This window comes from Nicotiana tabacum, chromosome 14, assembly GCF_000715075.1.
Source record: "Nicotiana tabacum cultivar K326 chromosome 14, ASM71507v2, whole genome shotgun sequence".
NCBI classification, from domain to species: domain Eukaryota; kingdom Viridiplantae; phylum Streptophyta; class Magnoliopsida; order Solanales; family Solanaceae; genus Nicotiana; species Nicotiana tabacum.
Genome location: NC_134093.1, coordinates 61633865 through 61778043, shown reverse-complemented (window position 1 = coordinate 61778043; position 144179 = coordinate 61633865). Strand labels below are relative to the sequence as shown.

The window sequence follows — 144179 nt, the reverse complement described above, 5'->3', positions numbered from 1 at the left end:
CCATCTTTCTTTCCTTATCGTGCATTATTGATTCATCTTGAAGTGTATTTCTTTGAGTTCCTTCCACTCACTAGTATGTGCATGTGAGCGCTCGGTATCAGCTGTGCATCGACGACTTGTGATTCCATGGATGAGGTGCGGGATGTGTTTTCTGTGTTTTGGTTATCAGCCAGTCTGGAGGACATGAGGCCAAGTTCAGACCGCAGCTTGGGCTCGGTGGTTTTGATTGTGTGAGTATAGACTTTTGGACCCATACATCCGGTAGTGTCGCTAGAAGTGGGATTTATGCCTCGGTGAGTGGTTGGATACATATATGATGAATGTGAGGTGACTGCGGGATGTGTTCAGATGGCTTGATGTGATGAGAAGGGTTGCTTGGGATGTAAAAAGGACTATTGGATGCTTGATTTTTGTCTTTGTATATGGTCGAAATCGAGCTCGCCTATGACATGGTAGGTTAGGCTCGGAACATGACAATCAAGGGCTGAAGATCGACCCCAAATCCCACCAAGCTAGAACCCGAGGTCAGAACACCTACCTTCGAGCACATTGAGTTCGTGATCCCGGAATCGACCCTAGCCCCTAACGAGCTCGAAGAAACATTGTTAGCATAACTAACAGAAAACCTAAACATCCGTGACCGGTCGGATATTACGGCGGGAATCTCGGCGCGTATCAATAAGGAACCGGCGATCAACAAATCAAGGGATTTCTACCTTTTATAGAATTGCACCTAAATAGGACTCCTCTACCTTTGAGAACACTGATAAAGTGAGATAAACCCTCCTCAGGAAATATACCTAGTTTTGTTAAGATGATTAAGTTAGGAGACCCTTTCACTCCAGCCCCTGAGATTCTTAAAAATCTATGGACTCATCCTGACAATCAAACCAAAAGAAATTGGTATGTTTCCACGTACTCTCTTCGACAAAGAGAACAATTCAGAGACTGTTGGATAGCAGACATGAAAAGAATTAGATGTGAAATCAAGTTCTTTAAGTGGTTCAAAATATCTGGCAAACTCAATAATCAAAAGGATTCTCTTCAAGTCCTCATCAACAAGAGGTATACAACCACTAATAAAGTTATCGAATTAGTCACTCCTCCCCTTGAAGGGATCAACATCCCAGTTTCCAATATCGTGATTCCCGTTTCTCCTTTTAAAATCAAAAGTGAAAAGCCTACCGCCATAGTTTCTTGCTCCGACGTCGATCGTGTCATCGAGCAAAATAACAACACCAATAAACTTCTTCATGTTGTCTCTAGGCAGATAAAATATTCCAAAGATAAGTCTTTATTCAGTGGAAAACCCGCTCTCTCGAAACCTATCACTAGCTAGAATATTGAATTTAACCCGGTCTTCAAAATGACTGAATTCTTTAGGGATAAATTTCCAAAATTCAAAGATTCTTTTGATATCTCTGGTAACATTCTCGATAAAATAAATGAACAACTTGCTAATTTCAATATCTCTGAAAAGAATGACTTCAAACAAAAAAGAGTTTCCACTATTCAGGAGAAAGACATCCTTCTCCAAAGACTTTCCAATGATCGGTATCATAACAGAAAAAATTGTCACAAACGTCCTTCCTTTCCTAGCCTTCAGTACGAAGAAAATGCTTTCTTTTCTACCTCCTCTCACGAAGCAAGAAGTATCACTGAATGGAATATTGATGGTTTAGCCAAACATCAGATATACAACAAACTCCATGAAATGGGTGTTTCCATCACAGCTTATAAGATCAGAGGTTCTTCTGATAAAGAATCAGCCTCAATGATTGTCGCAGGTTTCACCGGTATGCTAAGACATTGGTGGGATAATTATTTCTCTGAAGATGTCAAACAAGCCATCTATACCTCCAGAGCTATGGAAATAGTCATTAAGACTGAAGGAACCACCGAGACTTCCTCTCAGATAACCAGAGAAGACGTTTGTGCTACCCTTCTCTACCATATCATAAAACACTTCATACGAGAGCCTAAACTCTTCCAGGATAGAAGTTTGCAAATCCTCAACAATCTTTCTTGTCCGACTTTAGATGACTTCACCTGGTACAAAAATCAATTCATCAGCAAGGTCATGATTAGACCTAATTGTCATCTTGATTTTTTGAAAGAACGCTTCGTCAGCGGACTTCCTCCTCTTTTCGCCGATAAAGTCTGAACCAAAATCCGAGATCGTTGTGATGGTAAAATTCCTTATCATTAAATGACTTATGGTGACCTTATCAGTATAATCAGTGTCGTAGATCTAGAACTTTTCACTGACATCAAGCTGAAACATCAGCTAAAAAAAATGATCCTCCTCTAGACAAGAGTTAGGCAGTTTTTCCAAGACTTTGGATTTACCTCCATCTCTGCCCCTTCTACCCATTTTTCCAAAAGGGACAAAAAATTCAAATCCTACAAGAAAACTCATCGTAGCAAATCTCGTAGAGATTCTGAGAGAACCCCTGATTCTGAGAGAAACCCCAAAAAAAAATCCAAGTTTTGCAGACCTTCTAAGAATTCTAACAATAATATTTGTGGGAATTGCAGAAAGACTGGTCACCAAGCCAACGAATGCAAATCAGGTAAAAAGAAAAAGAAAATCAATCTTCTAGAAATCAGCGAAGAAGCCAAGAAAGAGATTTATTCCATACTCGAAGAAGTCGATTCAGACTCCTCAGGAGATACTGGTAGTGAAATAGACGTCACCTACGAAACAGACTCTAGTCAATCTAGTGGAGAATGCAATTGCAATGAAGCATTATGTACTTGTGACGATCTTCCTCCCGAAATTAGAGTTTTGGCTAATAACTCTAAAGAAGCCCTCTTCGATGTCATTCAACACATCAACGATGAGGAATATAGAAATCGCTATCTTTTAGAGCTCAAAAATCTTATCCTTAGCCATCAGGAGGATAAACCCAAATCTAGGCCAGTCATTGGACCCTTCAGCATGAAGCAAATTATGTCCAGATTCGAAAAAACTTCTGAAATTTCCATTTCCGATCTAATACATGAAGTCACAGATCTTAAAGGAGAAATTCGAGACATAAAAGCCAGACTTGGAAATGTCGAACTTGATATCCTTACTACTCAAGTTCTTAAAGGGGCTACTTCATCCGATCATAAATTCGAAGAAGAACTTTCAGAAAAGGAAGAAGTCCCTCCCAATAATGATCATCTAGCGGAACTTAATGCTAAACACTACTATGAGGAAACATCTAATTCCGAAAATCCCGGGTTAACCGTAATTACTTCTGTTAGACCTCAGAGTCATCATATTCCTACAAAAATTGTGGTCAACAAGAATTATGTTATTAATAAAATCGCCTTACTTGACAGTGGTGCAGATAGAAATTGCATCATTAAAGGTGTTGTTCCTATTCAGTATCTAGAAAAAAGTACTTCCAGACATTATTCCGCTACAGGAGAACAACTACGTATTAATTACAAGCTTTCGAAAGCCCATATTTGTAACAATGGTATTTGTTTAATAAATTAATTTGTCATCACTGAAGACATCAATAAAGATATCATTTTAAGAATTCCTTTTATCACTCAGATAAAACCTTATATTACTGATTTAAATGGGATTAATACCACCATTTTAGGAAAAACCTTGCATTTTCCTTTTATAAAAACTCTTTCACATATTGAAAGTAATTTTATTAGAGAAAATACAGTTTTTCGTATTAACAAACTTTCTCAGCCTATCACCTTTTTAAAGGATGAAATAAAAATTAACAAAATCGAGTAAATTTTAAAAACCCCAGAGATAGTTACTAAAATAGCCAATCTTCAACAAAGGTTTGAGAAAGAAATATGCTCTGATTTTCCAAATGCCTTTTGGGAAAGGAAAAAACATGTGATTGAACTACCATACATTGAAGGTTTCAATGAACAGGTCATTTCTACTAAGGCAAGACCTATTCAAATGAATCATGAAATTGATGGAAATTTACAAAATCGAGATTACTAATCTTTTGAAAAATAAAATAAATCGTCCTTCTAAATCTCCTTGGAGTTGCTCTGCCTTTTATATTAATAATAATGCAAAGAAAGAAAGAGGAGCACCATGGTTGGTTATCAAGTATAAACCTTTAAATACAGTTTTAAAATGGATTAGGTACCGGATACCTAACAAAAGAGATCTTTTAAAAAGAACCTATAAAGCTAATATTTATAGCAAGTTCGATATGAAATTAGGTTTTTGGCAAATCCAGATAGCAGAAAAAGATAAATACAAAACTGCTTTCAATGTTCCCTTCGGACAATATAAATGGAACGTTATGCCTTTTGGGCTCAAGAATGCCCCGTCCGAATTTCAAAATATCATGAATTCTATCTTTAATGATTATAGTCATATGTCTATTGTTTATATAGATGATGTTCTTATATTTTCTGAGGATATCGATTCCCATTTTAAACATTTGAATACCTTCTTCAAAGTATTAAAATTTAATGGATTAGTTTTTAGCGCTAAAAAGATAAAGCTCTTTCAAACTTCCATCAGGTTCTTAGGCCATGACCTTTATCAATGATCTTATAAACCTATTTGCAGAGCCATAGAGTTCTTCTCTAAATTTTCCAATGAAATTACGGATAAAACCCAGTTTCAAAGATTTCTAGGAAGTCTCAACTACGTAGCTGACTTTATTCCTAACATTAGGCAGGTTTGTGAACCTTTGTACAAGAGTCTTAGAAAGAATCCTATCCCTTGGATACTGAACAAACTCAGGCAGTTATCCATGTTAAAAGAATAGTTCATAACCTTCCTTGTTTAGGTATCCCTAACCTAGAGGCATTTATGATCGACAAAACCGGCGCTTCAGATATTGGTTATGGAGGTATTCTTAAGCAAAGAGTGACCTTAGAATCCCCTGAACAACTTGTTCGTTTTACTTCAGGAATCTGGAATTCCGCACAAAAAATTTATTCAACTGTTAAAAAAGAAATCTTGTCTATAGTGCTATGTATCACCAAATTTAAAGATGATCTCATTAACAAGGATATTTTACTCAGAGTTGATTGTAAATCGGCTAAAGAAATTCTTCAAAAAGACGTTATAAATCTTGTTTCAAAATAAATATTCGCTAGATGGCAAGCTCTACTATCTAGCATTGATTTCAAAATTGATTTTATTAAAGGAGAAGAGAATTTTCTCCCAGACATTCTAACCCGAGAATCTTTACAGGGAAAAAATGAGGCCAACCAAATCTCCCTTAAAGGGAGCTCCCCCGGACAATAAAACATATATCTAGGCCTTTTGCCATGACCTCCCTCTTATCTCTGGCCCTACAGAGGTCGAATCCCCTCCTTCACATCCATCTTCGGTAAAACCAGAAATCACCAATCGATATACAACTCTCACAGAATTTCCAAATTTGCCTACAGCTCCTCGCCCCCCACTAAGGCTCCCAGCTCCAAAAATAACAAGGCCTTTTGAAAAGGGCAGTTCGTCTAGTTTTTCAGCACAGAACAAAGAAAGCTATGCTATGAAGGTTCCAGAAACTTTCGCTCAACCGGTAAACCCCTCAGCTTTTCTCAAAAAGCAACAAGAATCCAATCCCTCTCCAAAAGAAGAAGAAAAGTTTGAATTTATCATTGCATAGGTGCTACCAGTCCTAGCTTTGGACAAATCATATGACAGATTTGGGACTAATGATCTCATCAAGCCATGTTACACTGATCAGAACTTAATGGATACAGAAAATCCACTAAAAACCAGAAGATACTACAAGGCAATATTCGTAGATACAGACTCAGTTATTATTGAACATTCCATGTATCCTAATGACCCTAGAAAAATCAACTACTCCAGATTTACAATTAAACAGGTTTTAACTCCATTCGAATGGTTTGTAGATCACCTACACACTCCAATTTCTCTTTCTATGGCACATCGACCACAGACTTATAATTGGCATGATTATAAGGCGGCATGGTTTAATTTCTTATATCTTCACCCAAGTCACACTTGGTTTATTAAATACAGTCCTAAAATAATCAGATCAAGCATCCCCATGTGGTTTTATGAATGGTGGGAAAGATTTGGAGGAACCAGACAAATCTTACCACAATAATTCGCTACTAAGTTTGAAAACTTCCAACTCACTGAAGAAATCACTTCCCCTCCCGAACACATTAAAATGTGTAAAAACTTTATTAAGAAAATGATTTCTTATATTTTAACCTGGAAATTCTCCAAAACCGAAATTGATAGGATTAAGTATTTATCCAAAGAGATAAAAATTAAAGGCTAGACTCCCAAATAGGTTTCAAAGCCCCTCAAAGAAACTTCCTCTGTTACATCTTCTAAATGTCCCCTTCAAAGCATGCCCTTAAGCAAAAGCTTGAAGAATCTTTAGAAAATATGGATAACGAAGATGATCCTGATGAAGAACTTATATTGCAACTCCTAGAAGAATCATCATCTGGAGGCAGCAACAATGGAGACATGAGCAATCCGAAAGGAATAGCCCAAGCCTACCAAAGAGCCTATTATAAATAGTAAAGTGGCCTTTGGGAAAAAGTAGAGATCCAAATGACCGAAATTACTTTTTCCAAGAGACACTCTATTATTCCTATAAGGAATCCAAGGTGGATGTCCTTTTCAAGATAAAACCCCACCAACTTTACTTCTTTTTCAAAAGAAGATATCTATTTTATAAAAGTATGTCAGCCATCCAATTGTCGGCACAATCTTAGCCCTACACTTGTATGTTGTTAAAGCAATCAGATTTGTAGCTTTAATTTTTCAAGTCTATAAAAGTCTTACCCCATACATTGTAAGAGGCATCATAAAATTACCCAATTTTCTAAGACCTCTCTCCCTCTACTATATTTATTCTCTCTCCAGTTCTGATGTTTTGCTTAATAATGTTCTTCCAATAAACTTTCAGTTTGTAAGTCTACTTTCTTATATTTTCTTTCTTATTTTTAAATACTGTGTTTAATTCCGTTTTCTGCAAACCAGACTCCACTCCTGCAGAGTCGCACCTGCGCCCTCGACTCCGCTTATGCGGAAAGCTCCTACCCCTCACAACATCCGCTTATGCGCTCCACTTCCCGCATTTGTGACCTCGCAGGTGCAAAAATCTTCCTCGCACCTGTGCTCCCAGGCCTCCTCCCCAAATCTCGCATCTGCGACAACTCACCCCGCACCTACGTCCACTCCCACCGCAAGTGCGATGACACCAGACTTCAGCTTCTTTTGCAATCCTCCAAGTCATACAAGTGAAGAAAACATGATATCACATAGGCATGATAGCATAACAAGGCATATAATAGCCTAAGGTCTACCCAGATCATGAATAACTACAGTGCACGCATATACGCTCGTCACCTCTGTCACGCCCCGAACCTGGGGGGCGAGACCGGCACCCGGTGCCTCACCTATCCTTGCGTACCAACTTACGACTAAGGGACTCTGAACATGTAATGTCATACTTTGGTCATGGGCGACATTTCAAGACAATTTGCAAAGCAAAATATAAAACTGAATGGAAACTAATGCTGACAGAACATCGATATGAAGCTGAGCCGGCAAGGCCGTCCTAACTACTACAGCTGACAAACCAACAAAATATATATACAAAGCCTACAAGACCAACATACTGCACTAACTGACAGGTTATATCTACAAGCCTCTACTGATGGATATATTGTGATCGGAACAGGGCCTCGACCTACCCATAGCCTATATACATATATACACGAGATGTACACAAAACTTCTAGACCCGAAAACTCTGAAGGACGTGGAGCTTACCGATAAAGCTGAACTCGGGCAACACCTACCGAGGAGGTCTACCCGTCTGTCTCTATGAACCTGCACGCATGAAATGCAGCGTCCCCAGAAAAAGGGACATCAGTACGAAATAATGTACCGAGTATGCAAGGCGATAAAATAACTTAAAATTGTAACTGAACTGATAATATAATAACTGAAAGTAACAGGAGTCAAAGATGATCTAGAGGTATACTTACCTGCTGATAATGACTCAACTCTCTAAATATAGTAAGTAAAATAAATGTCCGACCTTATAAGGCTCGGTATATATAACAGCTCTGTCATAGTGGGCTCGCTCATAGGCGCTCGGCCATACTAAACGGGAAACCTATTTTAGGGTCAGAAGCGTGTTAATACTTTGCCTTGAGATAATGAAATAGGATAACTTAACCAAGCAACACTTGTTTTATTTTAAAACTGCATGCTGCTAGTTGAAAACAAAAGAAGCATAGGCTATTCTGCATACCAAAGAACATTTGCACTTTTGTCACGTAATAGAAGGACCTGCATTTCTTAAACACTAATTTTAATATCCATCTTCAACTAAGAGTAATGCAGACTCAGTCCCCACAAATAACCTCTTTACATGCAACTAGATGTTGAATCTGCGAGCTAGGTAGAGTCCATAAATAAGTATATATAAAACCTCTTCTCTCTTGACTGGAAGAAGACAATACTCAATTCAATAAAAAGTCCCGATAAGGGAGAATACTGTAACTTATGAGACTAGGAAAATGTACATAAATTCTGGAATATGAATTTCTCTTTATGACTCGTTGTCAAACTCATGTAATTATGAGATCGTGCCAAAATAAAGGAAGGGCTTGGCCTTAACATACCTGGAGTAGGAAAAAATCCCGTTGTTATTACGCAATGCAAATTTCGTATGAATTTCTTTACAAATCTAAGAACTATCGTTGCTATTTTAGCATGAAGTCTCATGATGTAAACTTCATCTTTACATGAAGTTCATGTCGTTGCTAATATGAACTTCCAAAATCTCCCCCAAAAATGAATTTTTGATATCAATAGAACATAATTGTAAAGATGACTAACATAGACATTCCTTCTACGTTTTTTATGACTAAGTGTATTGTCCATGTGTCTTTCTAATTTAGTATCCTAAGTCAATAGTCATTACACATTTCTCCACTTGCTGCCACATGGGGGGGAGGCTTTGTCCCTACCTATAATTATAAATAAATCCTTAATTACATGGTTAATTTTCCGTTAAACTAATAATTGACCAATTACCCACATAATTAAGAATTATCTCGAATTACTTAAAATACTACTCATTTTTAATACACTTTATACATCATATTATCATGGTCATATGGTACTTTGTGTGGTACTAGTCAATAAATATCGGGTATTATAGCTCGGACCGTATTTTATCCCAAATTGCCCAACTTTGACGAAACTTATTTTCTTCGATTCGCTTACCCTCTCACCTTCACGAATTTACTTATCCCTTGTTTGAAATAGCATAATACTTATAATCTCAAAATAATTTCCTTCCCGAACTTATGTCGATTAACTTACAACGAAACTTTAACGTATGAAAATGCGAGATGTAACATTCTTCCCCCCTTAGAAACATTCATCTTCGAATGTTTATTCTTAGAGACTTTGGGAAAACATTACCAAAGTCTCTTCCGTACATTAGATTACAACCAACTTGTACACAGCCAGAAAACATACTATACATGCCATACATGGCCAATGTCTATAAATAGAAACACTTGGCTTCACACAACTGTCCATTATAAATTCTGAAAATCAACAATAAGAGCTTACATGATGACTTACTGGCCTGAATAGAGCTGTGCTGAGGTGTCCCACCTCGAGCCATATTTTCAGTTTGAAATAGGTGGGGCTATTTAGACTTTATTTCTTCCTCCGCTTCCCACGTCATCTCTTCCACATTCTTGCTTCTCCATAAAACCTTCACGGAGGCAACCTCCTTATTCTGTAGCTTGCGGATTTGTCTGTCTAGGATGGCAATCGAAATTTCCTCATATGAAAAGTCCTCCGTAATCTGTACATCATCCTAGGATCGTCAATGCACTTCTGTAACATAGATACGTGAAAAACCGGATGGACAGACTCCAATTTCGACGGCAATTCTAACTCATAAGCTACTTGGCCCTCTCTCCGAATGATCCTATAAGGCCCAATATACCGTGGTATAAGCTTGCCTTTCTTGCCAAACCACATCACCCCCTTCATAGGTGACACCTTTAAGATTACCCAGTCATTAACCCTGAACTCTAGGTCTAGTCGTCGCATGTCATAATATGACTTCTGACGACTCTGGGCTGTCAACAGTCGCTCCTGGATAAGCTTTACTTTCTCTATCACCTGCTGAACCAGGTCTGGCCCATGTAACCTTGATTCTCCAACATCAAACCACCCTATAGGATATCTGCACTTACGCCCATACAAAGCCTCGTACGGAGCCATCTGGATACTGGAGTGGTAACTATTATTATATGCAAACTCGATAAGAGGTAAATGTTCATCCCAACTTCTTTTAAAATCCAACACACATGCTCATAACATATCCTCGAGCGTCTGAATTGTGCGCTCGTCTTGTCCATCAGTCTATGGATGAAAAGCTGTGTTGAGATTCACCTAAGTCACTAGACCTCTCTGAAATGACTTCCAAAAATGTGTTATCCCCTTAATATATAATAGATACTGGTACTCCGTGTAGCCGCACTATCTCCTTAATATATAACCTTGTATAGTGTTCTACTGTATATGTAGATCTTACCGGTAGGAAATGAGATGATTTCATGAGCCTATCGACTATCACCCATATGGAATCAAATTTACGATGAGAACGAGATAAACCCGTGATAAAGTCCATGTTTATCGCCTCCTATTTTCACGTCGGGATCTCTATAGTCTGCATTAGGCCTCCGGGCTTCTGGTAGACCTTCACCTGCTGGCAACTAGGACACTGAGCGATAAACTCAGCAATGTTCTTCTTTATATCGTTCCACCAGTACACATCCTTAATGTCATGGTACATCTTCGTCGACCCAGGATGAATGGAGTACCAGGAATAATGTGCCTCTGACATAATCCTGTCTCGTTGCCATGCTACATCTGGAACACACAGATGACCCCTATATCTAAGAACTCCATCTCCCTTGATCTCTAACAATGGCTTCTTTTGCTGCGGAACTCGCTCTCTCAACTCGACCAACTCTGGATCCTCGTACTGCCTCTCCCTTACTTCAGCTATGAGAGATGATTTTACAGTATTTTGGAGTACAACTCCACCATCGCCAGAGTCTACTAACCGAACCCCCAAACAATCCAATTGATGAATCTCTCTAGTTAATTTTCTTTTTTTGGCCCCTACATGTGCTAAGCTACCCATAGATCGGCGACTTAAGGCGTACGCTACCACATTAGCTTTGCCTGGATGGTAGAGAATGTTAACATCATAATCTTTTAATAACTCAAGCCATCGCCTCTGTCGCAAATTCAATTCTTTCTGCTTGAAGATATATTGCAGGCTTTTATGATCTGTAAATACATCAACAAGAATGCCATATAAATAATGCCACCATATCTTAAGTGCATGGACAACTGCAGCTAATTCGAGGTCGTGGGTCGGATAATTCCGCTCGTGCTTCCTTAACTGCCTTGAAGCATTCGCAATTACTTTCCTATGTTGCATAAGGACACATCCTAACCCGACACCTGAGGCATCACAATACATGGCATAACCATCTGGACCCTCTGGAAGTGCTAGAACTGGCGCTGAGGTCAACCCGTTCTTAAGCTCCTGGAAACTCTACTCGCAAGCCTCCGTCCACTGAAACTTAGTTTCTTTCTATGTCAACTTCGTTAATGGTGCCGAAAGGGAAGAAAAACCCTCTACAAACCTTCGGTAGTATCCTGCTAAGCCTAGAAAGCTACGAACCTCTGTCTGAGTGGTAGGTCTAGGCCAGGATTTCACAGCCTCAATCTTCTGAGTGTCTACCTTTATACCGACATCGGATACAATGTGTCACAAGAATGCTACAGACTTCAACCAGAACTCACATTTAGAAAATTAGCATACAATTTACTATCACTGAGGTTTTAGAGTACCGCCCCCAGGTGGTCCGCATGCTCATCCTCTGAACATGAATAAATCAAAATATCATCAATAAATACTATCACGAACAGATCTAAAAATGGCCGGAATAGGCTATTCATCAAGTCCATAAATACGGCAGGTGCGTTCGTCAACCCGAAGGACATGACAAGGAACTCAAAGTGGCCATATCGGGTCCTGAAGGCTATCTTGGGAATATCTTTCTCCCGAACTCTGATCTGGTGGTACCCCGACCTCAAATTTATCTTTGAAAATCATCTAGCTCCCTGAAACTGATCAAACAAGTCATCTATCCTTGGAAGTGGGTACTTATTCTTAATAGTTACCTTGTTCAGCTGCCTATAATCGATAAATATCCTCAGCGAGCCGTCTTTCTTCCGTACGAACAGTACAGGTGCACCCCAAGGTGAGGCACTGGGCCTAATAAAACCTTTCTCCATCAAATCTTTTAACTGCTCCTTCAACTCCTTCAATTTGGCAGGTGCCATTCTATATGGGGGGATGGATATTGGTTGAGTTCCCGGAAGCAAATCGATGCCAAAATCAATCTCTCGCTCTGGAGGAACATCTAGAAGTTCATCTGGAAATACATTTGCGTACTCTTTTACTACTGGAATAGACTGAAGTATAGGTATCTCAGCATCTACATCTCTAACTCGCACAATATGATAAATGCACCCATTTGCAATCATTTTCCTCGCCTTCAGATAGGAAATGAACCTACCTCTGGGTGTCGCTGTATTAACTATCTATTCAAGGACTGGCTCACCCGAAAAATGAAATCTGGTTGTCTTTGCTCGACAATCAACTGTGGCATAGCAAGCTGCCAACCAGTCCATGACCATGATAGCATCAAAATCCAACATATCTAGCTCAACTAGGTCGGCTGAAGTCTGATGACCACAAAATGTCACCGTACAACCTCGGTAAACCCATCTAGCAATAATCGATTCTCTGACCGGTGTAGATATCGCAAAAGGATCACTTACTATTTCAGGCACTATACCAAACTTCCCCGCGACAAATGGGGTAATACACGATAAAGTAGATCCTAGGTCTATCAAGGCATAAGCATCATGAGAGAAAATGTTCAACATACCTATCAAAACGTCTGGTGAAGACTCCTAGTCCTGTCGACCCGATAAAGCATAGCTACGATTCTGGTTACCACCTGAACTGGAACCTCTACCTCTACCTCGACCTCTACCTGCCAAAGACTGAGACTCGCGCCCTGAAGGATGCACATACATAGATGATCCTGTTGTTGAATTCGCTGGTTGTGCCATACCCCCAAAATCTCTATTTGGGAAATCTCACATCATATGCCCCGGACGTCCATATGTATAACAAGCATCTGAACCGGCTCGGCATTGGCCCAAGTTTCCTCTACCACAGATGTCACACCGCAGTGGAAATGACCATGTCTACCCTGAACATCACTGTCGTTGAAAACCCGATGCCCGTGAGCTCTCACCTAGTCCTGACTGAGTATAACGATCATACCTGTAACCCTGTAACTGAGGTGGCAGAGGCCTAGGTGGCCGTCCAAAGTACTGGGGCCTATAACTACCCTAAGACTGCTCCTGAGACCAGGCAAATCTCATCCTCTTACGCTGCCCTGACTCGGTCCTCTCCGTACCCTGCTGCCGACGCCTACCCTTTCTATATTCATGGTGAATGCTTGAATCTGGGAGAAATCCATACTATCCTGCAGTGTAGTGGTGGCACATGCCTCGGTCAACTCTGGGGCTAACCCTGCTATAAACCTGTGGATCCTATCCCGCATAGTAGCAACTATGGATGGTGCATATCCGGCCAATGAATCAAAACGGAGACTATACTCTCGAACACTCATATTGCCCTGCTTGAGGGCTAGAAACTTATCGACTCGAGCCTGTCGGATCTCCCATGGTAAGTACTGGTCAAGGAAGGCATCCGAAAAATTCTCTCAAATAGCTGGAGGTGCATCACGTCCCCTAGACCTCTCCCATCGCTCATACTAAAGGATGGCTATATCTCGGAGTCGAAAATCTGCTAGCTCAACTGCCTCTTTCTCCGTGGCATGCATAACCCAAAAGATCCTGTAAAGCTGATCTATGCAATCCTGCGGGTCCTCTCTCTTATCTGTCCCCATGAACTCAGGGAGACTCAAAGCAATAAACTATCGGACACTTGAACTCCTAGACCCCTCAGAAGATCCTGCACTAGCGGGTGCCCTAGCCTATTGCTGGGTAGCTACCAATTATGTCAACAAATGCACCGCACTCCTCAAGTCCTGATCTGATGGAAGCGGAGGGAGAACTGGATGTGCGGTCTCCCTAGGAATCTCCTCAGGTGGTGGAGGAGCCAGTACTGGCTGGGTAGGGGTCTCTCCCTGGGCCTCCGATTAGGCCCCATCTACTGGGGGTACCCTGCTAGTCCCCTCACCTACTGCAGTATCTCTCCTCTGGCTAGCCGTAGTCTTCCTAGTCATCATCATCTGTGCATGCAAATGCCAACGCGTAAGTTTAACTCAAATTTCCTATAACTCAGTTCTGCAGCACGATTTAGATTTGGAAGACAGGTAACTAACTCCTAAATGCCTTGAAGTCCACTGCTTATATAATGTGGTGCATAACACATCTATAAACAAGACCGTACTAGACACGGCTTGTAGACTCCCTAGGATAGAACTGCTCTGATACCACTTTTGTCATGCCCCGGACCTGAGGGGAGAGACCGGCACCCGATGCCTTACCTATCCTTGCGTACCAACTTGCGACTAAGGGACTCTGAACATACAATGTCATACTTTGGTCATGGGCCACATTGCAAGACAATTTGCGAAACAAAATATAAAACTGAATGGAAACTAACGCTGACAAAACATCGATATGAAGCTGGGCCGGCAAAGCCGTCCTAACTACTTTAGCTGACAAACCAACAAAATATATATACAAGGCCTACAAGACCAACATATTGCACTAACTAACAGGTTATGTCAACAAGCCTCTACTGATGGATATACTGTGATCGGAACAGGGCCTCGACCTACCCGTAGCCTATATACATATATACACGAGATGTACCCAAAACTTCTAGACCCGGCAACTCTGAAGGACGTGGAGCTTACCGATAAAGATGAACTCGGGCAACACCTACTGAGGAAGTCTACATGTCTGTCTGTCTGAACCTGCATGCATGAAATGCAGAGTCCCCAGAAAAAGGGACGTCAGTATGAAATAATGTACCGAGTATGCAAGGTGATAAAATAACTGAAAGCTGTAACTGAACTGATAATATAATAACTAAAAGTAACTGAGAGTCAAATATGATCTGGAGGTATTCTTACATGCTGATACTGACTCAACTCTCTCAATATAGTAAGTAAAATAAATGCCCGGCCTTATAAGGTTCGGTATATATAACTGCTCTGCCGTAGTGGGCTCGCTCATAGGCACTCGGCCATACTAGGCTCTGTATCTCGGCCAACTGGGCTCGCTCATAGGATCTCGGCCACAGTAGGCTCAGTATATAACTTACCATCTGATCAGAGGTTGCCCAATAGGGGCCTGCCTGTAAAACCCCAGAAAATTTTGAAGTACTTAAGTGTAAAGCCCGGTAAAATTTGCAAAGAAAATAATGTTTCATGGTGCCGGACTAGGCTTACATGTTTGAGGATTGTAGAAATTCTTCGTGGCGAGCTTTCTCACCACGGCTCAAACTTTTTGGGTTGAACAATGCACCGAAAAGTAAAGGAAAATTTTTAGCGGAAAAACGCATTTCTGCGGTCCATTATGCGACCGCAGAACCACTCTGCGGGCCGCATAATGGCCACAGAAGTGAGCAGGAGAAGGGCCAGTCTGGGGGCAATTATGTGGTCGACTATGCGACCGCATAACTGTTATGCGGTGCATTATGTGATCACATAACAGTTATGCGGACCGCATAGTGACCGCATACACGGACAAAGTTTTGATCGTTTTGGTCTGTAATTATGCGACCAATATGTGGTCTGCATATCCAATATGCGGTCGCATATGCGACTGCAGAACCTGTTCCGGAGCTCCATTTTTGGGTTTTTAAAACACGACCCTACTTCGTTAAATACACGCTTTAGGTTATTTTTGAGCCAAAATCTGATGTTTTAGAGAGAAGGGAGAGTGTTTTAGAGAGAGAGGAAACCCTAGGCTAATTATTCATCAAGTCTTGCTCAGGTCTTGGAAGATTAACAAGGAAAACCCACAAGATCTTCATCTAAGAGATAAGGTTCCATACCCTAGTTTTCAATTTCAAATTTGGGTAAAAGAAGGTTGAATTGGAGTATGATTCTTGGGTATAAGAGTATTATTTGTGCATGCTTGTACTAATAAGGTTTGTGGGAAGATTCTTGAGCTCAAATAAGTAAAGATTGGGTTGTGGAGTGAAGGAAATCACGTAAAAGAACCTTGTAGTTAAATTTGCACACCTAGTGTTTGATAAAATGCTCAAAAGAGCTGAGACCATGAATATCTTCCTAATTGTTGTTAAATTTTGTTATGTCTCAAAATAGATTGGGATTGCTAGAATTTCCGGAACGTTATAGTAATTTAAGGAAAGCTCAATTGAGGTATGTTGGCTAAACTTTCTCTCTTGGAATTGAATTCCATAAGGTTTCCGTAAGTTTCAAATTATGGGTTGCGTATTAAAAGGTTATGGCTTTGAGTCGTGTTTCAATGAAAGATAGTATGCCAAATTGTGTGAGAAAATCTCAATATTCTTAAGACTCTTAATTGCTCATATGTGTACCTAAAGTCTTGATTTGGAAATGTCTTATTGTTGATAATCTATAAAGATGGTTGGAAGTGAAATAAGTTAATTGGGGATATAGAGTGTGGCCAACGTGCAAAGAATTTAAGTTATTATTGTGTCTAGCAGTGCAAATGATTTTAGAAGATGCGATAAAGAATATGAAATGAGCCTCGACTCAATTGTTTAAAATGACTTCGAAGATAGAATTACCTAAAAGCTTTTGTACTCAATTCATGCCCATTAGTGGTTGCTTTAACTAATGCTTTGCTTTATAAATATATCTAGTGTGATTCGAATCTATATACTCATGTGTTGAACTGGAACATTGTCATTGCTAGGGAAGAGCATTGTAAGAATAAATGGTGTATTGATTGTTTATGATTTTCATGTGTGTTTCTATTGTTGGATGGTATGCCTCATTCTTTGGGAAGAAACCATTTGTGTTTGAAGTTTCCATTTCAAATGGATTTGAAGTATATGATTTCTGAAATATCCTATATGTTGATACTTGATGGTGATATTTGAAATTGAAAGAGGTGAAAGTGTGGAATATGAAATACGGCCATCGTGCCAGGAATAAAGAATCTTGTGAATGGCCTAATGAGCCAAGGAAATATTATCGTTGTGAATGACTGGGAATACTAATGAGAATTTATACAATGTGAAAGATGTTGAGGTGAGTACAATTGTATTTATGATATTTCTGTTTGTAAATCAAATCAAAAATGTTTTTGGGAGCATCATTAGCAAAACCGAGGAAGGGTGGGTCATAAGGCCCACACCTGAAACTACATGTGCCGGTGTAGGGATGGATTGTGATTATTCTCCTTATTTGGGATGAAATTGGAACCTTTTGTAAATTGTGATATTATTCCCCTTAATTGGGATAAAACTGGAACCTTTGTGGATTGGAAAAGTCAACACGCACGGCATATGCGGGAAGGCGGCCTAGCTGATCGGGTGGAGATCAGACGCCATATTGCGCATATGGTGGTACTACTCTTGGTAACAACTTTCTTTCGCATCACATGTCAAACCACATTGTTCGTGAGGAGATGGCTTAGCCGATCGGGCGTGATTGGACTCCGTGCTAACAAAGACGGTGGTATATCGGTGCTAATGATCTCCCAACCAAAATTGTATATGATGTTTGTATTTTGAAAATTATTATGTTTTAACTGAACATTTGGATATTGTTGATTATGACTTGTTGTTTCTATGTGTTGCCTTTTCTTATGTGGGCATTCTATTTTGAAAGAGGACTTTTAGCTATGCATACTAGTGCTATTCGACAGTACTAACGTCCCTTTTGCCGGGGGCGCTGCATCTTTAATAGATGCAGGTGGTTCAACAGCAGGCGGCATTGATCAGTGATAGCAGTGCACTCTTTTCAGTTGATTTGGTGAGCCCCGCTTCATTTCGGGGTCATGTGTATTTTGTTTATCATGTACTGTGTTTTGAGGTATAGCCGGGGCCTTACTGCTGGCATTTTCATATTACTCTTCTATTGTATTTAGATGCTCCGTAGACAGGTTGTGGGTTGTGGTTGAAGTTGGGAATTGAACTAGAAATGTTGGTACTTGGAAATCATGTTTTTCATTAATTATATAAACTCGTAATGTTTTGGAAATTATGAATGAAGCTGCTAATGGGAATGAAAAGGAAGTTGTTAATAAAAACTTTTCAGTGATTGATTGATGGAGTACATATCCTCTTTATTCATGGATGAGTTTGGGTAGAAGGAAATCTAACAGGCTTGCTCGGCCGGGTTCTCTCGGTTGAGCACCGGTCGCGCTCCCCGAGCTTGGGGCATGACACTGCCCATCAATTATAGATCGATGGTAATGAAAATACTGTAATACTGTATATCTAAATGAACAAGAAACGGGAAACCTATTTTAGGGTCAGAAGCGTGTTAATACTTTGCCTTGAGATAATGAAATAGGATAACTTAACGAAGCAACACTTGTTTTATTTTAAAACTGCATGCTGCTAGTTGAAAATAAAAGAAGCATAGGCTATTCTGTATACCAAAGAACATTTGCACTTTTGTCACATAATAGAAGGACCTGCATTTCTTAAACACTGATTTTAATATCCATCTTCAACTAAGAGTAATGCAGACTCAGTCCCCACAAATAACCTCTTTACATACAACTAGCTGTTGAATCTGCGAGCTAGGTAGAGTCCATAAATAAGTATATATAAAATCTCTTCTCTCTTGGCTGGAAGAAGACAATACTCAATTGAATAAAAAGTCCCGATAAGGGAGAATACTGTAACTTATGAGACTAGGAAAATGTACATAAATTATGGAATATGAATTTCTCTTTATGACTTGTTGTCAAACTCATGTAATTATGAGATCGAGCCAAAATAAAGGAAGGGCTTGGCCTTAACATACCTGGAGTAGGGAAAAATACCGTTGTTATTACGCAATGCAAATTTTCTATGAATTTCTTTACAAATCTAAGAACTATCGTTGCTATTTTAGCATGAAGTCTCGTGATGTAAACTTCATCTTTACATGAAGTTCATGTCGTTGCTAATATGAACTTCCAAAATCTCCTCCAAAAATGAATTTTTGATATCAATAGAACATAATTGTAAAGATGATTAACATAGACATTCCTTCTACGTTTTTTATGACTAAGTGTATTGTCCATGTGTCTTTCTAATTTAGTATCCTAAATCAATAGTCATTACACATTTCTCCACTTGCTGCCACGTGGGGTGGGAGGCTTTGTCCCTACCTATAATTATAAATAAACCCTTAATTACATGGTTAATTTCCCGTTAAACTAATAATTGACCAATTACCCACATAATTAAGAATTATCTCGAATTACTTAAAATACTACTCATTTTTAATACACTTTATACATCATATTATCATGGTCATATGGTACTTTGTGTGGTACTAGTCAATAAATATCGGGTATTATAGCTCGGACCGTATTTTATCCCAAATTGCCAAACTTTGACGAAACTTATTTTCTTCGATTCGCTTACCCTCTCACCTTCACGAATTTACTTATCCCTTGTTTGAAATAGCATAATACTTGTAATCTCAAAATAATTTCCTTCCCGAACTTATGTCGATTAACTTACGATGAAACTTTAACGTATGAAAACGCGAGATGTAACATTCTTCCCCCCTTAGAAACATTCATCCTCGAATGTTTATTCTTAGAGACTTTGGGAAAACTTTACCAGAGTCTCTTCCATACATTAGATTACAACCAACTTGTACACAGCCAGAAAACATACTATACATGCCATACATGGCCAATGTCTATAAATAGAAACACTTGGCTTCACACAGTTGTCCATTATAAATTCTGAAAATCAACAATAAAAGCTTACCTGATGACTTACTGGCCTGAATAGAGCTGTGCTGAGGTATCCCACCTCGAGCCATATTTTCAATTTGAAATAGGTGGGGGTATTTAGACTTTATTTCTTCCTCCGCTTCCCATGCCATCTCTTCCACATTCTTGCTTCTCCATAAAACCTTCACGGAGGCAACCTCCTTATTCCGTAGCTTGCGAATTTGTCTGTCTAGGATGGCAACCGAAATTTCCTCGTATGAAAAGTCCTCTGTAATCTGTACATAATCCGTGGGCACCACCCGGGTAGGATCGGCAATGCACTTCTGTAACATAGATACGTGAAAATCCGGATGGACAGACTCCAATTTCGACGGCAATTCTAACTCATAAGCTACTTGGCCCACTCTCCGAATGATCCTATAAGGCCCAATATACTGTGGTATAATCTTGCCTTTCTTGCCAAACCACATCACGCCCTTCATAGGCGACACCTTTAAGAATACCCAGTCATTAACCCTGAACTCTAGGTCTCGTCGCCGCACATCAGAATATGACTTCTGACGACTCTGGGCTGTCAACAGACGCTCCTGGATAAGCTTAACTTTCTCTATGGCCTGCTGAACCAGGTCTGGCCCATGTAACCCATATTCTCCAACATCAGACCACCCTATAGGAGATCTGCACTTACGCCCATACAAAGCCTCGTACGGAGCCATCTGGATACTGGAGTGGTAACTATTATTATATGCAAACTCGATAAGAGGTAAATGTTCATCCCAACTTCTTTTAAAATCCAACACACATGCTCGTAACATATCCTCGAGCGTCTGAATTGTGCGCTCGGCTTGTCCTTCAGTCTGTGGATGAAAAGATGTGCTGAGATTCACCTGAGTCCCTAGACCTCTCTGAAATGACTTCAAAAAATATGCTGTAAGCTAGGCCCCAAGGTCAGATATAATAGATACTGGTACTCCGTTTAGCCGCACTATCTCTTTAATATATAACCTTGCATAGTGTTCTGTTGTATATGTATATCTTACCGGTAGGAAATGAGCTGCTTTCATGAGCCTATCGACTATCACCCATATGGAATCGTATTTACGATGAGAACGAGGTAAACCCGTGATAAAGTCCATGTTTATCGCCTCCTATTTCCACGTCGGGATCTCTATAGTCCGCATTAGCCCTCCGGGCTTCTGGTGCTCTACCTTCACCTGCTGGCAACTAGGACACTGAGCGATAAACTCAGCAATGTTCTTCTTCATATCGTTCCACCAGTACACATCCTTAATGTCATGATACATCTTCGTCGACCCAGGATGAATGGAGTACCACGAATAATGTGCCTCTGACATTATCCTGTCTCGTTGCCCTGCTACATCTAGAACACACAGACAACCCCTATATCTGAGAAATCCATCTCCCTTGATCTCTAACAATGGCTTCTTTTGCTGCGGAACTCACTCTCTCAACTCGACCATCTCTGGATCCTCGTACTGCCTCTCCCTTACTTCAGCTATGAGAGATGATTTTGCAGTATTTTGGAGTACAACTCCACCATCGTCAGAGTCTACTAACCGAACCCCCAAACAAGCCAATTGATGAATCTCTCTAGTTAATTTTCTTTTTTCGGCCTCTACATGTGCTAAGCTACCCATAGATCGGCGACTTAAGGCATCTTCTACCACATTAGCTTTACTTGGATGGTAGAGAATGTTAACATTGTAATCTTTCAATAACTCAAGCCATCGCCTCTGTCGCAAATTCAATTCTTTCTGCTTGAAGATATATTATAGGCTTTTATGATCTATAAATACATCAGCATGAATGCCATATAAATAATGCCACCATATCTTAAGTGCATGGACAACTGCAGCTAATTCGAGGTCGTGGGTCGGATAATTCCGCTCGTGCTTCCTTAACTGCCTTGAAGCATACGCAATTACTTTCCTATGTTGCATAAGGACACATCCTAACCCGACACCTGAGGCATCACAATACATGGCATAACCATCTGGACCCTCTGGAAGAGCTAGAACTAGCGTTGAGGTCAACCCATTCTTAAGCTCCTGGAAACTCTGCTCGCAAGCCTCCGTCCACTGAAACTTAGTTTCTTTCTGCGTCAATTTCGTTAATGGTGCCGAAAGGGAAGAAAACCCCTCTACAAACCTTCGGTAGTATCCTACTAAGCCTAGAAAGCAACGAACCTCTGTCTGAGTGGTAGGTCTAGGCCAGGATTTCATAGCCTCAATCTTCTGAGTGTCTACCTTTATACCAACATCGGATACAATGTATCCCAAGAATGCTACAGACTTCAACGAGAACTCACATTTAGAAAACTTAGCATACAATTTACTATCACGGAGGGTTTAGAGTACCGCCCCCAGGTGGTCCGCATACTCATCCTCTGAACATGAATAAATCAAAATATCATCAATAAATACTATCACGAACAGATCTAAAAATGGTCGGAATAGGCTATTCATCAAGTCCATAAATACGGCAGGTGCGTTCGTCAACCCGAAGGACATGACAAGGAACTCAAAGTGGCCATATCGGGTCCTGAAGGCTATCTTGGGAATATCTTTCTCCCGAACTCTGAACTGGTGGTACCCCGACCTCAAATCTATCTTTGAAAAGCATCTAGCTCCCTGCAACTGATCAAACAAGTCATTTATCCTTTGAAGTGGGTACTTATTCTTAATAGTTACCTTGTTCAGCTACCTATAATCGATAAATATCCTCAGCGAGCCGTCTTTCTTCCGTACGAACAGTACAGGTGCACCCCAAGGTGAGGCACTGGGCCTAATAAAACCTTTCTCCATCAAATCTTTTAACTGCTCCTTCAACTCCTTCAATTTGGCAGGTGCCATTCTATATGGGGGGATGGATATTGGTTGAGTTCCCGGAAGCAAATCGATGCCAAAATCAATCTCTCGCTCTGGAGGAACACCTAGAAGTTCATCTAGAAATACATTTGCGTACTCTTTCACTACTGGAATAGACTGAAGTATAGGTATCTCAGCATCTACATCTCTAACTCGCACAATATGATAAATGCACCATTTTGCGATCATTTTCCTCGCCTTCAGATAGGAAATGAACCTACCTCTAGGTGTCGCTGTATTACCTACCCATTCAAGGACTGGCTCACCCGGAAAATGAAATCTGGTTGTCTTTGCTCGACAATCAACTGTGGCATAGCAAGCTGTCAACCAGTCCATGACCATGATAGCATCAAAATCCAACATCTCTAGCTCAACTAGGTCGGCTGAGGTCTGACGACCACAAACTATCACCATACAACCTCGGTAAACACGTCTAGCAATTATTGATTCTTCGACCGGTGTAGATTACCGCAAAAGGATCACTTAGTATTTCAGGCACTATACCAAACTTCCCCGGGCCAAATGGAGTAATACACGATAAAGTAGATCCTGGGTCTATCAAGGCATAAGCATTGTGAGAGAAAATGGTCAACATACCTGTCAAAACGTCTGGTGAAGACTCCTGGTCCTGTCGACCAGAAAAAGCATAGCTACGATTCTGGTTACCACCTGAATTGGAACCTCTACCTCTACCTTGACCTCTACCTGCCGAAGACTGAGACTCGCGCCCTGAAGGATGCACATACATAGATGATCATGTTGTTGAATTCGCTGGTTGTGCCATACCCCCAAAATCTCTATTTGGGCAATCTCGCATCATATGCCCCGGACGTCCACATGTATAACAAGAATCAGAACCGGCTCGACATTGGCCCAAGTATCCTCTACCACAGATGTCACACCGTGGCGGAAATGACCATGTCTGCCCTGAATCTCTCTGTCGCTGAAAACCCGACGCCCGTGAGCTCTCACCTAGTCCTGACTGAGTATAACGATCATACCTGTAACCCTATAATTGAGGTGGCGGAGGCCTAGGTGGCCATCCGAAGTATTGGGGCCTATAACTACCCTAAGACTGCTCTTGAGACCTGGCAAATCTTATCCTCTTACGCTGCCCTGACTCGGTCCTCTCCGTACCCTGCTACCGACGCCTACCCCTTTCTATATTCTTGGTGAATGCTTGAATCCGGGAGAAATCCATACTATCCTGCAGTGCAGTGGTGGCACATGCCTCGGTCAACTCTGGGGCTAACCCTGCTATAAACCTGTGGATCCTGTCCTGCATAGTAGCAACTATGGATGGTGCATATCCTCCCAATGAGTCAAAATGGAGACTATACTCTCGAACACTCATATTGCCCTGCTTGAGGGATAGAAACTGATCGACTCGAGCCTGTCGGATCTCTCGCGGTAAGTACTATTCAAGGAATGCATCCAAAAAATTCTCTCAAATAGCTGGAGGTGCATCACGTCCCCTAGACCTCTCCCATCGCTCATACCAAAGGATGGCTATATCTCGGAGTCAAAAAACTGCTAGCTCAACTGCCTCTTTCTCCGTGGCATGCATAACCCGAAAGATCCTGTGAAGCTGATCTGTGAAATCCTGCGGGTCCTCTCTCTGATCTGTCCCCAAAAACTCTGGGGAACTCAAAGCAATAAACTCTCGGACCCTTGAACTCCCAGACCCGTCATAAGATCCTGCACTAGCGGGTGCCCTAACCTGTTGCTGGGTAGCTACCAACTGTGTCAACAAATGCACCGCACTCCTCAAGTCCTGATCTGATAGAAGCGGAGGGAGAACTGGATGTGCGGTCTCTCTAGGAATCTCCTCAGGTGGTGGAGGAGCCAGTACTGGCTGGGTAGGGGTCTCTCCCTGGGTCTCCGATTAGGCCCCATCTACTAGGGGTACCCTTCTAGTCCCCTCACCTACTGTTGTATCTCTCCTCTGGCTAGCCGTAGTCTTCCTAGTCATCGTCATCTGTGCATGCAAATGCCAACGCATAAGTTTAACTCAAATTTCCTATAACTCAGTTCTACAGCACGATTTAGATTTGGAAGAAGGGTAACCAACTCCTAAATGCCCTGTAGTTCCTTGCTTATATAATGTGGTGCACAACACATCTATAAACAAGACCCTACTAGACACGACTTGTAGACTCCCTAGGACAGAATTGCTCTGATACCACTTTTGTCACGCCCCGAACCTGGGGGCGAGACCGGCACCCGGTGCCTCACCTATCCTTGCATACCAACTTACGGCTAAGGGACTCTGAACATATAATGTCATACTTTGGACATGGGCCATATTGCAAGACAATTGCGAATGCTGACTAAACATCAATATAAAGTTGGGCCGATAAGGACGTCATAACTTCTACGGCTGGCAAACCAACAAAATATACATAAAAGGCCTACAATCCCAACATACTGCATTAACTCACAGGATATGTCTACAAGCCTCTACTGTTGGATATACTGTGATCGGAACAGGGCGTCTCATGATGTAAACTTCATCTTTACATGAAGTTCATGTCATTGCTAATATGAACTTAATCTCCTCCAAAAATGAATTTTTGATATCAATAGAACATAATTGTAAAGATGACTAACATAGACATTCCTTCTACATTTTTGATGACTAAGTGTATTTTCCATGTGTCTTTCTAATTTAGTAGCCTAAGTCAATAGTCATTAGATATTTCTCCACTTGCTGCCACGTGGGGGGCGGGGGCTTTGTCCCCACCTACAATTATAAATAAATCCTTAATTACATGGTTAATCTCTCGTTAAACCAATAATTGAGCAATTACCCACATAATTAAGAATTATCTCAAATTACTTAAAATAATACTCATTTTATTACACTTTATACATCAAACTATCATGGTCATATGGTACTTTGTGTGGTACTAGTCAATAAATATCGGGTATTATAGCTCGGACCGTATTTTATCCTAAATTGCCAAACTTTGACGAAACTTATTTTCTTCGATTCGCTTACCCTCTCACCTTCACGAATTTATTTATCCCTTGTTTGAAATAGCATAATACCTGTAATCTCGGAATAATTTCCTTCCCGAACTTGTGTCGATTAACTTACGACAAAACTTTAACGTATGAAAACGCGAGATGTAATAACCTCACAAATATGTCACCCCAATATATAACAAGTATCATATTCAATGGGTGAATTACTTTCAATCCAAGCCTAGGCAATATACTTACCTCACCCAGGCTTGTCTTTAATCTCAAATCGCGTCAAAACCTCGCTCTAGTCTTCCAATCGCGCAAATCCAAGCCAAACATCATCCAAGGATGTAACGATCCAACCAGTCATTTTGGGTTCTAGCCTTTTGTTCTATAATTTGAGATTTTTAGTGGCTACATATGGTGTATTATGACTTCTGCACATGATTGGTTTTGATTTTCCAGTGGTTCGGGATAGATTTAATAGAGTGATTCTCAATTTGGAAGCCTTAAGTTGGAAGAGTTGATCATGGTTTGACTTTTGACTAAATGACATCGAAATCAAAATTTAACGATTTCAATAGGCTTGTATGGTGATTTTGGACATGGGTGAATGTTCAAATTTTAATTTAGATGTTCCTAGAATGATTTGGCTCTATTTTTCAAAAGTTGGCATTTTGAAGAATTGAAGTGTTCATAGGTTTAATAGGGAGTTGACTTTGGTGTTATCGGAATCTTATTGTCATTTTGAGGCCTTGAATAGGTTTTCTTGGTTGATTGGAACTTGTGTGCAAACATTGGTTGCGATCCGGAATGTTTAAGCGTGATTCGGACGCGTTCGGTGAAGCTTGAAGGTTTGAAAGAGAAAAGAATGATTTTGATCTTCGATTCTTGGTTTTGATATTACTTGTAGTATTTTAAGCCTTTGGATAGGTTTGTACATTGTATATGGACTTGTTGGTATAATTTGACGTGGTCCCGAGGGGCTCGGGTGAGTTTTGGGTGTGGTTTTAGACCATTTCGGATGATGTTTGCATTGTTGGTATTTTGATATCTCTGATGTTCTTTGTGATCGTGAAGCTATAGTCATGTTCGCATAGTGGTTTTGCTATATGTGGCCTTTATATTTCACGTTCGCATGGCCAGTCACGCATTTGCGAGGTGTGGGCAGAAGGTCTCCGCGTTCGCGAATGACTACACGCATTCGCTTAGAGGAAGAGTTTGGGCGCTGGAGCTTTCTTCATCGCGATCACATGGAAGTGTCTGTATTCACGTACTATGGGCAGCTTTATCATTGCGTTCGCGATCATATTCGCGTAGAAGGGCAGTTGGCAGGTTGCATTTTGTGCTTTGCGATCGTGTGAGCCCTGTGCGATCACGAAAGGTACCCCTGGGCAGACTTTTTAAGTTGTGTGCCATGGGTATTCATGCTCGGGGTAGATTCTAGATTACTCTATGCCTTATTTGGTTGTGTTTTCTACTTGATTATATATGCTATTCAATGGATTGACTACACGAGCACGATAAACCATGCTTGAGCTAAGGTGAGGCTAATAGTACCTCATTGAGCATGATGAACTATTCTTGGGGTTATTGTTACACTTGCTTAAACGTAGTCACACGTATATTGTGAACACACACCTATAATTGCTATTCTTGTGTTATGCCTTTAATTAAAGTATGACTAGTTGAGTTCCTTACCCATGTTAAAAACTAGGAAATGGATTTCGATGCTTATTTGGGACATGATGATCATTTGGGTGACGTATTACATGTTGGGTCCATGGTCATACATACATATAGGCATACATCCTACCTAGGGATCATCCCTTGTACACATGCATACATCCATACATTGTTATTTCTCGGTCCATGTGCATCCTATATGATTATCTTTCATTCATATGCATACATCACTGCATATTGTTCCCGGATATGGACTGAGGTGATGACATGAGGTCTTTGCCGTGCGGATTGTGATGTGATATTTATTTGGCACGAGGTATTTGCCGTGCGGATTGTGATATGATATTGATTTGGAATGAGGTCTTTGCTGTATGGATTGTGATGTGGTATTGATTTGGCACGAGGTCTTTGCAGTGCGGATTGTGATGTGATATTAATTTGGAATGAGGTCTTTGTCGTGCAGTTGTGATAATATAGTTACTGTTAGGGAACAATGTCTTTGTCGTGTGCCTATTGTTATGCACTAGGTTGTTGCCGTGCAGCGTGTGGACACGAATCTATCCCCCTAGGGTTGCCCTCTCATGTTGATGTCATTGATTATGCACATGTGGCGGTATAAAGGGGCATTATTTTTCACATGTGGCGGTATAAGGGTGGCATATCACTGATGATGTTGTGTGGAGTATAAGGGCGGCATTCTTGATTATGCACATAAATTATTTATGGTTTTCATGCATTTCACATGTTTTACATGTATTATCCATGCATATCATTTACATATGCTAGTTGACGCATTCTTCATACACAATGGACTTGTTCGTGGGTTAGTGGACTCTTGGAGAGTGTCAAATTGATATTGAGAGAAAGTTATCATTATATGTCGTCATGTTGAACTCATGCAAAAGTTACATAAACCTATCATTTGAAAATTTATATTCAATTGGCTCATTGTCTGATAGAGACCCTTACGTCCAGCTAGAAATATTTGAGTACAAATTACTTGATGCATGTCTCCTTTACATGCGGAGCTGGTGCAAATGTATTTCTTTTGATTTGTTAATCGGAAAAGCATGCTTATGATCTCTTCTTTGATTGTGTACTTAAATTCGGATATTCATTGTTCTAAGACTGTCTCTCTGGATATTTCTCTATATTGTACATGTTATTGAGTTGCGCATGTTATGCACATTGAGTGTTTTTTACTTAAAAACCTTGTCACTACTTCACCGATGTTAGTCAAGATACTTACTGAGTACATGATTTCGGTTGTACTCGGACTACACTTCTGCACCTTGTGTGCAGATTCTTGGAGCTGATCTACTATGGATGACGAAGGCTAGCACTGAAGTTGTAGCTTCATTCTAGATATAAGCTACCGTTTATTCATGGTAGTTTAGGGATTCATTTTTGCTTATGTAAACTTCAAACAAATATTGTATTTATTCTTTTTATCAGCTTTGTAAATCTAAATTATATTGGATCATGACTTGTACTACCAGCCCTTGGGATAGTTGTATTGAATTCTTTTGTTGTCTTTATAATTAATATTGTTAATTTCTCATTATAGTTGTAATTTATACTGTTTGTCTTACCTAGTGGGTTGGGTTAGGTTCCATCACGACCTGGTAGGATTTTGGATCGTGACAAGTTGATATTGGAGCTCTAGGTTCTACGAATCATGTGCAAGTGTCTAGTAGTGTCATGGGGATCGGTATGATGGCGTACATACCTATCTTTGAGAGGCTACAAGGCATCTAGGAAACATCCCTTCTTTTTTTCATCATCGTGCGACTTTGTTTCAGCTTGAAGTTGATTCCTATATCTTGTTAACGAGTGTAGACTCGAGAGGATTAATTGGTTGCCTAGTTGTTGTAATCTTTAAGGTTGTGTGTTTCATATGAGGCTTTTGTTCAACGGAATGCATATACTAGTATTTGGGAGCACTTGAGGTAGTTGGCTTGACTGTCACGAGGATGAGTATGCACTCGGCAGATGATCGGAGTGTGTTTTGACTAGTGCTATGTGAGCTTATGAGCAGATTCAGCAGGATAACAGTGCGAGGTCATGGAAAGTTAAGAAGGAAGAGTATTGTGGGTTATCAGATGATGTGTTTGTGGCTCCAAGCCAAGTGGGGGAGTCTACCATCAATGATCGGATCATTTAGGCATGTGTTGCTTTAGTTCCTGGATTTGGATGCACTATGAATTGGATATGGTTTGAGAAGGGTATCATCAAGGATGATTTGGGCAAGGAATTAACTGGATGCATTATGTATTTCACCTTATGGATATATGGAGCTTGTAGAGTGGCTAAGGTTTGATATTTCCTTGTGGATGTAGTGTGCAGGAGGAAAGAATTTCTCGATTGCTTCTTTTGGGGTATTCATGTGCTAGGCAAGTGCTAGTTTTTTGGGATGTTTGGGTATTCGAGACTAGGTCAGAGTGAGTACCTCTCGAGAATAGTTCCAGTGGGTGAAATATTCATATGTGGTATCTAAGGATTTCCGTATTTGTGCGTGGCTAAGAACTGAGATTTGCACTGTATGATGCAGAGACTTACAATACTTCTATATCATTTCTACATTTCAGTATTAGAGAGATGGAAGAAACAACATCAGATTCATTAAAAGGTCTCTTCAGAGTGAGCATTTAGGTTTGAGCTACTTTTGGGTTTGGCAGTCTACGTAACTTGGTTGATTTAAAGAGATCCATTTCTGATGGTTGGACCATATACTAGTGGGTTTTGAAGAGTTCATGATGGTTTTGACCTCGACATGAGGTTGATGTCTTCTACGGGTATAGAATATTTGTTGCGTGTTGTGATGTTCTCCTGGATTGAGTTTAAGTGAAAGTTTCATAGTTGATGGAATATATATCTTACTTTTGATTTAGAGTTGATTATGAGATTTTCGCACTTTCATGGATAGCATGATGGATGCAGTGTGTTGTGTTCGATTGAGATTGTATGGACAAGGTTGCGGTTAAGTATTGAAAAGGAGGTTATGAGTTCTAGACGGCATGAGAGATTTTAGATGTTTAGAGGATGCTGGCACTATCTTGTATCGCCCGAGAAGGGTGTAGGTTGTGGAAGGCACATTGTGTACTGATTTGTGGATGCTTGACTTGTATTATGGTAATCACATGGTTGGCGACTATTGATGTTTACATTTTGCTACGTGGAATGGAAGATTTATGGGAGTACTTCTCATAAGATGATTGTGTGTGTGTGTGATGTGTCAGTCATTTAAGTGGGAGAGTTCGAAATCAGGTATGGAGATTCCGGAATTTTCAAGTTTAGAGACTGGAGGTTCTCAGAGGAAGACTATTCCTTTGGTTGCAGATTGTGAAAGTGTGTTAAAGACCAAACAACTGATTGTATGTGTTATGGATAGGTCACCGTGGACCTCCGTAAGGCTACATACCTATTTCAGAAAGATTTGAAACAGTTGGGGGGCTATTGGTAGGCCTAATGTGAGTATGTATTCTACACCGGATTGGATTTGTATATTCATGTGCGATTTTTATTATGGGTTTTTCATTGGACACAATGGGTGTTATTTATGCCCTAATCTGTTTCCTGTGTTTCTCTCTTATACTATGATGGGTTGTGAGATTACTTGATTATTTTCATGCTTGTTGTGGTCTTGTTTAGGACTTGTGGTGATATATGAGCGAGATGGATCATGAGATGTTGATTTGCTTATCGCATCGTAGTTGTGCTTGCCTTTTTGTATCACATTATGCTATTCGTCTCCCCATGGTTATGTGTATTCACCTTGCGTGCTTGATGTTGATGCACATGTGTTGTTGATTATGAGCATTATAGCTCGATGGGTATTCCATGTGGATTGGTATTGTCATGACCCAAAATTCTACGAGAGTCGTGATGGAACCTATCATCTCTTACTAGGAAAGCCAACAACGAATAAGCAGAAATAAACTTGAATAACATTATTAAATAGTCTCAACAGTGGAATAACATAAATAGCTAAAGTCAATAGCAACAATGCAATTAAAAACCATCCCATGACCTGGTGTCATCGAGCGCATGAGCTCTACAGAATTTAAATACAAAATCTGAATGAAAAATTCAGTATTGTCTGAAAGATGGAACAGTAAGAACATGAACTAAGAGGAAAGGCACTTCAAGGCCAGTGAACAGAGCAGCAGCTACCTCGAAATCTCCAAAACTAGTACCAGTGCCACTCTCTAGCAATCACCTCTCTTAGCAGCATCTTAGCAGCACCTGGATCTACACATAAAGTGCAAAGTATAATATGAGTACAATCGTCCACATGTACTCAATAAGTAACAAGCCTAACCTCATGCTGAAAGCAGTGACGAGCTTGGCAAGGTCCCAAACTCATTTCCAATAAAACATAACAACAATAACGGTATAATAACGGCAAAAAGAAAAGTAGCTCAAGTAATATCAAATCCAACCTTTTCACAATAAGTGGAGAGATAAGCATGTTTTTCAAGAATAACAGTTAAGGCATAAATTCCGCCACATAAATCACCTAAAATAGTTTTATCAATTTAATTATGATTCCAATTTCTACACATCAAATAGAGACATAAAGTACCAATTAGTATGAGGAAAGAGAACAAAACCCTATACCTTCATGACAAGTATACATGTCCAAATAAACAATAAGGTAGTTAAAATCATCAAGTATACCGAATCTCAGCATATGTATAGTGCCAGGCACAAATGCCCTTCAATCATCACACACAATCACACTCAGGAATGTGAGGGTGCCTAACATAAGTCCCTTACCAAGCACATAATGACCTGTGTACCTGCACCCACAGGTTAAAACATGACCCCGAAGGGGTGGGTCCTTGCCCAAGTACTGATCGGATCTAAGTCAACGATCAATATCACTTAGCCCAACATGGAGGCCTGGCGCACACGTAACCTCATAATCAATTCCACTCTTCATTCACATTTTTATTATTACGTCCTGGTGCATCTTCATCATATTATCTCATATGCATATACATGAGTCGAAGAGTTGGATATTGAGGAAAGTTGAGAATTTTGGCACCAAGGACATTGTGAGAGGATATGATTATTGATGATATTATTAGCGGATCGAGTTGCACGTTGTAACAGCGTTTGTCCGAGGAAATCAGAAGCATCAAATGAATTCCTTAATCATCTCGTACAACAATTCAGGTTCTATACTGTCACACCCCAACCCAGGTGAGGTGGACAGACACTTAATGTCTTAACACATATGTGAGCGACCCATTCCGTAAAACTAGTAAACTAACCACACTTACAACACCTGCAATCAGAAAGTTCCAAACGTACATATATAGCCCGCAAGGCCTCAACCAACATAGGCACTTGTCTAGCATACACCAACTGACCACAGGTACATATATGTCTACAAAAACCTCTAAGAACATCTGACAGACATAACCTAGTAGGGACAGGACGACGACCTACCCGTAAAACCTTGTACATCATAAAATCACCGACCTACCCATAAGTCTATATATAAAATCAACACATAAGGACCTCTAGGTTCAGCTGCACTCTGGATGATATGGATTTTTCCGATCAATAATTGGAACTAAAATTATTTATTCTGGGGTCCATCTGCCTACTTGAACCTGCAGCATGAAATGCAGCATCCTCGGTCAAAAGGAAGTCAGTACGAAATAATGTACCGAGTATGTAAGACAACTGAATAATCATAAATAAGTACTGTAATCAAATAAAAGAATGTTGAAGGAAGATAACTAAATAAAACAAGGGTCAAATCACCTAGACAGCAGAGCTCAAATCATACACTAAATGTAGAAGGTCATATACCATAGTCTTACCAAACGGAACCCGTGGCATTTCTCTTTAGCTTTGTCTTCCTGAAATTCTTTTAACAACTCTCACAACTCATGCCATGTCTAGTCTATCATACGTCAGTCGCATGAACACATAAAATTGAAATGCTAACTACTCATATCATCTCATGCATATGATCTAGCTACTAGACTCGTAAGTCTATACTCTCCTAGCTCTTGTATCGGTACTATCATTTCATACCCGACTAATAAGCCGGTACTTCTGGACAAGCATATCCATCATCTATCGGGCTATCATGCCTATATCTACCAGGCTAGCACTCATGTACTACCAGGTCACTAGACATGTTCGTTGTACGTATCTATTGTACCAACAACATGCCTCAGCAAGTAGAGTCCTCATATCACTCCTACTAAGGTCATCAAATCATACTACAAGCAATAACTATCAACAAGAGGCAATCTCATCGTCTCTATAATCGTCTACAACCAACAGCTTGCATAGTGCCAACTTGTGTCGTCATGATACTGGAGTCCTCATAAAGAGGTCACTGTAGCTCATAGACACCTTCTAAATGGGATAAGAAGCTACTAACAAACAATTGAAACTAGACCTACCAAGGTGCTACCAGTTAAGGCATGTACGGGCTACTAAAGGCATGAGTAGAGCAACCCTTAATAATGGTCATTTTGATATATGAATACTTACGAGGGAGCCATGTATAGTAGAGTCTTTGGGATCGGTATGATGACGTCCATACCTATATTTGAGAGGATACAAGGCATCTAGGATACTTCCCTTCTTTCTTTCATCATCGTGCGACTTTATTTCAGCTTGAAGCCTTATTCTCTAGTTTATTTCTATTAGATTCATGTGCGATGTTGAGTATTCAGACTTAGATGTGCACCGACATCTTGTGATGTTGTGGATGGGATGCGAGGGGCTAAGGATACTTGATCATCGTCTTGATGTGTTGTACAGTTTTGAGAAGTGGGTGTGTCGGCGGATCTTTAAATTGTTCATTTGAGGAATGATGTTGATTCTTATATCTTGTTGACGAGGGTAGACTCGGGAGGATTAATTGGTTTCCTAGTTTTTGTGACCATGGTAGGGTCATGGGAAGATGTTGATTTGAGGCTAGCAGGTGGTTTATCTCCTACGAGAAAATTTAAGGTTGTGTTTCGTATGAGGCTTTTGTTCAGCGGAATGCATATACTACTATTTGGGAGCACTTAAGGAAGTTGGCTAGTTGGTATATAAATACTTATGAGGGTCATTTTGATATATGAATACTTACGAGGGAGTCGTTGTGGTTCATATACACTTCCAAATAGTAACAAGGGATTACTACTGAACGTATGGAACTCGTGACATCAGAGCAATCTCAAATAAGGAACGTATGCAGCTAGCTAATGCATGGGTAGAACAACTCGCATTAAAGATCATTGTACTCAGGAGGGTTATCATTAGGGTTATCTCCTGCGAGAAGATTTAAGGTTGTGTGTTTCGTATGAGGCTTCTGTTCAGCGGAATGCATATACTACTATTTGGGAGCACTTAAGGAAGTTCGCTAGTTGGTATATAAATACTTATGAGGGTCATTTTGATATATGAATACTTACGAGGGAGCCGTCGTGGTTCATATACACTTTCGAATAGTAACAAGGGATTACTACTGAACATATGGACCTTGTGACATCGGGGTAATCTCAAATAAGGAACGTATGCAGCTAGCTAATGCATGGGTAGAACAACTCGCATTAAATATCGTTTTACTAAGGAGGCCCTTACGAGGGAAACATTATAGCTCAATTAAACTCTTTGTAAAATAACATGGGATGTGAAGAGCTATATGAAACACATTCTATCAGGTCGACGTCAATTAAGAACATAGGTATAAGACCCCGTAAATTTTTGCCAATGGATTTAAGGTTTTGTGGTGACGAGGTAGGCAAAACTTCTCGTCGCGCTATGGACTTTTTGGGTTGTAGAATGCATTGAAGAGTTGGTAGAATTTTTGGCAGAAGAAGGCAATTATGCGGTCAGATTTGCGACCGCAGATCCATTCTGCAGGCAGCATACCCATCGCAGAGTTGAGCAGAAACATAGTTGGATTTTTGAAGATCATTATGTGGTCCATTATGCGATCGCATTCCTATTTCGCGGTCCACACTCCCATCACATATTTGGCATGAAGAATTTCGGGGGGTGATTCTGCGGTCCATTTCGTAGCTGCATAACTGGTCTGCAGACCGCAGACCTGTCTAGACCAGCACAATTTTTGAAGTCTATTTCGTGGTCCCTTATGCGGGCCGCTTATCTTTTTTGCAGTCCACTCTGCGATCGCAGAGTTGAGTTTGGAGGGTCCATTTTCTATTTTTATAACTTGGCCCCATTTCTTATAAGATGACTTTGGGGTTATTTTGGCCGGGTTAAACGCATATTTTAGAGAGAGGGGAGTGCTTTAGAGAGAGAAGAAGGATCCTCCAAGTGCTTTGATCATCAATCATTGCCCCAATCTTGAAGATTCAAGGGAAGCCACTCACTAGACCATCATCTACACGGGTAAGACTTTGTCCTAAAACCTTCATGCAACTGTTATGGGTTTAAGTAGGTTATTGAGTTGGGGATAAGCCATGCATGTGACATTAGGTGGTAGTATGTGGGGTTGTTGAACTATTTTGGGTAGTTTCTTATTGAAATTGGTTGAGGGAGGAAGGGATTATTATTGTAGAGCTTCGTAGTCGATTTTGCATAATATGTGTTTGACAATATTCCCAAGAGACGTATGTCATGAGAATCCTTCTAATTATTACCCAATTTTTGCTATCTTTCTATAGATTGGCATTGCCAGAAGTATTGGGACATTGTAATAATCTAAGGAAAGCTCAAGAAAGGTATGTTGGCTAAACCTCTCTCTTAGAAATCGAATTCCATGATGTTTCCGTAAGTTTCAAGTATAGTTGGCCCAGGTTCCTAATTCCTATGTTCCGAGTTGTTCCTAATAAAATTTGATTATCCCGAGTAAGCAAAGTGTCGAAAAATGTATGTACTCAAAATGTGTTCCAACTACTCGTATCTCATCATGATCTCCTTCAGGAATGTGTTCAAGTATGGTTTATGTGTTAAAGTGTTATAACTTCAATTCATGTTTCAAATGAAAGTTCTTTATGCTTAACTTGGAAGGAAAACCCAATGTGCTTAGGACTCTTATAGCTCATATACATATCAAATCTCTATTTCCAAATGCCCTTATTGTTGATAAACTATGACAACGTTCGCAAGTGAAAGAAGTGAGAACTAGATATAAAGTGTGGCCATGGTTTTTGTAACTAGAGCGTATGATTTAAATTTGTGTTTCAATCGTAAGTCACCACGATCTCCTTTGTAAGAGTTTTCAATGTGTTTTGAGTCCTTATTTACCCATGAGTTGAAACTGTGCATTGCCTTTTTTAAAGAAGTATTTTAAAAGAAATGGTGTATTACTCGTTTATGATTTTTAACTTGTGTTGCTATTGCAAGTAATTTTGCTCCGTACTTTGGAAAGAAAACTATTGTGTTTAAAGCCTTCATTACTAATAAATTTAATTTATGATTTCCTGAACATTATACATGTTGATGTTTGTGATGATGATCCTTGAAGTAAAGATATGAGATATGGCCACCGTGCCTTGGATGAAGAATCATATGAATGGCCAAGAGAGCCAATGAAATAATGACGTTGTGAGGTGTTGAAAGTACTAGTGAAGCTTTATATGGTGTGAAAGGTTATTAGGTGAATGTATTTGCATTTTTGTTTCCTTTGTGTGCAAAACAAAAATATTTTTGGGAGTATCATTAGGGAACCGAGGAAGGGTGGGTTGTAACGGCCCACACCTGAAACTATACGTGCTGTTGTAGGAGTGAATTGTGATTATTCCCCTTATTTGGGATGAGATTGATGTATTGAGAATATTTCTCTTGATTGGGATGAGATTGTTGATACCCCTGGATTTGATATCGACTCACACGGCATATGTGGGAAGACGACCCAGCTGCTCGGGTGATGATCGGACGCCATATAGCGTGCATGGTGGTTCCAACTATTGGTAACACCTTTCTTTCACATCACATGTCAATCTACATTGTTCGTGGAGAGATAGCCTAGCCGATCGGGCATGATCGGACTCCGTGCTAAAAATACGGGGGTATATCGGTGCTAATGATCTTCCAACCAAAAATAATATTATTTTCATATTTTGAAAATTACTATGTTTCAACTTGGCATTTGGATATCATTGATTGTTACTTGCTACTTCCATTGTTTTCCCCTCCTTATATTGGCATTCTATTCTGAAAGAGGACATTTAGCTTTACATACTAATACTATTCCATATGTACTAACGTCTATTTTGACGGGGCACTGCATCTTCAATGGATGCAGGTAGATCGTCAGCGGGCAGCCTTGGTCCTCGTTAGCAGTTACTCTCTATTCAGCAGGTTTTGGTGAGGACCTACTCTGTTCTGGGTCTGATGTCACTTGATGTTGTACTTTGTGTTTTGAGGTATAGCCGGGGCCTTATCGCCGGCACTTCCATACTACTATTTTATTGCACTTAGAGGCTTCGTAGACATGTTGTAGGTGGTGTATGATATTTGGTAATGAACTAGAAGTGTTGGTATTTAAAAAACATGTTTTCTCTCATAATTATGAACTGGTGATATTTTGGAAATTGTAAAAATGAATCTCTTTTGAGTAATGGAAAAAGAATGTGGAACACTTTACTTTTCTCATGTCTATCTCTTGTTACTGATCCTTATATTGTGGTATCATTGTTCATGGGTAAGGTTGGGTAGAAGGTATCAAGTAGGCTTGCTTGACTGGGGTATCTCGGTTGAGCGCACGTTGCACTCCCCGAGGTCAGGGAGTGACAATAGGGAGCCTTTGAATACACGAGTATAATATTTCTAAGCATTTCATTTTGAAACTTACTTTTCTAAAGGGGGAACTTACTATAGATTCATGTCAAGGAAGAGGATAACAAATAGCCTTACATACATCTAAGTCGACCTTTCCACGGCACTAACGAAACCAGCCTTCTCCATAAATCAAGCTACATCAGAACAATATTACTGTTAATGGAGAGAAATATAACAACTAGCCGACGAACGGCAATCCGCTCTATACATGATTCTCCGGCGTATATCTTCACCTAACTCCCATCTAATCCTCATAACACCATAAATAATACATAATTACACATACATGAATATATGAAGCACCTTCACACCCCAAAACCAGTCCCAACACGTCACCCAACAATTAAAATAACACTAGCATCAACAAGAGAAACATGCTAACTAACAAATGAGCAACAAGCTTGATTTACGGCAAATCGGGCAGCATCTCCCCCGTTTCACATCCCTCAAGTCAAGAACAACATCAACACAAAAAAAATTAACAAATTTATGTCCATCACATGAAGAACAACAAGAATAGCCCCTCAAAACATCGCACAACAACACCCTGAACCCAACTTCAACATAGCCTCCTCTATTTGCAATTTCATCACTATCAAACCCATCTAAAGCTCTATTAAGATCAAATACCTGGAGGATAATGATAATTTTACCTTTTATGACAAGAATCAGTCTACATATTCCTTGCTTCAACTTTAAGTAACTTCAATTCCACAACACCAAAGGGAAGAACAAGCTAAACTAACATCACAAGAACCTTTAAAGGAGAAATCACTTCCCAACCTTGGAGAACTTCACTTGAATGGTAGGAACTGCCTTGGGATTGTTTGGAGAGGTTGAGGATGAGTTTTGATCTAAAAAATGAGGTCAAATGGAGTCTCCACCGTTTATATATAATTGGACAAGTTTCCACCATCTATGTGGGTCCCAAAGGGGGCTGCGTGTGCAGTCTCACAAAAAATATAAATATCTCTCTACTCTGACGTTGTATCGATGAACGATTTAATGCATTGAAAACTAGACTAATATACCTTAGATATGGTTGGTGGATGACCTTGTAATGCCAAGTATATTTAGAGAAAAGCTGAGTGACATTACACCAAATTGCAGAAAACTTATGAATGTAAATTGCGATAACTTTTGCCGACTTTTGTATTACAACTCGCTTGACTTTAAAAATTAACATATGATGATTATACGATTCAAATACCTCATAAAATGACCTTATTAGCATGTTAAACACTCCTAGTCTTACCCTAAAAGTACAGATTATAAGATTCCCAGCTTGCCGACTTTCGATGAAACTTATTTTCTTCGATTCGTTTAACTTCTAAACCGTCCAACATGTTTTGTTCATTGTTTTAAACACTTATGAAATTTAAAATAGTCTGGATATTCGAGCTTACGTCGACTCACTTACAACATACTTCAACATACGAAAGTATGAGATGTAAAAGCAAGCACCTGATTGGTGCTAGTTTGGACACTTGGCCAGTGTTAGGCACATGGATTTGTGTAGTGAGGTATCGAGGTTGGATCATGAGTATGCATTGGTAGCTTAGACTCATGTATTGGCTCTTATATACACTGATATTGGATCATGAGCATGCATGGGTATCTTAGATTCATGTAGAGGCTCTTATATACATTTAAATGTTAATCGACTCATATCATGAAAATGAAAGGATTAAGAAACTAATATTGTACTTCGTCTCTTTGTTTACAAGGCATGCCTAAATTCCACATTTACTATATCTTTTTTTGGACTTGATTGATGATATTATGCCTTATCACATATTCTATTTGTGTTTTCATATGCTTATTGTACTATTAGTAGGTGTCAGTGTCAACCCCTCCTCACTACTTCTTCGAGGCTAGACTTGATACTTACTGAGTATCGTGGTTTTGTAATCATACTAAACTTCTGCATATTTTGTGCAGGTTCTGAGACCGGTATTAATAGTACCTTTTAAGCTGAGAAGGATATTATTGGAGACATTGTTGTGAGTTGTTGTACTTGATCCAAATCGAGTTTTGGGCGTTGTCAGATAGTGTTGGTCGTATTTAGACCTTGTTGTTGAATTATACTTGTGATATTGAATTGACATTGGTTTCCGCATTGTTATTTATGTCACAAAATAGTTAACGGCTTAATAATTTGATTTTATGGTTGTTGTTGTATGTTGGCTTGCCTAATAAGCGGGTTAGGCTCCATCACGGCCTTTGGTGGGATTTTGGGTTGTGACATCTTTACAAAAGGGTATGAGTCTCTAAAGGCCATGGATTATATGAAAAAAGGAATTCGAAATGAAAGATTTGAAAATAAAAAAAATTATCTTAATAGATCTGAGCATTTGAGTAATGGAGTATTTGTCCATGAATAAACTTATGCAAAGAGAACTTTGAAGAGATCTCAAATGAATAAAGCACATATTTTGAAGCAATCTTAGATATTAATAAATATCTCTTTCGACCTCATGAAAACTCTAGAGAACCTTTTGGTGTTGAAATACCATATTTAGTGCAATTGGGACTATACTATAGCTTGATATATATTACACGACAAGATATAACCTTTCATATAGGCTTATTAGCATTATTTACTGTAATAGTCCACGCAGAGCTAGCGGCCGAACTCGAGAGAGGATTCTCTTTGAAGCTCACCATAGGAAAATCCCATATTCTAATGCGAGGTGAGTTTGGGGTTATATAAGTGTTGAAGTGTGTAACCATGTTATCAAAAATTTTAATTTGTTAGTGTAACGACCCGGTCGATCACGTTGTGTATTAGAGCATTGTTCTCTTATGTGATGCTTCCCATATATTTTTGTGATGTTCTTTGACTTGAGAGGATGGTTGGTTTGGTTTCGGGAAGGTTTGGGATTGATTTGGAACACATGGTTCCATTTAGGAAGCTTAAGTTGTAATAGTGGATCAAGGTTTGACTTTTAAATAATTGATCTTAGAACAGGGATTGGATGGTTCCAACAGGTTCGTATAGTAATTTTGGACATGACCGTATGTTCGGATTAGGTTTTGGATGTTCCTAGAAGATTTTTACTCTAATTGTCGAAATTTGGCAATTTGAAGGATTGGAGAGTTCATAGGTTTGACCGATATTGACTTTGATATTATCGGGATCTTATTAGTGTTCCGAGACTTTGGATATGTACACTTTGTTGAATAGAACTTGTGTGCAAAGTTTGTTGTAATCCAAAATGTCTAAGTATGATACGGATGCATTCAGCAAAGTTGGAATATTTGAAAGTTAAGAGATGGATTTGATCTTTTATTCTTAGTTTTGTTGTTGTTTTTGATGTTTCGAGCCTTGGAACAAGTTTGTTGGAAGTAAATAGACTTGTTGGAATAATTGAATAGAGTCCCAAGGAGCTCGTGTGATTTGGGGTGGTTTCGAATTATTTCCATGTGCTTTAGAACAACTGATTGTTGGTGAGATTGCAGTGCTTTGCAATCGCGTAGCTGGGTCTCACGATCGCAGAGAAGGGGTTTTGGCTGGCAAGGTCTTTGCACTTTTCGATCGCAGAAGGAGATATGCTATCGAAAAGAAGGAATGCGGTTGGAGTGGTTGTATTTTATGATCGTGGGTGAGGGGATACGATCGTGTAGGCTTGGGGGAGTGGTCATCTAGTTCGCATAGAAGGCATCGCGTTCGTGTAGAGGAGCAGGAGTGGGAGGCCGCGTTTGGCCTTCGTAGTCGCGAGGCTGAGTGCCCGTGATTGCGTAGAGCACTGGCCAGTTGGGATTTGTGATCGTGAGGGCCATGTCACGATCACGTAGGAGGAATGTCATGTAGCAGATTTTTGTGCTACGCAATTGCGGAGCAGTGGCTCGCAATTGCAAAGGGTATCTTTGGGCTGTATATTTTAAGTTGAATTATGGGATGTTTGCCCATCCTCTCATATTTTGAACCCTATCTTGGAGAGGGGAAATGTTTCAAGGAGATTTTCATACAAGGCAAGAGGGTAAGTGATTTCTATTCATTTGTGATTATATTTCAAGAATTTATATCAATTTTTAACTTCTAAATCAAGGATTTAAAGCGCTGAAATTAGTCTTTTTGATATGAACTTAAGAGAGTGATTTTTGGGGTTTTGATTATGAAATTTGAACTCGATTTGAAATCTAATTATATATGTGGACTCGTGAGATTATGGGTAGTCGGGATCTATCCCTAGACTCGAGTTTTGACCGAGTGAGCCCAGATTGACTTCTATTGACTTTTTGGAAATTGATTAAAGATTGAAACTTTATTGTTTGGGGTTGATTATTATAGAATTATTTGACTCATTTAAGTAATATTTGACTAGATTCGAGTAGTTTGGAGGTGGTTTTGAAAGAAAAAGCAATTTTGGAAGGTTGAAGGTATTACTTGGTGGAAGTAAGTCTCTTGTCTATCCTTATAAGAGAGAATTTTCCTCATAGGTAATCTATTTTCTATTTATTGCTTGATTTAGGTGTCACGTATATGTGAGGTGACGAGCCTATATGCATAGCTAGGTTGTGACCCTAGCAGGATAGAGTTGGGCTTATGATATGCCTTATTTGGACTTTATAAATTGTTTATTCATGTTTCTTTGATTACATGACTATATGATGAATCTTAATCATGATTAGAGACCATGCTAGAGTTATGGCTTGTTGATTTGGACATGACAGGTTTCTTTCACCATGTCGAACTTTCTCAATTAGTCGTAGGCATATAATTACCTTACTTGATTTATCATTTAATGGTATTGGTTTACTTTGTTCTTCTTGATGTCGTGATCAGACTTAAATATGTTAAATAAGCATATTGAACTGTTATGAAAAGTTGAAATACTTGATTAGCCATCTCTTATTCGTATAAATATTCATCCACATCTTATTATTATGTCCTAGCGTGTCTTTATTATATCGTTTCATACATATATTCATGAGTTGGAGAGTTGGATATTGAAAAAGGTTGAGAATTTTAGCACCAAGGACATTGTGAGCGGATATTAATTATTGATGATAATATGATTGGATTGGGTTGCACGTAGCAATAGTATTATATTTGGATTGGGTTGCACGTTGCAATAGTATTATGTTTGGATCGGGTTGCAGCTATTACAATAGCATCCCCCTAGTAAAACTTTGGTAGTTTCATTGTATAAGAGACCTTGCCACTTGTAACAAATGCCTATTTTTTCTTTCAACAATGCCATTTTGTTCACTAGTATAAGGATAATTAGTTTGGTGGATTATCCCACAAAACTCCAAATAAGCACCAAAATATTTATCTATGTATTCTATGTCATTGTCAGTTCCCACGATTTTTACCTTAGTCTCAAATCGGGTACAAATCATCTTATGAAATAACTGAAACAGGAGAAAACTTTTCTTTTGGCCTTGAACAAATACACCCAAATCATCCTAGTGCAGCAATCAATAAGAGTGATAAATCATCGACTACCGGACAAAGATATTGTTTGAGTAGGACCCCATACATCAAATGAACAATCTAAAAAGGTGTTGCACTTTTATTATTACTTAAAGGATAAGAGTTTCTAGTATGCTTGGCAAATTCACAAGAATCACAAAATAAAGATTCAAACTTAGTTCTGGAAAACAAACTATGATATAGCTTCTTCAAAGAAAAAAATAATGGATGCCCTAACCGACTATGCAATCTACCACTGCCAATATTCTTTCTTGTTTGAAGATCTTAAAAAATACAATGATCAGAAAAGAACTCGACACTACAGTTTAGTTTTTTGGTGATAGAGCTAACAGAGAACAGGTTAACAGGAAACTTAGGTACATGGAGAATAGATGATAATGTAATATCAGATATACAAACAACAAAACATGTTCCAGAGATGAGAGTGGGAGCCATTGGCTATTCTGACATAATCCTCTTTGGGAGTAGGAGAGTAGTTTTGAAAGCCTTTAGAGGAGCCTGTAATCTATCTATTTACACTAGAATCAATAATCCAAGAACAAAGGTGAGCATTAAATGCAATACCTGAATGCACATAATTAAAAGTGGTAACATTAGAAGAGTTAAGTTTGTTTAGGAGATGACGAAGATGTTGAACTTCGTCTGAAGACAAAGCTTCTCCAAAGTAATTTCCCTGGATGTCTCCATATTTTTTGCAATATTAGTCTCGCCCCTTGAGACGTACACGTTTTCCTCCACGATCTCTAGTTGGTTTACCATATAATTCCCAGCATATCTCTTTTTTGCGCCTTGGCTTTCCATAGTAATCACAACGCATCTGACCCTTATCAGAAGTGATTGCCCTTGGTTGCTCATAAGACACAGTTAACCCAGATTTCTCGGTTGCTGCCGAATAAAGCATGACCCCTTGTTGACTCTCTTTCTGTTGAACATAAGAGTGTGCATCCTCAAAAGAAGGAAAGAAAATGCTGAGAACTTGACCCTGATCTTATCATACTCTTGGTTCAAACGGCGAGAAAATCATATACCCTTTCCTTTTCAACCAATTGTTGAAAGAGAATTGCTTCATCACTACACTTCGCTTAAAGATCCTAATAATAGTCAATTTCCTACCATAACCCACTTAACTTGAAATAATAATCATTGATAGTCAACTCACCTTGCTTAGTGGCATAAATTTTATTTCGAATCTCAAAGATCTAGGCATCAATTCCCTAGCGAGAGTAAGTGTAACTAGTAGATTTCCAGATATTTTCAGCAGTATCAAGTAGTAAATATTGCTTAGAGATTCGGGGATGCATAGTGTTCAAAAGCCATGTCATAACAAGAGAATTATAAGAATTCCATTGACCATAGTTAGGGTGAGTCACAACATGTGCTTTTTTCCAGTAATATAACCAAGCAACTTTCTAGAGTTAATAAAAAGTAAACAAGATCTTGACCAAGCAAGATATGTACCAACCCCATCCAATTTAACAGCATTAATTTGAGACATAGAATTATTATATGCTTTTGTATCACCCAAAATTTGATTAAGTAATAATCCTTAGTATCAAAAAATCGCATAAGGATATTCAAAAATACATAATAACCTTCCAGAGATAGAATTTGCCTAATCTTGCCGGAAATATTCACCAGAAAACTCGCCAAAAGAATTTTTCCACGTTGAAATCCACTGAAACATGAATGGGAAGGGTCGGAATAGGCCTGCCACCCGAGATCTGGAAAATAATTTTGGGAAAAGTCGTTGGAAAGTTGTAGATTTGGTAAGAAATCTAGTTGTTGTAAGGACCCGTAAAAATTTAAACCAAAAACTCGGGGTTTCGTGGTGCCAAGATAGATCCCTGCGTTATATTAGTAGAAATTCTTCGCGGCGAGCTTTCGAGCCGCGATTCGGACTTTTTAGATTGAACAGTACCCTACGGACTGAGAGGAAAATGTTTCGCAGAAGAACGCATTTCTGCGGCCCATTATGCGGCCATAAAATCACTCTGCGGACCGCATAATGGCCGCGGAGTGAAGCAGTAAGTTTGGCCAACTTGAGGTCAGTTTTGCGGTCGATTATGCGACCGCATAATCGATATGCGGATCGCATATAGATCGCATAATCCCTCTTGAGTTTTTGCGGAGGGAGTTCTGCGGTGCATTATGCGACCGCAGAACGAGTATGCGGACCGCATACTGGTCGCATACCTGACCCAAAAGTTTAGGCCCCTGAGGGCTATTTCTGCGGTCACTTTGCGGACCGTATAACCATTATGTGGTCGCATATGCGATCGCAGACCTGTGTCGGGGCATCATTTTTCTTAATTTAAAACCCGACCTCCATTACGTTAAAATACCCCTTAGGTCTATTTTGAGCTCATTTTCAGATGTTTCTAGAGTGAGAGAGAGAGAGAGGGTTCAAGAGGGAGGGTCTAAGTTTTCATCAAATTAATCTTCAACCATCACTTAAAACTTGGAAATATTCAAGTAGAGTACCAAATTCTTCATCCAAAAAGGTAAGACTTCATCACCCCAACTCTTAATTTCAAACATAGCTATAATGGGGTATTAATAAGATAGTCCATGGGTGTGAGGGTTGTTTATCTTGCATGCATGTGATAAAGAGTGTGGGAAAAATAAGAAGTGAAATAGAACCATGAACGTTTTCCTAATTTTGGGTTCAATTTGTATATTGCTAAAATAGATTGAGGTTGCTAAGGGTTCTGGAAAATTGTAGAGTCTAAAGAAGCACAATTGAGGTATGTTGGCTAAACTTTCTCTCTTGGAATTGAATTCCATAATATTTCTGTAAGTTTCAAAGTGTGGGTTACGTATTAAAAGGTTATGTCTTTGAGTCGTGTTTCAACGAAAGATAGAATTGTCTAAAAGCTTTTGTACTAAACTCATGCCCATTAGTGGTTGCTTTAACTAATGCTTTGATTTATAAATATATCCAGTGTGATTCGAGTTCTATATACTCATGTGTTGAAATTGTTCATTGTCATTTCTGGGAGAGAGTATTGCAAGAGTAAATAGTGTATTGACTGTTTATGATTTTTTATGTGTGTTTCTATTGTTGGTTGGTATGCTTCATTCTTTCGGAAGAAACCATTTCAAATGGATTTGAAGTATATAATTTTTAAAATATCCTATATGTTGATACTTGATGGTGATCTTTGAAATTGAAAGAGGTGAAAGTGTGGAATATGAAATACGGCCATTGTGCCAGGAATAAAGAATCTTGTGAATAGCCTAATGAGCCAAGGAAATATTGTCGTTGTGAATGACTGGAAATACTAATGAGAATTCATACAATGTGAAAGATGTTGAGGTGAGTACAATTGTATTTATGATATTTCTGTTTGCAAATCAAATCAAAACTATTTTTGGGAGCATCATTAGCAATACCGAGGAAGGGTGGGTCATAAGGCCCACACCTGAAACTACACGTACCGGTGTAGGGGTGGATTGTGATATTATTTCCCTTAATTAGGATAAAACTGGAACCTTTGTGGATTGGAAAAATCAACCCGCACGGCATATGTGGGAAGGCGGCCTAGCTGATCGGGTGGAGATCAGACGCCATATTGCGCATATGGTGGTACTACTCTTGGTAACAACTTTCTTTCGCATCACATGTCAAATCACATTGTTCGTGGGGAGATAGTCTAGCCGATCGGGCGTGATCGGACTCCGTACTAACAAAGACGGTGGTATATCGGTGCTAATGATCTCCCAACTAAAATTATATATGAAGTTTGTATTTTAAAAATTATTATGTTTTAACTGGACGTTTGGATATTGTTGATTGTGACTTGTTGTTCCTATGTGTTGCCTTTTCTTATATGGGCATTCTATTTTGAAATAGGATTTTTAGCCATACATACTAGTGTTATTCGACAGTACTAACGTCCCTTTTGCCGGGGGCGCTGCATCTTTAATGGATGCAGGTGGTTCTTCAACAGGCGGCATTGATCAGTGATAGTAGTACACTCTTTTCAGCTGATTTGGTGAGCCCAACTTCATTTCGGGGTCATGTATCTTTTGTTTCTCATGTACAGTGTTTTGAGGTATAGTCGGGGACTTATTGCCGGCATTTTCATATTACTCTTCCATTGTATTTAGAGGCTCCGTAGACAGGTTGTGAGTTATGGTTGATGTTGGGAATTGAACTAGAAACGTTGGTACTTGGAAATTATGTTTTTCATTAATTCTATAAACTCGTAATATTTTTGGAAATTATGAATGAAGCTACTAATGAAAATGAAAAAGAAGTTGTTAATAAAATCTTTTCAGTGATTGATTAATGGAGTACATCTCCTCTTTATTCATGGATGAGCTTGGGTAGAAGTCTAATAGGCTTGCTCGGCCGGGTTCTCTCGGTTGAGCGTCGGTCGCGCTCCCTGAGTTTGGGGCATGACAGTTACCACGTTGGAATCCTAATTCCGGTAATCAAAAAAATCAAAAGTGGTAGGATGTACGCGGAACAAGCCTGAGACCCGAGATCTGAAAAAAATTCGGAACAATTTGATGGAAAGCTATAGACTTTGCTAGAAAAGTAGATGCCATGTATTTCGGTGATCGAAAAAATCAAAACTGATGGGGAAAGACTTTGAATGTTCCAGGAGCCCAACAGAGAAAAAAATTCCAAAACAACTGGCCAAAAGGAGTTTGTGTCATGGACAGCCACAAAGAGAGACAAAACTCAACCTCTTTCATAAAAATGGAATCCTAGTGTTGCGAGGGAGATAGCTCACCTCAAAAAGGCAATAATGACTCTGATACAATGTTGAAGTGTGTAAAAAACTTAAGTTGTTAGAGAGAACACACTTTTATTTACTTAATTATGTCTTCAACAATAAGACAACAGATTCAACGGTTGAGGTGCCAATTTAGTTAAAGCATAAATGTATAGTATTGTGGTAAAAATTGGCTGACAAAACCACTATTTGGGTCAGCTATTAAAATTTAGCTAGTATTTAAAATGTAATGAGAAAATAACACTCTTTAGTGAGAAATCTTTTTTGGATGAAAATACCCTTACTTAAAACACGGAAGAACTCTAAGAACGATTAGTGGAGTTTGAATATTTATGAGTTCAAACTCCATGAATAATTCATGTACTTTGAAATATGCAGTTGAAACTCCAGGAACGATTCACAGAGTTTGCAAGTCCATATATGCACTCGATAACATTCAAGGTTTTCAAGGTAGATGCCCGGATTTATTTGGTTTTGCTATTTGAAATTCAATTGGTTTTTAAATTGTGGAGCTAAGATCGATTTTGTCTTCGGATTTGAACTTGTGGAGGAAAATTTTGGGATTCTATTGCAGGGTCTTTCGAAGGTCGAACCTAGTGCTAGAAAAATCTAAGTTGCTGCTCAGTTGAAGCTAAAATCATATGGGCATTGACATATCGTAAAGAAAGTTGACTAAGTATTTCCATCGTGACTGACTGGGCTGGAACCCGTAGCTATCGCCTTGACAAGGAGATGCTCTGTCAAATTGAACTACAATCCTAGAAAAATACGAGATCTAGCAGAAAATTTAATTTTTTTTTTAATCTCTGGATCGAGTATTTTTGAAGTACAAAGGGGATCACCTTTCGGTGTGTACTTTCCTTAATTATAGATCAGATCCACCAGACAAGAAACTCAATTTCGCGCTGCTATTGAGTCATTGGACTTATCCATCAAGGGATTCAAATTGCTGATTATTTTAACTTTGATGATTATTGATATTTAAAGAAAAACAAAGAAGAAGAAATTCAAAATTTTAAATGCTAGTCTTCAAGTAGCGAATTTGGTAATGCATTAGGTTACGGAATCTTAGTTGTTGGTCTTCAACTATTATAGCTACTGAAATCAATGGGAAAAACCAATGTGAAGTCAAATTTATTTATATTTGTTGGGTCCAAATGTACAAGCAAGTATACGCGGTCGACAAGTAATAAAGTGATAAGAAAGTATCGTTCCCACGAGAATTTATGATCAACTATTGTCCAATCTAAACTATTTATAAATTTATTGCTCAAGTGGTTGTGAAGAAAATGATTGTAATTTTTATTAACTAAATTACTACGAAACTAATAAGCAAACAAGAAAATACGATCGCAAGTAGAGCAAATAAACACTTAGAAATAACGGAAAAGGGCCAAATATATTCTTGTACTATAAAAAAAAATTAAATGTACCCCTCGTTATACTTTGAGTCTAAATATATCTCTGTCGTTATACTATTGGTTCAAATATACCCTTTTTTCGTTAAGTTTGTCCAAGGTAGACATCCAATCCTATGTGGCATTGACATTTTGATGAGGTGGATGCCACATGGCTTGCCAGCTCAGTGCCCCTAAGCCATTTTACCCCTCCCTTCAATATTTTTTCCACCACTAAAATATTCTTCCCCTCCACCACTATTGTCACCATTACCGCTACCATGAAAAATATTGTATTTCAAATTTATCTTTTATATATGGATTAGAGGCGTTGAGGTGGCATGCCATGTGACATCCAGCTCATCAAATATTAATACCACGTAGGATTGGATGTCCACCTTGGACAAACTTAACAGAAGAGGGGTATATTTAAATCAATAGTATTACGGCATGGATATATTTGAACCCAAAGTATAACGAAGGGTATATTTAAACAAAATAAGATCGCAAGTAAAGCAAACAAACACTTCGAAAGAATTCAATGAGATGGGGATATTCCAGGGTTATGGGATTCACGTCTCTCCTATTGTGTTCTTCGGGTTGATGTAATCACTTGACTTATCTAATATGTTGATTAGCAGGGTTTATTATGCTCGTGAAGTTCTTTCGACGCTTCGATCGCCTATTCAAGCCAACCTAAGACTATATGTCTATAAAATCAAAATTGACAAGAACGCGTGTATATTTCTTGCAAGAATAACTAAGTAAGGCAACTAGAATATGTCTATTCTAATCGCGAATCTATTCTCCGATACCCAGATTCAAGAAGTTACTCTACTCAATCTTATATGCAATCTATACTTCCCACTTTCGAGTTCAACTATAAATTCGTAAATAGTACTCTATTGTTAGCTACGCAATAGAATAATTAAGTGCAAAATTGAATAAACAAATTAATATGATAGAATCAAGCAACACAATCAACCGTCAAATTACAATAGTTAAACACCACCCATAACCCCAGAATAATGAGGTTCATAGCCACCCATGATAAAGTTAAACAATTTCATAAGTGTTGAATAGTTGAAAATACTAAGAAAGATGACGAAAAACGGAGAATCCTTGCTCCCGAGTGTTCCGTGCTTGTGTTTTGCTCTCAAAATGGCGTCTCTCTCTCCAAAATAGGTATACACTTCTTCTAGCTCCCGAGTATTCTTTTTATATGAGTTGAGGGTGTGTAGGGCCGAAATAACTTTGTCCCACATGAAGTAGGAGACTTCCCGTCACCGACCTGGAAAAATTTTGCATCTGTAACATTTTTTCGTTTTGTTCCCTTTTTACTTCAAATCGTGCACTTTAGTCCCACATTACCTCCGGATGACTCCTACACATAAAAATACCACGAATTAGCATAAATTATTATATTACACATCCGAAATCTACGAAACATGAGTAAAATGCGAGGCAATATGCAATAAATATACATACTTTAAGTCGAATATCAATATTCACTTATTAGAAGAGCTTAGTTCGAGTTTGGAATGAATTTCGAACTCCAGCAAGTAATGTTGGAGTTTTAAATTTACAAATTCCAAACAACACTGTGTATTGAAGTTTAACAAGTAGTATATTTTTGAACTCAAGTATAATGTGTTGGGAGTTTCATTTGTCTAAACTTCAAAATCCAACACCGATTATTTAAGTTGTTTCGTGTTTGAATTAAAGGGTATTTTTGTCTGAAAAAATTGTTGTGTGACAGGAGTGGCTAAATGCTAATAACTTTTTAAAAACTAAGCTCTTATAGCAGGAGTTAAAAGGAGCCTATTTTCTAATTTTCCAGTATTCCGAAGATGCCAAGGTTGAGCTAAACTAGACAATACCTTAATGTTAGGCCTATGGCGAACAAGTGGTATTAGTACAACAACAAAATATGAAACTTGTATTAGGCAAATCCCATATTGTAACGGCGAGATCAAATATCTAAGTGTCTAGGCACCTTTTGGGTTATATTCCAAGAGGACAAAATCGTAACACCCCAAAGGTTCAATAGCCATACCAGTGATTTGGAGATCTCTCGAAAAGTATTTGAGTCAAAGCATACAATACCTTCACAGCTTAGCCTAAGTTATTAAAGTTAGTGCCTCTCCTTATATGGTTGTGCAGTAAACCTTAGCTAGAATGGTGAATCCCTAAGAGAGTGCATGTAAGCCCACAAACCGTTGCTTCTTAATCCCGTAAGGGAATTTCCTGTGAAACTTGCCTCAAGTTACTGATCATAAGGGGTGAGTTAAAAAATTCAATGGATGACAAGTTTAGAACCCAAAGTTCTGCAGCCAAAATTCTATGCATTCACATACTTCGTCTTATACCATCTTCATACAAGGGGAAGAAAGAAAATACAGCTCTTTAAGAAATTTAAAGTTAATTTGCAATGCTTCATACTAGTACAACCATATTACCTAGCACCTACAACTGTCTTTTGTTTTCTTCCCCCCTCTTGGGCAGATCTCATGATTTTGCTTGAAAACAAACAACGTTGCCCCTCAAAGCCTGGTCTTTCAAAAATAATCTACAATTAATGCAATGCGTGATATTAATATTCCTCAAGACACGATTCAAATCAAAATGAGAGAGTTAGTGTTTTCCTTTACAATGAATAAGGATAAAAAATACTTCATGCATAGTGCTATCCTTAACAGTTCCGTCAAAAATCGAATATCATTTGATATATTCAGTTATACCAAAATTGTCCATACAAACAAAGTAACAATCTCAAAAGCTTAAAGTTACTGTAGGCTCTTTCCCAGCCTGGTTGCCCCTACTGTGAACTGTAGGCTCGTTCAATAATGTTGCTGAGAAGGATCATGGAAACAAGTTGGAAGATGCTTTAAGTGGTTTAGCTGCAGCATAGCACACAAATTCTGACATGAATAGGGGGGACGAAGTCAACATGATTCCTCCTCAGGTACATTTCAAGCACAGAGCAGTTATTAGGTAGATGAACGCAGTTACTGGTTTTGATCTTTGTCATAGAAAAAATGTTACCCCAGGAATGAAGAGTTAGTTTTCAAGAATGTTGAAGCAATGAGTTGACATAAGGATGCCAAACATGACCTTAGACAACTCAATCAACAAAATTACACCTTCACTGAGCATCATCAGATCAAGTGCATGACAACAAAAATCTGATTTCCATATTCGAAAATATCTCAATCATAAATCTAAAGAAGAATTTTGCAGTAAGCACTCTCTACTTTATGCCACAGAAAATGAAAAGTTGATTTTTTTTAATGGCAAAAAAATTCGAGAAGAGATACTGGGGAACTACCAGCAACTTTTAGATTTCAAAAAGCCCTTGGTCAACTGGAACTTCTTGTGCATAATGAAACACCTTTTAAACGTAAGTTTAGCGTCCCAGCGCATGGGGCAGTGCAACTGCAAGCCCAGTAGCTGGTCAACCAAGGTTCAAGTGCAACAATTGCCCCATCTCTCAAGGATGCAGAGGATTCCGGAGAACAACAATCTCAAGTTCTACTGCCACTCAAGTGTGCAACGGCATTCACTTCATCCAGCAGGTATAACGACAAATGATATCGTCTTGCATTTAGTTCTTCCAGCCCTGTTGCATTTATTACCGTACAAATCACTAATATCATTTCGCACCTACTTGTCATTTGGTTAAACTGACTTCATGTTCCAATGTGTCATTCGGTAATATCTACCATCTGAGTTGACACATTGGGCAAGGATGCCCCAGCTCTCCCACAACATTTCTGTTGATCTTAAAGTGTGGAAGACCATTAGGCAGATATTTCCCTTTATCTCTTGCTAGGCCTGACAAGCCCATCAGTTAGCTGGAAATGTGAGCTTGAACAGAGCCTGAAAACATGAAAAACTAATTAAGTGTAGCTTCTTGCATGTGGTCACTAACGTGTAGGAGAAAACACAGGAAAAAGCTTAAATGACAGGAATAGTTGGTGCAAACACAGATTGGAAACATAGCCAACTATGAATCAGATTGTTCAAGGAATTGATATATCTATGACCAAATAGACTAGTACTATATGTCTTCCCTCAAAGGATATATTTGGAAATGATATTACATAAAACTTTCCACGCTCATATCTGACCCTTCTTTCGTCCGAAATATGTGAATGGGGATCTGAAGTTCAACAGATTAAAGATCATAAATTTACTGACAGTCTCTCTAAATCATTTCTCCATGTAAATAACATTACTACAATCTAATCAAAGTTGTATGTAACAGTTGCTTCAACAGTTTACTCATCACGAATAATGTCAGATGTACAGCAACAGAAGATGCTAGCTTAGTGGCTTTAAGAGAAGACTAACAGATACAGAGGAATATGAGCAACAAAATCAAAAAATCAGCAAGTCAAAATGCAACTTGCAAGTGGAAGTAGATCAAAGGAATATGAATCTGAGTATAGCCATTAGTAGATTTAAAAAGTAAAACAACAAAAGAAAAGCCTAGAGATACTTCAAACAAGTTACCTAGTTCCAGATGGATGGGTTTCTAAACTGAGATGACATTGCCTCTAGTAGAAACTTGACGAGGTTTCCTCTCTCCACTTCTTTTTCCTTCTTGAGCTCAAGATGTCGGACCTGGTCACATATCAGTAGGAAGAACAAATCATTTTGGAGGTGGAAACATAAGCTATAAAGGTTACCCAGAATAGAGTTTCTGAAAATTTATTTGCCTCCACAAGGCAAAGTAGTGCCTTCTCCAAATAGACAATCAATTCCAACATGAAATGATTTTCAAAAACTTCATTATAGTGCTAAATCTTAAGCTACTAAGTAGAAGATAATAGGGAGTTCCACAATAGTCCATTATTTAGAATGTCATTTCACAAGAAACATCCTTACATTCTGTAGCAATATCAGCAAATGGGTCAAAGATAATCAAATGACATATGGAGAATATTTCACCTCATTAGACATGATGGCATCACAGAAAAACAAATTCTCCTAAATGTGTAAAGATCATGAACAGTGATTTTCCGTCAAATAACAGTATTTCCCCTAGGATAAGTTCTATCTCCGATGCATCATTTTTTTCACAACAGCTCCATATCTGAATATCCTCAGTCATTGTGTGAGACAACCATAGAAGAGAGAAGTATAATCAATAATGGAATTGCATTGTATTGTTACAAGGAGGCATTCACCAAAAGATTGCATTTGGGTGTCTCACAACTTAATAAAGAACATCAAATGAGAAAGTAGTGTGAACATGTAATAAATGTCGTCCTACCTTCACTGAGTCCTTTTGGGATACACAAGTGTCAGTGATGATGACAAGGCATTTAATGTCATGCTCATTAGCATATTCATACTGTTCCGTGAGGCTTGGATCGCATAGAGGAACAAATTCAGCCTGTGGAATGTTCAAAACTTAGTTCAGATACTAAACACATTCAAGCAGAAGAGTGTGGTAATTGAACAGCTAACCCTGATATTTTCCTCCCAAAGCTCTGCCAATAGTTCCATCCGCTCTATTAATAGACCACCCCCTCCTCTTGAACAAACAAGAACATTAGTGACAACATCATATCTGCATGTTTATTACTTTAACTTTAGGTAAATGATTGGACAGTGAGCAAGTAGGAAACTATATATAATAAAAGGAGAAGCAAAGCCATCATATTAAGCCAAGTGGCATAACCATAAGACAATAAATGTAAAATTTTAGGGCAAAGCTCCAAAAACGTTGGAGTTTTAAAATTATTTATAATAAAAATCGAAAATAAGAAAAAATAAAAAACTACCAATTCAAATTGGGGAGTAGTTTCAAATTGGAGTTTTAAAATTATTTTACGATAAAAAAACGAAAATAAGAAAAAATAAAAAACGACCAATTTAAATTGGGGAGTAGTTATAAGTAAAATAATTATATGATGCCAAGTTGCATAACCATAAGATGATAAATGTAGATTTTTAGGACAAAGCTCCAAAAAAGTTAGAGTTTTAAAATTAGTTTATAATAAAAAACGAAAATATATAAATAAAAAAATTACCTATCCAAATTGGAGAGTAGTTTGGAGTTTTAAAATTATTTTAAAATAAAAAAACGAAATTAAAAAAAAAATTAAAAACGCCAATTCAAATTGGGGGAGTAGTTTTAAGTTGGAGTTAAAAAATTATTTTAAAATAAAAAACGAAATTAAATTTTTTTTTAAAATTGCCAATTCAAATTGGGCGAGTAGTTTTAAGTTGGAGTTAAAAAATTATTTTAAAATAAAGAAACAAAAATATCTATTTATCCATATAGAATAGGAGACGCAAATCAATGTGATAATGCCAAGTGTAACAACAAAACTTTAACAAGTGTCAAATTTTAGTACAAAACTTCAACAAATTTGGAGATTCAAAAATTATTTTTAAAAAAAGATATATAAATATATAACTTCAATGTAGAGATATATAAAATAATAAGACTAATTTATTTTTTAGATGACAACGTTTTTCAATAATAATAATGCATATGGTCATGCTATATGCTATATGGAAAAGATAAAACTAAAGACAAAAACATAAACAATAATTTCAACAAATAAGTAAAATATATAAAGATATAATTTAACTTCTTATGTAGTAATCTTAATAAAAAAAATAAACTTTAATATTAAGTACAGACAACAACAACATACCTAGTATATTAAGTACAAACGGGAAGAAAATTTAATTTAATTTCTTATTGAAAATAATACAAAAATAATAATTATTACAATTATTAATAGATTTATCACATATATTAAAAGAACTTCTCCATTTAACCTTTGAACTAATTCAACACCATCCATTTAGAAAATTATAATAATCATATTCGTATTATAAATAAACACTAAATGAAAAAAAATTAAACTATTGTAGAACAAAAACTAATGTATAAAGAGGAGAATAGATATAATGTGATTATATCTACATTTTAAATTTATTTGATAAAATTAAGTCAATAAATAATACTCGAAAATATTATTGATAAATTTACATATCAAAATTATTATGAGAAAGTCATACAGGATAAAGCCAAGTTAAATTTCAAGAGTAATACAAAATTATATTCATTGTATTATATTAAATTGATACTTAATTAAAAATTCATATGACAATTTAATAATATTATGTAATGGATAATACAATTAGATAAGCAAGAAACAAAAAAGAAATAAAATATAAATTTGTGGGAAAATATAAAAATATAAGACTTATAATTAGAATTATGATGAGAAAGTCGTACATATACACATATCCGCGCATCGCGCGCGCTCTAACACTAGTTATGGTAAAGACAAAATAGTATCAATGTCATATCTCTAGGGGGCAGCCTCGTGCACGAAGCATCCTGCATTCACGCAGGGTCCGGGGAAGGGACGCACCCAAGGGGTGTGATGTAGGCAGCCCACCTAATGAATCATTAGTGGCATTCTACGGCTCGAAACCGTGACCTATCTAATTGTACCGTTGTTTCCCTATAGGTCATAGGGAAACAACTTTACCGTTGCTCTAAGACTCCCCTTCTATCAATGCCATATCTCTAATTAATTAAAAGATAGAGAAAACAGCACCTGTAAGGTCTGAACTCTAGAGAAGAAGCATGTTGCAAAATCGTCTCTAAGGCAAGACTGCTCCCTGCAGCTCCAGGAGGATTTGATTTCTGGAACATTTCACGCAGGACAGTACAAAATGAGACAAACAAAAAGAATGACTCAGAAATAAATAAGCAATAAAACCTTAGGATTTGGAAAATTACGATGACACCACTTCCTCCAGCTTATTCTATTTAACATAATTTGGATGCAGAAGATGTTAATCAACTTACCTTTCACAAGAAAATAACACACTCAGCTTTCAACGTTTGGCAAAGTAAACCCGTTTGATGCCATTAGTGGAATAGTATTTGTAACACCCCGGAAAATTTTGAAGAACTTGAGTGTAAAGCCCAGTAAAATTTGCAAAGAAAATAATGTTTCATGGTGCCGGACTAGGATTACGTGTTTGAGGATTGTAGAGGAAAGTAAAGGAAAACTTTTGGTGGAAAAGTGCATTTTTGCGGTCCATTATGCGACCGCAGAATCACTCTGCGGACCACATAATGGCCGCAGAGTGAGGCAGTTAATTGGGTCAGTTGGAAGCAATTATGCGGTCGACTATGCGACCGCATAACTGTTATGTGGTGTACTATGCGACCGCAGAACAGTTATGCGGACCGCATAGTGACCGCAGACTCGGGCAGATTTTTGGTCATTTTGGACACCAATTATGCGACCGATATGCATTCCGCATAACCATTATGCGGTCGCATGACCGCATATGCGACCGCAGAACCTGTTCCGGAGCTTCATTTTTGGGTTTTAAAACCCGACCCTATTTCGTTAAATACACTCTTTGGGTCATTTTTTAGGTATAATCTGATATTTTAGAGTGAGAGAGAGTGCCCTAGAGTGAGAAGGTGTTCCTCAATAATTGATTCTTCAATTCTTGCTCAAGTTTTGGAAGATTAAGGAGGGAAACTCACTAGGTCTTCATCCTAGAGGTAAGATTCTACACCCTAACCTTCAATTTCGAATTTTGTCTAGAAATGGGTAATAAGCAAGATAATTTCTGGGCAAGAGGGTTGTTTATTTTACATGCATGTGTTATCAAAGGGTGTAGAAAGATTGTTGAGCTAAAAATGGTAAAGATTGGGTTGTGGGATGATGGAATCCTCTATAAAAGGGCCTTGAACCTTAATCCACACTTAGTGTTTGATAAAATGCTCAAATGAGCTGAGACCTCTTCCTAATTATGGTTCAATTTTGTTATGTCTCAAATAGATTGGGATTGCTAGAATTTCTGGAACGTTGTAGTAATTTAAGGAAAGCTCAATTGAGGTATGTTGGCTAAACTTTCTCTCTTGGAATTGAATTCCATAATGTTTTCGTGAGTTGCAAAGTATGGGTTGCGTATTAAAATGTGGTGGCTTGAATCGTATTTCAAATGAAAGCTAGTATGCCAAATTGTGTGAGAAAATCTCAATATTTTTATGACTCTTAATTGCTCATATATGTACCTAAAGTCTTGATTGGGAATCTCTTATTGTTGATAACCTATAAAGATGGTTGGAAGTGAAATCAGTAAATTAGGAATATAAAGTGTGGCCAACGTGCCAATAGTGAAAGTTATACTTGTGACCAATGGTGCCAATGAAATGAAATAATATGAGAAAGATTATGAAATGAGCTTTGACTCAACTATTCCAAAATTGACTTCGACAATATAATCGGCTAAAAGTTTATGAACTCAAGTGATGCCCATATGTGGCTATTTTAGCTAATGCTATGTTTTGTAAGTAATTATCAATGTGTTTTGCGTTCTTACATATTCGTGAGTGGAAATTGTATATGATTTTAACTTGTACTTCGATTGCCAATCATTTTACTCCATTTATTGGAAAGAAATCGATTGTGTTTAAAGCCTTCATTACTAATGAATTTAAAGTTGTGATTTCCGGAATATTCTACTTGTTGATAATTATGATGATGATCTATGAAAAGGAAGAAATGAAAGTGTGGAATATGAAATACGGCCATTGCGCTATGAATAAAGAATCATATGTATGGCCAAGAGAGCCAATGGAATAATAATATAGTAAGTGGTTGAAAGTACGGATTAGGTGATATGTGGTGTGAAAGGTTATGAGATGTACGTATTTGTACTTTTGTTTCCAATGTGTTATGAAACCCTATGGACGGTCTATGAAACGCATAGGTATATTGTGTTATGAAATCCTGTGGACGGTCTATGAAACGCATAGGTACATTGTGTTATGAAATCCTGTGGACGGTCTATGAAACGCATATGTATATTGTGTTATGAAATCTTGTGGATGGTCTATGAACGCATAGGTATATTGTGTTATGAAATCCTGTGGACGGTCTATGAAACGCATAGGTACATTGTGTTATGAAATCTTGTGGACGGTCTATGAACGCATAGGTACATTGTGATATGAAATCCTGTGGACGGTCTATGAACGCATAGGTATATTGTGTTATGAAATCCATTGTGATATGAAATCTTGTGGACGGTCTTTGAAACGCATAGGTGCATTGTGTATAAGAGGTATAGATGTACGGTATGAATAAACACTATGGACGGTCTATGAAACGCATAAGTATATAATATGATATGAGAACACCAAGGACGGTCTAATGAGACACATTATTAATGCAGACAATAGATGCCCCTTTTGTTGTCCTTGTTTGTACAGGTTGTTTCAATTACATTATATTATGTGTTCCACATATAGATCATATGGGCATTCTATTTTGAAAGAGGATTTCTAGCTATACATACTAGTGCTATTCGACAGTACTAACGTCCCTTTTGCCGGGGGCGCTGCATCTTTAATGGATGCAGGTGGTTCTACAGCAGGTGGCATTGATCAGTGATAGCAGTACACTCCTTTCAGCTGATTTGGTGAGCCCCACTTCATTTCGGGGTCATGTATCTTTTTTTTCTCATGTACTTTATGGTTGAGGTATAGTCGGGGCCTTGTTGCCGGCATTTCCATATTACTCTTCAGTTGTACTTAGAGGCTCTGTAGAGAGGTTGTGGGTGGTATTTGATGTTGGGAATTGGATTAGAACTTTTGGTATTTGGCAACATGTTTTTTATTAAATCTATAAACTCGTACTATTTTGAAAATATTGAATGATGTTGTTAATGGGAATGAAATGGAAGCGGTTAATGAAATCACTTCAGTATTTGATTAACGGAGCACATCTCCTCTTTATTCACGAATGAATTTGGGTAGAATGAAATATAACAGGCTTGCTCAGTCGGGTTCACTCGGTTGAGCGCCGGTCGCGCTCCTCGGTTTTGGGGCGTGACAGTATTGGAGGAAAGGTTCACAAAACAGGAGACACAACATCCTTCATTACATGGTCGGTCATCTGTAACCGATGAAATTGGAATAAGATGCTGAAGAATGAAGAAAGTATCAACGCCTGGATCTAATAAAGTACATGAGCCCTAATAAAATATCAGTGGCACCAACACAATTATTCAGAAGGCCAGAGCATTACGAAAAGCATCTGAATAAAGAGTATATACAACTCAGAGCCTACATAATGCCTTTACTTAAACTGTTAATGTATTTGCTAATGTTGAACAATTAATGAATTGCTTCTGAGAAACAATCAAAACCAGTCTAGGCCGTTTATGCTGAAGGGTGAAGAAAAGGCAGACTATATAGAAAGAAAGAGAAAGAATGATGAATTCCCTCAGTTCCAAATATCAAAACAGCCTCGTACAATAGGGGTCAACTAATGGTCACAAGTCTGCCTGTCAATTATTCGGAATTTTCCGACCAGATTTGAGCATTTTCTGACAAGTCAAAACTTTCCAACGACATTTTCTGGCAAGTTCGGTCATTTTCAAGTCCTTCCAGGTGATTTCTGGTCATCTTTCTAAGGTACGATACTGTTCAGTCCTTTTCCTGCCAAGTTTTCTGGCTAATTTGGTGTAGTTTCATGAGGTACTCTCTTGGGACAGCTTGTCAATTTCTGGAGATTATTTGTGAAAACTTTCGGTGATCCAACAATATGTCACGAGGATTTCAGAAACTTGATTGAAACAAACTAGGATCCAATACTTTGAACGAGCAGATATTTTCTTCACCTGATTATATTGAGAAAAAGCTTAACAGACATCTTCTGAGATAGCTTTTGTTACTCAGATAGGTAATCAGATGGCTTGTGTCTCTCCGTCTTTGGTGCATCTGATCATATTTCTATTAATGAATATTTTTATTCTACTATTTCTTATTCTCAATCTCTTCCAACAATCACATTGGTTGATGGATCTTAAACCATCCCGGAATAAATCGAGCTAGCCTACATTCTTCTTAACTTTGAATTCAGTTCTTTATGTTCCTGATTGTCCTTTTAATATCATAGACATTAATTGTTTATCCCAAACACTTAACTGCTTAGTGACCTTCAATAACTCTTGTCATATAGAAATGTAGCACAGGCGAATACTTGGCAATTGGCTTTGAATCATACGGACTTTATTACCTTAGCCTTCCTAAGTCGTCCATAACCTGTTCTTCGTCCATAGCTTGTCCTATTATTGATTTACCCGATCCATTACATAGATGATTGGGACATCCTAGATAATCAAATCTTCAAAAAAGTCGTATCTGCTTTGTCTCACTTGTCTAGTTTAGAATGTAAGCCGTGTTAGCTCGGTAAGTATAATCGCTCCCCCATCCACTGATGTCATGATAATCGGGCAATATCTCATTTCTCCTTTGTTCATTCAGACATTTGGATCCTAGTCAAAGTCAGATCTATTTTGGACTTCTACTGCTTTGTTAATTTCATTGGTCATTCGAGGTGCACTTGGATATCTTTGATGAAAAATCGACCGGAGCTGTTTTCCAATTTTCTTACCTTCCGTGCTGAAAAAATCAATTTGGGGTTTCTATCTGCACTTTTTGTAGTGTGATAATACACCATAATATTTATCTTCTCTATTTTAACTGTTCAAACTCTGATGAGATTGTTCATTGGAAATTATATCCTTACCCCTCTCAACACAATAGCATAACTAAGAGAAAAAATAGTTTTAAGGCAAAATTAAGTAAATAAAAGTTTGCTCTCTAATAGCTCAAACTTTTAGTTGATATAGTAACACACTTCAACATGGTATCACCATATCAGAATCATTGCTACCTTTTGAAGAAAGGTTTCTCTCGCTATAACACTAGGGATCCTTTTTGTCTTAAAAGACCGAGGTTTTTCTCCTACACGGTAGTTGTACGCATTAAAAGACGATTTTGTTGGTGGTGTGAAAAAACTAACACTAGCAGAGGCTTCCTCAGGCAACAACAACCAAACCCAAATAAGTAGCTTCGTTAAAGGACGTCTCACGCACCGTCACGCGCCGCTGATAGCCCCTACTCGGGCGAGGGGTAAGTCCCACGTGTCAGCGAGTAGACCACTTGCCGGCGACCTTTTAAGTGAGATTTTCACTCTGTGGTTTTGCTGGCCTATTCCGAGCCTACCGATTCATATTCCAACAATTTCCGAGCACCAGAAGTAGGATTCCAGCATGTCAAATTCCTTTTCAGCGAGAGATTTGCTGTTTCTTTTACTTCTATGAAATTCAGGTATGAAAGGTGTTTCTTCAGATTCTTGAAAAAAAGTAGACTATTATTTGTTCAAACTATGGAGACACAAAGGCAGTAGATGATACTTCTCTTTCACACATTAGTGTTGTAAAACTAGATGGGCCGGTACGTATTTTGCTTGGTATCTTGTTTGTTTTTTATTAAAACGAGAAAATTGTTTGGTTATATTACTGGAGCACTTGTTATGAAATGACTTTTAAATACAATGCACCCTCTAATTTCTAAACAGTATTTATTGCTTGTCACTGATAAAAAGATTTGAAATTCAACTAAGTGCAAGTAATCTCGTAAAGCAAATGATGCCCAAGCAAAATGTACTAATAATGTAGTTCTCTAGATTCAAGGTGAGTTGACTATCACATATTCAAGCTGATTAATCTCTAGAATTCAAGGTCAGTTGACTATCATTGATTATTAGTGCGAATTAAGTGGGTTATGGTAGGAGATAGACTACTATCAAGACCTCCAAGCAAAGTGTACTAATGATGCAGTTCTTTTTTTAAAAATTTGTTGGAAAGGAAAGGGTCTATAATTTTCTAGCCAGTTTGAACCAAGAGTATGATCAGATTAGGGTTGATGTTCTTGGTAAATTCTACCTTCTCTTGAGAATACATACTCCTATATTCAACAGAAAGAGAGCCAACCTGATGTCATGGTTTATTCAAAACTAATCGAGAAATCTAGGTTAATTGTATCTCATGAGCAAGTAAGGACAATCACTTCTAATAAAGATCACTTGCAATGTGATTGTTGTGGAAAGCCAAAGTATACAAAGGAGACATGCTGGGAGCTACATCAAGAGGTCTGCCTAATATTGCAGATATGTTGAGACATCCAGGGAATCTACTAATGGAGAAACTGTCTTCAGTGAAATTTAGCATCTTCACCGACTCCTGACCAAACTTGACTATCCTTCTATGCAACATCCAATTATGTGCAATAAGGTATTCCCTTTAATGTTCACCTAATTCTTGGATTATTGATTATGGCGCGAATAGATACATGACAAGCTCTTTTAAGGGCTTTCAAAACAACTCCCAATGTCTCAAAAAGAAATTATGCTAGAATAACCAATGGCTCTCTAACTCCGGTCTCTAGAACATATCTGGAATCATATAATTGTCAAAAGTGAGTGACTGTTCATCGAAACTATTATAGTCATAATATGTTCTCCAAGTAGTTGAGTTTCCTCTTAACCTGTTATATGTTAGCTTTATCACCAAATATCTAAACTGTAAAATCAAATTCTTCTTTGATCATTATGTTTTTCAAGATTTTCAATCAGAGAAAGGGATTGCATTGTGACATTGTATTGATTGACGAGACGTGAGATGGTGCCAACGCGAGTTTGGAGGTTTAGAGGCAGACCCTGGAGTCTAAAGGTTTCATGTTGAGCAGGACCAAGACTGAATACTTCGAGTGCAAGTTCAGTGGTGTGACTCGGGAAGCAGACGGGGACGTGAGGCTTGATTCACAAGTCATCCCTAGCAGAGAAAGTTTCAAGTACCTTAGGTCAGTTATATAAGGGAATGGGGAGATTGACGAGGATGTTACACATCGTATTGGGGCAGAGTGGATAAAATGGAGGCTCACTTCCAGTGTTTTGTGTGATAAGAATGTGCCACCAAAACTTAAAGTTAAGTTCTACAAAGTGGTGGTCAGACCGACTATGTTGTATGGGGCCAAGTGTTGGCCATTCAAGAACTCTCATGTTCAGAAGATGAAGGTAGCAGTAATGAGGATGTTGAGATGGATGTGTGGGCATACTAGGATAGATAAAACTAGGAATAAAGGCATTCATTACAAGGTGAGCGTGACCCCTATGTAGGACAAGATACGGGAAACGAGACTTAGATGGTTCGGGCATGTGAAGAGGAGAGGCACAAATGCACCAATAAGGAGGTGTGAGAGGTTGGCCTTGGAGGGCCTAAGGAGAGGTAGAGGTAGGCCGGAGAAGTATTGGGAAGAGCTGATTAGGCAAGATACGGCGATGCTCCAGCTTACCAAGCACATGACCCTTGATACAAAGGTGTGAAAATCGAGAATTAAGATAGAAGGTTAGGTAGCCGAGCGTTTCTTTGTTCATACCAGTAGTATTAGAGTACTACTTAGTGTTAGTCTTGTATTTTGTTATTCTTAGATTTCTATTATTATTATTGTTTCTTTCGCTTCGATTTTCTGATTGATTTGCTAGTGTTGCTGGATGTTGTTACTCCTTTCTTTTTATCTTTCCTGAGCCTAGGGTCTACTGGAAACAACCTCTCTACCTACTCAAGTTAGGGGTAAGGTCAGCGTACACACTACCCTCCCAAGACCCCACTCGTAGAATTACACTGGGTTTGTTGTTATTGTTGTTGAAAATGATTGTTGTGGTAGATTGCAAGATGGCTTATGCATATTTGATGGAATTGGAGACTCTGGTCAAACTTTTTTTTTTGGAGGAAATAAGGATGTCAATCAAACAATAATAGAGCAGAATAGACGATTAGGGCACCCAATATTTTTGGTTTGAAGATGTTATATCTTAGTTTGTTTAATAGGACTGTGTTTGAATATTTGTTTTGTGATGCTTGTGGATATGATAACCATACTAGATATTGTTATCTTTCGAGTGATTATCAAAGTAAAACTCCTTTTACGACTACTGATAATATGCTATATTTACATTTTAATGTGTTTTTTTGGTGCTTAAAGGTTGAAATATGATAAATTGAGCTTAATGGTTGAAGTTTGTATGTAGGAAGCCAAAAGTGAAAAATAGAGATAATTTGAGTGAGAATGAAGCTAAAAGGCAATTTCTGAAGAAATAAAAAAAATTGTGACCCCAGGCAGTGAAGTAATTGCCTATAGCACAGGAAAAGTACAGAAAAATTGTGACCCAAGCAGTGAAGTAACTTCCCATAGCACAGGAAAAGCAGAGGAAAATCTGGAATTTCAACCAGATCCTGTGCGAAGTATAGCTATAGCACCAGTACAAATTCGTCTGCATTTTATCTTGAGAGGCAACTTAGTCATTTGGCTCAGGGATGTGATATAAAAGCTTCTAACCCTTATTTCAGCCGCATTCTTGGCCTGAGAAGGCAAGGAACACCATTGTTGAAGCAAATTGAGCTTGAAAGAACCTCAAGTCCATTCCACAAAGATGAATCGAAGAGTTTTTCTCTACTTTTCTATCTTTATTTTTATGGATATTGGTCAAACAATGGTTTATGTGTTTTTTAGTACTAGTATCTACGAACGTGCGTTGCACGTTAATAATGGCACGTGATGATTTAAATATCATTTATATGAAGGAACAATAAAATTTAATTAATGAGAGAAATTTTATGTTTAATAATACAACAATCATCTAAATGTCGAAAAATATTATTACATTAGCATAATACATGAATTTAAAATAAAAGAACATCATCAAAACATACACAAATGATCAATTTTGTCATGTTAGTTAGATAATTATGTATTATAGTTTAAAAGTATTTAATGTGATGGTATCTTAACGAACATTTCTTTGTGGACAATTTTTTTCGTGTGTGTGTTTCCTCCTAATGCTTTGGGTTCTCTGCCTTAACCAGAATTCTTGTTGTCGATCTTGATATCCCTTTTGAAGGTACAACATACAGTTGTTCGTGCAAGAAAACATATTGCGGTAAATATAGTCCAATATTTAGGATGTTTGTCCTTGTGCTTTATTTATTGTATTTGCAAAACATAAACATACTAAAAATTATTTTCACACAAATTTAAAAGGATATTCCTTAGTTTCGGAAGACGAAAGTTGAATTCAGGGATAAGAATATACTTAGAAGCACATTGACCAGTATCATAAGTTTTGCACGTTATTGTCAAAACTTCAATATACCACTTGTGTGCTATTACATGAGCTATTCAGCGTATCTAAGTTTTTCAGTAGCATGACATGCATATTTTTCTTCAAAATCAACCTATATATAATGGAAGATCAATTTAAACTTAGCTATTATATATACGGTGACACTAACATACGTAAGAAATAATAAACTTGACAACAAACATGTATAGTAGAAGGCCATTTGGTATTAAAGTATTTAAATATTCTTCTTGGTAGTAATTATTGGTATCATTTTCTGTTGAGTCAAAAGCTGAAAAATATTTATTTTTACTATAAAATTTTGCAATCAATCTTTTATTTAATTGATCAATATATTCATTTCTGTTGGCTAAGATATCTTTTTAATTCTATCGTGCGATTTGCACGAATTGCGTTTAAATCTAATGATAGAAATATTTCTCTTATTAAATGCACTACCATTACCATTGTGATTGATAACCAAGCGTTCAGGAAGAACCAAATCATCTTTTATTGGATGCTCTTCTTCGTGTCCGACACGAAGCAAGAAGACAATGAATACTGGATTTGTTCTTACTTTATATTTCTTGTCAGTTTAATCTTTTTCATTTGAGGCCAGAAGTATAACTTTGGTAAGATAGCTTTTACAGTCTCTGCTTTTGTCGATTTTGGAACTACTGGTAGTACTTGACAGAAATCACCTCTCAAACCATTAATTTTCCACCAAACGGTTCATTAATATCCAATATATCTCTAGAACTCCGGACAATTATTTCGATCGTTTGACACTTAGCCATAAGTGCTTCATCCCATATTATCAATTTTGCTTTCCTTATAAATTTAGCACCATTGTTCTGCTTTGATATAGTTGTGATGGTTATTTAAGTTGTTTGAAGAGGTATACCAAATCTAACGTGGGTGGCCTCACAATAAAATTGTTGATGGTATACCACTGGCTATTATTCCTAATAGTGTCATGCCTCTTAATATGATATTTGCAAGTAATGCATGACATTGAAATATTATTTCACTTCCGCCGGAGGCATCTACAAAGAATAATCACGTTATACCAAAGTCGACTCTTTATAATATATTCTTGAAAGCTTGTTCTTGATTAAGATTTAGCTTTGTCTGTGCTTCCTCAGACACTTGTACATCATTTTGATTCTTAATAATATACTATCCTTTTTACTTTGTGTTCTAACGCTCTTTTTATGGAATAAATTTATGTACCCTAAGATATTTTTTAACTTGAATAAGAATTACTCATATGATGAATTTAAAAAATAATTGAATTGGATTCTCTTGTAAAATAATTAATTATTTGATTTTAACATAAAAAATAATTTATTTTATGTTGATTCAGATCTTAATATTAGTTCATTTCTTGTTTTGAATATTTCTTAATTATAATTTTATCCACCATAAATTTTATCCTCAAAGAGTAAAAGATTGATATGACATTTCACATTTAGATCGTTATATTTGTAGAATCATTAGTGGTATTGACTCTTACCAACCATTTTTTGCTTTCTCACACATTTATATTCTTAAATATTTTCTTAGTTGTTGTTTAATAATTAGGTATTTTTCAATATTATATGAAAATTTGATTAAAAAAATATTATTTGAGTAAGAAAATAATTTAAATATAAAATAAAAATATATTAAAGTGGGGGTATCTTTTTCTCAATTTCAACTCTTTATGCAGTCAATTTAATATTACTATTATTTTTTCTGGTATTGGACATTATGGAGTGGTAATGCATTGCCAATACGGAGGATTCTTATGAAATTAATTTTATTAAACCTTCCTACATATTTTTAATAAGAATTTAATAGACAAAATTTTATTAAATAAAATTTTAAATATTAAAAATTAGCATAGAAGGTATTGTAGTCCAAAAAATAGGTTATTACAGTTATGTCCTTTCCCTATGTGTTCTTCCGCTTAATATTTTAGGGCTATTTTGGTATATTAATATTGTATTTATGCTTTTATAATAATATAGGCTCTCATTTTCTAAATGAATTTCGACAATATAATACATTCTCAAATTAAATTAGTAATAGGACATTATAATGCATTTTCAAATTAAATTAGTAATATGAATTTTTAAGAAGTATATCCTAAAAATAATAGGATTATATGGCTAAAGACATTTACTTGTTCAATTTTATATGAATTAGACATCCCGAAAGTAATTATACTAATAGGATTCCTAAAGGTAATCATGTAGGATTCCTAACGTGTAGTATTATGTCCTAAAACTAATAGGATTATAACTCTAATATCTAGAATTCCAGTTATGTCCTTATATTATGAGTTATTCTGCTTAATATTATAAGGTTATTTTTGTAAACCGACATTGTATTCATGCTTTTATAATAATATAGATTAGTATGAGTAGCTAAACCTTTCTTCTAGGGTTTTGATGGAATCAATTATAGGGTGAATTATTGACCATGCTTACTTATAATTAAGCCGTTTTTACAATATATTTGTTCAACTACGTTTTGCTTGTTTTTGATTGAATGACCATCAATTAACTGTGTCTATTTATCATGTGTTACTTGAAAAGAATACTTGATTAGGTGGTTGTTGAACAGCGTCACTTCTGAGTAAGTTAAGAGATTAATTACTTGAATTTAAAAGCGGGATTAGAGATAACGAAACTTTGGCACGATCTTTGTGAGTCGCTTGAATTGCTAGCTAGATATGATCAAGGAAATATCTACTTTAAACTCTAGATATTTGGTCCTCTACCTTCGAGAAATCTATTATAGGTATGCACCGTGAAGGTTGGCCCTAATGGGCTGATTGATAAGCTAAAGGCACGTCCCCGAGCGTTATATACAGATATTTGGACTTGACTATGGTGATACTTTTTCTCACGTAGCTAAGTTGCTTAGTTCAGTCTTCTAGCCTGTTTGGCCAAGCTTTTAAAATCAACTTATTTTGAGAAGTGTTTTTTTCTAAAAGCGCTTTTTTAAAAAGTACTTTTGGTGAAAAGTAGTTTGTGCTTGACTAATCAATTTGAAAAACATTTATGAGCATCAATTAGTGTTTAGCCAAGCTTTTAGAAACTGCTTCTAAGTATATTTTTCTCAAAAACGCTTTTCAAAAAAGTGTTTTTAAGGAGAAGCTACTTTTTTCTGCTTCTCAAAAATTGCTTCTACTTCTACAAAAAAGCACTTTTTTTTCTTCCTAGATGTTTGGCCAAACACCTCAACTTTGAAAAAAAAAGTGCTTTTGGCCTTGGAGAAGCTTGGCCTAACGGGCTATTAATCTATTGTTGTTGTTCGTCATTGGCCTATTTACCAACCGGACATTAACAATGCATTTCCTCGTGGGATTTTGATGATGAAGTACATACGAGCAACCACCTAAGTTTAGTTGCATAGGGAGAGTCCAGTAATATAGTATGCAAGCTAGGACGATCACTTTATGGCTTAAAGCAGTCACGGAGCATAATTTGGAAAATTTTGCACTCATTTAGGAATTTGGCATGACTTGCAATGAAGCTAATCAATCTGTTTTTATCGTCCCTTTGCTCCAGATTTTTGCATATGTTTGGCGGTCTATGCTGATAATATAGCAATCACATATAGTGATGAGGAGGGAATTACCAAGTTTACGAATTATTTATTTCAACACTTTCATACATAGGATCTTTGTCGGATGAGGTACTTTTTAGGTATTGAAGCTGCTCAATCCAGATCAAGTTCGCGGATGAAGTAAGCCATTGATATTCTAAAGGAGAGAAGATTGACAAACGATAGGCCTATTGATACTCAGATGGATATGAATGTTAAGACTTACACTAGCACACGGGGAGCCTCTTCGTGATACTAGAAGATATAAGAGGTTAGTTGGCAAGTTATTACCTCAGTGACTCGACCTAATATTGCTTTTTAGATGACGGTTGTCAGTCAATTCTTAGATTCTCCTTGTGACGGTCATTGGAATGCGACATTCGTACAACACACCCAGTATACTGCCATATGTGTGGTCTAGAGAAGCTAGTGTGTACGCAGATCTAACTCTTACCTTGTGCGTGTTGAGGGGTTGTTTCCAATAGACCCTCGACTCAGGCAACCATAGTCACAACAGTACAGCAAATTAAAATATAAAAATAGTCAAAAGTCATAGGAAAAGAAATAGTAGAAACAACGAGATAGTATTGATTGACTTAATTATTAGGAAAGATTTGATTCTGATTGAGAATTGATATTATTCTGATTGATTGTAATTGATTGTAAATTAATTGTAATTTATTTTCCTTCCTAAAATAGTCATAGGACTTAGTGTATAAATACACTTGCTTAGGGATGTAAGAAATACACAGAAACACAAGAAATCTTTTCTTCTTCTCAAAAATCTACATGGTATCAGGGCCATTGCTGCCTTTTTGAGGTGAGTTATCACCCTCGCAACACTAGGGTTCCGTTTTTATCAAAGAGGTCGAGTTTTCTCTCTCTTGGTGGCTGTCCGCAACACAAACCCCTTCTGGTTCCGTCGGGACATATTTGGTTTCCCGCGAGGCAAATTATTTTTGAGTAATTTTCTTTAGATTTCCTTCTGATTGGGCAGAAAATATGGAGACATTCAAGGAGACGGTTTCTGGCAAAAACTTGTCTTCGGATGAAATTTAACTTTTTCGGCGCCTCCTAGCCAAACTTGACTCCGCTAATGTTGCCACATCCAATTATGTGCAATCAGGTACTGCCTTTGCTGCTCACCTTAATTATTGGATTGTTGATTCTGGTGCAAATAGACACATGACAGGCAAGAAAAGGCATTAAAAACTATTCTCCGTGTCTCAAAGGAGATAATGTTAAAATAGCCAATGGCTCTTTAACACCTATCTCTGGAACAAGTTCTGTCGTTTGTACTCCTAGTATTAAACTATCATCCGTGCTTTATGTCCTTGAGTTCTCTGTCAATCTTTTATCTGTTAGTGCCATCACCAAAGCTCTAAACTGTAAAATCGAGTTCTTTCCCGATCATTGTATTTTTCAGGATCTACAAACAGGGAAAATGATTGGCAGTGGTAGATTGCATAATGACTTATATATACTAGATGGAATTCAAAACTCTGGTCAAGCCTTTTTTGGGGAAAGTAAGGATGTCAACCAAGAAATAATACAGCGGCATAGACGGTTAGGACACCCATTATTCTTTGTTTTGAAGAGGTTATATCCCGATTTGTTTTCAAAGACTCAATTTGAATCTTTGTTCTGTGATGCGTGTGAATATGTCAAGCATACTAGAAACTCTTATCCTGTGAGTGAAAATAGAAGCACAACTCCGTTTATGACTATTCATTCTGATGTATGGGGTCCTGCACAAACTGTTTCTTTGTCTAGTAGTCGATGGTTTGTTACTTTCATTGATTATTGCACTAGGATGACTTGGGTATATTTGCTGAAAGCCAAAAGTGAAGTATCTCTTGTTTTCAGTCATTTCATAAGATGATTTGTACTCAGCTTGATGCCAAAACAAAATTCTTGAGAAATGACAATGACAACGAATACATGGATAAAAGATTTGGTGCTTATTTAGAGTCCAAATGGATATTCCATCAGACTAGTTATCCTTACACTAGTGCACAAAATGGGGTCGATCAAAGAAAAAATAGGCATTTGTTAGAAGTAGCACGATCTCTTATGTTCACCATGAATCTACCGAAACCTTATTTGGGGGAAACTATTTTAGTGGCTGCCTATCTTATCAACAAAATGCCACTTAAAACCCTCAATTTTCAAAGTCCTCTGGAAGCTTTAAGGGGTAAAAATGAATATACTGTTCCTCCAAAGGTGTTTGGGTATGTTTACTTTGTCCACACTAGAAATTCTGGGAAACTTGATCCTAGAGCTATAAAGCGTTTTCATTGGGTATTCTCCGACACAGAATGGTTACAAATGTTATCATCCTCCCTCTAGGATATCTTTTGTTAGCATGAATGTTACTTTTCGAGAATCCGAACCCTATTTCAGTATTACCTCATCACCTCTTCAGGGGGAGAGCAGTAAGGAGGAAGAGGTGATTCTACCTAGTTCCATTACTAGACCTCTTGATGACATTGTTACAGCGGAAAGTAAAATTGGAGAAAGAATTCAGGGGGAGACTATTAGGCGTTTGGATAGGCTTGATTTGAAAACTTACTCAAGGAAAAACAGAGCAGAAGAAGCCATCATGCAATCTACCGAAGCTGAACCTTCTTATACTGGTGAGTTATCTATATTTCCAAATGAGTTAGATGGACCTATTGCTCACAGAAAAGTAGTCAGATCTTACACCACCAAACATCCTTTATCTAATTTTGTCTCCTATAATTCTTTGTCTCCCTCCTATAGAGCCTTTGCCTTGTCTATTTCTTCTGTGTCTATTCCCCAGAATTGGAGGAAAGCTTTTGCAGATCCTAAATGGAAGCAAGCTATGATTGAAGAAATGAAGGCCATGTCAAAAAATAAAACTTGGGAACTTGTCACTTCACCACCAGACATAAAGTTGGTTGGCTGCAAATGGGTCTTCACCGTGAAGCATAAAGTTGATGGCTCGATTGAAAGATTCAAAGCAAGATTGGTGGCTAAGGGATTCACTCAAACTTATGGTGTGGATTATCAAGAGACATTTGCCCATGTTGCTAAGATGAACACTATTAGAATTCTTTTGTCTTGTGCAGCTAATCTTGATTGGGACTTGCAACAATTTGGTTTGAAGAATGCATTTCTTCATGGAGACTTAGATGAAGAGGTGTATATAGAGATTCCTCCTGGATTTGATACTGCACAAAGTCAAGGAAAGGTATGCAGATTGAAGAAAGCCTTGTACGGACTAAAGCAATCCCCCGGAGCTTGGTTTGACAGATTCTGCAAAGCAATGATCTCCTTTAGTTACCAACAAAGCAATGTTGATCACACCCTCTTCATAAGACATCAGGCGGGTAAACTCACTCTTCTCATAGTTTATGTTGATGACATAGTAATGACAGGAGATGACAAATAGGAGATGGCCCGATTGAAGAAGTTGTTAGCACATGAATTTGAGATCAAGGATCTATAAAAATTGCAGTACTTCTTGGGAATTGAGGTTGCTAGATCAAAAAGAGGAATATTTATTTCTCAGAGTAAGTATGTTCTGGATCTCTTAAAAGAAACTGGTACGACAGGTTGCAGACCCGCAGAATCGCCCGTTGAAAGCAATCACAAGTTACAACGCGAAGTTGGAGAGTCAGTTGATAAGGAGAGATATCAAAGGTTGGTTGGAAGACTCATTTATCTCTCCCAAGACCAGAAATAGCCTATTCAGTTAGCCTGGTGAGTCACTTCATGCATGATCCCTGAGATCCTCATATGCAAGTTGTCTTTCACATTTTGCAGTATCTAAAGTCTGCTCCAGGAAAAGGTCTACTTTTCTCCAAACATGATCACCTCAAAATAGAAGCCTTTAGAGACGCGGATTGGGCTGGATCTCTGGATAACAGAAGGTCTACATCCGGCTACTGTACGCTCGCATGAGGAAACTTAGTTACTTGGAGAAGCAAGAAGCAAAGTGTAATTGCTAGATCAAGTGCGGAGGCAGATATAGAGCTATGGCCCAGGGAGTTTGCAAACTGCTTTGGCTATAAAAGCTAGTAGAAGAATTGAGATTGTCGGGAAAAGGAAAACTTTCCTTGTACTGTGACAATAAGGATGCCATCAGTATAGCTCATAATCCAGTACAACATGACCGAACAAAGCATGTGGAAATTGATCGACATGTCATCAAAGAAAAAATTACAACGAGTGTCTTGGGTTTGTTTCATGTGCCATCGGAAAAATAATTAGCTGATGTGTTTACCAAGGGTCTCAACAAACGGACTTTTCATACACTGGTTTGCAAGTTGGGCATGTGCGACATCTTTGCACCAACTTGAGGGGGAGTGTTGATTGACTTAATTATTAGGAAAGATTTGATTCTTATTGAGATTTGATTTTATTTTGATCGATTGTAATTGACTGCAAATTGATTGTAATTTATTTTCCTTCCTAAAATAGTCATAGGCGTGTATAAATATCTTTGCTTAGGGATATAAGAAATACACAGAAATACAAAAAGCCTTTTCTTCGTCCCAAAAATCTACAGATAGTAACTAATTGAAATAGCAGCAACATCAGATAATACTAAGAATCCAAGAAAAAGAAAAACTAGAGTAATACTACAACTACCGAAATGGAAGGGAAGTACGCTCTACTACTACTAACCTTCTACCTAATCCTCGACCTCCACAAGCTCTTATCAAGTGTCATGTCCTCAGTAAGTTGAAGATGCACCATGTCCTGCCTAATCACCTCTTTCCAATACTTCTTCGGCCTACCTCTACCTCTCATTGGGCCCTCCAAGGCCAACCTCTCATACCTCCTTACGGCGGCATTTGTGCCTCTCCTCTTCACATGTCCGAACTATCTAAGTCTCGCTTCCCACATCTTGTCCTCCACAGGGCCCACGTGCACCTTGCACCAAATATCTTAATCCCTAAATTTATCTATCCTGGTATGCCTGTACATCCATCTCAACATCCTAATTTCTGCTACCTTCAGCTTCTGGACATGAGAGTTCTTGACTGGCCGAACACTCCATCCCATACAGCATAATCAGTCAAACCACTACTCTGCATAACTTACCTTTTAAGTCTTGGTGTCACATTCTTATCACACAAGACATCGGAAGAAAGCTTTCATTTAATCCATTATGCCCCAATACAGCGTATGACATCCTCGTCAAACTCTTCGTTACTTTGGATTACTGACCCAAGATACTTGAAACTTTCCCTCTTAGGGATGACTTGTGTATCAAGACTCATTTCTACTTCATCTTCATGAGTTGCGTCACTAAACTAGCACTCCATGTATTAGGTTTTAGTCATGCTCAGCTTGAAACCTTTAGATTCCAGAGTTTGTCTCCAAACATCCAGCCTAGCGTTAACTCCGTCTCGCGTTTCATCAATCAACACTATGTCATCTGCAAAAAACATGCACCATCGCACCTTCTCCTGAATATGTCATGTCAATACATCCATCGCCACGGCGAATAAGAACGGGCTAAGAACTGATTCCTGGTGCAACCCCATCATGACTGAAAAGTGTCCTGAGTCTCCTCTGACTGCTCTTACCCGGGTCATAGCTCCATCATACATATCCTTAATCGTCCTAATATATGCGATAAGAACACCTATAGCCTCTAAATACCTCCATAGAACTTTCTTTGGGGCTTTGTGCTTTCTCCAGATCAATGAGTACCATATGCAAATCGCTCTTCCTCTCCCTATACTGCTCCACCAGCCTCCTTATAAGATGAATGGCTATGTGGTCGATTGCCCCGGCATAAAATTGTGACAATTCGCATTTTTTAATATATAAAATTTGCTCCAGGGAAAGGACTACTATACAAGGATCGAGGACATGAACAGAAAGTTGGACACACAGATGTGGATTGGGGAGGGTCATGTAGAAACTTTAGTGTCTTAGGGAAGTAAAAAATATATATATATTTGCAAGATTGGAAGGAGAAGTTGAATACTGGCTATGGCAGTGGCAACTAGTGAGCTCTCATGAATCAAGCAACTATTGAAAGAACTCAAATTTGGAGAGATTAGTCAAATGGAACTTGATAACCATGTTGTCTTCACATTGCATCGAACCAAGTGCTTTATGAGAGGACCAAGCATATGGAAATTAATTGACAATTCAATTGACAAATCATTAGCGAAAAGATACTCCCGGGAGACATATCCACAGAAATAATAAAGTAAAATGATCAGCTTGTAGAAATATTCACCAAGTCCTTCACCAATCCTAGAACAAACTATATATATATAACATGCTTGATACGTGCGAGTTGTATGTGTTAGATAGTAGTAACATATATTGTCCCACATCAGAAAATAGCTATGTAGTATTATGTAACATTGTATATAAATAGGGGTATTGTAAAAACACTTAATTAATCAATAATACAATTTTCCTGTGTCATTAATTCTCACATGGTATAAGAGGAGGTAAGAAAACATCCGGGAAAGAAAACCCAGCCAAGCAATCGTCGTGCTTCAATTTCCGGCGACCTTTAAGGGTTGTTTTGCATTATCTCCCTTTTCTTCACTTGTGCAAAATCCAACACTACCACACGGTTCCCTTATCACAGGCGACAAAACCCAGTTGGTTTCTCCGGCAAAGACCCCTTCACGCACTCCCACGTGTCGGTAAGATTCTCGACTTCGGCAGCGCGTCTGACACACGCACTAGCGCGTGAAGCACATTCCGACCAGATTTTGACAAAAGTTCGTGGGGTGATTCCGCATACTATTTCTTATAGATTCTGAGAACTTTGGAATTTTTCGGCGAGCAACAGTCATTCCAAGTTGATGCCCTTGTTTCATCCATTCTAGACATGTCATTTAGTTTGATAAAAGACTCACACTTTATACACTAATGACATATCTCGTTTCTAAGATATGATATTGTAGATGACAAATTTGAAGAAACAAGAATTGGATATGTCTACTTACTTGGAACAAGTACAGGCAGTCATGGAAGAATTGAGAAGTTGATGCCAGTTTTTACTAGTGTTGAAAAGCAACAAGAGTAACAACAGAAGATGTTTGTAGCTCTTACACTCACGGGACTTCATAATCAGTGTTGTCAAAGGCTCATTTAAGGTGCGCTTAAGTCCTGAAGCTCAGAAAAGCTCAAGGAGGGCGCTTCGCCTCGCTTTAGTTGCGCTTCAGTGTAAGGCAAGGTACTAAGGCGTGCGCCTCATTGCCCATGAGTTCTCTCTTGAATCAAGCAGCACTAAAAAACAACTATAATCAGAAATAAGTGTATTAGTTGCTAAGGGAAACATTATAAATGAATTTGTTACTTTGTTCTTGAAATACATATAGATTTTTATTTATTTCCTTCATTGCGCCTTTTTTAACTAAAGCTCACACTTTAAGTGCGCTTTGCGTTTAAAGCCCAAATAGACCTAGAGCGCTTTTTAGACTTTTTCGCTTTTGACAACACTGTTCATAATGGCCTTGATTGAGTACGCGATCAGATTTGGCTAGTCCAACTGTCCCTACAATTGATGAATTATTCTCTCGAGTATTTCGCCTTGCTGCAGCGCCCAGTCACACAGTGATCTCATCATAGACAACTGACTCCTCTGTTCTCATATCCAGACAGTGGAAAATTGGGCATCTCAAACTATAGAGAGTAGACAAAAAGGAGGTCGTTTTGGAAAATTAGGCATCTCAAACTATGAAGAGTTTCTGACTTTTGACAGGTTTGAGACATTAGAAATGTATGTTCTTTTGTTAAAGTTTGAGCCTTTATCATGCATATTGATTCACGGGCTCTTATCGGTGCATTCATATAAATGCTAGATTTGTGCATATTAATGTATATATGCTACTTAGGTGCATTCCAACACATGCATTGGACTTGATTAGATAAGATAGCATGTACTCTATCACATGTTAAATTGTGCATACTATGTATGCTTTATATGTGCATTGATTATAGGTGGTACATGTAAGACATGTAGTTAGGTGCAAAATATTATTATTATTATCGTCGTTGTTGTTGTTGTGCTTTATCTGTGCATTGATTATTATGATTATTATTATTATTATTATTATTATTATTATTATTATTATTATTATTGTTATTGCACAAATTTTGAGTATTTTCTATATTGACTCTCGCCACTACCTTGTTGGAGGCAGTCGACGATACTTACTGAGTACTCCCAATACTCACCCTACACATCTGCAACGTGTGTGCAGATACGGATTCGAGCTTCAGCCGAGTTCATGATTGAGCATTGGATGGCGATTCTTGTTCCAACAGTGAGTCAGCTATTTAGTTCAATGGTGACTTGGAGTGTCTTTCTTTATCTCCAGTTATTTCTGTTATTCAGACTGTGTTTGTATAAGGTAATCTTAAAAGCTCACGACTTGTACTACCTAATCTTGGTTTGTAAAGTTTGCTTCCACGTTGTAATCAATATTTAGAGATTGTTATTCTATTCATGTCTTATATTTAGCAATAAATCCACCAACAAAAAACGGTACCAGTTCGTGATTACAAAAATATTGGGGGAAAGAGCAAAATCCAATTACGTCGTTATACCAAAACTACATGATGTACCTAACTTTTTTGAGATTGTCTACCAACCTTGAACCCCTGACCTAGTAGTTTGGAGAGAACTCCCCAACCACTATGAACAAGGATGGCCGGTTACAGGATGTACCTAATATATGCAGATATGCAGCATCTTGTCCAATAGAAAAGGAAAAAAAATTCTCTGCGCCCAATTATGGCAGAACACAAGTCCAGCCTAGAGATATACATATATGAGTTCACTATTATCCAAAAAAAAAAAGAATACACGTATAAGTTAATGTGTTGTATAAGAGCAAGGAAAATGTAGAAAGAAAAATGATGAGATAAAACTTTCCAAAAGCCTACTTACACATTCCGAATCCCCACTTTGGTGGAGCAGGTAGTCGTATCGACCACCTACTGCAAGCAATGTTCCTTCCATTAGTGATCCAAGATGGTCATCCTTTCTTAAATATATCTACACAGATAAAACATTGAAATGAGTAAATGAAACTGTGAGAAAGCACGGGAAAATATTATTGATATATTAACAATGATACAATGAGTGCTACATTTTATACATCTACTCCTACTACATATGGGATTAGGACTAATTATACATATACATATACTAATACTCCCCCTCAAGCCGGTGCATACAAATTATATGTACCGAGCTTGTTACATATGTAACTAATACGACGATCAGTGATGGACTTGGCAAAAATATTTGCAAGCTGATCATTCGACTTCACAAACTTTGTAGCAATATCTCTTGAGAGAATCTTTTCACTGACGAAGTGGCAGCCAATCTCAATGTGTTTAGTTCTTTCATGGAATACCGAATTTGATGCAATATGAAGGACAGCTTGATTATCACACACAAGTTCCATCTGGCTGATTTCATTAAATTTCAACTCCTTGAGCAACTGTTTGATCCAAACTAGCTCACATGTTGCCATAGTCATTGCTCGATATTCTGCTTTTGCACTAGACCGAGCAACCACATTATGTTTCTTGCTCTTCCAAGACACCAAATTACCTCCTACTAAAACACAATATCCAGACATAGAACGTCTACCAGAAGGTGATCTTGCCCAATCGGCATCTGAGTATCCAATGATCTGCTCATGGCCTCGATCCTCAAACAATAACCCTTTTGCCTAGAGCTAACTTTACATACCGAAGAATGCTGACAACTGCATCCCAATGACTATCACAGGGAGAATCAATAAACTTACTTACAACACTTACAGATGTCAGGTCTAGTCATTGTGAGGTAATTTAATCTACCAACCAGCCGCCTATATCTTACAGGATCACTAAGCGGCTCTCCCTGTCCTGGCAGAAGTTCAGAATTCGAATCCATCGGAGTGTCAACAGGTCTACAGTCTATCATTCATGTCTACTTTAGAATGTCTAAGGCATACATCCGTTGTGAGATCACAATACCTGAGCAAAACTGAGCTACCTCAATACCCAGAAATTATTTTAATCTGCCCAGATCCTTAGTCTGAAAGCGTTGAAAGAGATGTTGCCTCAACTTAGTAATATCAACCTGATCATTGCCGGTAATAACAATATCGTCAACATAAACCACCAGATAAATACAGAGATTTGAAGCAGAATACCTATAAAACACAGAGTGATCAGCTTCACTGCGAGTCATGCCAAAACCCTGGATAACTTTAGTGAACTTATCAAACCAGACTTGAGGAGACTGCTTTAGACCATAAAGTGACATACAAGGTCACTAGACTCCCCTTTAGCAACAAAACCAGGTGGTTGCTCCATATAAATTTCATCCTCAAGATCACCATGAAGAAAAGCATTCTTAAAGTCCAAGAGATAGAGAGGCCAATGGCGAACAGCAGCCATGGATAGAAAGAGGCGGACTGGTGCAATTTTAGCCACGGGAGAGAAAGTATCACTATAATCGAGCCCAAATATCTAAGTATATCCTTTGGCAACAAGACAGGACTTAAGTCGATCAACCTAGCCATCCGGACCAACTTTGACTGCATAAACTCAACGACCGTTAATAGTAGATTTGCCTGAAGGAAGAGGAACATGTTCCCAAGTACCACTTGCATGTAAAGCAGACTTCTCGTCAATCATAGCTTGTCGCCATTTTGGATGAGACAGTGCTTCACCTATTTACTTAGGGATGAAAACAGAGGACAAAGAAGATACAAAAGCATAATGCAGTAATGACAGACGATGATAACTTAAACCGACATAATGAAGATTAGGATTAAGTGTGGACCGTATACATTTTCGAAGTGCAATCGATAGACGAAGAAGAGACAAGTAAGTAGTAGGAGCAAGTGCAGGACGTGAATCAGCTGGGCTTGATGCTGGACGCAGACGATGATCATAAGTCAAGAGTAGTGTTCTTGTGGCTGGGCATTTAGGAGGAGCAACACTAGATTCCTTAACGGTTGGTATGGGTAAGGCTTCTGTGACTGAGGATGTAGGAGGAGCTATAGTAAACTCCTCAAGAGTCGGTATAGGTAAGACCTCAAATATATCAAGGTGGTCAGAATAGGTAAAGTAAGATCTAGACTCAAAAAATGTGACGTCAGCTATCTTTCCCAAGGGTTAAGTGACAGGTACCTACGGAGATTTGGTGAGTAACAACGATATCCCTTCTGAACACGAGAATAACCAAGGAAGACACACTTGAGAGCACGAGGAGCTAACTTATCTTTCCCAAGGGTTAAGTTATGAACGTAACATGTGCTCCCAAAAATACGAGGGGGAAGAGAGTATAAGGGTTACTGGGGAAACAATACTGAATGTGGAATCTGATTCTAGATGGAGATGTAGGCATCCGATTAATCAAATAACAAGTTGTGAGAACTACATTGCCCCAAAAACGCAACAGAACATGAGACTCAATGAGAAGTGTGCGAGTAGTCTCAATGAGATGTCTATTCTTTCTCTCTGCAACCCCATTTTGCTGAGGGGTATAAGGACAAAATGTCTGATGAATAATTCCTTAAGAAGTCAAAAACTGCTGAAACTGATAGGATAAATATTGTAAGGCATTATCACTGCGAAAACTGAGAATAGAAACACCAAACTGATTTTTGATTTCAACACAAAAACTTTGGAATATAGAAAACAACGCAGAACAATCTTTCATTAAGAAAAGCCAAGTACATCTAGAATAATCATCAATGAAACTAATAAAATAACGAAATATCAAGGTTGAACTGACTCTACTAGGACTCCATATATCAAAATGAACTAAAGAGAAAATAGACTCTGCATGACTTTCAACACTACGCGGAAAGGTGGCTCGAGTATGTTTCCCAAGCTGACACGACTCACAATCTAATGTAAACAAACTAGACAAACTAGGCACCATCTTCTGAAGCTTAGATAAACTAGGATGTCCTAAACGTCTGTAAATTAGGTCGGGAGGATCTATAATTGGACAGGTTGTGGATGGATTGAGTGAGTCAAGGTAGTAAAGGCTTTGTGATTCACGCCATGTGTCAATTGTCTGTCCCGTACTGCGGTCCTGCATAATAAAAAAATCATCATAAAATATATACCACAATGGAGGGCACGAGTCAAACGACTAACAAATGCAAGATTAAAAGGACAACCATGGACATAAAGAATGGAATCTAGAGTGACAGAAGATAGGGGATTAGCTTGTCCAACTCCTATTGCTTTAGTTTGGAACCCATTGTCTAAAGTAACATTGGGAAAAGACTGTGAATACACAATATTCGACAAAGGTGATTTATTACCATAGATATGATCAGAAGCGCTTGAGTCCATGACCTACGGTCCAAGACTACCAGACTGGGAAACACCGGCAAAAGAATTACCAGCAATCGAAGTATCAGTCCGAACAACCGAGGCTACTTGTGGAGATGTGTGCTTACTTGCTCGATAATGAAGGAACTCATTATATTCCCCTTCAGATAAAGAAAATCTTTGGTTACCAGTAGTCTCGGTCTGAGCAACATAAGCATTTTTGGGTGGTCGACCATGTAAAGAATAACACACTTCACGAGTGTGTCCAAGTTTATTACAATAAGAACACTTGGGCGGAGATCTTCCAAAACGACTTCCTCGCTAATTCACCACAGCATCAGATGTCCGATTTACCATTGTCTGAGATGCGAGAACAGAGGAGTCAACTGTCTGCGATGAGATCATAGTGTGACTGGGTGCTGCAGCAAGGCGAAGTAATCAAGAGAATAATTCATCAACTGTAAGGACAGTCGGACTAGCCAAAATCTGGTCGTGTACTGAATCATGGCAGTAAGAAGTCCAACGAGTGTGAGAACTAGAAACATTCTGTCGCTGCTCTTGTTGCTTTTCAACACTAGCAGTAACTGACGTCAACTTCTCAAATTCCTCCATGACTGCCTATACTTGTCCCAAGTAGACATATTTAATTCCTATTTCTTTAAATTTGTCATTCGCTATATCACATCATAGAAACGAGATATATCGTTAGTGTATAAAGTCCGAGCTTTTTTCCAAACTGAATAACATGTTTGGGATGGATGAAACAAAGGCATTAACTTAGAATCAATAGATCGCCACAAGAGACTACAAAACTGAGCATAATTCTTCTCCTACTATGCTTTGGTTTTAACATCTCCATCGCTAGTCGTTTTGGTTAAATGATCTTGAACACCTTGACCCTTGCACCACAACTCAACTGATAAAGCCCAAACTAAGTATTTTAAACTTCCTATTAAGGGTTCTGAAGTAATCACAAGACTCGAATTTCCAACTCCTATATTTTTGGAACCAAAAGCAACAAATTCGAGAGACATGATTGGATTGAAGAGAGGGCAAGCAAAATATTAGCAAATAACAGAAAAGCAAACCTGCCGGAAAAATTAGAAACAGTCACCGAAATCTGGAAATTTTCGCCGGAAACCGGAAATAATTGCCGGAAAATAAAAAAAGTCAACGGACTTTGGTGTAACCTGGATGGGTAGGCTCGGAAACACCTCGCGACCAAACTGTCCTCAAGAAATTTTGCCGGAAAGTGGCGGGAAACAACCGCAAGCACCGGCGTGTGGGACAGATGCGCCGGCGGAACTCTAGACGGCGCGTGTGACGTCTGTTGCCGGAGATTCTGGCTGGGGTTTGCTAGCCAGAGGATGCTTAACCTTGTGGTGGTGTTGGTTTTTACATAGCACCAACAGAAAAGGGACTGACACCGGAATTCGCGCAATGACTATAATTTTTTCCGGAGTCGCTGATATTTTTGCACAGCGATGAATCTCTCACGTTAGCTCTGATACCATGTGAGAAAGCAAGAGAGAAAAAATATTATTCAACAATGATACAATGAGTCCTATATATAATACATCTACTCCTACTACATATGGGATTAGAACTAATTACACATATACATATTCTAACAGAAATATAAAGAATTTCGAGATTCTTTTATTTTGGGAGGGTTTCATACATGGAGACAAAGCTTCGCGAATATTGGAATTCATATAACTGCTATACTGTATTTGCATGTATATAATTAACGTTCTACAAATTTCTTTGAAGATTTATAAGGTATCTAATGAGACCGCATGATTAACTATTGGATATTGATAAGCCTTTAGATGTTGCACTTGCTCAACCATTTAACAGTATACCTACATAGACGCAGCATCAAATGTCTAGATGGAAAAGATGGAGCCAAACATTTATAAGCGTATATTCAATATTCTGATTTAATATATGTTAACTTGTGAATATCCAATTATTGATCAATTGTGATCAAACCGGATTTGTCGGATCCAAATGGATCTGATAAAATCAAGATTTGCTAGATTGTTAAGTATTTGCTAGACGTGAAGAATGCATTCCTTAATAGAAAACTTGAAGAAGAGGAACACATGGATCCTCCTCTGGGTTTTGAAGAAAGGTATAGAACTAGAGTGTGTAAGCTAAAGAAATCTCTCTACAAGCTCAAAACAATCTCCAAGAGCTTAGTTTAAGAGATTTACTCAGTTTGTGAAAAAGACAAGGGTACACTCGAGGGCAAGCAAATCATGCACCATGTTAATTCGACCTTCACTTGAGGGAAAGACAACTATCCTGATACTGTAGGTTGATGATATATAGGAGAAGGGAGTATGGTGTCACAAAGGAAGTATATGCTTGATCTTCTGAAAGAGAGGACAGGGATGAGTTGTTGTCATCAACTGAAACACCACTGGATCTGGATATAAAATTCGAAAATAAAGAAGGAAATTAAATTGGCAAAAGTCAATATCAGAGAGTAGGGGGAGGTTGATCTACATGTCACATAAGCTTTTGCAGTAAACTTAGTCAGTCAATTTAACTCTCCTAAGGAAGAGCAGCAAGAAGCGGTCTACAGGATTCTAAGATATCTGAAAAGTTCACCAAGGAAATGATTGTTTTTCAGGAAATATAACCAAAGGGGCACTGAAACCAGTACAATGCAGATTGGCAGGTTCCACTACCGATAGGAGGTCTATGTCGGGATATTATACATTCATTTGGGGAAATTTCGAGACGTGGAGGAGTAAAAAACGGAATGTTGTAACCCACAGCAGAGCAGAAGTTGAATACTGATCTATGGCACATGGGATCACTGAGATGATTTGGCTCCAAGATGATATGGAGGAATTGAAAAACAGATTTATCCACAATGAAGTTGTATTGTGACAATAAGGCCATCATAAGCATTGCTCACAATCCAATCCAACATGATAGAAAAATGCATGTTGAAGTGGTGCCACGACCCAAGCCCATGGCGCGTATTATCACATGGATTTGTTTTTTTTGGGGCTACGTCAGCTGGAGCCCCAAAAGCGCGCGTACCATGTGAATTTAACTCATGCCTTATATAGCTCCACTTTCCTTTCCCATTCCAATGTGGGATTACCGGGGGTCTCGGTACCAGGGGGCGCGGGAACAAGAAACTCAAGTAAATAAAAGAAAGATAATAGGAGTCCTCTCAATAGCTGAGGGCCGGATTCGCCTAAGGTGACATGTGCACCCCTTTTTCAGAAGCTTGCCAGCCTATAAGTCTGCTAGTCCTGCTGACCCGCCCTCATCAGCTCGCCCTCCATCATGGGCATCACATTCACCCCCCTTGGGACTCAGCGTGCTCGCTGAGGTTTGGCCCACCATTGTATTGAGGGAGATTCGGCTCTAATACCATATTTGTCACGACCCAAGGCCATGACACGTATTGCCCGCTTTGGGCCTAAGCCCACACGTATTTGTCTTTATTTTGGATACGCCACCTCGAGCCCCAAAAGCGCACATATCATGTGAACTTAACTCATGCCTTATATAGGCTCTTCACTTTCCTCTCCCATTCCGATGTGGGATTCGCCTAAGGTGACATGTGCACCCCTGCTTCAGAAGCTTGCTAGCCTAGAAGCCTGCCAGTCCCGCTTGAGTCGCCCTCATCAGCCCGTCCTCTGTTATGAGCATCACAAGTGGATAGGCATTTCATAAAAGAAAAGATTGAAGATGGAAATGTGCATGCCTGTCGTCCCAACATATCAGGCAAATTGTGGATATTTTCAGAAAAGGCTTTTTTTTTTATAAGGTAAATTGTATTAATCAAAAGGAAGAGAACTCCCGTATACACGAAGTATACCAAAAACGTAGAGAGTTTACATCAGAACATGATTCTCTACAAAAGACGTCCAATCTTCTATACAAGTAGGGGCTAAATGAGTGCACCAAAAAGCGATCAAAGATAAAAGACTATTCTTAAGATGTGAAAAAGGAGACTCAATCTCCTCAAAAGCTCTCCTATTTCTCTCCCCTCATACGACCCACATGAGAGCTAACGGGGCGAACTTCCACGCCTTTTGCTTTCTTCTTCTACGGAAACCGGCCCAGCTATATAACATTTCCTTTACAGTGCTTGGCATCACCCATTGAATACCAAAAAGATTCAGGATTGCCCTCCACAAAGCAGAGGACACAGGACAATGCAACAAAAGGTGATCAACTTCTTCCCCTGAGCTTTTACACATGTAGCACCAACTAACAAGTGTAATTCCTCTCTTTCGGAGATTTTCAGCAGTCAAGATCACTCCCTCGCCGCTAGCCATGCAAAAAAGCACACCTTCGTGGGCGCCCTAGGAATCCAGATCGAGGAGTATGGAAAAGTGGTCTCCTCTCTCACCAACATACGCTGGTAAAAGGACTTTACGGTGAACAAACCATCGCCACGCAAGCCCCATCTCCAAGAGTCGCAGGATGGCTGGGGCCTGTCTTGCCCATATAGCAGTGCCAACAAATCTTGGAGCTCCACAATCTCCCAATCTTGCATGTTCCTTCTAAATCATGCTCCTTGCGAATCTGTTGGACCATCAGTTCTTTCTGGTTTGAAACTCTGAAGACGTGGGGGAAGGAGACCCTCAGAGTATCCTCTCCACACCACCTATGATTCCAAAAGTTGATTCTCCTTCCATCTCCCACCCTGTAAGTGATGTTGCCACTGAATGCTTCCCAATTCTTCATGATGCTCCTCCACATGTCACACCCGAAAGGTATTGTGATTGCCTTGGTCCTCCAACCCCCTCCCATTTTTGCCAGCTCTATTATGACCTCCCTCCATAGAGCATACTCTTCTACCCCGAATCTCCACAGCCACTTTCCCATTAAAGCTCTGTTAAATACCCTAAGATCTTTCACTCCAAGTCCACCCTACTTCTTTGGGGAAGTGACTGTCTGCCAATTCACTAGATGAAACTTTCTAGTTCCATCCGCCGCATCCCAAAGAAAGTTCCTTTGAAGTCGCTCCAGTTTTTCTGTGATGCTCACCGGTGCTTGCAACAGGGATAAGTAATAGGTGGGCATACTCGATAAAGTGCTTTTGATAACGACTTCCTTACCTCCTTTTGACAAATATCGTTTCTGCATCTGATAAAGTGCTTTCTCCATATCGCTCGATCACTGGATTCCAAACCGTAGTATCCTTATATGAAGCGCCCAAAGGGAGGCCCAGGTAAGTAGTAGGAAGGGAGGCCCAGGTAAGTAGTGGGAAGGGAGTCCACCTTGCATCTGAGAACATAAGACAAGGCATCAATATTAGTAACCTCACTTACCGGGAAAATCTCACACTTGCCGATATTGATTTTGAGTCCTGATACTAACTGAAACCACTGCAGGACCTGCTTCAGGTAGGTCAACTGATCCATATCGGCATCACAGAAAACCAGTGTGTCATCCGCAAAAAGCAAATGTGAGACTCTTCGGGCACTGAGCACCCCAATCAGAGCTGAGAATCCTCTCAAGAAGCCTCCGCCCGCCGCACGATCCATCATTTTGCTCAGAGCATCCATCACTAGAATGAATAACATGGGGGATAGGGGGTCACCTTGCCTGAAACCCCTGGAGCTGCCAAAGAAACCACACGGGCTACCATTAACCAGGACAGAATCTAACTGAGGAAATGCAGAACTTGATCCATCCCCTCCATCTTTCCCCAAACCCCATCCGCATCATAATGAAGTCCAGGAACTCCCAATTGATATGGTCGAAAGCCTTCTCAAGGTCCAACTTGCATAGTAAGCCGGGTTCTCTATTTTTCCTTCTGGAGTCTACAAGTTCATTTGCCACCAAAGCAGCATCCAGGATCTGCCTACCTTCCACAAATGCATTATGGGAGGACGAAACAGTCATGTCAAGAACCTTCTTAAGTCTGTTGGAAAGCACTTTAGAAATAATCTTGTAAATGCTCCCCACGAGACTAATAGGCATGTAGTCTCTGATACAAGATGCACCTTCTTTCTTAGGCACAATAGTAATAAAGGAAGCATTGATACTTCTCTCGAAAACACCATTCACATGGAAGTATTCAATGGCTTCCATCAACTCCCCCTTGATGGTGTCCCAAAAAAGCTGAAAGAAAACCAAGGAGAAACCATCAAGCCCGGGGGCCTTATCTCCAGCACAACTCGACACAGCCTCGTGCACCTCCTCCTCCTCGAAAACCCTTTCTAGCCACTCGCTGTCTCCCTCCCCTATATGGTTGAACTCTATTCCCCCCAAAGTCAGCCTCCAACTAACTTCCTCTTTATATAAGTTCTCATAAAACCCCGTTATCGCCCCTTTTATCTCCTCCTCTCCCTCAATCCTCACCCCATCCACAACTAAGGACTCTATGAAGTTTCTCCTTCGATTTGCGACCGCCACCCTATGGAAAAACTTGGTATTCGAATCCCCCTCCTTTAACCAGAGCGCCCTCGATTTTTGCCGCCAACTAGTCTCCTGAGCTATTGCTAACTCGACTATTTCCCTCTTAACCTCCCCTAATCTCTCTTTCACAGATTCATCTAACTCCCCCGCCCCTTCCCCTCTTTCTAAATCCCCCAATTCATGCATAAGCTCCCTCATTTTAACCTCTACCCTCCCAAAAACCTCCTTATTCCACCTAATAATATCTCCCTTGAGCAATTTGAGTTTCTTCGAAAGACGGTATGAAGGTGTCCCTGATACACCGTAGCTTGTCCACCATTCTTTCACCTTGTCACCGAATCCTGGCACTTTCAACCACATGTTTTCGAATCGGAAGAGAGCACGCACCACCCTCCCTCTGCATCCATCTAGCAAAATAGGCAAATGATCTGAAGTCAACCTAGGTAAAGGAATCTGTAGCACATTCGGCACCAGCTCATCCCATGAGGGAGATGTCAGGAATCTATCAAGTCTAGACCTTGAGTTGGAATCCTCCGCCCTGGCCCAAGTAAACCTTTCCCCTGACAGAGGAAGGTCAATGAGAAAGTGATCATTGATAAAGTCAGAAGACTCCTCCATGGCCCTCGAAATCACACTACACCCTAATCTCTCCTCCGGGAATCTAATAGTGTTAAAGTCTCTCCCTAGAACCCATGGAATGTCCCATTCCCCCATAATATTGGCCAGTTCCTCCCAGAAAGACACCTTGGACCCTTCCCCTACCGGCCCGTACACTCCCCAAATCCCCACTCCACCCCACTCACTCTATCTTTGACGAGAGCTGCCAAAGAAAAAACTCCCTTCCTAATCTCCTTTACCTCCAAACTTCTATCATCCCACATAAGTAGAATGCCCCCGGCACTTCCCGCTGCTGGGACCCAGTCATATTTCACCCAACTACCTCCTCAGACACTTCTCACGATCGCATCCGACAAAACTTCCATTTTGGTCTCCTAAAAACAAACTAGGTTGGCACCCCACTCCCTAACTCCCACTTTGATGCCATCCCTTTTGTTTGGGTCATTCATCCCCCTCACATTCCATGAAAGGATCTTAACTTCCATAAGCGACAAAAGCCCCCATTTCCCCACCCCACCCCCTAGCCGAGGTCCCTTTCTCTCTGTCACACACTCGCCCCCTTCTCTGATACACCACTACATCCCCTAAGTTATTTTGCTTAACACCTTTACCCAACTCCCTCCCTGCAGCATCGTAAAGAGACGGTTGCTCAATCTCCCTCAACAATTCTAACACCCTATCTTCCTTCCCTTCAACAGAAACACCTAGAAACTTCCCAAAGTTTAATAGTTTATCCTCCATCCAGAAAGACACATCCCCTCCTCCGATCCTTAACGAAATTGGGCAGGCGTCTTCTATATGTACCCTTTCCTTGCTACTACCAGAGGAATACAAGACCATAGCATTGCTAGCACTAGGAGTTTTAACCTCCGAAAGGGTCTCACCATTTCCTTGAGAGGTAGCAACCTCTGAAATTAACACCTCGATGCTATAGGAATGTCCAGAACCATCAGTAGGGTAGCATGGCGGAAGAGAGCATGGAACCCTTGGCGGCATATTAACTGAAAGTACTGGTCCGACACTAACATCAATTGGGGCATGCTTAACAATCTCCCCAGAAGAAGAAGAAACTTTAAGTGTGACCTCAGCACAACTAAGCCAAGGAGCAGGTGAGGGGTTGATGGAACCGGGTCCATCAGAGGCGGGGGGCCGTGGATTAACAGCACCATCCTTAGCCGGTTCTGCCCCTGCAGCAGCGGCCATCATAGAGGGGCACAGGTCACTAGAGCTCGGTGAAGGAGTGCCACTGTGTGAAGCACCATGGCCAGAGGAAGGAGGAACGACTGTTCCCATATGCTTAGGAGCCTTATCATGCGTAGCTTGAAATAATCTGGGCCCCTTAGGATCAATTCTAATGGAATTGGGGAAAGTTAATGGGCCCATGTGAGGAGGCCCAAGCCTATACTTGCTGAAAACTTGCCCGGCCCTATGATAAGTAGAAGAGGATCGTCCCATTCTGCCTTTCCAGCCCTCATCACTAACTCATTCACGTCTTCTCCTCATGTTAAAACTTTGTCTTCCTCCCCCAATTTCAAACATCCCGTCTCTTCTCGATCTAACGTTTGATTCCGGCTTAATCCAGTGATCCGGTGAGCCCTCCCCTCCCCTTAGAGACTGATTTCCCCTCCCCTCCCTTCTATTTGACCTTCCCTTTTCTTCCGTCGCTATCACAGGCATAAAGATAGGGCAAAATTCAGGGCTCAACCAAACCCTATAACTCAAGTAGCCATCTTCCACCACAGTGGAGACAGGGATTCTGCCCCCTTTACTCACCACAATCCTCACTCGCGAGAGATCGTGTAAACTGCAAGTGACATCAATAAAACCCCCACAGATTTCCCCTATCTTCTTGAATAGGTCAAGACACCAAAGATGTACCGGGAGACCCACCATGTTGACCACCAATATTTCGCCAGTGAAGCGAGGGTCAAGACACCCATCATGCTCCACCCATCTGTCTAGATTTAAGTTCCCATCAAACCACGTGTTTCCTCTGACAAGAATTTTTGAAACTTGAGAATTGTCAACAAAACGAAAGAGATATTGAGTGTCCCCCAATTGCGATATTTTCAGCCCGTCCTTGACGTTCCATGCCTCTGCTGCCAGTTCCTAACAGCCTCTGGAGAACCAACCCATTTGGAGAAAGACCCAATGAGACTAGATTCCAAGAAACCCTTGCGCCTGAGAGTGTGCTGCTCGGACAGCGAGAAGTGCGGCTCCTGTCCTGCGTCGAGCTTTCGATGGCATCTTCTCCCAAGTTCTAGGGCTGGCCAAGAGACAGCTTTAATAAAAGACATGTTTTTCAGTTTTCTAGATTCTAGAGAGAAAAAAGAGCTTCTCTCTGTACAATCCATCATATTCTAAATGCGGCTGTCCCGAAAAATCTGGCCGGAAAAAGCCTCAATAGTTGGAATAACAGTATTCACAGTGGGTGAAAATAGTATATAGGAAGGGAGGAAGGTTTTCTCGTACTGAACAAAGGAAACAATCGTCAGAATCTGGGGTTTAAAGGCCGGAAAAAGAAAAAGTATTTAAAACAGATTTTGAATTTCATGATAACAAGTTAGGCATGACAGAGTTTTACATGCCAACTTGAAGGGTAGTGTTGATTTTTGAATATTCGATTATGATCAATTGTGATCGGATCGGATTTGTCAGATTTTAATGGATTTGATAAAATCGGATCTGATAGACTGTAAATTATTTTAGGATAAAAACATCCCTTGATTCTCAAGTCTCCCGAAATTAAGGGATTAGTTTCATAGTTTATTTTTATCTCTTTTCTATAAATTTATACCTCTTGGCTCTATTACAGATAAATACTATAGAGCATTTTTAGTACCAAAACTTAGAATATATCTAACTGTACAAAGAAATCATTAGTAACATTTTTTTTCTTAGATTCTCAATTATTCATTTGATATATCCGGTTGTACAAGAAAATCATTAGATTCTTACGGAGCTATTGAAGGAAGCAGGTAGATAGTAAAGTTCATTGATCCGAAACAAAGAATTCCACTAGTGTACGATAGCATTAACTATTGGGCTCATATATGTAATAACAGATTAGGCCAATAAAATGATAGCCTAGGCTACCCGGAGCCCATAATGAACTCACTCACGTTTACCTATAGCCCTACATGATGTTAGAAGATGAAAGTCCAAAAGACAGTTTGCGTTATCAACCTAAAAAATTCCCTTTCCTCCTTCCCCTTTCCCTACCCACTCCCCCCCCCCCAAAAAAAAGGCTAAAAAGGCCGCAGACTATCTTCACCAATCTCCTCCGTATGAACATATACACGTGACTCATAAAATGCTACCACTCTCTGTGGGCACAGATATACGTCACTGATAAAATGCTACCAATTATGTTGCTTAGAAACATCAATTATATTGCTGGAAGCCAGTGATCAAATACATATTATTACTTCTTTAATATTCACTTAGAAATTCGTGATGTAAAAGCATGGCTTCAAGGTCCAACTCTTTTTTTCCCCTAGAAAATTATGAGGCACAAATGTAGAATCAAATGTCCAGTTAAAAATAGCTATTCATCTAAGTTGCTCGGACACGGGTGCGGATCTAGAGGTCGGATCCTTTGAGATGTAAATTCTAAGATTTGGTGATACGGATCCTAGTACACGGGTGCAGGGATACGGCTAAAAATAATTCTAACAAAATAAAAATATATCTAAATTTTGTGGAATACTTATGTATAGCTTGTAAAGTATGAATTTCTTTTTTATTTTCAAGTTGTAGATAAGTAAAGGATTGATTTCCTAGATAAGGTATGCTATTTTCTTCAAACTTACCCTAGTTTTGGTTCTGATTTCGAGAATCAAATTGTATCTCATCTCGAATTTTTCCGTCCGTCGCGGTCAAAGTACCCAAAATTGTTTGACCAGATCCTGTACGGATCCCATACCCACACCCATACTAGTGTCGTATCGACACGGGTTAGCTATTCAGAGCATTTCTTTGTTTTCCTCATTTTTAGTTGTGTGGATGGGGATTTAATCATTTAATTTTATAACATAAAGAAACGAGCACTGGGCAACAGAAACATCCCAGAAACAAAGAAGGGACACATACCTGGAAAAACAACTTCCTGTGGTAACTCTCAGTTGGTGGCATAAGGGCATCTATATAGACACGTTGATCAAGTCTCCAAACTCGTAGGTAGTTAAAAAGTTCTGACAAATCTTCAAGTGCCTTGCGGGTGGTTTTATCTGCATTAATTAACCCAAAAATAAGTCGTCCTTCATGCAACTAATAGAAGTGGCTAAATATGGAAACAAACAATAATGTACCAGGAGGAAGAGCTCCCCTTAATCGAGGAAGAGCGTGGTCTGCAACTCCACAGAACCTCAACCCCACTGTTTGTAATCTATTCACAGCAGTTTCTGCAAGATTGAGTTCCTGAAAACAAAAAGATGGAAGACCAATTTTTCCAATCACAGATCCAAATAAAATGCCATTATGTATAAAATCCTGAGGAACTTGCTCTTTCACCTACGGAGAATAAAGTTTATAAAACATCAAAGCGGGGCCTACAAACTGAAGAACAACTTCTGGTCTTAAAATTGCTTCTACCTCATACTGAAATAGCTAAATTCAAGGAAATTTCTTTTGGAATGACTATGGCACACACAAGTACAAACAATACTTATTCCTTCCTAAGGCTCTTATTTCTGATGCAGGGTCGTCCAACTTTTGGTTTTGGGAATTTTTTTAGCATATTAAATTTGTTGATGTGGCGAGGAAACCTCGATAAAGAAGAGGTATACAAAAATCGAGGTCCTACAGAAAAATATATATCTCTACAAATGACAACCGATTATCTACACAAATAAGGACCACATGGGAGCACCAAAATTTACCAAGCCAAAAGATAAACCCTCAATACAAAATTAATTTTCTTCCCCTCAAAAGCTCTCTTAAAAGAATGTGGTATCAGGTATTATAGTAGCATAAGCGTTTCAAGGGTGTCATTTGCACTTCAAAACAAATTCTGTACAAGAAACCCAATATTTAGGTAAGTTATAAATATTCACAGTCAGTCAAAGATGCGATAAACCACTTTTGTGTAGTTTTACCTTCACATTCCATAGAAATCTCTACATAGAGTCTACAGCCCCTACCATGTTTTTGAAGATTCAAAGGCTAGGTAATGAGGACATCGGTATTGCTTAATATTATATCAATTAGTCAGAAATAAAATAGAGATGATCTAATCTTAGAGATAAGATTTTATCTTCTTTTTTTAAAACTTTGGGTTATTAGCAAGAAAATAATATAGATAATCTTATCTTACACATGAGATTCATCAAGTCTTTCCCTTTTTTTTAAGGGAGGCATAGAGAGTCTTTCCTTTTAGTTAGCGATAGAGTTCTAATAGTTTTAGTAGTCCGTCTTAATTCATAATATAATAATCCTATGAATAGGAAAGCAGTGTACTTTGTTTGGAAGAAATTACTTGAATAATACTTTACTTGATGAATAATACATTATGAAATGATCTCTCTCTATGCCTCCCTTATTCTTTTATATCATTTCTCCATTTCTCTGTTCTTCTCCTATTGCACCCTTCACTCTTCTGGTGGTACATTACTTATGTTTGTTTGTAACAACCCGACCCTTAATTTCGTGCATTTATTATTTAATTTGTGTTTTGAAGCATTGAATAAGTTCGTATAACTATATGGGACTTGTTGGGATGGTTGGGGTTGAGACCCGGGGGCTTGGGGTGATTTCGTACATGTTAGAACCCCAAATCAGCAAACCTGAAAATCTGATATCTGGTGCAGGCGCGATCACGCTGCACCAGGCACAATCACGCAATGTTGGAAATTTGGCCAGCGCAACCGCGCAAGAGGGGAAACCAGCAGAGAAGCGCTTGCTGCAGGAATTTCAGCTTGGAAGGGGTATTGCGCATAGGGGACTCAACTGTCATTGCCTACCTTAGCACACTGGATACCTAATGTCAGCTGATGTCACCTTCTATTAAACTCAACCTTATTTCACATTTTTTCCTTCTAAACACCTAGGAATCTATGAGGTTCTACCTGTCCCATCTTTTGGAAATTCTATTGTTAACACTCCTATATCTTATCCCACAACTCCACTATCCTTGGCCTATCATCACTTCAAGCACCCCGCATTAAGTTTGAATGATTCACATGCAGAACTAGATCCTTTACGTGCTTAAACCTGCCTCCTCCATGGTCCTCTAGTATGCCAGAAAGGTTCTTTCTATTCATAATCCTCATCCAATTTATACCATTCTACGTTATCATCATATATCATTATTCCATTATGCCTTTGTGTCATCCTTGTCAGATATTTCAGCTCCTAAGTCTACTGGTAAAGCACTTTCTTGTCCTGGCTGTCAGTTGCCGCCGATGGTGTACATAGTGAAGGTTGGGCCATAATGGTCACATTGATCAACTTAAGGATGATGCGACTGTTAGATCTGAAGGATGATGCGAACAACCACTTAGGTCACCGGAAAATTGCACAGTGACTGTGTTCTTTTTTCCCAGATGTCGCTGGAATAATGCAAAACGATAATTATCTCACCAACACTCTGATACCATGTGAGAAATAGCATGGGTAAAATATTATTAATTCATTCCTTAACTATACAAAGAGCCCTATGATAAGTTCTCTCGCGTGGCTAAGATTGCTTCCATCTTTCTTTTTGCCCATGGCTATTGTTAAAGAAATGGTCCATGGACCTAACTCAACCCCAAAAGCTAGATCAAGAGGTGAGGATTGACATCTTTATCAATTGGATATCAATAATTCATTCCTTCACAGGGTTCTAGAGGATAAGGTATACAAGAAACAACAATCAAGATTTGTTGATCAGGGGGATTCTAATAGGCTGGTCTGTTGATTACATAGAACACCGTATGGTTAAAAGCAGACCTTTATATACAGTTTGGAATGTTTAACACAATTATTCAAGACTGATAGTGAAATCACTCTCTATCCTATCGACATTATGCTCCAAATATGTACATGTATTTGGTGGTTTATTTGATCATATAGTTATCATAAGTAATAATTAGGAGAGCATCGCTAAGTGGAAGCATCATCTCTTTCAACATTTTCAGATCTTGTACATATATTCACCAAGTCCCTTGTCAGACCTTCAATTAGTTATATTATGCAGCAAGTTCGGTACACACAATTTGTATGCACCATAATTGGACTCCTTTTTTTAATACATGCGTATATCACCAACTTAACCTCGTTGAATACAGCAGCATAGCGTGCATGCAGCCCAGGACATCTAAGAACATAGCACAAACCCCCAATAGCTTGCAGGCATAATCACATGTATCTCATTTCCCACAAAAGAATAATGCATAAAGCAACAACAGTTCCAGAATCTTATAAAAAAACAGTGGTCTATGACAAAATATATCACCTGTCGAAGTTGTCGCCTGATGACCACCCATTTCGTCTTTCTTTCAGAAGATTGAGGACGCAAGGAACCCAAAAGGGAAAGAAGCTTCAAATATGGGAAAAAGAGATTAACACAAGCACCCAAGTGAGTTCAAAGACACAACAAGCTAGGTATCTTGACATGGCACTTTGATTCCATACCTCTGCAACTTTTTGTCTGTGTTCTGGTCTGATTCCTGCCCAAGCCCAAATTGCGTCCAAAAGATCCGCATGATTCAAATGAATATCACATGATTCAGAATGGAAGTAATGAAGAATAATGTCCATCGTGGCCTGTATTAAAAGGAAATAAGTAGGATGCAGGATGTTCTTGTATTACAGAGCTAGCTAGAATGAAATGCGAGACAAGGGAAGATCAGGAAACTAAAGGATCTGGATTACAAAACATTAAACCAAGTGACTCAAGCTCAACAATGGAATATCAACCATGAAAATGTAGGAAATCTCTTTACATTGCATCTCTGATTAGGAATTCGGGATTCTTTGCCAACAGGAAAATCAATATTCTGAGGCTTTGGAAATGAGTAGAGCGGAACAGGTCATGTTTCACAAAATTGAGGCTAACAGCACAGATGCAAATACGAGTGTCTTACCTTAATTATCTCTGACTCAGTTAGAGCTGTTTCCCCTCCAATAATATCGAAGTCCCCCTACAGTTCAGTTAATAACTATTAAATGAAATTATGAACTAAAATAGCCAACATTTCTCTATTCAGTCAAAAGAAACTGTGGAAGAAAATTAAAACCTGCAGATATCGGTTTGGGGGTGAATGGCCAATCGCTCGCCGGTATACGTATGATATTTCATAGCGTTTAAAGAATGATCTCTGAAAAGGATTAATGTTTAAAAAATGTAAGTAGATGCTTCACAGCAGTTACACTTTTCTTTTCTTTTTGTCATAAATCAAAGCAGAGTTTTCAATATGAATCAAATGATAGGTCTAAAAACCATATAGATGTGCTATCTTTTTAACACATCAGTCAACTATACCAGAACCTCTAAGAATGAATACATTTCTGACAGGGCAATCTATAATGCAACATGGATACTGACATGGATGTCAAGTACAGCACACTCATTAATATGGACACTTCTTAAAAAAAAAAGAATACTACAGAGGGGCTAGAAATATACATATTACAAAATTCTATCGTATTATATGTCAGTAAATCTAACTAAAAAAACACGCACACATATTCTAATAGACATATTTACAATTAAATACCCCCTCCCTCCCATTTTATGTGAAAGTATTTGACTGGACACGGAGTTTAAGAAAGAAAGAAAGACTAGTGGTTTTAATCATGCCATAACATTTATTGGCTATAAAATCGTGAAAATAAGGGTAAAATGTAAAAGTGGGTGTGATGGAGCTTTATTGGATTAGATAACATGGGGAAAAATTTCTTTTATCAGGATGTAGATATTAGTGAGAGGACTCGTAATGACTTCCTAGGAAACTAGATAGGTTTCATCGGCGGTGCATGGTTAAGAGCTCAAAACCAAAAAATGTGTTTGATCTGTAAAAACTTTTAGTTAATTACGTTAGAAGCCTGTTTCTTTTGATAACTATGAGCTGTAGTTTTTTGCATTTTGTCTTCTTGTTTGTCAATACTTTTTCTTAATATTTTGCTATTAAGATTCATTCAATCTAATTTAAATACTTTTATATTTTCCTTTTATTTACTTACAAGATGATTGCCATTCATCATAATTTTAAACTTTTTTCTTGTATTTTGAGATTCATTTTTCAATTTCTCATCACTATGCCTCAATAGACCTTCCAGGAATTCTTATTTGCGTTGAATGAGGAGTCTTAGTATCTGGGTTTAATTTTCTTTTTTCCTCCTTTTTTTTTTTGTGTGTGTGTGTGTGGGGAGGGGAGGGAGGAAGAGGAGTTGGGGGTTAAGATTCAAAAGTGCATAGCCACTAGCCACATAAGATTATGCACTGAATAGAATTGTTGGACAAGTTAAAACAGCAAAACATCAGAAAGCAAATCATAAACAAATGTATTTAATGCTTAACCTGGCATGAAGCACAAAAATAAGACAGATGATAAGCAATTCAAAGCAAGAGCAGGGGAAAACATGTGACATAAATAAAGAACAAAAACCGCAATATAAAATTTTAGTGATGAACTCAAACTGCCATTATTTACAGAACAGCCCTAAAAAGGTGACTACAAACTAAGTAATTATAATTCAAGAGTATATACAAGTCAATATATAAGAAACAGAGTTTTAAGAGTTCACAACAACTACAAAAAGTACGCCTCAATGCAAACTAGTTGGAGTCAGATATATGACTCCTCTATATCTATTCCACTTATATCTATACGGTTTAAGAGTTCACAACAGCTATATGCGTATAATAGACCCTTGTGGTCCGGCCCTTCCCGCACATAGCGGGAGCTTAGTGCACTGGGCTGCCCTTTTAATAATTTGTCTTTCAAGATAAATTATGTGTTCTATACAAGTAAGGATTCTCTAAATCGGAGATTTATCCCTACTCTGCAATACATGTCTCTAATCAAATTAAGAAGGCTCCTGGAATATTGAACCTAATGTGAGTGCACTAACAACAAATAAACCTTGACCCCAACTAGTTGATATCGTCTATAAGGCTACTTTGCTTCCAAAAGTATTAAGACTTTCGAGGTAAAAAACAAATACCTCTACAATTTCTAAGAGAGGTGAACGTAGGCAAGAGAAGCAACAACTATTGAATACAGTTCCAAAAATTATGAAATCAGTCAGAGAGCTGATAAGGTACCCGATTGGCAATTATCCATTTCACAAAAGGAAGTCGAAGTTCATGGCAAAGCTCAACCACGTCTCCTCCATGAGTCAAAAGCTTAACAGCACTTCTTTCTCGACTGAATGAGCAAAAATTTAAAAATTTAAATACATAGAGAAGGCCAGAAGGGTAAGATTATATCAAGTTAATGGGCAGGATTATATCAAGTTAATGAGTAGGAAAACCAGTGAAATTGACACCTATTCGCCTGTGGACATTCACCAAGCATTCGCATGGGTATGATCCCCAAATGCTTTGCACAATGTCGCCTGAATACTTCTGTGGAAATCTCGACGACATTATCGCGTCTCTCAGTCTGTAGATCAGTGAACAGAATACATGAGGTATCCCTTCCAATCACCTTCGAACTTTCAAGATTCGTGTTATGGCCTTTTGTGTTTAACGTGTCTTCATTGAAAATGGCATTTACAATTTTATCATAAACACCAGTGTCATCTGAAATGTGAACTGTCCTAAGAATATCTGCAAGTGCAGGAAAAGAGAAACTTACTCAACAAAGATAGCAACCTACTAAACCAAGGAGAGTTTTAACCCAGTCCGTGGTCTATACAGAAACAGTTTTGGATCAACTTAAAAGGAAAAAAAAGTGAAAGCTGGAAATACGGGAAACCTGGACTTCATAATAAAAACATATAAAACTGACCACAAAGTGTAACTGGGTTAAAAATAAATAAATAAAAATATAACTGGTCATGCCTTATCCTAATAGCTTTACAGGCTAAATCTCAAACAGATAGTATAGCAGGACACACGTAGAGAAAGATAATAATTGAATAGGAATTGATTGATACAATTACGAACATCAATTAGTAATCCCCTTCTCATGCTCATACGGTATTTAAGCAGTAGTCTAAAAATACTTTCAATCGCCTTTTTTTAGCTCAATGTGCTTAGATTGTTAAGAAACAACAACTATGCGTCAGTCCCAAACAAGTTGTGGTCGGTTGTATGAATCCTCACTTCTTTCTTTAAGCTCAACTTGTATCATTATCATACAAAAAATAAAATAAAAGTGAAAGTGAAAAAGAAGTTGAGTATATATATATATAATAGTAATAATAATAATGATGACATTAGAAGTTCTCTAACAAGTTTAAAACCTATTCCCAACTAGAAGGTATCACCTATATTGGTCGTTTTCTTTCACTATGCCCTATCTTTAGCTAAGTTTGCATTAATTAGATTAATTTCTTGTCTTCCAAAACACTTGTCATTTCACTCCCACTTTACATACAATCTCCAATCATTTCTTTTACTGCAACTCCTTATATGAGTGTACTTACAAAAAGCAAGCCAAGGGATATCTCCTTAAACAATAGCATAGCATAACTCCGCTGTTCCTTTGTTTTATCTGATTCCAGATCTGAACTCTATTTACTTAGCAAAAAGTCATAGGGGGTGGAAATAAAACAGTTATAACTAGATATCTCAACTACTTACTATCCAACATCTCATACTCCATTCGAGGAGGAAAGTCATTTTGAAGAAGTTCGACGGCTGATGGACGGTCAGACGGACTTGGGGTCATTAAGCGCCTTAACAAGGATGCCTGCTCTGGAAATTCGGCAGCCCAAGCAGGAGGAACCTCTCCTTTTTGTTTTAAATCAGAAAGAACAATATGTCGCTCCATTGCAGTGTCAAAAGGATGCCACAACTCGAAGAAAACAACTCCTAAGCTGTACATATCAGCCTGAGGACTATGGAGTCAGAAGCAAACTAGCATAGAAGAACTTTTTGTTGTGATCAAGCAAAACACTGAAAGTAACAAAATGTTACCTTCTCATTGATCTTGGGCCACCTTTGTTCTATTTCAGGTGCAGTATAGAAATATGTACCAACTTGGCCAGTGCCATCAACAGAAACTCCTATCATCTCGGCAGCATCTACATCCTGGTCCAGCTGCTCTAGTTTCAAGAATTTGGCTGAAATTTTCAATTATAAATACGCCATATGTTTAAATTCAGGTTCCTTCAACCAGGCAAAACAGAGGAAAGCATCCCGCATTCATGCAGCCCGTTCAAAAAATAATCCAGAATATAAATTAAAACAATAGAGACATCGTTAATTTATCTTACATACTGAACATAAAAGACACCCGCTATACATGGCAAAAAATAACCAGGACACTGTTGGAAAAATATATTCTATGTTCAAACATGGATTTTCGAATTAGGAGAAAAGTTAGTTGTATCTCCCAGTGATTGAAAAGTAGCTTTACATCCATGTTCAAACACCCTCTATACATGGCAAAAGATAACCAGGACACTGTAGGAAAAATATATTCCATGTTCAAACATGGATTTTTGAATTAGGAGAAAAGTTAGTTGTATCTCCCAGTGACCGAAAAGTAGCTTTACATCCAATTATAATCTTATGTGAAAATGTATAAAGTGCAAAGCTCCCAATGCCTTATATTCTAGAAAATTTCAGGCTTTCCCCTTGGGATTTGAGAATAAAGAACAAAAACAAAACCTGGACACTCTTCACTTTACTCACATGTTTACACACAAATTTCTCTCAGTCCTTTTGGCTTCTTCAGCTCGGACAGTAAGAGTTTCCCCAGAGAAAAATTTTATTTCAAAGTCAATCTTACATAAGACATGATTGTAAGTGTATTATCTGGTGCCAATGAAAAGTGATAATACATTATCGGGTTGCTCAGTAATTAAAAATATTCGCTTAATCCTTGTATCATATTTCTAGTTCTGTAATACACTGCTTTAGGAAATTCCTTTTGCTTCTTGATTAAAGAGGATAGATGCTTCAACCATTGCCGTATATAACATGAAAGCAAAAGATAAATACCTCAGTAAAGACAAAAGAGAAACACTTTTACAAGTTAAAAATATGAAGCAAATTCTTACCTAGACCAAAATCCCCGATTTTAATGTCGTTGCGAGCGTCAAAAAATATATTATTAGGTGTCAAGTCACGATGAATAATGCCTTGTCCATGGATATGTGCCAAGCCTTCTACAATTTGGCGAAACAAATGCCATGCAAGTTCCTTGTCTAAATTGCTATATGATTCAAACATTTGACGGAGCGTCCTTCAAAAACATAAATAAAGTCAGTTCGTTCTGGCTGGGGAGAAAAGAATGAGGACAGGTGGAGAGAAAGAAAAAAGAAGTAGAGTAATAGTAATTTCCCTTGTTTGGTAAGGAGAAAATAAGGGAGAAAGATAACTAAAGGTGCGGCTTTTTCAGCCCCTTCAACATTGAATAAGGAGGAATTATATTTACTACCTATCCGGCCATAGAAAACAATCGGGCATATATGATAAATATTTCAGTTGAGTAAATCAATGAATTTCTCCCTCCCCTTCATGTTATCAAAAATAGTATTGGATTAAAAAACCAAACTTATTACGTTGACTTTCGAATTTCAATATTGCCAGCATTATATCGAAGGCTAAAATTATCAGAAAACTACACTGTCGGAGGAGGAAGATGTTAGATAATTATGTGATATATATATATATATATATATATATATATATATATATATATATATAAAATAAAAAAAATTAGTCCTAGTCCCCCGCCGAAAAAGTCGTCGTGCTTCAATTCCGGCGACCTTTTTAGGGCTGATATGCGTTCCATTTTTTTCCTTTGGTGTTGTGCAAAATCCAACAACACCACAAGGTTCTCAAGAGAGAGGCGACCAAACCCCAGAAAAACTCTCCGGAAAATACCATTCACACGCCTCCACGCGCCTGTCGGAGATCTGCTTCCGGCGGCCAGTATATCCCATGCGCCGGCGCGTGAGGCCTGTTGCGGCCAGATTTTGAAAAACTTTCTATAGGACAGTGTGATCGCCTTGCAATTTTGAGCCTACCCATCCTATTTAAACCAAATTCCGACCATTTTTATATTTTTCCGACATGAACAGTGAGTTTTCCGGCGTGAACAGTGGTTTCCAGAAAATTTTCTGGTTTTTCCGGCGTAAACATTATAATGTCATTCGTATCAGAAGCCTTTGACTCACAATCCGTTGGATCCAATGCATTGAATCCAATCCAGATGGTTTCTTTATCGGAAAATATAGAGTTCCTTCAGTACAAAGCATATAAACAGACATCTTTTGAGATTGCTACTGGTGTTCAAACAGGTAATAGCGTTACTTGTGTCTCGCAATCATCTTCTCCCAGTAATTGGGTTATTGATTCAAGAACTTCTAATCATATTTCTAGTATAAATCTGCTTTCACTACTATTTCCTATTCTCAATCTCTTCCAACGGTCACAATGGCCAATGGGTCTCAAACCGTGGCAACCGGAATAGGTCAAGCAAGTCCACTTCCTTCTTTACCTTTGAATTCAGTTCTTTATGTTCCTGATAGTCCTTTTAATCTCATATCGGTTAGTCGCTTTGCCAAATCACTTAAATGTTCTGTTTTATTTCTTGATGACCTTGTTTATACAGGAACACAGTACGAGACGGATCATTGGTACCGGGCGTGAATCAAATGGACTTTATTAACTTATCCTTACTAAATCACATGAACCCACATCAACAGCTTGTTCTGTTACTGATTCACCAGATTTATTACATAAACGGTTCGGACATCCCAGTTTATCAAAACTTCAAAAAATAGTACCAAGTTTGTCTCACTTGTCCACTCTAGAGTGTGAGTCATGCCAGCTCATTAAGCATAGTCGCTCCCATTTCCCTCGGCGTCGTGATAATTGAGCCGAGTCACATATCACTTTAGTCCATTCAGATGTTTGGGGTCCTAGTCGGGTCAGTTCTACCTTGAGATTCCGCTAATTTGTTAGTTTCATTACTGATTATTCCAGGTGCACTTGGATATTCATGATGAAAAATCGATCTAAGTTATTTTCTATTTTTCAGAGCTTCCACGCTAAAATCCAAAATCTATTTGGGGTTTCTATCCGCACATTCCGTAGTGATAATGCCCCAGAGTATTTGTCTTCTCCATTTCAGCAGTTTATGAACTCTCAAGAGATCATTCATCAAATATCTAGTCCATACACAATTCTAACAAAATGGGGTAGCGGAAAGGAAGAATAGGCATCTCATTGAGACTGCTCGTACCCTACTCATACAATCTCAGGTTTCGTTGCGTATTAGGGGGATTGCAGTTCTTACATCTTGTTATCTTATTAATCGTATGCAATCCTCAACTATCCAAAATCAAATTCCATTCTCTGTGTTGTTTCCTCACTCATCCTTGTTCTCTCTTTCACCTCGTGTCTTTAGGAGCACATGTTTTATTCATAACCTTACTCTAGGAAAAGATAAGTTAGCTCCCCGAGCTCTTAAGTGTGTATTTCTAGGTTACTCGAGAACGCAAAAAGAGTATCAATGCTACTCACCTGACCTCCACCGGTGCCTTATGTCTGCTGATGTAACCTTCTTTGAAACTCATCCACATTTCACATGCCTAGGTGGTCATTTAGACATTTCTGAGGTGCTACCAGTTCCATCTTTTGGAGATTCAATTACTATTTCCCCTTCACCTTCCTCCACGGCTCCATCACCTAATGCCCCAACTCTAGCTCTAGCTCCAGCCCCACCACTTATAGCTCCTCCTACATTCTCAACCACAACCGTTGAAAAATCTAGTGTTGCTCATCCTAGATCCCCAGCCATAGGAACACCACTCTTGACTTATTGTCGTCGTCCGCTTCCAACATCAGGCCCAGATGATTCACGTCTTGCACCTAACCTTGCTCCTACTGCGGACGTGTCTCTTCTTCGTCCGTCGATTGCATTTCGAAAATGTATACGGTCCACACTTAATCCTAATCCACATTATGTCGGTTTAAGTTATCATTGTTTGTCACCACCGCATTATGCTTTTGTACCTTCTTTGTCCTCTGTTTCCATCCCTAACTCTACAGGTCACTATCTCATCCAGGATGGCGACAGGTTATGGTTGACGAGATGTCTGCTTTACATATGAGTGATACTTGGGAGCTTGTTCCTCTTCCTTCAGGTAAATCTATTGTTGGTTGTTGTTGGGTTTATGCAGTCAAAGTTGGTCCGGATGGCCAGGTTGATAGACTTAAGGCCTGTCTTGTTGCCAAAGGATATACTCAGATATTTGGGCTCGATTACAGTGATACTTTCTCTCCCATGGTTGTTGTTCACCATTGGGGCATGACAAGCAATGGCCTGATTGTAGTACGGAAAAGAGAAAGCAAATCTCCTTCTGCCACATAGAAGGGCTATTGATTAATGGTCTGTAGATTCACTTGGTTATCACTGTCTTTCAAAGACATTCTATCCTCGTGGATGGTGCTCTGTCTAACACAGAAAAGGTAGGAAGCTGGAGGAAAATCCCTAATAAAATAACTTGATTATAGATTGAACGGAATAGGAAAACTTTATTAGGGGAATGACTCATCCTGCTTATTTACAACCTATTCTTCTCATTTACTGGATTGCTGGTTATAGGGGAAACGTTCATATTTTGTGTTGTTTCTTAGATGCATAGAGAATGCAGAGTAAGTCGTTTGCAGCATTTGTTAATTCTCTGGCTTTAAGTTATAACTTGATTTTACTTTCCCAGTTTTGTACGTAGATTTGTTTATTCTCTGGCTTTAAGCTGCAACTTATTTCTATTTTCCCACGTTTTTCGTGACATTACGAGCATGACACTTGTGAGGCCAATTTTATCTTGTTTAGCCAGAGCTTGCACGTACCATAGGCAAAAAAGGCAGAGCTTAACTAAAATGAGGAAGTGGCTTGATTTCTTCAAGAAACATTAAGAACCCCAGAGCAAGGATAAGAAAAGGCAGGAGACATGTTAAATCCTGCAAATGGAGGACAAGCAACAGTGCAACACCATCTAGTTTAGAAGAAAGGAGACACAGCGGAGGATAATGAGTACTGGATGATTGGCTGAAAGTTCATAAAAGAACAAATGAGTTAAGGTATTAAGGAAGATCATAAATAAAACGGAAAGCATCGAGTTTCCCAATTTTTTCTCCCTTTAATCCTGGGTAGGCTCTCTTACCTTTTGAAATTTTTTTGGGTGGTTTTTGACATAAGTGGCTCTCTTTCTTTTAAAAAGAAAGAAAGTGGAGAGGGGATGCAGAAATTCCAACAGGTAAGAAAAAAGAGGGAGAACCTTGGGCAGTATTCCATTTGGATATATAGGTAAGTCAGCTCGAGCTTATTCTCCTGTCCAAGGTGGTCCGACATACTTCCATCCACATAGGTGAAACTAGAGCTCACAACAGTTCTGGAACCGCAGCTGGAATCATCGCAAGATAGAGTGATGCCTGTTTCAAACCATGCCTGATATAATTCAAGTATTAGATTTTAAACATTGTAAAACAAAGGGGCACCTTGAACTCAAAAAATGACTTTGAAATGCTCCCACAAGATTTATATCACATACCTGGTAATAGCGAACAACATGCTGATGCTGCAACCGCGAAAGTGTGGCAACTTCCCTATAACATGGAAGAAGAAAGTTCTTGAAGTAACACAATGTCAAGTATCTAGGAAATCATAAAGATTCTGCTTTATGTAGTCATAAAAACAACTCCATAGCAAGCCGACGAAGTCTTTGCTGACATATAGAGCATGTAACGGGTAATGACGAATATTGTCAATGGAAAACATGAACCCCCACAGAAAAAGAGTGTGACACATGAATTGATGAAACACTATTCTCAGTGCGATTGAGATAGGAAAGCATTAAAGAGAGCTCAATCACATAGCCAAATAAAGGCGAAAAGAAAATGCTGAGACCAGAAATACAGCAAAAGAGATATAAGAGAAGGTAGAGAAACATCAAAAAAAGCTTATGTGAACATGCAGAGGGAAGAAGACACAAAATCAGAATAAGGCCAAGAGGAAAGAAAGAAAAAAAAATATATATATATATATATATATATATATATATATATATATATATATATATATATATATATATATATATATATATATATGAGGGTAAATCTGGTAAAATCACATGGTTCTTCATGATTGCGAAATCATCTCATCGATAATCCCTTTCCAAAGGGTAATGGATAGGAAAGTCTGAATTGGGCTCATTGCTAGTATTGCACAAATTATACATCAAGAAGCAGAATATTTCTTTTTCCTCATCTCCAAGCCAACAAGTCACAGCCAAAATATCAAGTTTACCATGAAGAGGAGACTATGTACTCCCTCCGTTAACATTGTGAACACATAAACTGGAACGGAGGGAGTAACAAACTTTCGCTTGCAAATATATGGGAAACAAATGAAAAATTGCTGGAAGCCTAGGTTGTACCAAAGAGAAGAAAGAGATGGAGAGGGGTGTGTGTGTAAACATGGAACTGAAGGGTATAACCAAGATGGAAAAAAAATCAGCATAGCAGGAGACATGTAGGTTATAGGAGGAATAGTCTCAGAAATGCTGAATTAGGTAATGCCACCTAGTCGCTTTGTATAAGCATTATTAAGCTGCATAAGATTAAAAGCCAACCAATACAAAAGAAAAAACAGACAGTTAAGAAGTAAAAAATGCATCAGGAATTCCTTTTTCTCCAGCAATGGCTATTGATTCGGAATGCAGCACAAAATTTTGCCAGGATATCTGGAATGAAAATATTTATAACGGAAGGACAAAAGATCTTTAAAGTTTCAAATGGATACCTACTATATCTGTAGCTAATCAACTTCTAATTCTAGCATTGAACGGGAAGGTTCAGAACTTAATTTGTTAAAAGAAACAAGAATTCTGCAGCATCTAGGAAAGAACGGACATGAAGAAAACTGGTCTCGCTTAATACCCCTAATATTGAAGTAATGTGTCGAACTGCAGAAATGAAAATTTAAGTTTTGAGGGAACAACATTTTTTTTCTTTTTAGCTTCTCACAAGGAAAATCATATTATGTTCTTACGAATATAACAGCACAATACATATGCCTTTTGAGATTAGGATGTCAATAAGAATCTGATATAATATTGTCTTGGATATTTTACTTTCTCAAACAAGCACCACAAATTGTCTTTTTGGCAAAAGCTAATTTATGATGTGACATTATTAGTCATACACAAAAAAAAAACAAATCCATGTAAAATATGTATAAAACAATACTATTCAATTATAGTGGCAGTACTCAAATTTTTCCTCATCTCTATGAGTGACTCACCCTCATGTAATATTTTTATAGATTGACATGGTAGTCGAATATTAAAAATTTTGCATATTTATGCTCAATTTGACTAAGTGGAGACTGAGCCCTCTAATTGTATTTTCTTTAAAATACATACTTTCCAAGTATATGATGAAATGCACGAAAATGATTTGAAGTATTTTGTACCTTGTGCATGTGGGGACGAGCATGTGCTTGCGTCTCTAAGTTAGGAAATTATGAAATGATATGTTGACCATGCAAATTACGTTTTTTGGACTACTTTATGTTTTTATGAAGTTACCCGTTTCCAAAGTGATTTTTGACATATATCAACATGTTTATGCTAAAGTTTAAGATGATTATGTTTAAGGGAATGCCTTATGCTTTTGATGGCCCGAAGCCTTATGATTATATGTAATTATGTTTCTAGGAGATATTATAGACATCTGAGTTGGATGTTCGCCTTTCTTTTGAAGGGGTCTTTCACACCATAACCACACATACAGGTGTGGAATTACTTTATTTTGATACTTCTGTGACTGATGCCTCCGTGGTTTAAAGCTCGAGTGGTTAATACCCTAGTTACTTTACTTGTAAGTCATTTGGTAGATGTCCATGCGGGTTTATTACTTGGATACCCATGTGGTAGATGCACATGGGGTTCTACCTTGAGCCACGTAATTGGATTTGGCGTACTCTTGTGGTACTATGGGTTCTAGCATCCCCGGCCTTACCATGTTGTACTGGGGTAGGTCACATACGCCATGTTGATGGATGGTTATGTTAGAGTCTTGAAGTATTCTCTCAGTTGTGTGCATTTATTTTAATCGTATGGATTTACGCTTATAGTTTTTAATGTGACCTATGATTTCAAATGTTTTTTAACCGATAAAATTGCATGTCATGTTTTCTTTAAGGCTTATCCCAACTTTTAGAAGCGGTCGATGAGACATAGTGGGTCGCAAGACTCACTCACTTTCCTTTGATCTCTAGATCCTTTAGCAGGTCCGGCAAGCCTCACATATGACTTCAACTTGTTCTAGTCGCAGCAGTTAGCCTCAACCCTCCATTCGTGGTGGCCACTCACTTACCTTTGATCCGCAGATTGTTTTGTGCTTGAAGCCCCCCTTGTTTTTTAATGCTCGAGTGGTTGTTCCCTTGTTGCTTTACTCGGAAGTCATGTTATTGATGCCCGTGCGGCTTTATTACTTGGATATCCATGTAGTTGATGCCCATTCGCGTTGACACCATAGAATTAGCTTTGACGTACCCTAGTGGTTCAGAGGCGGATCCAGGATTCGAAGGTTGCGGGTGCCGCCATATTATGCATACAATATACATGTCAGTAGTTACAAAGATAGATTAGGAATAATGGGTCGGTTCGGTTAGTTTTTGGTTAATTTGAATAGGCCTTTCATTCACAAAGCAAATAAGTTCGATTTTAGTTCAAAATTTTAACGCTTAATTTAAACACATTCTAAATAAAAATGCAAAAGAAAAATAACATTTCATGAAAGAGCGCCTCCAATATAAGTATTTGCTTAAAGAGTACCTTAACTACACTATATATTCTTTGTTTGACTAGATTAATTTACTTGTATTGTTCTTTGTTTATTTTTCCATCGTAATTGTTGACTTATATGACAATTATTTTCAAAGAAAAACCTTCAACATTCAACCTATGATATTCGACTCAAAACGACTATCAATCAAGCCATTTAATTTTTTTTCAAAACCCAATAGAAGATATTGCTCAAATTATATTCCACTATATAAATTAATATCGTCATTAAAAATAAAGAAATTATATGCTAATTAAAATCAATTCAAATTACCTATAAAAAATAATTGTTCATAAAATAAGGTATAATGATAGAAACAAAATGGGAACTGAAAGTTTAAAAAATGAAGAAGAGAGACTTAGCAAGTAATAAAAGGAAGGAAAGAACTAAAAAAGAAGGAAAAGAGGTGAGGCCCTAGGGTTCAACTGAAAATAAAGGAAATCTTAATAAGTAGAAAAAAAGAAAAATCAAAGGAGCTGCTCCAACAGGGAATCGAACTTGCATTCATGAGGCCAAGGAAAGCCTTCAAAGAGAAGGCTGAACCAATGGCACCCGCTTTCACTTTGTGACTTCTGGGTGCCACTCTATCCATTTATACGTTTCTTCACAGAGATATTACGTACACAATGAGAATTTTAGCGAAGCGAGCGGGTGCCGTGGTACCCCTAACTCATAAAGTAGATCCGCCCCTGGTGGTACTATGGGTTGCTTCCATCCCCGGCTTTACCGTGTTGTACTGTGGTAGGTCATAGAACTGTGTTGATACATCGTTATGTCAAAATCATGAAGTATACTCACTGTGTATTTATGTTAATCGTATGGATTTATGCTTATGGTTCTGAATTTGACTTATGATTTCAAATGTTTTTTACCAATAAAATTGCATGTCATGTTTTCTCTAGGACTTGTCCCAACTTTTATGCAGCGACCAATGAGACATAATGGGTTGTCATACCTTTTTTCATTTCTTTTTTTCGTTTCACTCAATTATCTTTGCTCTGCAGATTCTTTAGCAGGTATCAGCTAGCCTCACATGTGGCTTCGACTTGTTCCAGACGGATTGGTTGGCCTCCACCTCCGTTCATGGTGGTTAGGTGGTTTTACATTTGTTATCTTTTGTGTACGTGTTGCGTCTCAGCTTTTGACACTTTTAGGAGCTCCATGATGACCTTGTGGGAGTATTAGATGTAATACCTTAATGGGACGTGTATTCATGTTATGGGTCTATGCATCAAATTTTGAGAATTATTTGAGCAATGATGATGCATGATAGGTATTATCACATATGGGTTCGCCCTACCCCCTATGTTGTTGGCTGCCGGTTCCGACCCTCCAGTTTATGGTAGTGGCACTAGCCTTCCATCCTGCCAAACCCCATGCACGCCAGTCATTATGGAAACTAGATAATTGGCAAATATTCTTATTTAAAATTGCATGTTCTCCAACTTTCAGCACATCAAAGATGGTGAATTGTTACAACTGTTTCGATTATTTAAAAGAGCGACTGTAAAGTAACTAATAAAAAGTTAATCTATTTACTTTAAAAATGAATAATCTACTAATACAGTTTTTGTTCCTTGAATAAACAACAGTTCTAATTATAATACTGATACCGATTAAATCAGGTAAAATAACTCAAAAAACAAGCTGTAAGAATAACTATGGCATCTATAAAAAGGAATAAGCATGTAAATGAGCAATGACAATAACAAAGATGAAGCACAGTATTAACACTCTAGCACCAAGGTTCAACATTGAATGCTACTTAGTTTTCTGCACAAAAGTCACACTAATATCTGCCGAATCAACATCGGATACAAACCTCAATATACGGTCATTTAAAGGCAGACTCTTGTCCTTTAATCGAATCTTCTTCACTGCATATTGCCTCCCATCAAGCTTATTCTTGCACAACACAACGTGACCAAACCCACCCTGACCTAAAATGTAAATAATCAGGAAAACATATTTGTACCAGCACAAATGTGCACATGGGAAAGACTGAAGACGGTTATTAGGCATTCCAAAACGAGCTCATAAATTTGAGTGTGCAGCAATGCTGTGAATAATATTAGGATCAAGCTATCCCAAACTCGTCTCACTACAAGCCACTAACTTTTGGTCTAGGTCTAAGCGTATCCCATTTTGTATATAATAAATGAGTATGAATATCAAAAGGGACCTCGTTTCCAAGTTTATATAAGAAGAAAATTATTGCGCACACAAATTATTCTTGGTTCAGCTTAACCAGTCCTCTATACAAGGGCGAATGTCCTGCTAAATCCAGGAAAAGAGGGCTACCAACATTCTGTTTTGATATTACAAAAGAAACTGTACAACCCAGCCATACATCCACCATTACAACGTTTAAAATCTACATTAGTGAGTGTGATGCTACAAATATTACCTTATGTGTTACTGTTTCTAAATGTCTTAACTCTGAAGCTTAATCTTATGAGCACTGTTCAATATACAAATAATTTATGTGCATTTCGTATTATCATTTTGCTTTGGAGGTTTCGAACAAGACAGGCTCACGTAAATATACAAAAAGAAACATTAACTCAAGCGAGAAAATTATAACGATGAACCTGGATGAGGTCCCCTCACAAGCCTTTCAGTTAAGGATTGACAAAACATCACAAAAAGATTGGGTGTCATTCCTAGAAATCATGTCTTTTTGCAAGGTTTTTTACTTTTTGGTATACTTCTTATATACGGGCATGTTTTATGCCCTTATTTTAATGAAATTTATTACTTTATAAAAAAACGTACTAGGATGTTTATCGGGCGTTTTTATCAAAGACACCAATTGTAGAATGAGACTGCAGCAGTGCAGCAAATCGAATACATTTCTCTTTTTTCTTTTTTTCTTTTTTTAACTACCATAAAAAATAGAGGAGAACAAATTGCTTATTGTGACAGAGATTAATAGTTTATATTTTCTTCAAAATGATAGATGCATCGCTAAAGGTTAGAAATAAGGGAAAAGCACATAAGCTGGAAAAACTTTCACTCACCTAGGGGTTGGAGCTCCTCAAAGTCATTCAAATAACGAGAGTTTTGAGGAGGTGAAGAATTCTGCCCTTCAAATTCAGATGAAGCTTTCCAAAATTGTGAGAGCTTTGATGACACCTATTAAGTTCATTTGTTGGAAATTACAATACTACTGTCAACAACATGGACGTACAACTGACGCAAAAAAGAAGCCAGTCAAGAAAAAAACAATAAACTTTACCTTATGTGCTTGAAAAACACGATCAAAAGTCCCATCAAAAATTGAAGAAGGTTTGCTTGCCAAATCTTGTACACGTTTGGAGACAATCTTAAAGATAAGTCATTTTCAGAGGCAATAAAAATTTTATCAGATTTAATTGTAGTAATGACCTAGTGAATTAAATGAAGAACAAAAACTTAAGCAGAAAATCATAAAAAATAACTAGATTAAGTTGATCATACCCCAAGGTCAAAGAGCTCTGATGTTACTTCTGGCAAAGCATCAGATAGCGGTCCTTTAGCGCCGCAGGCAAGCCGAAGCAAGTGTGCCTAAAGAAGCAAAGTTTAAAGCATCTTTATAGTTAATTCGGAAAGGGATGAAATTAAAAATTGGCTTCATAAGAAGTGGAAGACAATTCAGGAGGAGAAGTTCTCTAGGCTCTTTTCATATTCTACCAACCCAAGAGCCAAATGTATTACCTCCATTCCATCCTGTCCTCTTATCATTTCTACACCAAACCAGAAAAACACTAGAAGATGCTTTAGTTTTGTTTCCAGCATTTAAAAAAAATTCACTTGTACGTTCAAAAGAATGCTAGGCTAGAGGGAGGTACCAGAATGAGGTCTTTTTCTAGAGTGTGGGGTAAATGGTCCAGGACCAGAGATCCAGAGGACACCAGTTCTGAAGGTTTAGGTTCAGTTTCCCGCTGAGCATCACCGCTGTCTGATATATTCCCTTCCAAAAAAATATTCTGTAAGAGAGTTGTGATGTTAGAGAGCACATCCTTCAAGATGGACAAAAATATCCTTAACATCGACAGTAGATCTAACAATTGAGCTAGCCACTGAAAATATAGCAAGAAATGGATAATAAAATATTGACATCAGAAGGTCGAAAAGGGGAAAAAGACTAATATGTCGGTGATTTGAACTGATTGCTCCTGTGCAATCCTTAAAAAAAGCTATTTTTCCACTAAATGGACAAAATTTTCCATTTTAAAAGTGAAACTTTCATTTTTGTTGATAAAAGTAATAAATTTCATTTAAGAAGGGGCTTAAAAAAGTCCCCGTACACAAGGAGTATACAAAAAAGCAGAAACAAAAATAAATCTTTTATACTCCCTCCGTTTCAATTTCTGTGAACCTTTTGACTGGCCAGGAGTTTAAGAAAAAAGAGAAGACTTTTGAACTTGTGGTGTAAAATGAGGCACATATATTTTGTGTGGCTATAAATCATTGCATAAAAGTAAATTGTTTCCAAATATGGAAAGGGGTCATTCTTTTTGGCACGGACTAAAAGGAAATAGGTTCATATAAATTAAAACGTAGGGAGTATAAATTTACCTTGCACATGACATGGTCTTCAGTTGATTCATCCGTATAACTTTTACTCAAATCACTACAACTTTTACTCTCGCCTACACTCTCTTCTTCAAGATCATCCAATTTCATTTCAGCCTTACGCAAAGAGTCTTGCTTTGCTGCTTCATTCAATGCTGGCTTCACAATTTGGTCAATTTTCTTTTGCTGATTGTCATATTCATGTGTGAGACCTTCTGATACATGGGACTGCACCAAAGAGTCTATGCAACCAGTATCATTCATTCCCAGGCTCCAATGCCACGACTCACCTGAGCCACTAAAAAGATCTAGAAAGCCATATACAAATTGTCCACCAAAAGAACAGGTATCGCCAGATGAAGCTGTCGCATCCTTATAAGTAAATTGGCTGGTAATATCTGTCGACTGGCATGAAACCTGAAACAAATAAAATGCACTTGGTCAAATTCCAAATATCTCTAGGATAATGGTATCAACTTTTTAGGCATCATGCATTTCCAACTAAAATGGTACACCACCAACATTGCACATTAAAGAACTAAAACAAAGAGGAGACAGTTGTGTGCTTCCTATGCTCTGCTATGAAAAAGGAACAGAATACTACTTTGCTGCAGTTAAAAAAGCAATTATGAAAGCAAGACAGCTTACCGATCCATGCAAATGCTCCTGTGGAACAATTTCAGACAAGAATTCTTGAGCAGCTTCAACCAAATTGTAGATCATTACACGCCCTTCTCGAGCATTGGAGCTGGCCTGGGATGGTTTAAAAGTTATAAGTGAGATAACACGAAAGTTGTAGGTATTAACCAAACAACTCAGTGTAGTTAAAACAAAGGCCGTAAAAGAAAAGACATGAGCGCATCAAAATGCTTGTTAGCAGCCTACATTACTTTAATAAAGCAGGTAAACCTTTATTTACTTTAACCAAGTATGCGAGGATAAGCCAGAAAACACTCTGCATGAAATGATTCACAGAAAGTCGCAAAGCCCGATATTATGCATCTCATTAAACGCAACGATGAGTAGAGGAAATGATCAACTGTAATAAAACTTCCAAATTCATTGATCTACCTGCACGAGTTTCACAAGTGTAGGGATGTTGTAAATAAATCTGGAAGTTGACATACTGGAAAAAGAAGCTCCTTAGACCAACGAGCAACTAACCTTCACTAACCAAAATGTGAGCATTGAGAAATACAGCAAATATGTCTATCCTAACCAAACACCAATTTAGTACTGCATGTTGACTATGTTTCAAGTAACAGGATTCATGCTTCTTATTAATACTATTACAGCAATAGAACCCAATTATCATCTTAATAAAACCAACATATCCTTAAGAACAGAGTACAAACACAGAAAAACAACCTGGAAAGAACGCAATTTAGAAGCCACACTTAATAGTCCTATAAAACAATGATATTAGCCATAGAATTTTAGACATGCCTTGAGCACGTAATATCACGGTTAATCTTCTCAAACTACTATTCTCATCATAGAGTCAAAGGTGTTCCTAGGAATTGTAGTGATATTTGTACTGGGAAAGCCTGAGAAGAGGAGAGAAAGCAACCAGTCATCCGGATATTGAGAAAGCAACCAACCAGCAGCTGCTACGGCAGATCAGGTATTGTTATTGTAGTTAAGATCATAAGTGCTAAGAAAAATGACCTTGGGCCCAACCCAAGCCAAAAGCGAGCTGAAGCGGTGAGGATTGCCCTAGACAACATCTCATTCCCTCCACCAAATGGGACACCTAACAATAAGTAAAGCTAATGTTGGAGCATGGACTACATGTGATCAATCTGTGCCCATGGCCACGCCTACAAAACCTTTTACAAGGAGTCAAGCTAAGGAGCTTTTTTTTTTGGTTAGTGTCAAGCTAAGGAGCTGTAGGCGCTGGAATGATGATCAAGAGGTTGGGAGCGTCAATGAATCATTTAGAGAAGTCCCTTTCATACTATACATTGCTACTATGGAAGGAGGGATATGATGGGGAGCTTTGCGTGGAGCTGTAGAAAAGAGCCTTGGATCACAAATTGCAGCTGCAGTTTCTGAACCGGTAGAAGAGAGCTGCGTTCGTAGAGTTCAAGTCGCGACCCCATAAAAAGACTTAGTGAACCGCAATCGCAGAAGGCAAGGCGCAAACACGGAGGGGCACCTAGGCGCAGAAGACCGTGATAGCGGAGACATGGCTGTGATTGCTTAAACCAGTCAAACTTAGCTTGACCGCGATAGCAGAGATACTTGTGGAGAGATGGTTTTTATCCAAAATGGCTAATGATGTTTTAAGGCTATCTTTGGTGATGAAAATGAAGAATCTATGTTAAATTTTATTAATTTTGGCCAAGATCATGTTTTAGAGCTCAAGTCGAAACATATGCACTTAATTTCAAGAAGCGCAAGAAGTCCAAGAGGCTCAAGATTGATTTCAAGAAGCCAAGATTCATTCTAGTTTCTTTTCCTCGTAGAATAGGGATTTTACTTTCCTTGTCTTTAGATATTTTATTTCCTTAATAGAATAGGAATTGTAGTCATCAAAGAAGAGATCCTAGGCCTATATAAAGGGTTTTCATGCCTTGTAGAGTAGAAATTCACGTTTTTGAGGTTTGCCCTAGTTTTACAATAGAGTGTTTTTCTCTATTTTGTCTTCTTTATCCTTGTTTTTGGTTCCAAGCAAGGTGGTGATAGTCTTTATCTTGTTTTCAATTGCGTGTGGTGTTTCTTTATCACGTTAATTGATTCCACGTGATGACTTTAGGAACTTATTTAGTTCTTGATCTTTCAAGAACACGTTTTTAAGAACACATTTCTTGATCTAAATTCGTTCTTTTGATATCATAGAATCATAACTTTCATTGAACTGGTGCAGCATCAATATTTACTTGTTTTGAATAACTAGTCTTTCTTGTAGTTCAGATCATCATCCTTCACCTCGTTTTTGAATCATCAGATTCCAAGTCCTAAAACTTGAGATACGTTGTTTCTTGAAGCCGGTCCACAAACTACGTTTTCGTTTCAAGATCTTGATCCTGGTCGGTTGGTTCTTTGTTAACTCGAAGAATCACATCAATTTGGTATCAGAGCAGCGGGTGTTGAACCTAATATGCAAGCAAGAAAAGGTCGTTGGGTTCAAGAAGATTAAGAAACGAGACAACATAAATCTCTTTTCCACACTAGATGTACCTCCCATGGAAAAGTTTGTTCGTTGATCATTGATCGTGGGAGTCACATAAATATTGTTTCTGAAGAGATGGTTTCCAAACTCGGGTTGTCAACCAAACTTCATCCATATCCTTACAGCATTGAAGTTGAAGATGATGATGGTTTAGAGGTAACTCGTCAATGCCTAGTATCTTTTTCTATTAGCAAGATCTATAAAGACCAGATTTGGTGTGATGTAGTGAAGATGGATGCTTGTCACTTATTACTTGGAAGATCATGGGTGTATGATAGGTGTGCTAAATATGATGAAGACCTTAACACCTATTCTTCTACAAAGGATGAACGTAAGATTATTTTAGTACCATTGAATCTCGAAGAAATTGCTAAAAATCTGAAGCTCAATGATGATTCTTTTCTGACCAAATTACAAATAATTGGTCCAATCAATAGAGAAAAGTCTTTGAACGTTGTTCCAATAAAGGAGGAGGAGCATGAACTGCATCTACAAGTTGAGGATTTACCTCCGAAGTTTGATGATGACCCGTTGGAGCATCCCATATGTGAGCTTAATTTTTCACCTAATAGAGATGCTCAACATAATATTAATTTGATTGTTGATTATATCCTTCCAAACGAGGCAACATATTGCATTAATCTAGAAGTTCATGAAATTTTGCAAACACAAGAGAAAAGGTTGCTTAAAAAGGAGTCCATAACTGAGGGTTTGAGTTCATATTTTGTGCCAGCTTTTTTCTTGCCCCTAAAGGACGAATATTTTCAAGAATATGCAAGATAAAGAGATCTCAACACAAATTCCATTAATTGTTATGATCTAGTTAAATATGATAGCGTTGTTGCTGATGAATTCTCAAGAAGATATACTTCGATTTCCAAGAAAGATCCAAAGGTACTTGAATTTGATTCTTCTATGGGTTTTCGTGGTACTAAATCGACTTTTTTGGGCATATCCTATAAGCACCACATTGACATGGAGAAGTTCAAGATTCTTGAAGATCAAAAGAAAATAACTTATGGTTATGGATTAGTGTTTAAAAATCGATTTAAGAGGACTCGTTTTAGAAATATTGGTACAAAGTTACGATTGAGAAAGTGGGATTTAGTTCGGCCACATGCTAAAGTTTGTTACAACAGGATGAAGCTCTTTGATAGGTTAGAAAAATGCAACTTAGAGCCTGGAGAATATGAGTTCAACAAAATCATGGAAGTTGCCGATCTTGTGCTATTTGTGGAGCCTTTAGACTCGAGGACGAGTCTTTCTCAACCAGGGGAGAATGATGAAAATGAAGAATCTATGTTAAAATTTATTAATTTTGGCCAAGATCATGTTTTAGAGCTCAAGTCGAAACATATGGACTTAATTTCAAGAAGCGCAAGAAGTCCAAGAAGCTCAAGATTGATTTCAAGAAGCCAAGATTCTTTCCTTCTTAAAATATGATTTATTTTATTCCTTTTAGAATAAGGATTTTCCTTTTAGTAGGATTCTAGTTTATTTTCCTTGTGGAATAGGGATTTTACTTTCCTTGTCTTTAGAGATTTTATTTCCTTATTAGAATAGGAATTGTAGTCATCAAAGAAGAGACCATATGCCTATATAAAGGGTTCTCATGCCTTGTAGAGTAGAAATTCCCCTAGTTTTACAATATAGTGTTTTTCTCTATTTAGTCTTCTTTATCCTTGTTTTTGGTTCCAAGCAAGGTGGTGATAGTCTTTATCTTGTTTTCAATTGTGTGTGGTGTTTCTTTATCACGTTAATTGATTCCAAGTGGTGACTTTAGGAACTTGTTTAGTTCTTAATCTTTCAAGAACACGTTTCTTGATCTAAATTCGTTCTTTTGATATCATAGAATCATAACTTTCATTGAACTGGTGCAGCATCAATATTTACTTGTTTTGAATGAGTAACTAGTCTTTCTTGTAGTTCAGATCGTCATCTTTCACCTCGTTTTTGAATCATCAGATTCCGAGTCCTAAAACTTGAGATATGTTGTTTCTTGAAACTGGTCCACAAACTACGTTTTCGTTTCAAGATCTTGATCCTGGTCGGTTGGTTCTTTGTTAACTCGAAAAATCACATCATTTGGATTATTTTGGGCAATCTATGTAAATAATTAACCTAGCTATAAACTCTAAAGCCCTTGTTCATTTCCTTAGCTTGGACAAAAGTTAGTATGACTTTTAGTTTGAATTTAGTAAGAATTTCTTAGGTGATCTCTTAATTGCTACTTGATTTGCCATAGAATTTGCAAGAGTGATCAATCTTTTGAGGATTTTACTGGTATAGGTGCATACTTGATTCTAGTAGAGGTGATTAGGATTGTCTTCTAATTCTAACTAATGACGGTATCTTATTAAGCTTTGTGTCTAACTTCTATCTCTTTTACGTGCTTTGATCTTCCCTTGTTCTTGTATTTCAATTGTTATCAACATAGGTGATTAGCATGTGGCAGACAATTGTTATAGGTCACTCCGCATAAAAGGATTGAGGTAAGAGAAAGATATTGTATTAGTAGAAAAGCACTTGTACAAATAGAACTTAATCCTAAATACAAAGGGAAAGGATCAGAATGATAGGGAACAGAAAGGAAACAATATTGTCAAGCATACACTTTGGGCAAGATGAAGCCTTGTAGGAAAATGAAATGGAAGCAAGAACCTTCCATAAGCAAAATAGTACTTGAATGAATCTATTTCAACCCCCCACCCCAGATTTGGATTCGACTTTTGAGTCTTTCAATAATTAACCAATTTAACCTTTCAAATATGTATTATGTATTAAACTTCATTTAAACGAATAAAGTGGAATAGTAACGGAGAATTCATGTTGTCAAACCCAACTTTCTTAGGGATTGAGGGGTAGTTTATTGATTTGAATGATTGATCGTAGCTCACAGCAACTACAGCCCCTCGATCTCCCATTTTTTGGCATCTGTCAATTCAGTAGAATATCATAGTGCAATTTGTACTTATTTTTAGCCGCACAATTTAGTACAGCATAAACTCTAAGCCTATTAAATATGCCAATCATCAGCTTTATTTCCATCTTGCTGGGAGTTTTAGTCTGAAATTCCTAAATGCAATGACTCCCAACTAAGCATAAAAGCAAGTAGTCGGACTGAACCAACAATAACAACGATACGAGTTGGGAAAAGATGACAGTGTTACTAAATTAAAAGCCATTCTCTACCTGATCATAAAGCAAAGACAAAAGGTTGTTAGCGTCAGCTTTGGATAAACCTTTCTCTGGTATTATCTGAAGCTTTGGGGTCTTGTATGGATACCCAGGCAAACACCTAAAATATAAAAGGAACAAAGACAGGATGAAATTAGAAGAAATGAATACCCAGAAAAGAATAGACAACAGAGCACAAAAAGGCACATAAAAGTGCAGCCTGTTAACCTCACTGAAAGAATAGCTGACACATCTGAATCTTCATAGCCAGCATCCTTTGAGTATGGCCTGTTAATTCATGCGTAGAACTTTGGTACAAACGAATAAAGACAGTACAGTGGAGTTTTATGAGTATTTCTAATGTCCAAAACCTGAGCTGGATATGAAGCTGTGAAGGTGACTCTGAAACAACTTCACAATCTTCTTGAAATATGGCACACCTAAACATTCCGTGAATCAATGAGTAAGGCCATGTATGGAAATAAATATTTCTTTCTAGATAAATTATCAATTGAAGAAAGGTTAGAGTAGAGAAAAATAGAGAACTGGAAGGCCAAAAACACTATAGCTTCTCAATCTCAGTATAATTCAGCAAAAGATAAACTACTAATTATGCAACTGATTTGCACCAAATAGATGCAAAGAAAATCATGCTATTTCCCCACATGCATATAATTAGCAGAAGATGCTCTACAAAATTTTAGTCATCCCATTCCGGGAAAATGCACCAAACAATTGTTAAAATTGCATTTGGAAAAAAGCTACAGAGTAATAGAATTGGAATAGGCTGGGCTATGCCAGCATAAAATAAGGAACATTCCAGAATATTTCATAAAACCAGGGACCTGAATTGGACAGGTCGAGCAATTACTCTCCACATACTTTATCATAGAAAATATGGCCGATAGATGACATACATTCAGTAGCATAAAAGAGTTTATTCCATACTCGAAACATTTTGCTGTTAAGGGCAAATATTTGAGCACTCAAATAGACGAGTGAATGAACAGTTTGGACTGACACTCCTTTGTTGACTCTGCATAAACCTTGGTTAGGGATTTACTCCTTTTTGTGTTCAGATGCATCCCTTCTGTGGAATCACATATCCTTTTTCCCTCAAGAAAATCAATGGAGACAAAAACAAAATTTTATAGCCAGTTCTACTCTTTTCGTTTTCGAAGGATATTTTGTCAAAATCCTTGACAAGAGACCCGGAAAAAAGAAAAGAATGTTCCATATTAAGGAAAGAAGTGAAGTCCTGTTGATATCTCCACCAAAGCTATTACATCAAGATAGCTATGTCTATAATAGCCTGTCACTCCAGTACAACATTTTAAATTGGACAAAAATGGTGAGGAAAGAGAGCACAGTACACCATTTCATAGACAGGACAGGAATGAATCTAATCACTAGTCAGTGCCAGGTCGCGCCTGGGATTTGGCTTTCGAATACAAGGAGGATAAATCCAATTTCAAATCTGATTCGTCCCTAGAAATTCCATTAAAGTCTGCAGGCATGCTTCGAAACAGTTAGTTAATATTTCTTGAGTAAATAGCAAGTAAAGATAATCTGGAAGATTACGGTCCAATTAGTGTAAAATAGTAATCTGCAATTGTCAGATTCATAGAAGGATCAATATTACAACTTTACCACTATATAGATCCTAGTTATTAGTAAGTCTTATTGATACTGGGACAAACTGTAGAGAATACCACAACCTCAATATGAAGGTTGTATTGACAGTGTTCCTGGAAAGTAGTTACTCTTTACTGCCCTTGCTAGGGCATTTGAGCAAGACACTCATTTATACAACAGTTTTAATCCTTTTTGTAATCAATAGGTGAGTTGAGTTAAAGAAGTATAAGCTTACAATGCAGTGAGCTCTTCGGCAAGCAATTCAGAATTACCGTCACCAATCGAATTGTGATCTTTGGATTTGGATGACTTGTTGCGCCGCCCTACTCCACCACTCTTCCTCTTCTTCTTCTTTGAACTTTGCCCCATCCTGAGATTTGCCCGAATGGAGGCCAACAATTGAGCAGTTCGATCGTGGTCCTTCTATCTTCTTTTCCTTTAACGCTTTAGCTTTGTATAAGGGTAAAATCGGGCTCCACCCAGCCGGTAAACAAAGCTCGAGACATGATGATAGGTACCTAAATCGAGGCAAGGTCTCACTAAGTTAGAGTCGGGCATGACGCCTCCCTCGAGAATATTGGGCTCATAATCCGGGATCGGTTCACATCCAAAAGATTTTGGAGAGCGTTGTCACGCAACCAAGCACCACCAACACAAGGCCGTAATAGAACGGTCGGATATCACGACATGAATGTCGGCACGTATCGATGGAGAACGAGCAATCAGTTAAACAGAATATTTTTTAACTTTTACATAATTGTACCTAAAATAGGATTCTCGTACTATATAAAAGGGTCTAACTATTCATTAAACACATTATAACACGCATCCCAAAGCAATACACTATTATTTTCAATCTTATTCATAGCTCTTTTTCTTGTTCATCAGTACTGGCCATTGTGAGCCCAGATCGAGGGTGAATATTTCACTAAGACTGGAATCATCCTCCTCACGTGGTTTGAATTTACTATATCTTTATTTGTTCAATCTAACTCAAGTTATCATTTTGTATCAAATCAATCCGCGTATCCTTAAAATCACTTACAAATTGAATTGTTATAAAGATATAGTAAATTCCAAGTGGTGACTTTAGAAACTTGTTTAGTTCTTGATCTTTCAAGAATACGTTTCTTGATCTAAATTCGTTCTTTTGATATCATAGAATCATAACTTTCATTGAACTGGTGCAGCATCAATATTTACTTGTTTTGAATGAGTAACTAGTCTTTCTTGTAGTTCAGATCGTCATCTTTCACCTCGTTTTTGAATCATGAGATTCTGAGTCCTAAAACTTGAGATACGTTGTTTCTTGAAACCGGTCCACAAACTACGTTTTCGTTTCAAGATCTTGATCCTGGTCGGTTGGTTCTTTGTTAACTCGAAGAATCACATCAATTTGGTATCAGAGCAGCAGGTGGTGAACCTAATATGCAAGCAAGAAAAGGTCGTTGGGTTCAAGAAGATTAAGAAATGAGACAACATAAATCTCTTTTCCACACTAGATGTACCTCCTATGGAAAAGTTTGTTCGTTGATCATTGATTGTGGGAGTCACATAAATATCGTTTCTGAAAAGATGGTTTCCAAACTCGACTTGTCAACCAAACTTCATCTATATCCTTATAGCATTGAAGTTGGAGATGATGATGATGGTTTAGAGGTAACTCGTCAATGCTTAGTATCTTTTTCTATTGGCAAGATCTATAAAGACCAGATTTGGTGTGATGTAGTGAAGATGGATGTTTGTCACTTATTACTTGGAAGACCATGGGTGTATGATAAGTGTGCTAAATATGATGAAGACCTTAACACCTATTCTTCTACAAAGGATGAACGTAAGATTATTTTAGTACCATTGAATCTCGAAGAAATTGCTAAAAATCTGAAGCTCAATGATGATTCTTTTCTGACCAAATTACAAATAATTGATCCAATCAATAGAGAAAAGTCTTTGAACGTTGTTCCAATAAATGAGGAGGAGCATGAACTGCATCTACAAGTTGAGGATTTACTTCCGAAGTTTGATGATGATCCGTTGGAGCATCCCATATGTGAGCTTAGCTTTTCACCTAATAGAGATGCTCAACATAATATTAATTTGATTGTTGATTCTATCCTTCCAAACGAGGCAACATATTGCATTAATCTAGAAGTTCATGAAATTTTGCAAACACGAGAGAAAAGGTTGCTTAAAAAGGAGTCCATAACTGAGGGTTTGAGTTCATATTTTGTGCCAGCTTTTTTCTTGCCCCTAAAGGACGAATATTTTCAAGAATATGTAAGATAAGGAGATCTCAACACAAATTCCATTAATGGTTATGATCTAGTTAAATATAAGAGTGTTGTTGCTGATGAATTCTCAAGAAGATATACTTCGATTTCCAAGATAGATCCAAAGGTACTTGAATTTGATTCTTCTATGGGTTTTCGTGGTACTAAATCGACTTTTTGGGCATATCCCATAAGCACCACATTGACATGGAGAAGTTCAAGATTCTTGAAGATCAAAAGAAATAACTTATGGTTATGGATTAGTGTTTAAAAATCGATTTAAGAGGACTCGTTTTAGAAATATTGGTACAAAGTTACAATTGAGAAAGTGGGATTTAGTCCGGCCACATGCTAAAGTTTGTTACAACACGATGAAGCTATTTGATAGGTTAGAAAAATGCAACTTAGAGCCTGGAGAATATGAGTGCAACAAAATCATGGATTCCGATCTTGTGCCATTTATGGAGCCTTTAGACTCGAGGACGAGGCTAAGGTGAGAGAGAGGAAGGCTCGTGATCTTGACCAAGTGAGGTGCATCAAAGATGAGGAGGTCAGAGTTTTAATGGAAGAGGCACGGATCAAGCGAAGGTGGCAGACCTACTTCCATGGACTCTTGAATTATGAGGAGGGATAGGAACATTGTGCTGGGCAATTTGGAGCACTCCGCGAGTTGTTATGATTTTAGGTATTGTAGGCGCTTTACTTTTGAGGAGGTCGCAGGGGGCGGTGCATAAAATTAGCATGGGCAAAGCGACCGGGCCAGATGAGATCCCGGTTGAATTCTGGAGGTATACGGGTAGGGCTGGCTTGGAGTGGTTGTCTGGGCTATGTAACATTATTTTTAGGACGAAGAATATGCCCGAGGAGTGAAGGTGGAGTACGATGATTACGTTGTACAAGAACAAAGGTGATATCGAAAATTGTAACAATTATAGGGGTATCAAGTTGCTTAATCACACTATGAAAGTTTGGGAGAGGGTGGTGGAAGAGAGGGTTAGGAGAACTGTGTCTATTTCTGAGAACCAGTTCGGTTTCATGCCGGGACATTCGACTACAGAAACCATCCATCTTGTTAGGAGGTTGGTGGAATAGTACGAGGATAGGAAGCAAGATCTGCATATGGTGTTTATTGACCTAGAGAAAGCATACGACAATGTCCATAGGGAGGTCCTTTAGAGATGCTTGGAGTCTAGAGGTGTTCCTGTAGCATACATTAGACTGATTAAAGATATGTATGATGGAGCTAAGACTGTGGTGGGGGCTGTGGGAGGAGACCATTTCCCGGTTGGGATGGGGTTACACCAAGGATCTGCGCTTAGCCCGTTTGTATTTGCTTTGTGATGGATGTACTGAAGCATTATATTCAAGGGGAGGTATCATGGTGTATGTTATTCGCTGATGATATAGTACTGATTGATGAGATGCGAGGCGATGTTAACGAGAAGTTGGAGGTTTGGAGACAGACCTTATAGTCTAAAGGTTTCAAGTTAAGCAAGACTAAGACAAAGTACTTAGAGTGCAAGTTCAGTGGCGTGACGGGGGGAGCGGATATAGACGTGAGGCTTGATTCGCAAGTCATCCCTAAGAGAGGAAGTTTCAAGTATCTTGGACTATGACGCCTTTGAATAATGATGTGCAGCTTCGAGATCCTTAGGCCATGGAATGATGTTCTCAGACTATAAAGATGATGTCTTTGGACTATGACGCCTTCGGATAACATGGTGATCTTTTAGCCCATGAGATGCATGGATAAAGCAATATTTTATTGTTCACAAGACAGAGGGAAACTCTTAACCCCGTGCAAGAATGGAGGTAGAGCTTAGCCTCATACAAGTAATAAAGGCGATAATTAACCTTACGTGAGTAAGAGGGTCCTGCTTGGCCTGATGCAATAGTCTGGGCGACGCTTAGCCCTATACAGGCGTAGAGGCAATGTGTAGCTTCATACAAGTAGGAGGGTAGTGCTCGGCCCTATGTAAATAGTGAGGGCAACGCCTGGCCCTATGCAAGCGTGAAGGCAGATTTAGCCTCATGCAGGTAGAATGGTCGTGCTAAACCTGATGCAAATAGTGAGGGCATTGTTTAGCCCTATACAAGTGTGGAGGCAAGAGCTTAGCCTCATGCAGGTAGAAGGGTCGTGCTAAACCCGATGCAAATAGTGAGGGCATTGTTTAGTCCTATGCAAGTGTGGAGGCAGATCTTAGCCTTATGCCAGTAGAATGGTCATGCTAAACCCAATGCAAATAGTGAGGGCAGTGTTTAGCCCTATGCAAGTGTGGAGGCAGAGCTTAGCCTCATGCAAGAAAGGAAAGAAGGCAATGCTTAGCTTGGCGAATTCATGCTCTACAACGTCTATCCACGTGCGAGTAGTGACTTCATCGAGTATCCTTTGTGGATATCCTTGATAAGTGCTGCTGCTTTTATTCCTACATTCAAAGAAAAATGGTGAGTTTGAGGGGAAGGTTGATTCGTGCTGTTAGACTCCACACCTCATCTCTACTTCTGATTTTGCCTTATGATCTTGACACTTCTATGCTTCGATCTCACCTCGGTAGCATTTGGCTATTATAAATATTTGATTTTTGAAAATATGCATCATTTGTACTTACCAAAATAGAGATAGAATGCAGTTATTAAGATGCATGATAAAAATAAATATTTTTTTGTTGAATCATAAACCGTGACATGCTTTGAGACAATGCAACGTCCTTATCCTGAGGACTCCCTCAAAAGTTTGAATTCTACCCCAGTTCTGACGGATTAGCTCTGATATACTTCCTGATAATACTCTTCTGGCAACTCTTGGTGCGACAATATTGGATCTGATGAAACTTAAAGTTTGCCCCAATTATTGACAATGGAGGAAAATGAAAATTTTATTATAATGTGACCGAACCTACAGGGCTGCCTACATATATCTCCATCCATTTCCCCCCTAGTATGAGTGTTCCTCCTATTAACACTCGATGAACCATGTAAGGACCCTACCAATTTGGTGAGAATTTACCCTTTGCCTCATTCTGATGTGGGAAGATTCACTTCAAAAATAGTTGCCCTGGTGTGAACTGCCTTGGCCTTACATTCTTGTTGAAAGCCTTTACCATTTCGTTCTAGTAAAGTTGATCGTGACACACTACATATCTTTTTCCATTCTAGTAAAGTTGATCGTGACACACTACATTTATTCTTTTTCCGTCAATGTGAGCCAACTGATCATATTGATTCTGTACTCATTTTGCTACACTTAGCTCGACTTCATGTATGATCTATAAGGAAGGGATTTCTACCTCAGCGGGTATAACATCTTTAGTACCATAAACCAGTAGATAAGGAGTTTTCCTAGTTGATGTTCGAACCGTGGTGCAATATCCAAGAAAGGCGAATAGTAGCTTATTATGCCAATGCTTGAGTTGTCTATCATCTTCCTTTGTATCTTCTTAATATTCTTGTTGACGGCTTCTATAGCTCTGTTTATCTGATGCATGTATGTGGTAGAATTGCGATACTTGATCTTGAATGTATCACATACGGCTTGCATCTGATCATTGTTGAGGTTGGTGGCGTTGTTAGTGATGATTGAATCGGGAACTCCAAACCGACAAACACTACGATCTTAGACAAAATCTGCTACGACCTTCTTTTTCACGGCTTTGTAGGAAGCAGCTTCGACCCATTTGGTGAAGTAATCAATGGCAACGAGGATAAATCTATGTTCATTGGATTGTTAGTGCACAAAAATCTGAGCTTGGCGGACACCGAATAGTGTTGGCTGGTTTCCGATACCAAGACAACCCCAATGCTTACTCATTTAAGTTTGTGGCTCCGTCGAAAAACAATCTCCACCCATCATAAGCTTCTACGATATCTTCCCCTATGAATGAAACCTCTTCGTCTGGAAAATATATGTTCAATGGTTCGTATTCTCCATCCACGGGATTCTTCGCTAGATGGTCGGCCAATGCTTGCCCCTTGACTACCTTTTGAGTCACATAGATGATGTCGAATTCACTCAGCAGTATTTGCCACTTTGCCAGCTTGCCTATGTGTAAGGCCCCGTAAAAGTTCACCAAGAATTTAAGTTTTTATGGTGCCAAGGTAAGCTAATGTACCACAAACCAGATTTTTGGATTGTGCAATGCATCGTGGAGTTGGTAGAAGAATTTGTAGAAAACGACAATTCTATGGTCCATTATGCTATAGCGGATCTGTTTCGCTGACCACGGAATCACCACGGAATGAATCAGAAGCAACTCAAATTTGAAAACTATTTTGTGGCCATTCTGCTGGCTGCATAACCATTATGCTGCTACGAGATGGCATCGCAGAATTGACAAACCATTTTGTGGCCATTCTGCTGGCCACATACCTGTTCTGCTACCACGCAATTGCACCACATATTTGACATCAGGGAGTTATTTTTGGAAATTTTCTTATCCGGCCCTATTTTGACATAAGGCCTTAAGGGGTCATTTTATAAGATATAACTTGATATTTTAGAGTGAGTGTATATATTTAGAGAGAGAGAGAGAGAGAGAGAGAGAGAGAGAGAGAGAGAGAGAGAGAGAGAGAGAGAGAGAGAGAGAGAGGAGGGAGAATCTCTATCAAATTATACTCTCCAATTCTTGCACAAACCTTGGGAATTCAAGAGGGAAACTCACAACACCTTCTACTTACAAGGTAAGACTTCATCCCTAGATTTTATGCAAAGTTTAATAATGGGTTTAAGCAGGATGTTATCATGGTAGGGATTGTGAGATGGTGACTGGTAATCCATAAGCCCTCAATCTCGAATTTGGGAGTATGTGAAGACTAGGAAATGTGATTTTGTTGGGTTTGAAGCAAATAGTTGGGCATGCATGTGACTAATGATGGTTGATGGGTGTTGTAGGGATATTGTATGGTTGCTTGAAAATTCATGGTGAGGTTAGAGGAATTTCTATTATGGGACCTTGTAATCGATTTCGCATATTAGGCATTTGATGAAATGTCAAAATGGGATAAATCTAAGAACACTTTCCCAACTATGGTTAAATTTTGTTATGTTTCTATAGATTGAGGTTGCTAGGAGTATTGGGACTTTTAGTAATATAAGGAAAGCTCAAAAAGGTATATTGGCTAAACGTCTATCTTAGAATCGAATTCCATGATGTTCCCGTAAGTTTCAAGTATGGTTGGTCCAGATTCCTAATTCCCATGTCTCGAGTTCTTCCTAATAAATTCGGTTATCCCAACTAAGTGTTGTGTTGAAAGATGCATATACTCAAAACGTGTACCAATTGCTCCTACCTTATTATGATCTCTTCGAGAATGTGTTAAGTATGTTTTATGTATTAAAATGTTAAGACTTCAACTCGTGTTTCAAATGAAAGTCTATTATGCTTAACTTGGAAAGAAAACTCAATGCGCCTAAGACTCCTATTGCTCATATATATAATTAAGGCCTTGATTTCAAATGCTCTTATTATTGATAATCTATAAAGATGCTTGAAAGTGAAAGAAGTGAGTTGGAGATATAAAGTGTGGCCACCGTGCCAAGAATGAAAGTTATACTTCTGGCCAATAGTGCCAATGAAATGAAATGATGTGTGAAAGTTTATGAAATGAGCCTTGATTCAACTGTTCCAAATTGATTCCGAAAATAGATTTGCCTAAAAGCTTATGTACTCATGTCATGTTCAAATGTGGTTGTTTTATATTAATGCCTATAATTTGAACCATTCTTTCAGTCGTAAATCACCATGCTATGCTTTGTAAGTATTTCTAATGTGTTTTGAGTTCTTACATATTCATGAGTTGAAATTGTATATTGCCCTTTTGTGGAAGAGTATGTCAATAATAAATGATGGGTCACTCGTTTATGATTTTAACTTGTGGTTTGATTGCTAATCATCTTGGTCCATTTCTGTGAAAAGAAATCCATTGCGTTTAAAACCTTCATTACTAATGAACTTAGAGTTATGATTTCCAGAATATTCTATATGTTGATATTTATGATGATGACCCACGAAAGTAAAGAAATGAAAGTGTGAAATATGAGATACGACCACCGTGCCATGAATGAAGTATCATATGTATGGCCAAGAGAGCCAATGAAATAATAATGTTGTGAGTGGGCGAAAGTACTAATGAAGCTATATGTATGGTGTGAAAGGTTATGAGGTGAATGTATTTTTATTTCTGTTTCCTTTTGTGTGCAAAACAAAAATATTTTTGGGAGTATCGTTTGTCACCGAGGAAGGGTAGGTTGAAACAACCTAAACCCGAAACTACACGTGCCGGTGTAGGTATGATTGAGGGATAAATCCCCGTACTGATGGGTTGAGATTGTTTCCCCTTAAATTGACTGAGATTGATGTGTTGAGATTTTTCCCCTTGATTGGGATGGGATTATTGCTAGCCTAGGATTGGATGTCGACTCACACGGCACATGTAGGGAGACGACCTAGCCGATCGGGTCGAGATCGGACGCCATGCTTCACCTAAGGTGGTGTTGTGGTGGGATGTCTTAGGGTGAGACGGCTTAGCCAATCGGGCTGATATCAGACTCCATGCTAGAAGTACGGTGGTATTGTGATTGGATATTTTTTGGTGAGATGCCTTAGCCGATCAGGCCGTGATCGAACTCCGTGCTAAAGACACGGTGGTATATCGGTGCTAAAGATCTCCCAACTTAAAAATAATGATATTTACTTGGAAAAAGTTATCTTCTTCTTAACTTGATGCTTTTATATTGTTTGAGGCTCTCATTGATCTTATGTTGTTTCTCCTTGTACTGTTACTCAATTCTTTGAGATGGTGTTTAACCTTACATACTATTACTATTCCATATGTACTAATGTCCCTTTTGCCGTGGGCGTTGCATCTTTAATTGATGCAGGTGGTTCGTCAGCAGGTAACATTGATCCTCATTAGCAGTTACCCGCAACTCAACAGGTTTTGATGAGCCCTATTCTGTTCCGGGCCTTATGCCACTTGACATGGTACATAGTGTTTTGAGGTATAGTCGGGGCCTTGTCACCGGCACTTCCATATTACCCTTCTGTTATACTTAGAGGCTCCGTAGATATATTGTGGATGGTGTTCGATGTTGGGTAATGAACTAGAAGTGTTGGTATTTGGCAAACATATTTTCTCTCGTAATTATGAACTTGTGATAGTTTGGAAATTGTAAAAGGAATCTCTTTTGAATAATGGAAAAAGAATGTGGAACTCTTTACTCTTCTCATATCTATCTTTTATTACTGATTCTTATATTGTTCATGGGTAAGGTTGGGTAGAAGGCATCAAGTAGGATTTCTTGACCGGGGTATCAAAGATGAGGAGGTCAGAGTTTTAATGGAAGAGGCACGGATCAAGCGAAGGTGGCAGACCTACTTCCATGGACTCTTGAATTATGAGGAGGGATAGGAACATTGTGCTGGGCAATTTGGAGCACTCCGCGAGTTGTTATGATTTTAGGTATTGTAGGCGCTTTAGTTTTGAGGAGGTCGCAGGGGGCGGTGCATAAAATTAGCATGGGCAAAGCGACCGGGCCAGATGAGATCCCGGTTGAATTCTGGAGGTATACGGGTAGGGCTGGCTTGGAGTGGTTGTCTGGGCTATGTAACATTATTTTTAGGACGAAGAATATGCCCGAGGAGTGAAGGTGGAGTACGATGATTACGTTGTACAAGAACAAAGGTGATATCGAAAATTGTAACAATTATAGGGGTATCAAGTTGCTTAATCACACTATGAAAGTTTGGGAGAGGGTGGTGGAAGAGAGGGTTAGGAGAACTGTGTCTATTTCTGAGAACCAGTTCGGTTTCATGCCGGGACATTCGACTACAGAAACCATCCATCTTGTTAGGAGGTTGGTGGAATAGTACGAGGATAGGAAGCAAGATCTGCATATGGTGTTTATTGACCTAGAGAAAGCATACGACAATGTCCATAGGGAGGTCCTTTAGAGATGCTTGGAGTCTAGAGGTGTTCCTGTAGCATACATTAGACTGATTAAAGATATGTATGATGGAGCTAAGACTGTGGTGGGGGCTGTGGGAGGAGACCATTTCCAGGTTGGAATGGGGTTACACCAAGGATCTGCGCTTAGCCCGTTCGTATTTGCTTTGTGATGGATGTACTGAAGCATTATATTCAAGGGGAGGTATCATGGTGTATGTTATTCGCTGATGATATAATACTGATTGATGAGATGCGAGGCGATGTTAACGAGAAGTTGGAGGTTTGGAGACAGACCTTATAGTCTAAAGGTTTCAAGTTAAGCAAGACTAAGACAAAGTACTTAGAGTGCAAGTTCAGTGGCGTGACGGGGGGAGCGGATATAGACGTGAGGCTTGATTCGCAAGTCATCCCTAAGAGAGGAAGTTTCAAGTATCTTGGACTATGACACCTTTGAATAATGATGTGCAGTTTCGAGATCCTTAGGCCATGGAATGATGTTCTCAGACTATAAAGATGATGTCTTTGGACTATGACGCCTTCGGATAACATGGTGATCTTTTAGCCCATGAGATGCATGGATAAAGCAATATTTTATTGTTCACAAGACAGAGGGAAACTCTTAACCCCGTGCAAGAATGGAGGTAGAGCTTAGCCTCATACAAGTAATAAAGGCGATAATTAACCTTACGTGAGTAAGAGGGTCCTGCTTGGCCTGATGCAATAGTCTGGGCGACGCTTAGCCCTATACAGGCGTAGAGGCAATGTGTAGCTTCATGCAAGTAGGAGGGTAGTGCTCGGCCCTATGTAAATAGTGAGGGCAACGCCTGGCCCTATGCAAGCGTGAAGGTAGATTTAGCCTCATGCAGGTAGAATGGTCGTGCTAAACCTGATGCAAATAGTGAGGGCATTGTTTAGCCCTATACAAGTGTGGAGGCAGAGCTTAGCCTCATGCAGGTAGAAGGGTCGTGCTAAACCCGATGCAAATAGTGAGGGCATTGTTTAGTCCTATGCAAGTGTGGAGGCAGATCTTAGCCTTATGCCAGTAGAATGGTCATGCTAAACCCAATGCAAATAGTGAGGGCAGTGTTTAGCCCTATGCAAGTGTGGAGGCAGAGCTTAGCCTCATGCAAGAAAGGAAAGAAGGCAATGCTTAGCTTGGCGAATTCATGCTCTACAACGTCTATCCACGTGCGAGTAGTGACTTCATCGAGTATCCTTTGTGGATATCCTTGATAGTGCTGCTGCTTTTATTCCTACATTCAAAGAAAAATGGTGAGTTTGAGGGGAAGGTTGATTCGTGCTGTTAGACTCCACACCTCATCTCTACTTCTGATTTTGCCTTATGATCTTGACACTTCTATGCTTCGATCTCACCTCGGTAGCATTTGGCTATTATAAATATTTGATTTTTGAAAATATGCATCATTTGTACTTACCAAAATAGAGATAGAATGCAGTTATTAAGATGCATGATAAAAATAAATATTTTTTTGTTGAATCATAAACCGTGACATGCTTTGAGACAATGCAACGTCCTTATCCTGAGGACTCCCTCAAAAGTTTGAATTCTACCCCAGTTCTGACGGATTAGCTCTGATATACTTCCTGATAATACTCTTCTGGCAACTCTTGGTGCGACAATATTGGATCTGATGAAACTTAAAGTTTGCCCCAATTATTGACAATGGAGGAAAATGAAAATTTTATTATAATGTGACCGAACCTACAGGGCTGCCTACATTTATCTCCATCCATTTCCCCCCTAGTATGAGTGTTCCTCCTATTAACACTCGATGAACCATGTAAGGACCCTACCAATTTGGTGAGAATTTACCCTTTGCCTCATTCTGATGTGGGAAGATTCACTTCAAAAATAGTTGCCCTGGTGTGAACTGCCTTGGCCTTACATTCTTGTTGAAAGCCTTTCCCATTTCGTTCTAGTAAAGTTGATCGTGACACACTACATATCTTTTTCCATTCTAGTAAAGTTGATCGTGACACACTACATTTATTCTTTTTCCGTCAATGTGAGCCAACTGATCATATTGATTCTGTACTCATTTTGCTACACTTAGCTCGACTTCATGTATGATCTATAAGGAAGGGATTTCTACCTCAGCGGGTATAACATCTTTAGTACCATAAACCAGTAGATAAGGAGTTTTCCTAGTTGATGTTCGAACCGTGGTGCAATATCCAAGAAAGGCGAATAGTAGCTTATTATGCCAATGCTTGAGTTGTCTATCATCTTCCTTTGTATCTTCTTAATATTCTTGTTGACGGCTTCTATAGCTCTGTTTATCTGATGCATGTATGTGGTAGAATTGCGATACTTGATCTTGAATGTATCACATACGGCTTGCATCTGATCATTGTTGAGGTTGGTGGCGTTGTTAGTGATGATTGAATCGGGAACTCCAAACCGACAAACACTACGATCTTAGACAAAATCTGCTACGACCTTCTTTTTCACGGCTTTGTAGGAAGCAGCTTCGACCCATTTGGTGAAGTAATCAATGGCAACGAGGATAAATCTATGTTCATTGGATTGTTAGTGCACAAAAATCTGAGCTTGGCGGACACCGAATAGTGTTGGCTGGTTTCCGATACCAAGACAACCCCAATGCTTACTCATTTAAGTTTGTGGCTCCGTCGAAAAACAATCTCCACCCATCATAAGCTTCTACGATATCTTCCCCTATGAATGAAACCTCTTCGTCTGGAAAATATATGTTCAATGGTTCGTATTCTCCATCCACGGGATTCTTCGCTAGATGGTCGGCCAATGCTTGCCCCTTGACTACCTTTTGAGTCACATAGATGATGTCGAATTCACTCAGCAGTATTTGCCACTTTGCCAGCTTGCCTATGTGTAAGGCCCCGTAAAAGTTCACCAAGAATTTAAGTTTTTATGGTGCCAAGGTAAGCTAATGTACCACAAACCAGATTTTTGGATTGTGCAATGCATCGTGGAGTTGGTAGAAGAATTTGTAGAAAACGACAATTCTATGGTCCATTATGCTATAGCGGATCTGTTTCGCTGACCACGGAATCACCACGGAATGAATTAGAAGCAACTCAAATTTGAAAACTATTTTGTGGCCATTCTGCTGGCCGCATAACCATTATGCTGCTACGAGATGGCATCGCGGAATTGACAAACCATTTTGTGGCCATTCTGCTGGCCACATACCTGTTCTGCTACCACGCAATTGCACCACATATTTGACATCAGGGAGTTATTTTTGGAAATTTTCTTATCCGACCCTATTTTGACATAAGGCCTTAAGGGGTCATTTTATAAGATATAACTTGATATTTTAGAGTGAGTGTATATATTTAGAGAGAGAGAGAGAGAGAGAGAGAGAGAGAGAGAGAGAGAGAGAGAGGGAGGGAGAATCTCTATCAAATTATACTCTCCAATTCTTGCACAAACCTTGGGAATTCAAGAGGGAAACTCACAACACCTTCTACTTACAAGGTAAGACTTCATCCCTAGATTTTATGCAAAGTTTAATAATGGGTTTAAGCAGGATGTTATCATGGTAGGGATTGTGGGATGGTGACTGGTAATCCATAAGCCCTCAATCTCGAATTTGGGAGTATGTGAAGACTAGAAAATATGATTTTGGGGGGTTTGAAGCAAATAGTTGGGCATGCATGTGACTAATGATGGTTGATGGGTGTTGTAGGGATATTGTATGGTTGCTTGAAAATTCATGGTGAGGTTAGAGGAATTTCTATTATGGGACCTTGTAATCGATTTCGCATATTAGGCATTTGATGAAATGTCAAAATGGGATAAATCTAAGAACACTTTCCCAACTATGGTTAAATTTTGTTATGTTTCTATAGATTGAGGTTGCTAGGAGTATTGGGACTTTTAGTAATATAAGGAAAGCTCAAAAAGGTATATTGGCTAAACTTCTATCTTAGAATCGAATTCCATGATGTTCCCGTAAGTTTCAAGTATGGTTGGTCCAGATTCCTAATTCCCATGTCTCGAGTTCTTCCTAATAAATTCGGTTATCCCAACTAAGTGTTGTGTTGAAAGATGCATATACTCAAAACGTGTACCAATTGCTCCTACCTTATTATGATCTCTTCGAGAATGTGTTAAGTATGTTTTATGTATTAAAATGTTAAGACTTCAACTCGTGTTTCAAATGAAAGTCTATTATGCTTAACTTGGAAAGAAAACTCAATGCGCCTAAGACTCCTATTGCTCATATATATAATTAAGGCCTTGATTTCAAATGCTCTTATTATTGATAATCTATAAAGATGCTTGAAAGTGAAAGAAGTGAGTTGGAGATATAAAGTGTGGCCACCGTGCCAAGAATGAAAGTTATACTTCTGGCCAATAGTGCCAATGAAATGAAATGATGTGTGAAAGTTTATGAAATGAGCCTTGATTCAACTGTTCCAAATTGATTCCGAAAATAGATTTGCCTAAAAGCTTATGTACTCATGTCATGTTCAAATGTGGTTGTTTTATATTAATGCCTATAATTTGAACCATTCTTTCAGTCGTAAATCACCATGCTATGCTTTGTAAGTATTTCTAATGTGTTTTGAGTTCTTACATATTCATGAGTTGAAATTGTATATTGCCCTTTTGTGGAAGAGTATGTCAATAATAAATGATGGGTCACTCGTTTATGATTTTAACTTGTGGTTTGATTGCTAATCATCTTGGTCCATTTCTGTGAAAAGAAATCCATTGCGTTTAAAACCTTCATTACTAATGAACTTAGAGTTATGATTTCCAGAATATTCTATATGTTGATATTTATGATGATGACCCACGAAAGTAAAGAAATGAAAGTGTGAAATATGAGATACGACCACCGTGCCATGAATGAAGTATCATATGTATGGCCAAGAGAGCCAATGAAATAATAATGTTGTGAGTGGGAGAAAGTACTAATGAAGCTATATGTATGGTGTGAAAGGTTATGAGGTGAATGTATTTTTATTTCTGTTTCCTTTTGTGTGCAAAACAAAAATATTTTTGGGAGTATCGTTTGTCACCGAGGAAGGGTAGGTTGAAACAACCTAACCCCGAAACTACACGTGCCGGTGTAGGTATGATTGAGGGATAAATCCCCGTACTGATGGGTTGAGATTGTTTCCCCTTAAATTGACTGAGATTGATGTGTTGAGATTTTTCCCCTTGATTGGGATGGGATTATTGCTAGCCTAGGATTGGATGTCGACTCACACGGCACATGTAGGGAGACGACCTAGCCGATCGGGTCGAGATCGGACGCCATGCTTCACCTAAGGTGGTGTTGTGGTGGGATGTCTTAGGGTGAGACGGCTTAGCCAATCGGGCTGATATCAGACTCCATGCTAAAAGTACGGTGGTATTGTGATTGGATATTTTTGGGTGAGATGCCTTAGCCGATCAGGCCGTGATCGAACTCCGTGCTAAAGACACGGTGGTATATCAGTGCTAAAGATCTCCCAACTTAAAAATAATGATATTTACTTTGAAAAAGTTATCTTCTTCTTAACTTGATGCTTTTATATTGTTTGAGGCTCTCATTGATCTTATGTTGTTTCTCCTTGTACTGTTACTCAATTCTTTGAGATGGTGTTTAACTTTACATACTATTACTATTCCATATGTACTAATGTCCCTTTTGCCGTGGGCGTTGCATCTTTAATTGATGCAGGTGGTTCGTCAGCAGGTAACATTGATCCTCATTAGCAGTTACCCGCAACTCAACAGGTTTTGATGAGCCCTATTCTGTTCCGGGCCTTATGCCACTTGACATGGTACATAGTGTTTTGAGGTATAGTCGGGGCCTTGTCACCGGCACTTCCATATTACCCTTCTGTTATACTTAGAGGCTCCGTAGATATATTGTGGATGGTGTTCGATGTTGGGTAATGAACTAGAAGTGTTGGTATTTGGCAAACATATTTTCTCTCGTAATTATGAACTTGTGATAGTTTGGAAATTGTAAAAGGAATCTCTTTTGAATAATGGAAAAAGAATGTGGAACTCTTTACTCTTCTCATATCTATCTTTTATTACTGATTCTTATATTGTTCATGGGTAAGGTTGGGTAGAAGGCATCAAGTAGGATTTCTTGACCGGGGTATCTCGGTTAGGCGCCGGTCGCGCTCCCCGAGGTCGGGGCATGACAAACTTGGTATCAGAGCCTAAGGCTTTAAAGTGTCTTAGGATGTCTTGAAGCCGTGTCTAGTAGAGTCCTTCTTATCGGTGTGTTGTCGACCACATCTATAATTAGGAGGCTACTTGGGCATTTAGGAATAACACCCTTCTTTGATATTCCAGATCGTGTGATAGAGCTCAAGATAGGGAGCTAATTCCCTGTCATGTCTCATTTGATAGATGATAAATCCACGAGTTTGAAGCAGCAAGGAGGGAATGACCCCGCTATTGAATCTGGGGGAGATTGCACAAGAGTTTGTTGGGAGAATAGGTCTGAGTCATGGACGGATTGGAAAAACTAGTTGCTAGGGAAAGTACCCTTGTTCCTATTAGTGTCACCGTGCCACCAGATCATGTGATGCGAGCACCTAAGAAACGAAAGAGGGTTGTTTGTACTAATAAGCATGAATGTTTGATTTGTAAGAAGTGCCACTTGGGGAGATGTTGGATGACTCTTGAAATATGTTATGGTTGTCGAGAGAGGGGGAATAAGAAGAACAAATGCCCCAGGTTGGGTACACCCATCCCAATCTTCCTGATATGCAGGAAGGAACATTTGGCATCGTGTTATGAGTATGCTCAGGAACGTGTTAGGGGTGGCGGGCTTGGGGAATTCAAAAGGCCCATACATCAAGCAAGTACAGAGATTGTTACTCCCGCCATGGAGGCCTGGAAGAAGGATAGGGGGTATGCTTATTATGTATGCAAAAAGGGTAAAAATCAGGTCAGTGGAGCGATTTAGTTTAGCGGACCTCATCCCCGTTGCGAGAAGTGTTGGAGATGTCATTTGGGGGTATGTCACTATGGTACTAATGTATGTTATGGATATGGAGTCGAGGGGCATCAGTTAAGGCACTGCCCCGTCAATCTAAAGTCACCAAGTAAGTCACTCCTTGCTTCACCATTATGAACACCGCATAATTTTCCTTGTTATATATGTATATATGCATTGAAGAGCCTACATAAATTTGGTCTTAACAAGACGCTGAGTCACAAAACATTGCATGTACCTACCTTTTGAACAAGACGCATTATTCATGAAACCTCTTTATCACAATTCTCTTACTTACAACCTCTTGAGGAATTGAGTTCTATAATGATTTCCTTGGATTGAGTTATAATCTTAGGTTAATACTCTAACTTGCATCTTCCAATTCTTAACAAAGGACTATACCTGATGAATTTCTTATATAAACTTCCGATTCAAATGGATAACATCTGCTCACTTGTGCATATATATATGCACCATCATAATGATTACCTACAGGGTATCGAATCTAATGTAAAGCAACCTAGTGTTGAGATCTTTCCTGAGCCACTCTCTCCTGTGTATGTGGCTCACATGGTTTGAACAGTCACTTTACTCCCTTTGTGAACATTATCATAAACCCTTTTCACTGTCTAGTAACATAAGAGCATATCTCAGCACCTATCATATGTGTATATGTCAATTGAAATGGTCACTTGTCCGCATAAAGTTTCTCGAAAATTTGAGATTTTCACAAATTCGTCATAGGAATATCTTTTGTTTGCCCATCTAAGTATAACTTCCAATCTACCTAGATCATACCTAAGTAAGTAACTCACCTCGTTCCTAGTATTGTAGTGGCTCATGACGTGGCCGAGTACTGCAACTTGAGAGTTGTTATAGAAGAAACGTGTCTAGTTCATAACAAGTGTTCATTTTCTCTTTACACCTCTACAACGTGTTCTGACTGTGTTCCTTAGTTAGTAAATCCATTGTGCTAGTTTCCTGACACTTGTTGGATAACCATGAGATTTTGCGTCCTTCCATATGTCGCTGTAGCACTCCCTTTCTCGTAGGATTCTTAAGGGGCTCTCCATTAAGTTGAATGCACTTTTGGGGTTAGCATAGCATCATGTCGGTTTCTCATGTTTTTCCCATCCTTCATTAGCATCTGGGTACTTTTCAAGTCACAAGACCCGTGGCGAACTTATTATGAACATTTGCAAACCTTCCATGATTATTCTATAATGCCTCCCTGGGTTTTCGTTATCTTTAAGCACTCGGCTTCTAGAATCATTTACTATGTCATTGTCATGTGCAGAGAGTTTACTATCCTTAATATTCCACATCCCTGGGTGGATAGGAGTTTTTATTTTCCTTTCTTCCCGGATCATCATATTAACCATTAGAATCTCTCTAACCAATGCATGATTTAATCCTAATATTAAGATGTCCTAGATACATTCTTTCACTCGTGAATGGTTGAAGTTAGATGTTTCAAATTTTGGCACATATCATGAACCTATTAATTTGAAGGACAAATCTATCTTATCTTTAGTCCTCTCATATAGGATCAACTATCAGGAAGAGTTATGTTGCCGGAGTAATAACCTCACATGTGCTCAACCTCTTTTTTAACCTCGTGGGCCTGTGGCATAGATTCCTTGTGTCAAATACTGTTAAGAGTGTAACGCAACTTCATTCATTTTGAAACCCCTATCATATTCATGGTGCAAGAATCTTCTCGTTCGAGTTAAACTGATTTTCCGTACACTCCAGGAAGCAATTGGTGTCACGTACTTGGCTATTTCTCCTTAAGACTTACCATTGCCGAACGTGGCACATGTGGCATAAACCAATTGTTATTATCCCTTTCATAACTCATCGTCTTCCAAGAATAACTTATGCTAATGTGTTTATCCCCCCGATCATGCCTCCCATATATCACATGTTTAAAATGACTCACTTCTTTTACATCTCAGGATCATGTACATGGCTCCCACATTATCAATGTGTGCTGGTTAACTCTATGCCTCTTTTGTTGAATCAACGATGTCATCACAATGATTAACCATGTTAGTGCTATTGGTAGTAACCTTCATATCTCTTAGGATATAACCTCTTGAAATGCCCCTGTTCAGCACATTGATGGATTCTTGAATAATTCCAGCTCAAACTCGAAACCTCGTTGTTCCTCTTTGTAGTAGATCTCAAGGGGTTTGTAGTTTCAAACATGTCAAAGAAGAAGCATAATTCAATGATCAAACATATTGGGTATGAAACTCTATGGTCATTTTTGTTCAATCACATCGTAGAATAAGGAGGAGAAGGAGGTTAAGGGTCACCAAGAAGTTTAATTCGGGTGTTCGACATAGAGATTTGGAGTTAAAGAAAGTGAACGGTTTATTCTCAAGATTTTCTCTATGAAGATATTATGCGAATTGTTAATGAAGGTAAAGTAGGTGTAGTTCACATTGAGCCTTATGGAATCTTGAAGGAAATATGCCAAACTATGAGTATGATGTTTCCCCATCGTTGTCCTCCATGCACCTGGTGCTTCATGTGTCTATGTCCAAGAAGGTAGCTGGAAATCCCTTGTCTATTATTCCGGTGGAGGCTATTGAAGGTGAAGTTAATGGATAATTGGCTTATGAGAGGTACCTAATTGTCATCCTTGTTAGATAAGTCCGGAAGTTGATATTGCCTCCGTCAAGTGATATGGCGAAGTTCGTGAGTCGAAAAGGCCACCTCGAAGGCCGATGGTATTGTGGAAAGAAAATATTCTCACTTGTTTATATAGCCAGATGGCTGTGGTTCAAAAGGTACTTTCCATGTGTTATGATTTAAATGTGTACAGTTCATGTCAGGATACCACTTTTGATAATGTAATGCATGTAATGTTGAGATTGGTGTTATTGATATATTTTTTTTGATGATTTGTTGAGTTGTGGAGGTGTTGTTAGGAGTGTTCTTTGTGATTCTCTGGTTGGTGGATAGGCCCAATTAAAGAGGACACTCTGTCGAAATTTCTGAAAAATTTGGGGGCTTGTGATGTGTGAAAGAAGAGATGAGTTATGTTGGGTGTTTTGGGCGGACTATGCTCCTCATCCGATGATGAATGATCCTAAGTAGGGGAGGATGTAAGGCCCCGTAAAACTTCACCAAGAATTTAAGTTTTTATGATGCCAAGGTAAGCTAATGTGCCACAAACTAGATTTTTGGATTGTGCAATGCATCGTGGAGTTGGTAGAAGAATTTGTAGAAAACGACAATTCTATGGTCCATTATGCTATAGCGGATCTGTTTCGCTGACCACGGAATCACCACGGAATGAATTAGAAGCAACTCAAATTTGAAAACTATTTTGTGGCCATTCTGCTGGCCGCATAACCATTATGCTGCTACGAGATGGCATCGCGGAATTGACAAACCATTTTGTGGCCATTCTGCTGGCCACATACCTGTTCTGCTACCACGCAATTGCACCACATATTTGACATCAGGGAGTTATTTTTGGAAATTTTCTTATCCGACCCTATTTTGACATAAGGCCTTAAGGGGTCATTTTATAAGATATAACTTGATATTTTAGAGTGAGGGTATATATTTAGAGAGAGAGAGAGAGAGAGAGAGAGAGAGAGAGAGAGAGAGAGAGAGAGAGAGAG

At 38.5% G+C, this 144179-nt stretch overlaps 2 protein-coding genes across 9 annotated transcripts; one reads left to right on the top strand and one right to left on the bottom strand.

Annotated features, from left to right (window-relative positions):
- Window positions 1-52200: 52200 nt before the first annotated feature.
- Window positions 52201-123921, bottom strand: LOC107770686 (eIF-2-alpha kinase GCN2). Of its 8 annotated transcripts, none has more exons than XR_012698677.1 (31): window positions 123601-123921; window positions 122102-122170; window positions 121959-122018; window positions 121746-121851; window positions 116027-116131; window positions 115382-115795; window positions 114652-114789; window positions 114281-114367; window positions 114060-114146; window positions 113842-113956; window positions 112644-112761; window positions 107524-107578; window positions 107251-107420; window positions 103018-103202; window positions 101930-102075; window positions 101594-101843; window positions 100333-100615; window positions 100109-100211; window positions 98079-98159; window positions 97926-97982; window positions 97474-97605; window positions 97295-97378; window positions 94170-94278; window positions 93952-94088; window positions 79433-79540; window positions 57493-57581; window positions 55376-55478; window positions 55179-55301; window positions 54416-54526; window positions 53229-53779; window positions 52201-52469 (listed from the first exon to the last, which is right to left on the bottom strand). XR_012698677.1 is itself a non-coding variant. In XM_075229600.1 (31 exons), the coding sequence occupies exons 5-30, from the start codon at window positions 116501-116503 to the stop codon at window positions 54416-54418; spliced, it is 3444 nt and encodes a 1147-aa protein (XP_075085701.1). In that variant the 5' UTR covers window positions 116504-116542; window positions 121746-121851; window positions 121959-122018; window positions 122102-122170; window positions 123601-123881; the 3' UTR covers window positions 52494-53779. The 8 variants fall into 8 exon arrangements, 6 of the variants coding, with proteins under 6 accessions (XP_075085699.1, XP_075085701.1, XP_075085702.1 ...); XM_075229600.1 differs by lacking the exon at window positions 52201-52469 and adding an exon at window positions 116450-116542 and having other exon boundaries at window positions 52494-53779; window positions 123601-123881; XM_075229601.1 differs by lacking the exon at window positions 52201-52469 and adding an exon at window positions 116298-116449 and having other exon boundaries at window positions 52494-53779; window positions 123601-123781.
- Window positions 123922-124835: 914 nt separating this feature from the next.
- Window positions 124836-125651, top strand: LOC142168965 (uncharacterized). Its single transcript, XM_075230148.1, has one exon. The coding sequence runs from the start codon at window positions 124836-124838 to the stop codon at window positions 125649-125651; it is 816 nt and encodes a 271-aa protein (XP_075086249.1).
- Window positions 125652-144179: the final 18528 nt, after the last annotated feature.

Excerpts from the sequence above, each read along its gene's own strand:
- LOC107770686 (XM_075229598.1), bottom strand. The coding sequence starts at position 123,734 with ATGGGGCAAAGTTCAAAGAAGAAGAAGAGGAAGAGTGGTGGAGTAGGG. Across the intron at positions 122,171-123,600 it reads GCCGAAGAGCTCACTGCATT|GTGTGCCATATTTCAAGAAG; the intron begins GTAAGCTTATAC and ends CGGAATGTTTAG. Across the intron at positions 102,076-103,017 it reads AATCGGGGATTTTGGTCTAG|CCAAATTCTTGAAACTAGAG; the intron begins GTAAGAATTTGC and ends TGAAAATTTCAG.
- LOC142168965 (XM_075230148.1), top strand. The coding sequence starts at position 124,836 with ATGAGACAACATAAATCTCTTTTCCACACTAGATGTACCTCCTATGGA.